At 54.6% G+C, this 141,084-nt stretch overlaps 1 protein-coding gene and 1 long non-coding RNA gene across 5 annotated transcripts; one reads left to right on the top strand and one right to left on the bottom strand.

Moving 5' to 3' along the window:
* The first annotated feature begins 53,453 nt into the window (after positions 1 to 53,453).
* On the top strand, positions 53,454 to 140,719 carry LINGO1 (leucine rich repeat and Ig domain containing 1). 3 transcript variants are annotated; one of them, XM_054531067.2, is made up of 5 exons: positions 53,486 to 53,605; positions 58,663 to 58,844; positions 72,465 to 72,550; positions 106,645 to 106,733; positions 134,164 to 140,719. In XM_054531067.2, the coding sequence occupies exon 5, from the start codon at positions 134,176 to 134,178 to the stop codon at positions 136,018 to 136,020; it is 1,845 nt and encodes a 614-aa protein (XP_054387042.1). In that variant the 5' UTR covers positions 53,486 to 53,605; positions 58,663 to 58,844; positions 72,465 to 72,550; positions 106,645 to 106,733; positions 134,164 to 134,175; the 3' UTR covers positions 136,021 to 140,719.
* Positions 81,776 to 90,367, bottom strand: LOC129050162 (uncharacterized). 2 transcript variants are annotated; one of them, XR_010137198.1, is made up of 2 exons: positions 90,275 to 90,367; positions 81,776 to 82,178 (listed from the first exon to the last, which is right to left on the bottom strand). It is a non-coding gene; the product is annotated as an uncharacterized LOC129050162 (long non-coding RNA). The 2 variants fall into 2 exon arrangements; XR_008513692.2 differs by lacking the exon at positions 90,275 to 90,367 and adding an exon at positions 89,691 to 89,827.
* Positions 140,720 to 141,084: the final 365 nt, after the last annotated feature.

Below are 141,084 nucleotides of genomic sequence, written 5' to 3'. Positions count from 1 at the left end.
TTTGGGTCATCTGACTCCAAAGACGGTTCCTTTGCCCACTGGCAAACTCTGGTGGCCCAAGGGGAGGAGGAGGACGGCATAGTCAGAGTGCAGGGTGACGGCACTGCCCTCTTAGGAACAGCTCAGAGAGTGTGGTGCTGAGAAGGGTTTCTAGTCCTGGTGTTCACAGCCCCTGGGGCCCAGCAGGGCTGTTGGTGTGGCCAGCGTCTTAACCTGCTGGAGAGGGTGCCTCAAAGGGGTAACCATAGTCCCTGTTTAGAGTTGTGTGGAAGGAGAAAGGTTGACTTTGGGTTCTGTTGCGCCGGGGTTCAAATCTTGGCTCTGCTACACACCAGCTGTGCGCCCTTTGGCCAACCACCTGACTCCTGAGCCTCAGCATGGCCACTGCTGTCTGGCATGCAGTACACACGTGGTACCACCCACCCACCCTCCTCCTCCCTGCCTCCTTCCTCCACTGACGTGTGGAGGTGGGTAATGACTGAGGGTATGATTCTCTCTGGGATAGTTTCACTTTAATAAGAGACTTTAATGCCTCCGAACCCCAGCGGAACGATGTTTCCCTTTAATGGTGACATTTCAGGCATGGTGACAGCCGTGGGGAGATTCTGAAGGCGGGGGCCCGCCTGGCTCTGCATTGGTGCAGCCTCCTTCTCTGGCCCTTCTTCCACTCCCCTCCCCCAGGGCTCACGCTGCTCTCTTGCAGGCAGGTCAGTGTTTTGTTAATTTGATTGAGGGATCTGTTCTGAGTGTGCTCACTCTACAGCTCCTAGAAGCCCAGACTGGGAATTAGTGGGCATTCTGACACAGACAAGGCCAGCTTGAGCTCTGCTCTTCTAGGCAGTGAGAGGTTACAGAAAAAGTAATGAAGAAGCTTGCAGGGGGAGTGATTGACCTGCTTGGGGGAACCCTGGAGGTCTTGTCCCAGGGAAGAGTCTCTGGGCATGCTGAGCTGAGCGTGATGGATCTTATCTGTTCATTAAGACAGCACCCACCCCACCCCCAGGACCTGTCTGCACTCCAGATGACTTGCAATGTCCCCTCATCCACTCAGTGCTATCAGAAGTGCTCCCAAGCCCTGGCTGTGTTGCCAGGGGAGAGGAGGAGGAGGAGATGGGGCCACCTGCTAGGCCTGGGCGGGGGACCAAGGGACAGGGGCTTGGAGCTCTGGAGGAGCAGTCGTGGGCCTGCGGATGGGGTGGTTGGGTATTCTTCTTAGCTAACTCAGTGGAGCTAAAGACAGGGAGGGTTTGAAGAGGTCCCGAGGGAGACGTCCATGGGCTGGGCCTAGGTGCCTGCATTCTAGTCCAGATTTTGCAGCTGATTCCTGTGTGACTGTGGGTAAGTCCCTGCCCTCTCCTGGCCTAAATTTTCCCATCTGTCCAATGGAGGTTTTGGTCTGGGCCAGCTAATCTATGGCCCCTTTCAGCACCCTCCTTCCCTGGGAGTGGCAGGTGGTCTCTGGAGCTCAAGGAGCTGGAGAGGCAGATGTATGTGCTGCTGTGTGCTGTGGCCAGCACATTCATTAAGCATCTGTAAAATGGATACACCCCCCAGTTCACCTGGCACATGAGCCTCTGGATTTATTTCTTCCTGAATGGTGCCATCCATCACGTTAGCTTTGCTGCCAATGGTTCGGCTGGCTTCTGCCTGAGCCTCCTGCAGGGTAGGGTGCCTTGTTATCCTCCAGGCAGGGCTCCTCGCCCCCAGCCCCCAGCCTTGCTCCTGCACCTGACCACCCCTCAACTTGTGTGGCATGGGGGCAATTCTACCTCTTAGGTCTGCTCCGGTCCCCAGCCTGACCACAGGTTCAGGGGTTCTGGGGCAATCAGGGCTGGCTTCTTAAAGGAGGTGGCAGTATTGGCTTTAGACCTAAAAATGTATCTAGGCAGGAAGTGGACAGGTGGAAAGAAGACTAAGTGCTTTCAGTATTGGCGTTGAGGGAGGGATGGAATTCATGGAACAAAGTGAGGGAGGTCCCATGCTTATACTCATGTTGTTTATACCCATTTTGCTTGTGAAAGGTGCCCAGGCAACAGTGTTTATTGACTGACTGACTGATTCTGTCTCCAGTTCATTTCTTTTTTTTTTTTTTTTTTTTTTTTTGAGACGGGGTCTCGCTCTCTCTCTCAGGCTAGAGTGCAGTGGCATTGAACACAGCTCACTGCAACCTGGATGTCCTAGGCTCAAGTGATCCTCCTGCCTCAGTCTCCTGTGTAGCTGGGACCACAGGTGCAGGCCATCATGCCCAGATAATTTTTTGTTTTTTTGTAGAGACGGGGTTTCACTTTGTTGCCAGGCTGGTCTCGAACTCCTAGGGAGCCTCCTAAAGTGCTGAGATTGCAGATGTGAGCCACCGTGCCCAGCTCCTGGTTCTTATAATTTCCTGTTCTTTCAGACTCAGGTGCTCTTTTACCCTTCCTAAGTGGCTGAGGAACTATCTGGTGACCCCACCCCAGCCTCCATCACACAGTCCCCGACAACATCCATCCCTGCTAGAGGCATGCAGAATATGGCAAAGTTTGCCTGACCTTGGATAAGCCACTTCATCTTTTGAGCCTTGGTTTCCCCTTCTATGAAATAAAGATGGCTGGTCTTGCCTGCCAGGGTTGTGAGGAAGAGATGAGCAATTGTGTATGAGGTGATCGGCATAGGGTCTTGTCCGCAGCAGAGTCCCAATGCATGTGGGTCTCCTCCTTTATCCTGAAAAAGATCTGCAGGTTTCACTGAAGAACGAACATTTGAGATGGTCTCCAGCAAATGAATAGAAGCTCAAGCTCAGTGGGCAGAGCCAGGTTGGGGTGGCAGTGATTCTGGATTTCAGCAGGACACATGGAATTGTGCTAAGGATCTCTGCTGGGGACAGCTTTTTTTGTAGTTTTGTTTTGTTTTGTTTTGTTTTGTTGAGACGGAGTCTTGCTTTGTCGCCCAGGCTGGAGTTCAGTGGCCAGATCTCGGCTCACTGCAAGCTCTGCCTCCCGGGTTCACACCATTCTCCTGCCTCAGCCTCCCGAGTAGCTGGGACTGCAGGCGCCCACCACCACGACCGGCTAATTTTTTTGTATTTTTAGTAGAGACAGAGTCTCACCATGTTAGCCAGGATGGTCTCGATCTCCTGACCTCGTGATCCGCCTGCCTCGGCCTTCCAAAGTGCTGGGATTACAGGCGTGAACCACTGTGCCCAGCCTTTTTTTTTTTTTTTTTTTTTTTTTTTAAGACAGAGTCTTGCTCTCTTGCCCAGACTGGAGTGCTGGAGTGCAGTGGTGCAATCTCGACTCACTGCAACCTCCACCTCCCAGGTTCAAGCAATTCTCGTGCCTTAGCCACCTGAGTAGCTAGGATTACAAGTGTGTACCACCATGCCCGGCTAATTTTTTTTTTTTTTAAAGTAGAGATGGGGTTTCACCATGTTGGCCAGGCTGGTCTCGGATTCCTGGCCTCAAGTCATCCCCCTGCTTTGGCCTCCCAAAGTGCTGGGATTACAGGCGTGAGCCACTGTGCCCAGCTAGGGAACAGCTTCTTAAGCAAGGTGCAGTGGTTAAGGGTGAGGCCTCTGGAGCCAGCCTGTCCAGCTGTGATCCTGGCTGCACTCAGTAGCTGTATGTGCATGACCTTGGGCAAAGCACTAGACCTCTCTGTGTTTTGATTTCCTCCTCTGAAAAGGGGAATACTGATAGAACCTAGCTCACAGTCTTGTCGTGTTGATTAAATGAGTTTATACACGTAAAGTTTAGAATAATGCTGACTACATATTAACTGTTTAATACAAGTTAGCGGCTTTTGTTATTTTATTTTATTTTTATTTTGATATAGGGTCTCACTTTGGTTGTCCAGGCTGGAGTGCAGTGGTGCCATCTTGGCTCAGTGCAGCCTCAACCTCCCAGGCTCAGGTGATTCTCCCACCTCAGCCTCCCAAGTAGCTGGGCTTACAGATGTGCGCTACCACACCACACTAATTTTTTGTATTTTTAGTAGAGACAGGGTTTCACTATGTTGCCCAGACTGGTTTTGAACTCTTGGACTCAAGCAGTCTGCCCACCTTGGCCTCCCAGAGTGCTAGGATTACAGGCGTGAGCCACTGCGCCAGGCTGGCTTTTGTTATTCTTACTGAGGGTCAGAGAGGTTAGGGACTTGCTCATAGACACGCAGCTTGTTAATTCCAAAGCTATGCTCTTTCCTCTGCTCCAGGCACCCCTGGTGTCTGCCAGAGGTGCCTGATGTGCAGCCAGTGTCCAGGCCTCGTTTGGGGAGAGGTTGAAGCAGGCTCTGCCCACGGTGAGTTCTCTCCCGAGGCTCTTTAAGAGCAGGATCTTGTCTGTCTCACTCATTTCCATATCCACTGGGGACCCTGAGGGCCTGGCGTATAGTAGATGCTCAAGAAATGCTTGTGGCTTGGCTACAGATGGATCAATAAATGAAGGCAGGGAGGGTTACCTGGTTGCTCCTAGGGCTTCTGGTGCTCACTGTGGGAGCCCCTCACACCTCCATCTTCCGTTCCAGATTGGGAGGACTCCCCCACCCCCACAGTCTGGCTTTCAGCAGCACCCCCTTCACCCCTTTTGATGCCCATCCAGCTGCCTGCCTCTCCCTAGGAGGCAAATCTTCAGCCTCCCTCCCGTGTCCCTGGGTTCTCCCCACTTGCTTGTTAACTCGAGAATAACTCCCCAGCCAGCCCTGAACAGGATGCTTTTGCCTCTGCTTTTATATTGCGTTGTAATTTGACTGTCTAAAGGTTCTTAAAGAAGAGAGAAAAGCAAAATCATTCCCTACTCTGTGTCCAGAGTAGATTCTGTCTCCAGGAGGGATGGGGCAAAACCTCCCAACCCTCTTTAGACTGGGGGTCTTTGGAGCCTACCTGTCTTTAAGGTAGGGTACGGGGCACAGGCCTGAGGCCAGGAAGCCTGGGCTCTGACGCTGTCCCCTCAAGAATCTGTGCCCTTCTTAGCCCTTTGACTCCCTACAATGGGGGAAAGGAGTCAGGCCCCTCCTTTTACAGAGGACATAGGGGCCCTGGAGCTCTCTGTCCCCTCTGCCCTGCCCCTGGATAACGCTGGGTGCTTGTGCCAAGCAGAGTGGGTTCCCGGTGAAGGTGTGCTGGAGGTGGCCATAGGTGGATGGAGGGAGGAGGGAAAGGTGCTGCCTACAACTCGTCAGTGAGGCCCTCCTGGCAGGGGGAGCATGGGGTAGGGGGTAGTCAGGAGAGCCAAGGCAGCATGGAGCCCAGGAGGGCTCTCCTCCTGCCCCCCACCCTTTCAGTCACTCCATCTCTCCCACCTTCCTCACCAGATTCTTCTCAATTTCTGAGAAGGCGAGGTTGGGCGTCGGGCTGGGGGCCCTGTGCACCCATGCAGCACTGTGGATTCTGTCCATCCTCTTGCTACACCCCAAGCTTTCTTGGAGCATCGTGGAAATGCACCGGCTGTGAGGGTGGACTCCTTGTGTCTGGAACTGCCAGGGCTGGTCCACACCTAGCTGCTGAGAATTCCTCCCCTTCCAGCTGTTTCCTTCTTATCCTTCCAGCCGTTTTGGCAGGCTCTCTTCTACAGTCTCTGCCAAAGGTGAAGCTGGCCATGTTCCCACTCTCCCTGGACAGTACACCAGTCCTTGGAATTCGGTCCCCCCGACTGCCTCGTAACACCAGCTCTCCAGCAGGCTGAACGAAAGTTATGGTTTTGCAGAATATCCAGCTTTGTCTCGTTGTTAGCTGGGAGGGATGCTCTCTTATGGCTTCTACATCCTGGATGAGGCAGAATCCCTCTGTCTCTGGCTCTCGTGGTTAACAGCTTTGGATTTACCCAGATCTGGGTTCAAATTATGCCTCCACCAGGTGCTGGCTGTGTGCCTTAGGTGAGTCATCCCCACCCTGCACCTTAGTTTCCCCTCTGGAAAGGGGGATACTGGTGCCCAGCTCAGTGAACTGCTGAGAGGGAGGTGAGCTGATCTGCCCGGTACCTGGAAGTGCTCAAGAAGTGGCCATCAAGTGGCTCTGTGAGGCCCTGTTCACTGTGCCTCTGCCTCCCAGAGGCTGTGGGGAGGAAGGCCAGGGAGCAGCTCTGGCTGGGCTGGCCTGCAAGCTGGGGTGGGAGCCAGCCTGGGCCTTCTCACCTTCAGAGGCTTTGGAGAGAACACTCTCCTCCACACATGTCCCCGACAGCTTCTCTGGCCCAGCCTGAGCCAGGCTTGTGGGGCTCGGCCAGGTCCGTTAGCTCCCTGGGAGCGGCCCCTCTGCCTGGCCTCTCATCTTACCAGTGCCTGGCAGTAGGCCCCGCCCTGCTTGGATGGGTCCATGGAGCTCCTGGGCACAGAGGGTGATGCTCAGCACCTTTGCCTGGCATTGGAGGCCCTGCCCATTGTGGATGGCCCAACCCCACCCCACCCCCCGCCCTTCTCCCTTGCCCATCTCTTTCTCTCCATCTGAACCCAGGATTCCTCTTGGCCCCTCTCCTCTCTGGTTTCAGCTGAGGTCTTGGGAAGTCTTGTGTTTCGACATTCTAGGTGAGAACATTCTAGGCCAGGCTTTCTGAGTATGTATGGGGACCAGGGCTTCTTTGGCCCCCAGAAGCAAGGCAGGGCTGGTTGCACAGAGCTTCCTTTACCTCCAGCTGTACCTGATGCCCACAGAGCCCGCAGCCTCAGGGGACTGCACTGGGGAAGCTGAGGCGGGAAGCTACTTTGCGGAACCACAAGGTCAAGCGGTTTTGTTTTTTGCTGGCAGTGGTGGGCCCTGGGGAGAGCGGCTGGCCACACCATAGTCTGTGGGGCCTGCGGCCTGCCCCTCCTGGGTGGCCAGGCCCTGTTTCCAGGGCTGCTCTTGGGGATGCTGGGGCCTAGGCTCCTGAGGACACCAGAGAAAGGTGGCCAGGGGCCTTCCTGGGGCAACAGCCTTGGCTTCTGCTTTATCCTCTGAAGGTGGCTGGGGTAAGGGGTCCTCAGGGCCCAAAGGCAGAGGGCGGAAAAACCTGAGACTGGCCAGGGAATGTTCCAGGAGTTTCCCAGCCTCTCAGGACAGTGTAATGTGGGTGGGGCGGGGGTTGGTTCCCTAAAGGCTCAGGCTTGGGGTGCTGCTGCGTCGTGTTCCCAGGAGCTCAGCCAGGCCAGAAGCCTAGAGGGCAAAGAAGCAAATCTAGAGGGGGCACCTCTGGGGCTTTTTGCAGGGTGTCCCCTGCTGAGAGTGCCTTCCCCAGCCCAGCCAATGTCTCCTTCCTGGAGAAGCACTTCAGGTGTCTCTTGCCCCGCTGGCCTAGGTTTGGGCTTCTCCTCCAGGCTCCTGGTTCCCTTCCTTGGCCACATGGTATGGTAGCTGCCTGACTCCTGGTGTGTGAGCTCTTCTGGGGGCAAGGGCAGGACTGGGGGCTGGGAATGCCTGAGCCCCAGGAGATGGACATGTGTGAACAATGACTGCTTAGGGACAGAAGGGAGGCTGCTGCCACCTTTGGCCACTGTTGCCCAGCCGCATAGCTCGGCAGAAGCACTGCCTTCTTGGAACCTCAGCTTCTCCTTCTCCTCCTGGCCTTTTTGGGGGTTGAAGGTTAGAGATCTGCTTGGGCGGGCCTCGGTCTTTAGGTGCCTACCTCTGCAGGTCTTTTCTGAGCCTCTGTCCCTGCTGCCCTGGACTCCCCACCCTACTATCCAAATCCTTGTGTATTCAAAGCCCCGCCCCACCCCTCCAGGAAGCTCTCCGTGATGCCTCCAGCCCTCACTGATCGTAGTCTAAACCTCGTGAGGGTGCTTCCAGTTGCTCTCTTCCCCTTGACACACACCCTTGGCTGTGAGTGGGGCACCAGGTATGCAGAGGCCCCACAGCATGACCGGTGTGGGCAGGTGAGCCTGTAACATCCCATAACAGGCCAGCGTGGTCTGTGCTGGGTGGGGAGCAGCACAAGCATGGGGCCATTGAGGCAACATTTGTGCTGCATCTTGGAGGGAGATGCTGGAGACAAGAGGGTCTTGGGAGCAGACATCAGGCTAGGAAGGGCCTTGAATGCCAGGTAAGTAACTTGGGGACCTGGCCTTTCTCTACAGGCAGAGCACCAGGGGAGAGGCTCTAATTGGATGGCGCACTCCTGGGAGCAGACCCTCCCCATAATGCCTGGAGCCCTCCACCACACCCTCTGCCTGGCGGTCTCATACTTGTTTTTCAGACTTCTGCTCCAAGGACACTTCCTCAGGGAAGCCCTCCTTGACCACACTGTCCATGCTGTCAGGGCTCCTTGGCTTTTCCTTTAAAGCCCTCATCCCAATGTGTCTCCCACCCAAGTGTGGCCATTGATTAATGACTGCCTCTGCCACCAGGCTTTACAGCCACTGAGGGCAGGAATCAGAAGGGTTTGGTGGTCCCCTGGGTCCCCAGCTCTCAGCTCAGTGCCTGGCACAGGATAGGTGCTCCATAAACGCTGACTGAATATGTAAATGCATGCAGGGCACAGAGCCCAGGAGCAACTGGCTGGAGGGGCTGCTGGCTGATGGGTTGGGGGGAGGCACAGACCTCCAGGAAGCAGGGGCAGCTCCTCTGTTCCAGCCATCCCAGCCAGCACTGTGCTCCCTTTGTGTATCATAGGTGGCTCTTTAAAGAACCACTTGCAGGAACAAAAGCTGTCTTTGGCGGCACCTCAGTGGGTGGGCTGGGCCTCCTGAAATGCTTTGAGAACAGGTGGACTGAGCCAACTTGTCACCCCCAGGCTGGCTGGTAACTCTTGGGAGAGGGGACGGTCACAGTGACGGGGGCCATGGGAGGCAGAGTGATTGGTGGACCCAGCCCTGACCTCACCAAAATTATTTTTAAAGCCTGCAAGAGAAAGGGGATATTTTTAATCTTTGTTCCATCAAGGCATCCCAAGGGAGAAAGAAGGGGAAAGGAAGGAGATGGGGAGCTGCAGAGGGGCACAGAAGTAGGGCCAGGGGCTTCTGAGGGAGGGGAAGCAGCCCCCGAGGCCCCCAAGGACTTACTTTTTTGTCCCTAGCCCTTTTAAATTTTTTAAAAGCTCCAAACAGCAAGAGGGACCGTGGAGTTCATTATATCGAGTTATCTCCTCCGTTTCAGGCAAAGATCAATCTTCTGGGTCTTGCAGCTCCAAGGGGGGAAGGGAAGAGAAAGAAAATGGGAGGCGAAAGGAAAAAACTCCCTGGACCAATTTCCGCTGCGAACACAATTACTGGGCTGCCTGGCAGCGGCGCCAGCTGTTGGCAGGCATCCTGGCCCCCCGCCAGTCGCGTTCAGCTGCCGGCCGCCCCCAAGGCTCCCTCCTGAATGGGACAGGTTGGCAGGTGTGAGAGCCGCAGACCCCCTAGGGTGGGGGCTGCTGGGCCTGTTATCCCAGGGAGGCTGGGGCCCCACTGCTGTGCAGTGTGTGCCACTGCGCCAGCTGGCCAGGCCTCAGTCTCGCTTCCATCTCCCTGCCTTTGCAGTGTGTCCTGCCTGCTGGGCGTGCCCTCTGGCTCCTGCCTGCTTCTTCGTATGGGAGACAGTTTGTGTAGGGAGTAAGAACACAGGCTTCGGAGTCTGGTAGAGTTGGCTGTGCCCCTTCCTTCCTTCCTTCTTTCCTTCCTTCCTTCTTTCCTTCCTTCCCTCCTTCCTTCAGCAAATATGTATTGACTGTCTCCTGGGTGCCAAGCACTGCACATAGTACAGAGGTGAATCCAGAGGTGAACAAGATGGCTTTGGGCCCTGCCTGCCTTATGGAGTTTATGTTGTGATGAGGAGGCAGACAGGAAACAAGGCCACACATAAATAGACAATATAATGTCAGGCGGAGAAAATGCTTAGAAAATTGGGAGAGACTGGGGTGCCTGGTGGGCATTTTACCTAGGGTGCCTAGGGATGGTAAGAGGGCTCATTTGAATGGGATGGTAAGAAAGTCTGGGGGAAGAACCTTCGGTAGAAGGAGCGAGAGGGCAAAGACCCTGAGACTGGCCCATGTGGGAAGGAGGCCGATTGTGGTGCAAGATGATTTCTGAGAGGCAGGCAGGACCTCGAAGGCTTTGGAGAGAGTTTGGACTTCAGTCTGTACCATGGGCTTATGGGAGGGAGCCACAGGGCCTGATTCTCTCCGTCATCGTACTGCTCTGATAGTTTGGGGCCAGAGGTGGAGGCAAGAAGCTGAGTGAGGGAGGAGGCTGTTTCAATAATCCAGGCAAGAGCTGGCCAGGGCGGGGCAGAGGAGCTGGGGGAAACAGTCAGGTTCTGGATGTGTTCTGGGATAGACCTGATAGGATTTGCTGATGGCTTGGGTATGGGCTGAGGGAAAAAGAGAGAAGTCAAGGCTGAGGGAGACATAATTTGGGGATAAAAATGAAGAGTTCTGTTTTGGACAGGTCTGTTAGATGAGCAAGCGGAGATGACAAATAGGCCTCTGAACATGAGCTGGCACTCAGGAGGGAGCTGAGGCTGGTGAGAGGGACCTGGGGGCACAGCAGGGGTTTAAGCTGAGGAGTGTGCAGACAGGGTGGGATGGAGAAGAGGTCCTGGTGAGCCCTGGGGCCTCGGATGCTTGGAGGGAAGTTAGGTAAGAGGGGAGAAGGTGTAGGAGGACAGCCAGGAGAGGCCGAGTCCTGGAAACCCGGAGATAAAATGTCACCTGATGGAGAAAGCAATCAGCCATGTCAGATGCTGCTGAGAGCTCAGGGACCAGTGAGGGGACAGAGAATGACTATTGGGCTTGGCAAAACTGAGGTTTCTGGGGGACCTTGATAAGAGCAGTTTTGTGGAGTGATGGGGACAGAACTGGAAAGGGAACTGGAAGTGAAGGGGTGGAGACAGTAGAGACAGCTCTTGAGTTTTGCTGTTAAAGGGAAGCAGACAAATGGGAGGGCATGTGAGGTCAAGGAATTTCTCTCCCTCCCTCTCTCTCTCTTCCTCTCCCTCCTTCCTCTCCCTCCTTCCTCTCCCTCCTTCCTCCCCTTCCTCTCTTTCTCCTTTCTTCCCTCCCTTCTTTTCTCTTTTACAATATTGAGGCAAATTGCTATGCTCTGTGACTTTGGGCAAGCAGCATAACCTCTCTGAGCCAGTTTCCTTTTCTGCAGAATGGAGGTGACAGCCCAGATGTTACTGGATCTGATGCACAACAGGTGCTGAGTAAATGGGAACTGTTCTAACTTAGGGCTCGCATGGGGAAATGGACAGTTGCAGATCAGTACAGATGTTTTATGGAGGTCAACTTGGCAGCAAGTATCTACATGTAAAACGTGTATACCTTTGATCTACCCTTTAGGAAGGCACCCAGAGAAATACTTACACATGTGTGCAATGAGACAGGATGTTTTTTTCCAGCAATGTTTGAAATAAAAAATTGGAAACACCTAAGCACTCATCCTTGGGGGCCTGATTACACAGGTGAGGGTACACCCCACGTGGCATGCCTCAGTGCAGCACCATGAGAGCTCAGCTGTGACAGTCCGTTAGGAAAACATGCTGGAGCTTCACAGCCCAGATCCAAACTTTGGCTCCACTATGCCCTGGCTGTACACTCAGGTGGCTTACTGGTCACCACTCTACTCTGCACCTCAGTTTTCTTTTCTTTTCTTTTTTCTTTTCTTTCTTTTTGGTTTTTCTTTTTTAGAGATGAAGTCTCATTCTGTCACCTAGGCTGGAGTGCAGTGGCACGATCATAGCTTGCTGTAGCCTCCACCTCCTGGGCTTAAGTGATCCTTCTGGGCTCAAGTGATCCTCCTGCCTCAGCCTCCTGAGTAACTAGGACCACAGGTGCACACCACCATGCCCAGCTAATTTTTTAAATTAATTTATTTTTTTTGTAGAGACAGGGTCTTGCTATGTCACCCAGGCTGGTCTTGAACTCCTGGGCTCAAGCGATCCTACCCCTTCAGCCTTCCAAAGTGCTGGGATTACACGTGTGCACCACCACGCCTGGCCCACTTCAGTTCCTCATCTACAAAATGAGGATCAAAACAGCACCCACTTAGGGAGCTGTTAGTAGGATCAGACGGGTTAAGAGGTACAGCACTCAGCCCAGTGTCTGGCACACAGTAGGTGCTCATTGAGCACAAGCATGGTTATTGCTATGTATGGACAGGGAAAGGTCTCAAAAATCTGTTGTGAAGTGAGGAATGCAGGTGCACACAAGCACAGGGGCTGTGCTCTCTGGTATATACCCCCATGTCTGTGTGCACCTCAAGTGATCCTACCCCTTCAGGTAGGATTGCACACACATTTGCACATGTGTGCAAATGCACAGTTAAAGTTTCATGCCAAAGGGACGGCAGTCAGGACCTCTGGAGAGGTAACTGGGAATGAGAGTGTTTACTGTACAGACTACTGTATTTGAACTTCTTAAAAGGAGAATGCTTTCATGTGTTATTTGCCTAATAAGGCCATAATATGTGAAGGTAGTCATTTAGTTCTTCACCTCTTTTAGGAAGCCTTCCGTGACTGCACCAGCCCACAGCCCGCCCCTGTCAGATCGCCTTAGTGTTCAGAAGCCACATTTCCACTATGGCCGCTGGGAGTGAGATGTGTGTGCACGCATGCATGTGTGTGTATGAGTGGTCTCCCATTTAGCCTGTGAACTCCTTGAGGATGTGGGCTTTGTACTTTCCAGGATGGACACATCTTCAAGGCCAGCAGTTCTCAAAGTGTGATCCCCAACCAGCAGCATCAGCATTACCTGGGAGCTTGTTGGAAATGCAGATTCTCAGGTGCCACCACCCCCAGGACCTACTGGTCAGAAACTCTCGGGGTGGAGCCCAGCAAGCTGTGTTTGCACAAGTCCCAGCAACTCTGCTGCACCTGCCTGTACTGATGGGAGGCACAGTGAGGGTCCCAGGGTGAGCCAGTGACAAAGCTGAGACTGGGCCCAGGTAAAGGCCTCAGGCAGACATGGGAAGGTGGCCCTGGATACTCCCTTCCCACCAGCTCCTCTGTGCTCCTTGGGACCATGAGCCACACGTGGCCTCAGGAGGGAGGATTTGAGGTTCAGCCCTGTGTGTCCAGGAACCAGAGAACTGTGACTTCCGCTGCACACAGGCTTGGATAGGTGGGGACTGCGCTGCAAGTCTAGTTTGTGTGTCCTCCAGTGCTGTGTGGGTGCCTGAATCCCAGCCTGCTGTAGCCCACGCCCTTGCTTTACCGAAAGTGCAATCTTGACTCTGGAATGAATGTGGCATCTTTAGGCTGCCCGCAGGCTTCCAGAGGGCAGGGTCCAGGTCTCCTCCTGCTCTATCTGGCCCAGTACACGGGGAAGCCCAGGCTGGGCAGAAACTTGGGTGGGGTTGATTACAGGATGGGTCTGCAGGCCCCAGTCTGACTGTCCTCTCACCTCTTCCCTGCTGTCTCTTTGCAGGTGTCCCACCGAGGAGGCCCTGATCTTGAGCCCGGAGCCCTGAGCCCTGAGCCGATGCTTGAGTGAGTTGAGCAGCTGCTGTCTGTGTTGGTGGATGCAGCGGGGCCAAGGGGTCTGTGCGGAGCAGCAGCCCTCTCTCTGCCACCTCATTCTCCTCTCCCATCTCCTGGACGCCCCTTTCCCTTCCCCAGCCATGTTCCTGGGGAGGGGCACTTTTAAGTCACTGGGCGAGGTAGGGGGTGGGAAGGTTTGGGGATCAGCTTTTAGGAGAAAGGAGGAAGGCAGCTCCCTGGTCTGATGGGTCAGGGTTATAGGCGCTGGGGGCCCTTGGAGAGCAACCGCTGGGTCCCTGGGGAGTGTGGGTGCCTGGCCCAGGCACCAGCCAGCCTTGAACTTGGGGATCCTGGAGGCTCCTCCTGGAGGAGGAGCAGAGCTGTGGGCCACTCAGGTGAGGTGGGCGGCCTGTGGGGGACAGGCCAGGGAATCTGTTGGGTCTGGGGATGCTCTGGGTGGTCAGGCTCTGACCTTAGGGCCTGGTTGTGCTCTGTGATAAGCATTTTTCAGACACTATTCCTGTGTCTGGGGAGCATTGTTAGATGAGGGGCGGCAAGGTGACCCCAGTAGCCCCCAGCCTCGACTTCAGTTCCAAGGACACTCTGTCCTGGAGATGATTACAGGGAGGGTTTCTGGTTTTGTTTTGTATTTTAATTAAAAAAAAAAAATCCATGCTCTCTCCCTCTCTGGAATTCTGGTTTTAATTTGGTGTCAAGGGCCCAGGCATCTCTTCCAAGTCAGCCTTACCTATGTGCTCAGGAGGGAGCAGAAGGGGTGTGAAGTTGGGGAGACGGCACCCCTCCTCACAAGCCTGCAGCAGCAGCACTAGCAGATTTGAAGTAGTGGGGGCTAGAGGGGTGCGGCTTTCCATCCTCCACCCTCCCCTGGCCTAACTTGCCGCACAACCCAGGGCAGGGGTTAACTGAGATCAGGAGTTAGGGGTCTGGCTTCAAATTTCCGTATCTGTAAAAGGGAGCTCCTCATAGCTTATCCTCCTGAGCACTGTGTTGTGTGTAGAAGGCCAAGTACCAAGAGCCTGGCACACAGTTGGTGCTTAATAGATGTGAAAACACACAGTCATTTTGCAGCAGAGCCTTGGAAGGAGTTTGAAGGGCTCTGGGGATTGGAGAAGTACAGCCCTCGGCAGCTCAGACGCCCCTGCAAGGGCCAGTGCAGTCTCCTGTCATTTGGGAGAGGAGAAACTACGCTCAGTGGACCTAATCCAGGCAGACTGCCTGGAGGAGGGTTGCTAATTGTGATTAATTTGTGATGGTTGATCACCTCTTTTTAAGTGTACAAGAAACCATCTTCATACTTTAATTAGCTCATTAATCTTAGCAACAGCAACCCATGAGAGGGAGCACTTTGTTCCCTTCCCGAGGCCTCGGTCGCAAGGTAGGATTTGGTCTTGGTCTCCACTCCAGGTTCCATGGGTCTATCCGTCTCTCTCCCTACACTTTATCTCCCAGTGGTGGGTCACCTGAGAGGAGGGCTATGGTTGGAGGCCACGCCCTTGGCCACCATATCCTCCGGTCAGGCCCTCAAGGGTCATGGCATGGGGGTGGGAGCTGGAGGCTGCATCCATGAAGAGGTGTGTGTGGACCAGGCAGCCACAGCCAGCAAGATTGTGAGAGGGAGCCCCTGGGCTAGTCTCTCGGGTTCTCTGTCTCTGGGGCACGTCCGTCCTTCCTGGACTATGCCCTCTTCCCTTTCCTCCACACTTGGACACTAACAGCCTCCTCTGCTCGGAGTGTGCCTCCTCTGAGAAGCTACCCCACAGTAACTGCCCTCAGCTGCCATCCTGTGGGTGGCTGAGTGGGCCCCAGCCCCACTCGGTTCAGTGAGAATGAGTTCCAGGCGCTTGTCCCGACCTAGATGGGGGAGCTGTGGGGGTGGCCGCTGCACGCTGAGAGGGCCTGGAAACAGGAAGGAGGGTGGGCAGGCAATTCAGGGATCTGCAGACACAGGCTTCAGTGGAAGGGATGCCGTTCAGGGGAGAGCTGGGAAGGGGCAGGCTCCAATCCGAGAGGCCGGCCGCAGCCGGTGGGGAGGGCTATCAGTCAACACACCTGGACGCAGCATCAGAGCACCTTCGATTATTTATGATTCGTGGGATGGCCTCGTGAAATCTTTGAAATAAAAGCAGCCTGTGTGCTGGATCAGAGCCTGAACATGTGTGCTGGGGGGCATGGGAGCCACAGTTACAACAACGGCATCTGTCCGAGTGCAGAGCAGGGAGCCCCCATGGGCTCTGTGTGCAGGCAGGGCTGGCGTGGGGTGTGGCCAGCCTTGGCCGGTAGCTCTGCCTCAGGGGAAGCCACACTCAAGCACTAAGGGGTGACACCCATCTGACAGGACTGCACATGTGAAGGCCACTCCAGAAGGGACCTCAGTCCACCTGGCACAGCCCAGTAGGCCTGGGGAAAGGGTCTTGCTTGGATGGGTGCATTTGCTGGGCACCTCTCGCCACCCCATCATCAGCACCAGAGTTTACCGGTCTGACGTTTTGTGTGAGCCTGAGCGGTGGACGCAAGCTAGCACTACCTTCATTTCTAAAACAGGGGAGCGGAACCACGGGGGTGGGTGTTAGGCCAGTTCCCTAAACAACATCCTATACTTGGGAACTTAATTTTTAACTTTAAGGTCAGAATGTGTCTGCTGCAAACACTGCTGTTGGTTTTCACCTCAGTCCAGCGCAGAAGGGAGGCCCCGTTGCTCTTTCTGCCAGCCCTCTGGTCCTGGGCATTTCTGAGGAGCTGTGGGTGGACTTAGCAGTAAATTGTAGAGTGCAGACCTCAAGTCCTGAGCTAGACTTGGGTTCATGGTTTCTCTGTGCTTCAGTCTCCTCATCTGTAGAATGGGCACAGCAGTTGTTTTCTCATAGGCATATTGGGAAGATGAGATGAGATGATGCATGACCTGGCACATGGTGAGGGCCCATCAATGGAGTCGTGATTGTCATTGCCGTGGTTGGTGGCTGGTGGGGTGGGCAGCAGAGCCAGTTCAGTCTGAACTGGGTGACATTCGGGTTCCTGTATCCAGGCTGCTGTGGTTGTGGTGGGGGAGGCGGCTCCAGCTTCTTCCCTGCTGTCTCCCTCTGGGTGTCAGTTACTGAGGGCTGCCAGGGATAGTGCTGGACAGGAGGGAGCTGGGTGTGCAGCTGGAGAGAGCTCGTCCCTGCTTCAGTGACAGGAGCTTTCAGCCACCTGGGTAGGGGAGGCACAGAGGGATGAAATCTCTGAGCCTCGAGGAAATAAGGAGGCTGCTTTAATGGGGCACAGAGAGGCAGCAGTGGCAATGCTGGGGTTGAGCAGAGAGGCCTGGCACATTGGGATGGTGGCAGGGAGGAGAGTGAGGAGAAGGAACTGGCCCAGGCTCTTCACACATGGAACATCGTTGGTTCTCACGCAGGAGAGGGATGCCATGATCCCTGTTTCCCTATGAAAAATGGAGGCCCACATATGGAGGCTGAGTTGACCCAAGTCACAGAAAACGCAGAGCTGGGATTGAATCCCCTTTCCCATGTCCTGTGCCCTGAAGGGGCTGAGGGCACCAGGAGCGGGCCAGACTCTAGGGCCAGGCTCTGGCTGTCCCGGGCAGGGGACACGCATGGGCCTTGATGTGCATGTGTGTGCATGTGCATTTGTGTGCCGAGTCTCTCCCCACTTCAACAAGGAAGCTCTCTGGGAAACTAGGGCAGTGGGGCGGCTCTCTGCCACCTCCTACAGTATTGGCACCTGGGGGCGGCTTCTACATTGGAGCCTGGTGTCTGGGCCCAGCCTGTTCTCCCGCACATGTGCCTCCCATGACTCTGCCCCCACCCCAGCCTGCCTGCCAGGGTGGAGGGGTGTCCGGGGGGCTGGAGGGTACCCCGGGATAATAAAAATAATTCTCAGCTAAGACACTGTATGCCAAGCATGAGTAAACATCATTCTCCCGTTATCCAAGGCCACAGGGGCAGAGTGACTTGGCCAAGGCCACACAGCTAGGCAGTTGTGGTGCAGGATTCTGACCCTAATGATGGCCGGAGGTCCTGGGGGACCCAGCTCTGGTTTTTCTCAGTGGGCAGTCCCAGGATAGCACCTCAAGGTGCTGAGGAGCCAGGACCCTGCCCCAGCTGTCATTTACCAGCCTTTCTGTGGCCAGGCCTGAGGGAGGCATGGGCCACACCTCCCCTCAGCCTAACCTGCCTGCAGGTCCTTCCTGTTCCCATGTTACAGATGTGGAGACTGAGGCTCAAGAGGGCCCTATGCCACTTTGATGCCGAAGTCTGGCTTTTTTCCCCCTGCCTTGCTGCTCCAGAGCATCTACTGATGCCCTCTGCCTGCGTCTCCCCCAGGTTGATGCTGTGGCCCAGGCCTGATGCCTGCCTGTGCGGCTAGAGGGAAAGAGAGCCTGGACCAGTCTGGATATAGAGGGACAGAGAGGCAGGGGCAGCCCCAGCACAGACGAGTACGGGGCAGGCGCCGGACCGTCTCAGTCTCAGAAAGTCATGTGCGCTGCCCAAGCCCCTGAGGCAAGATGGGTAGCTACTGAGAACCTGGTTTGTGGCATCAGACAGCATAGCATGAGTCCCAGCTCCAGTACTTACCAGCTGTGTGGCCTTAGACATGTTACTTAAGCTCTCTGGGCCTCAGTTTTCCCATTGGGTGACAGGAAAATGATAGCAGAACCCACCTCACAGGGCTGTTAGGGGATAAATGGCATAGTCAGGTACTGCGCTAGGAATGACACTTGGCATGTAGTAGGCACTCAGTAAATTCTAGTCAAAGTTGTCATTGTTATTAGCAGGGCTATAGAACATTCTAGGGTGAGAGCAGAGCCTTCCTGGCTCCTATGTGCAACTAGATGCCACAGCCAAGAGGGACAGGGCTGGGGCCTGCTTCAGCCTTCCCCTACTCCCCCCACAACACTCCCAACCCCGGACCTCCAGTCCTGAGTTTTTCATTCCCTGGGGAGCAGGTAAATGTGGGGGGATGGAGGGGATTTGCCATTTTGCACATTAACTATTTTTATATTTATACCTACCTTATTCCAATAAGTATTTGTGAGAGCTAAGCATAATTGCGATACCAAGGTAGACAATCCAAGGCAGGGGAAAATAGGATGCAATAGCAAGGAAAAGCTTGGGGAGCATTAGAACATGGACATAGAGGGTCCAATCTTGGGCTGAATAGTTGGTTCTGTGATTCCTGGTAGTCAGAATGAACAGGGAACTATCAGTTATGAGAACTGCTGTCCATAGGAGCAAAACAGCATATAGTCCTTGAGAAGGAGTAGGTTTTCTGGAGGAGCGGGAGCCATATCTATTCAAACATCTCTGCAGCCCACGGCAGCTCAGAGTGTGGAGAGTGGAGGTCAGATCTCTGACCTGGGTCAGAGGGCTGGCCAACTCCAGGCAGGGAGATCCTCTTCCTGCACAGAGTGGTCTGGGGCCCAGGACAAGGACCACTGGGCCGGGAGGGTCAGGTCAGGTAGGCACTGGGCCACAGCCCCTGATGCTTGCCCTGCTCTCCCTCCACCAGCTCCCAGCCCTCTCAGCTCTGGATTCTCCTGTCTAGCTGGGTCTGCACAGGGAGGAGCAAGTGTTAAGCTGGGTCTGCACATCTGCAGTCCTGGGCCTGAGACCAGCTCTGCCTGCTCTGCCCTCCTCCTCAAGGACCTTCAGTGTCTCCTCATTGGCTGATAATCAGCTGCGCCTCCCTGCACCTGGCCTCTGATCTCTAATCCTGAGCCTAGCTCAGCCCTTGGGGCTCCTTTGTACCCCCTTCCTTAGCCCAACTCTGCAAGTGCTCTCTGACCTGGATGTGCCTCCATCATCTCCCCACTGGCACCGAGCTGCCCAAAGGCAGAGTGGAGTCTTCCCAGCTTCCCTCCCAGTGCCGGCTGGGCCCTCCTAGTGCCAGCTGGGCTCTTGGGTGGGTGTGGGTGCCATAAGCCTTGCAGGGAAGGAGGGTTAAAAAGAATGGACATTCAGCCATCACAGAGGGTGGGTTTTCCCTTTGCAGAATACCTTGCAAATACTTGGCCAAGTCCAGACCTCAAAACAGCTCTGCGAAATAGGACAGCAACAGCAGACCAGAGTAATAACAGCTCCTGTTTCCTCAGTGCCCGCTATGTGCCAGGCGCTATGCTAAGCATTTTACAAATAGTTATTTATTTAATCCTCGCTACAATCCATGAGCTGTTTCTACAGAGAACTGAAGTGCAGACAGAGGATGAGAGACTTGCCCAAAAGTACACAGTCCTTAAGTGGCAGAGTGGGGATTTGAACCCAGGCAGTCTGGACTACATTCCAAGCATTTGTGTTCATGGCTCCTCCCAAGGGCTGGTGAGGGAGAAGTGTGATGCCCACATTGCAGACATAGAAACAGGCCCAGAGACAAGGAGGCCTGCCTGAGGTCACACAGCTGGGAGGGAGTGGATGAGGTGGGGTTCCCGTTAGCTCCATCCCATCCCCAAGCTGGAGCTGGAGCTGGAGCTGCCCTCAGACCCCTCCCTGGAGGCTGGGAGGAGAGGGTAGGAGTGAGGCTGTGAGGGCCACAGAAAACCCCCTTCTAGGTATGGCCCCTGTGTGTGGCACCTACTCCCAGCCTCCAGCCTTCAGCAGCCGAGACGAGCGAGGCTTTGGTCTCTGGCCTGGCTGGAACAGGGTGAGCTCTGGGGGTTGGGACTCAGCAGACGCTAGTGCAGCCCACCTGCCTCGAGCTGGTGGGCATGTGGCATGTCCGTGATGAGTGGGCTTTTCGCAGGGCGAGCATTAATCACACTGCCAGGCAGCGGGAGAGGCAGCTGCCTGAAATGCCTGCACCTGGGCAGGATCGATCACCGCCAGACCTGGCCGGGCCAGGAGGCTGAGGGCAGCCAGGGGCCATCTCTGCCAGGCAGACAGTCAGGGAAGAGGCCTGGACTGGGGGAGGAGACACAGCCCTGACCTGGGGCCCTCAGAAGAGGCCTGGTAAGAGGGGACTCCTCCTCTTCTCCCAGGGACGGCCCTTTAGTGTGCTGCAAAGCCATTTATCCTGTTTTAAGATGCATGGTTAAGACTTGCCTCCTCCAAAAGCCATTGTAGAGTGCCCATGTGTCAGCCCTGGACGTTTTCTCAAAGGAATGTGCAGCGTCCCCGGGAGCCAGACAAAAGAGCTTTGAATCCGTGTTGCCACCTGCCAGCTGTGTGACCTTGGGGAAATTACTTCACCTCTCTGAGTGCTAGTTTCCTCATCTATAGGATGGGGATGAAGCTCATTTTTTCCTTTTCTTTCTTTTTTTTTAAATTATGGTAAAAAAAAACCATATAAAATGTATCATCTTAGCCGTGTGTAAGTGCACAGTAAGGCAGTGTGAACTGTATGCCCCTTACTGTACACCAGATTCCTTTTCGTCTTGCATGACCAAAATTCTGTACCCACTGGACAACAACTGCTCCTTTGGCCGTCCCCACAGCCCCTGGCAACCTTCCTGCTACTTGCTAAGAGTTTGAGCACCTTAGATACCTCATACCAGGAAACCATATATATGTGTCTTTTTGTAACTGGCTTATTTCACATAACATAATGTCCTCCATGTTCATCCATATTGTGGCATGTGACAGCGTTTCCTTCCTTTTTTAAGGCTGAAAAATAGTCCATCATCTGTATACACCACATTTTGTTTATCTGTTCATCTGTTGATAGACAGTTGGGTTGTTTCCATCTCTTGGCTATTGTGAATAATGCTACAATGAACACGAGCGTGCACATACCTCTTTGAGATCCTGTTTTCAATTATGATATGTATATATATGCACACACACATACACACACCCAAAAGTGGGATTGCTGGATCGAATGGTAATTCTATTTTTAATTTTTACAATTAATTTAGTGGTTGCCCCATTTTACATTCCTACTAGCAATACACAAAGGTTCTGATTTCTCCACGTCCTTGCCAATACTTATTTTTCTTTTGGTAGTGACCGTCCCTATCTGAGGTGAGGTGAGACCTCATTGTGGTTTTGCTTTGCATTTCGCTGATGATTAGTGATGCTGAGCATCTTTCTATCTGCTTGTTGGCCATTTGTATATTTTCTTTTGAGAAATGTCTATTCAAGTCCTTCGCCAATTTTTGATTGGATTATTTTTGTTGTTCAGTTGTAGAAGTTCTTTATGTATTCTAGATATTAACCCCTTTCAGATAGATGGATTGCCAACATTTCCTCCCATTCCGTAGGTTGCTTTTTCACTCTGTTGATTGCTTCCTTTGTTAAGCAGAAGGTTTTAAGTTTGATGTAGTTCCATCTGTCTATTTTTGCTTTTGTTGCCTGTGTTTTTGGTGTCATGTCCAAGAAATCATTGCCAAATCCAATGTCATGAAGCTTCTCCCCTATGTTTTATTTTAGGAGTGGTATAGTTTCAGGTTTTGTGTTTAGGTCTTTCACCCATTTGGAGTTAATTTTTGTATATGGTGTAAGGTAAGAGTCCAACTTCATTTGTTTTGCCTGTGGAAATCCAGAAACTGAGCAGAGGCCATAGCAACTGCAAGCTCATTCTTTCTTGTGCAGGGTCTTGATATCTGGGTGCCCTAATGAGGACAGGACTTTTGCTCCTTCCTCCTGATGATGGCTATTGCTCTGGCCCTGAGTCTTTCCTTCTCTGGGTCTTTGGGTCTTGCTGTACCCAGGCCAGGTCGGGCAGGATGGGGTGCCTGCGGGGTAGGCAGCCCACTGCAGGGATGCAGGCTTCTTCCTCACCCATCTCTCTCAGTTCACTCAGGAGGACTTGTGTAGAGTCAGCAGCCCAAAGGGTCAACACTGGACACTGGTCTGGGGGAGAAAAAGGTCTCAGTGGGGCAGCTTAGGGCTGTGGCCTCCTCCTGCCCTAATCTTCCGGTGACTCAGATGAAGGTGCTGAGTCCCACATTTGCCAGTGAGAGGCAGTTCTCACCGTGGGTGCTCGGCTGGCGGAAGCTCTAAGCTGAAACCTACCAACCAAATGGAACTCTGCAGCCAGGAAAATGAAGTTTTGCACTTGGGCCCAAAAACTCAATGGCCAGGGGATGGATGCAGGAATAGGGGTGGGGCGGCCGCTCCATGTACGCTCCCTGGGCATGCTGTGCTGGAGCCATCTCAAACCAGCTCTCTCTCAAGCCCATGGACACATGTTCAGGAATTTTCCAAGCCAGTTGTTCAACACAGGAGTCCACCTTCCAGGCTCACATCCTGGCTTTCCCAGGTCTGGCAGATGCAGGCTCTACCTCTCACGGGAGCTGCCTGTCACTTTCTGTGTGACCCAGGCAGGCCTTTTCCCCACCCTGGGCGTCTGTTTCTCCATCTGCAAAATAACCATTGTACCTTTCTCAGGGAAGTTGTGAGGGTTAAACAAGATAATTGATTATTTATTTATTTATTTATTTAGAGACAGGGTCTTGCTCTGTTGCCCAGGCTAGAGTGCAGTGGTGTGATCATAGCTCACTGCAGCCTCGACCTCCGGGGTTCGAGTGGTCCTCCTACCTCAGCCTCATCAGTAGTTGCTACAGTAGTTGGGTACAACGCCACCGTGCCTAGATAATTTTATTTTCTTTTTGGTAGAGACAGGGTCTCGATATGTTTCCCAGGCTGTTTTCAAACTCCTGGGCTTGAGTGATCCTCCCGCCTTGGCCTCCCAAAGTGTTGGGATTATAGGCATGAGCCACCTCACCCAGCCAAGATGATGGATTTAAATTCCTCTGTGGAGAATAAGTACTGATGGGAAAACTGAAACCCCCAACCCCCATGGCTGAATTCCCCATTCAGGGTTTTCTGTCCTTCTCAGGTCCTGGGGCAGAAAGTCGGCAGAGCCTGTGTAGACCTGCCTCTGGACTGGGCACACCAAAACCAGCTTGGACACCCAGAAGGGAGCCCCACCATCAGGAAAGGGTGGGTATGGGGGTGAGGTCCTTCTGCTCTGATACTTCAGCACGGCTAGTGTGACCAGCACTGGGAGGCCTGGGAGGAGGCCAGGCCTTCATCTCAGGCTCTCCTGGGATGGGGCGGTGGCCGGGTCCACCCACCGTCTGGGAAGCAGTTGCTGATACCTACCCTGGGCTGGGTGTGGGTGATTTGGCTGTGGGCTTTTTCTTGAAGGCCTGCCAAGGTAGACTGTGGGGGAGGGCATGGTTCAGCCCCTGAACATGAGGCTGGAGCCTGGCCCAGTGGTGGGCTGTGGCCAAGGGAGGTAGTAGGGAGACTCGGGGGTGCTTACTGCCCCTGGGTGCTCGTGGCCCTCTCCCTAGTTATGGAAGCCCACATTAGGCACTTTATGTGCCTCCCCCTCATCCAGTCCTCACTATAGCCCATGATGTGGGTGCTGACCTTATCTCCACTTCACTGATGAGGAAACTGAGCCCGGAGAGGCGAGGTTGAAACTAGAAAGTGCCTCTGCCACTGCAGGTTTGCTGGTGACCTTGGCCAGTGCCAGCACAGTTTCCTCATCTCAACAACGGGGACTCAGACGGGCACAGCTGGGGGAACGTGTTCGACATTAGTTGCGTCTTCTGAAGTGGTAAAGGGCCCACAGACCTGATAAGTCCCCACGTTTACAGACCAGCAAACCGAGGCTGAGAGAGTCATAGCCAAAATCATCTCCTGGCCTGGCTCACGCCACCCTCCCTGCCCAATTCACACCCCTAAGGTTGCTCTGGACCCCTCGAAAGCCCCTGATGCTGAGTCGGTGCAGACAGGCTTCAGTCACGTGTGCATCTGTATGTGTGCATGTGTGTGCATGGGTGTGTGCTGGGATGGGGGTACCTGGAGGAAACAGGCAGAGCTGAGCAGACCCTGGGGCCATTGGGTAAGAGGAAGGGGCCCCCCTCCCCACTCCCCGCTTCTGCTCCGGGTGCAGGGAGTGGGAGAGCCCCAGGTGACTGGGTTTGTGCCCACTATATATAGCCCAGCTCAGACACGCACGCCCGGCTATTTCTGTGTTCCTCCTCCTACTGAGGCAGGGGGAGGGGAGAGAAAGTAGTCCATCTAAAAATATAACCTGGGGAAAAATATCACAACGCCTGAGCTGAGCCTGAGAGATCTGTCTCTTTCTCTCGCCTCCCGCCCCCGCGCCCCGACTTACCTCACAGCCGCCTCGGCTCCGTTTGGAACTGTTGCCCCCTCCCCCACCTGTGCCACTTTCCCCTGATGCCCCCCAGCTGGGGCTGGGGTCGTTCCACCCCCATGTCACAGGTGAAGAAACTGAGGCCTGGGGAGGGCTTGCTTGGGTGTGGCACTTTGTGCTGCTCATCCCTCCAGGATGCCCAGGCCTCGGGGGCAGTCCCTCCCTGCCCTGCTGAGCCTGGACTAGGGTGGGGACCTGGGTCCAGGACTTGGCTGTGCACTCACTTGTTTCATCTCTCTGAGCCTCAGTTTCCCCAACTAAAAGGGGACAGTGATACCAGTTGCCTCATAGGTGGTGCTAAGGGTTGATGGAGAGGCGCAGGTAAAGCCCGGGACACGTGCCAGGCACGTCAGAAGCACGCCAGAGACGTCAGCCTCGGTTGTCGTCATTGTTATTATTTTAATTATCCACCACCTTCATCCTGGCCACAGAAATGACTCTTCCCCTAGGAGCTTCTTGAGGGCAGGATGACTCTTAGCAGGTCTGCATGGTGGTGCTCAGCAGGAGGCCCACCTGCTCACAGCAGCATTCAATAGATGACACGGTTGCATTTAGGTTCGCAGAGGAAGGCAGGGGGCTCTAAGGTTGATGAAACCCCTGCCTCAGGCCGTGCTCACTGCTCTGTGGCTGTCTTGGTCCTCACACTTACTCCCCTCAGTGCCTGCCTGGGGGTGGGGGCGGGGTGGGATGGACGGGGAGGATGGGATGTTATTACCATCCCCATTTTAACGACAGACAGAAAGCTAGAGCTCAGAGAGGGAAAGCGATGGGCCCTGGGTCACACAGCTGGGACGGAGTCTGGACCTGAGATGGGCTGCGTGACTCGAGGCTCCCAGGTGTGCTGGTCCTGAGGGCGCCCGACCTGTCTGTCTCCACTCCATGAACTGCAGGAGCCTCCAGGGGTGCTCTGAAGGCCCAGCCCTGGAGCGCCCTGCTGGTGCTTTCCACAGTCCTGCTGCTGCCCTCCCCAGGTTACCGCGTGAGGGGCTGGAGAGTGCACCCCTGGGTTACTGAGCATCCATCGGGTGCCCATATGATGGTTCTCAAATTCCATACTCTGCCAACCAGCACCAACTTATGACCAGCCCTGTTTCCTCCACGCCCACGCACTCTCCACCACCACCGGGTTATTTTGATGTTGTATAATTTTTTCCATAAATATTTCAGTGCATATCTCTAAAAGATGAGGACCCTTTAAAAGACAGAACCGTGATACCATTACCACACCTTAAAAATTAAATGTTACCTGGCACAGTATCCACTTCCTGAATCACTCTTAAAAATTGCCTTGAGGTAGGAGTTAGCATCGCCATTTTATAGATGAGGAAACTTGAGGCCCAGAGAGGATTAGTCACTGGCCTGAGTTCACATAGCTTGTAAGTGGCCAAGCAGGGATTTGAACCTGGGCCACTTGACTCTAAAGCCAGTGCTCATTCCTCTTTCCTCGGCCAGGCAGGGCCCCAGCTTGCCTCCTGCCATCCCCAAAGAGTTGCCACGCCCTGTGGCCCTAGGGCAAGGAGCTCCTGGCATATTTTTGTTGGGGGACAGTCTAGTTCCTGGGCCTCCTGATAAACCCAGAGTCCAGCCCAGAGGCTCAGCCAGGTTGTGTACTCAGAGACGGGCTGTGAGTGAGCTGTCTTCCCTGGCCGGCATGCTGAGCTTTACGGGGGCATTAACAAGCCATTTAAAAAGCGCTGACAACACACTTTGCAGGCTCCTATTTAAGATGTACTAAAAAATAAGCACCTTTTCAGGGAGGAAACTGCAGCATGTCGGGGTGAAATATGTCCGTGGTGTCACCTACACACATGTCACCCTGCAGGTGCAGAGAGGGGTGGGAGCATCAAGCACCCGGCCTCACCCCCCCCTCCCCAGGCGGCCTCGGAAGGTGAGCAGGTACTTGATGAGCAGGTGGATTTGTCAGCATTTCTGGCTCTGCAGAGGGAGGAGGGAGGTCATGCTTTGGGGGGTCATGTTAGAGGTTGGGGTGGGTAGGGGCATAAGTAGCGGGCAGGGGAATTTACCTGCTCCAGGCTGCCCATTTCAGATGGAGAAGCTGAGGCCCGGGGTGGGAGGATGAAGTTGCGAGGTCACACATCCTGAGAGCTGCCCCGAGCCTGGTCCCCAAGCCCAAGACCAACCTTATGCAGGAGGTGCTCCTGTCTTCCTCTGCCCCTCCTCATCCCACCTCAAAACAGATTTTCTCAGACCTAGAGCAGGCCTGGACCAGGAGCCAAGCACTGTGGTAGGCACTGGGGATATAACAGTAAACAAATAAAAAATACAGTCAATCAAACCGGGTTCTTCATGGAGCTTCTGTAGTTGAATGGAGGTGACAAATAAAGAATGCCAACAATGTCGTGAAGCTGCGGTGTATCTACCACCAAGGGGCAGATGTAGGGTGCTGTCAGAGTATTTAAGAGGAGACCCACCAGGTCGGGGAGGCAGGGAAGGGCTTTGGGAGGAGGTGACACTAGGGCTGAGCACTGCAGGATGAATGTGTGAGCCGAGACGGGGGGAGGCAGTGGCTGGGGGAAGAGGGGCAGCAGGCAAAGGGAAGAGCACATACCAAGGCCCTGTGGCAGAGGCTCCAGGGGATTCTGAAAGGCCAGTGTGGCTAGAGTGGAGTGAGCTTGGGGAGGTATGGCTGGAGGGGGCTAGGGCCGGGTCTCACGAGGGCCATGAAGAGGGGTGACTGGGGCGGGAGGGTTAGACACTTGGATTTGTGGTATGGACAGATTTCTGGCTGTCACAGGAGGAAACGACCTTGGCTTTGAGTCAGGAGTGGAGTGGGGAGTGGGTGGGGTGAATGTGAGCATTGAGGCAGGAGGGGCGGTGGCTCAGACCATGGTATTGGTCAGGCTGCCCTCTGGCTCTCCATTGTTCCCCTGTATCCTCTCTAGGCCTGCTGACCCAGGAGAGTCCCAGAAGGTTTCTGGAAGGGACAGTCCTTCGGCCGTGGGTGGAGGGATGAGGGAGGCGGGGAGGCTTTGCTGAGCCAGCTGTGGGAGGGAGTCATGGTGCTGTGCCCCAGGCCTGGGGCCTTCCCTCTCTGGAAGGCAGCTGAAGAGGCAGCTGGGGTGTGAGCACAGGAGCACGCGGAGGTTGTCACGTCTGCCTGGTCTCCACTCTGAGATCTAACCCAGGGAGGAGCGGGTGCCCAAGAGGGGAAGGGAGCTCAAGAAAAAAAAAAAAAATAGCTTGCTTGACTTAATTATGACTGATTGTGACAGCTTGCATCTTTAGTCTGAAAAGTATCTATGGGGTAAGGACTGCTTTTCTCAATCGGGATAATTATGTTAATTAAAATGCTTTCTTTATAGCAGTTCTGATTAATAAAAACAGTTCCACTGCTCTCTTTAAACACTCTAACCTTCTGTTGCATGGGGAAGGAGGCCCTTTCTTAACAATTTATGGTTCTTCATGCAGATTCCAAGAGGCGACCTGCTGCCGGGTGGCCTGGTGGCAGGCACTGCGCTCACACGCGTGGGGGTAGATGCAGGCAGAGGGGCAGGAGAGTGGACCTGGTGGGCAGCGGGACTGGCCATTGGGGCAGGGACAGGCCAGGGCACTGCTTGGCTGAGTCGGCTGCAGAATAAAAACGCCACTTACTCCTCTAATTGCTGTTTATTTCCTCTGGACAGCATGGAGATAATTAATGAGCTCCCAATTAAGAAAAATTACATGTGGGGGACTGAGGTGCCAGGGCCAGGATCGGTACTGGAGTGGAGGGGTGCGGTGGGGCTGCTGGTAGGAGCAGGGGTCCTTGGTGAAGCCAAGGAGGTGGCAGTGTGTGTGCTACAAGAGGTGGATGCAGGTCAGCGGGAGGGGTGGTGAGGCAGGGGCGTCACTGCCAGGGAAACTGAGTGGAGGGGAACAAGAGCTTTGAGCATAGCTTCACTGTCCCCAGCCTCAGTTCCTCTCTTTGCCTAAGTTAGAGGTCACAAGTGATGGCTCAGAGGCAGAATCTGTCTCATAGTTGTGTGTGTGTGTGTGTACGTGTGAGAGTGTGTGTGTGTGTGTGTGTGAGTGTGTATGTGTGAGAGTACATACGTGTGTATGAAAGCGTGTGAGTGTGCATGTGTGTGTGTGAATGTGAGAGTTTGTGTATGTGTGAGTGTGTGAATGTGTGAGTGTGTGAATGAGATTGTATATATGTGCATGAATGTGAGTACACATATGTATGAGAGCATGTGTGTGTGTGTGTGTGTGTTCTAGCCACAGAGTGTGGCCAGAACCTCAGCCCACAGATTGTTGGAAGATTGAGAGGTTTCTCATCAAAATCTGGCTTCTGGAGTCTCTTGAAAAGTCAGAGGCCCAGCAAACATATGCTGGCAGGAGCTGAGTGCTGCGTGGTGGCTGCCCCCGTGTGTCTCCCGTGACCTCCCCATCCTCATCTCCATGCCAGTCTGACCTGGGAGGCGTTTGCATTTCGTGGCACTGTGTGGCTCTGATCTGCCTGTGAGGGTGGAGGTGGGGGATGATCTTACGTGGAGAAGGGGCACTCAGTTGACCACCATCCCTTCTCCTAAAGGGACCGAATGGAGATGGGGTCCCAGAAGTGTCTTGGTGCTGGTGCTGGCAGGAGACTTTGTGGGGTTCCTCACTCCACCACCCAGCCACCCCAGGCCTGGGGAGCCGCTCAGTCCTGTCACTGCCCAGAGGGGCTCAGGCAAAGCTGGCCTCACTCTCGAGGAGGCAGTGAGGAGGACGTCCCAGGAGGTGCCCCTGGGAGGGAGAGTTGACTGCCCACCCCTCCCGGAGACCCCAGTTCTCTCTGGACCCTCTGCCCTGCCTGGATAAGCTCCTCATTTATGGAGGACTTTGGCTGCTGTGCCGCTCAGGCAGGTCCACACTCTGCCCCAGACACAGACTGGGGCCTTGTCAATTTCCCCAGTTCCTTCCACCCCAGCCCAGCCCCAGCCTCTCTTGCTGCTAGAAATGAGGAAATAAGGTTAGGGGCTTCTTCTCAGCCCTACCACCTGGTTGAGGAAGATGCTGTGGCAGTCAGGGAGGCCCCGGTAGCCCGCAGAATACATGGACCAAGAGGGTCAGGGGCTCGGGCCAGGGTCACACAGCTGGGAATCAGGGGCTGGGGCAGGCACAGAGCCCAGACATCCTGACCCCGGGGGGTTATGAGGGTGACCAAGGCCACGCAGTTGTGACTAAGGGGTCTGTACTGCCAGAGGAAGTGATGCTAATGGGTCCCTAGACCCCTGCCTCTTTCCCATGAGAAGACTGCAGGCTGGCTCCCAGCATGCATCTCTGGGGTCCAGAGGCTTGCCTGTGGACGTGTGTGTGGACATGCACCATGCAAATATGTGTGGATGTGTGAGGCTATACATGTGTAGGCACGCAATACATACATGTGTGTGGTCCTGTACACACATACACACATGGATGTGTGTGTGTGAGCTCGTCCAGGTGTGCATGTTGACACGTGTGTGTATACATGTGGGCGCTGTGTGCATATCACATGCACAGCCATGCGTGGGCATGCTCCTCTGTATACATGCATATGCTCCTCTGTATACATGCATGGGCATGCTCCTCTGTATACATGGGATGGGCGTGTGTATGCATGAGTGTGTGCATTCATACATGTGGCTGTTACACCCATGTGTCTGGGGTGCTGCACTTCTCCAGCTCTGTCCCTGCATGTTCACACATACGTGTCTTCCTGCGTAGGTCTGTGTGTGAAGCTGAGGGCCGTGGCAAGGCCCCTCCGTGGGCCCTGGAAGAAGGTGGCTCCCTAGGTGGGTGGTAACGAGTCAGTGATGTGAGCTCAGGCCTGGGCTGGGAGCCCCACCCCCATGGGGGATGGCGCCGTCTCTGTAGCTGCTCATGAGCATCCTCTTGGGCACCAGCTTCCAGGCAGGCCTCGGCCCTGCTCCCAGCTCCCTGGGCCTCCAGCCCTGGGAAAGTTCTGCCTGTGTGGAGGGAGCAGAGGCTGTATCGCCTGCCTCATGACTCCACTGCCCAGATGAACTGATGATGGAGCAGGGGCCTTCCTTGTCCACTCGGACCCCCTTGGGCCCCTCTGAGGTCCAGCCTGGCTGGGCTGGGCCTTTCCCCACCATAGTGGAGCCAGACTCTAGGTATCCAGTGGGGTCTGAGCCGTGCTGAGGAGGGCCTCCGCTGCACCCTGTCTGCTGAGGCTCCCTTCTGTGCAAAACAGTCCGGGCCTGGGCTTGGTGGGGGCCACCCTGCCCCAGGCTCCGGAGGCCGTCTTCCTTCTTAGTGCTGGCTAAGGTAGAAGCGGGCTGAGCCCTCCCTGCCTGTCTGCCTCTCCTCCCCATTCCTCCCCAACTATCAGGGCTGAGCTTCTGACCCTCTGCCAAGAGGGAAACGTGCTTTCACAGGCAGGACAGTTCTGATCCCCTCACATGTGGTGTGCCAGTGGAGGGCTTTTGGGCACTGTGAGCGGGGCTGGGGCGCCAGTTCTAGGCAGGAACACCCCCCTCGCCTTGGTAGACACACTGGCTCCTACATGCATGTGGCGCCTGGGCCTGCCACCCCCACCTCTGCCCGCCTGGGGGCTGCCCCCCACTCACCTCCACTGTATTTACGTGTCTATTTTATGATTTCAATTTTTAATGCCTCTGCTCTTTGAAGACGCTTAATGCTTTCGAGTGGAACATTTCCTTCCAGGACCTGAGCGCAGATTGAGGACAGAGCAATAAATCAACTAATAACTGGAACCTCATTTTCTGCTCCACGGCAGAGAGTTAACCTCCACCTTGCTGCACTCCTCTGGGTGGCAGCTGTGGGCAAGGGGCACTGAGGAGCAGAGTGCTGAGCTGAGCACCCCACGGCTCAGGCTTCCCCTCCTCCTCATCTCCTCTCCTCCTGGGTCTCTCTCCTCTCTCCTGTTTCCCTTCTTTCTCTTATTGTTTTCTCTTCTCTTTTTATTTACATCCTACTAAAAGCAAGTGAGAATAAGGGAAATGGCTGGAATCCGAGATTCTGGAGGTGACCCTGGGAAGGCATGGGGAAGCATTTGTTGAGAACTCCTTGGGCCCTGACTTGCTGTGTGAGCTGAGGGGAGTGTCCAACCCTCTCTGAGCCTCGAGGTTGCCACCATTACAAAGGGATCTTATCACATGGGGGGACTGAGGTTTGAAATGCTGACATCTAGGACAGACTTGGCAGTGGAGGTGGACAGTACCTGAGTCTCCACCATTCGCTCCCTGCCCACCTTGGCTTGGGAGGAGGAGAGTTGGGAGACAGAGACACTCAGGCGATGAACTGGTAGTAGATGGCTCTTCACTCGTGTTGTGTATGCCTGAGTCTGTGTTATTAATGCTGCATAGACATGTGTGTGTATGTGTGCGTGTGTGTGTGTATTCCTGCATGTGTCTTGGACTCCAGGATCACAGTGTACGTAGCCATACACCTAGGATGACTCTTGACTCCCTGCAGGACTAGTGAGAGGGCCCAGCTGGGTGTGGTGGTGCACACCTGTAGTCCTAGCTACTTGCGAGGCTTGGATGGGAGGATTGATTGAGCCCAGGAAGTGGAGGTTGCAGTAAGCTGTGATCACACCACCGCACTCCAGCCTGGGTGACAGAGTGAGACCCTGTCTCTAAAAAAAAAAAAAGAAGAAGAAGAAGAAGAAAGAAAAGAGCCCAAAGTGGGGAGCAGTGTCTGTATTGAGAAGCTGAGAGGAATGGAGACTCTGGGGCCACACTGCCTGGCTACAAATTTGGCTTTGCCATTTATTGCTGTGAGACTTTGGAGAAGTCACTGAACCTCCCTGTGCTCAGTTCCCCCTTCTATAAAATAGAGATAAGAAGAGTGCCTCCCTCATAACTTGTTGTGCAGGTTGAATGAGCTGGTCATCTGTGAAGTGGCTGGCACATAATAAGTGCATGTTAAGTATTCGTCATCATTATTGCAGGACACATCCATTCACACACAGTATGTTTCCCTCCCTCAGCTGACCATGAGACACCAGAGCCGTACCAGCCTCAAAGACCTGATATGCACAGCGTGCCAGTGGAGAGGAGCCCAGCCCCCTTCAGAGCAGCCAGGGACACCTTCCTGGAGGAGGTGGTCCTAGCACTTGTCCTGAGATGGAGAGGAGGGTGGCCCTGGGCACCTGTTGGGGACAGGCAGAAAGGATATTTGGAGAATACTAAGGCCCAGGTGGAGGTATTTATGAGGAGGAAGTAGGAAATGATACGGGCCCCAGTGCAGGGGCGGGGGCTGGGCTAGTGTTTAGTAGGCACCTACTGCATGCAGACATCTTGTTCCCATTATTTCTTTGTGGAAACTGCATCTGAGTACTGTTATGTGACTTGCCCGGGGTTACCCAAGCTGTCAGTGGTACAGGTGGGATTTGAATTTGTGTCTGTTTGGCTCTGGAGCTCCACTCTTCTTGTGGCCCAAGTCCCAGCAACACAGGGCTGGAGACTCTGTTCCTAAAATGCCCTGCTCTGCTTGGACACTGCTGGTGATGGGGAGCTCACTACCTCTCAGGACAGTTAATGACATTTCATGTAATTCCACTCATTCCAACAGTGATATTCAGGCTGGGCCCAAATCTGGTTGTCACAACTGACTGACTCCTCAGACCACTCCTAGGCCCCCAAGCCGTGCCCTGCCCAGCCCTGAGGCTGCCTGCTGGGCCCACGCTGATAGGGCTGCCCCATTTCCTCCTAGCGCCCCATGGATGTGTGAAAGGGGTGGAGAGTACCCCATATGGGGTACGTGCAGCATGCCAGCCATGAAGTGTGGCATTGCCACATCCCACGTGTGACCACAGTCACCCTGCAGAGTAGGCTGGCCAAGCTCGGGTGGGCTCAGACCCAAGAGCTCAGTGTTCCAGACAACCAGGCCCACCGTTGGCATCCAGGACCACTGGGAATAGCACTCAGCCCTGGAGTATTTGGTTTCCAGAGTATTTAAACAGATGACTCGACTAGGTGATAATTTTAGCAAGTTATGGCTAATGTCTTCTTGGGACCATAAAACAGCAAACTTTTACCACTGGAAGCAGCTCCCAGCCAAGACGTGGGGAAATGATCATGTCATCGAGTCATCTGGGTATCAGTTATTGTTTGGGGGAAAGTGGAGTGTGTGGGCGCATAGAGACGTGCGCACCCTCCCCCATGCCCAGGCAAGCCAGCCTCATCGCGGGAGGAAGAGAGGATGCTGTTGAGAGGGAGGAAAGCAGGGAGAGCTCACCCATTCACTCCACAGACATTACTGAGTGCCTGCCACGCTCCAGGCACTGGCTGTGCATGCTTCTCATGCCAGTGGGGCAAACAGGGAATGCTAATGGTGCAGTGATGGGATGAATAGGGACAGCTAGTAAGACGGGGCAACGGGGCCCTCAGGTGAGGGAGCACCTGTGGGAGGATCGTGAGGGAGATAAGGAGGCTGTGTGGCAAAGGGCAGTGGCAGGGGGAGAGAGGGCCAAATGAGGGCATTTGCATGACACTCTGGGGCCGTGGGATATTTTCCAAGGGGCAGGGGGCAGTGAATGAGCTTGGGTTAAGCAAGGGTGGTGACAGTCTGATTTAAGTTTTAAAAAAGATCTCTCCAGCTGCTGCAGGAAGGGCCAAGTAGGGAAAGAGAGTGAGGCAGACGTGATGGAGGCCTAGGTCAAAATGGTAACCATGGTGATGGGGGTGGCAGACCCCATCATGGCAGCAGGACTGGGGACAGGGAGAAGGTCATGGAGAAGGCAAGAAGGATCCTTAATTCCTGGCTTGAGCCGCTGCGGTCATCCTCTGAGATGTGGAGGTGCAGTGGAGGATCAGGAGTTCGTTTTTGACCACCTCCTTCTGCAGAGGTGTCCTATTGAAAGTTGTGGTCACAAGCCTGGAGCTCAGGGGAGAGGTCTGCATAGGGGATGGGGACGTGGGAACCAGCAGCTGTAGATGGTGTTTAAAGACCTGGGCAAAGCCAAGGACCACCCAGGAAGCGATCTAGATGGTGGAGAGAGGACCAAGTCCTGGATGCTGGGATCACCACTATGTAGAGTTGAGAGAGGAGAAGGAACCTTCACAGGAGGCTGAGAAGGCACACCTAGGGGGTGCGAGGAAAGCCAAAAGGATGTGGAATCCCAGAAGCCAGGAGAGGGTTCCTAAAGGAAGGGCAAACTCAGTCAGCTGCGGGCATGATGATGCGTATACCTTTACCCAGCCTTGCATGACTCCAGGACAATATCAGAGACAGGTCACTGACGTTGGCACAGTCCACAGACCTGATTCTAATTTCACCAGTTATACATGCACTCGTGTGTGTGTGTGTGTGTGTGTGTGTGTGTGTGTGTGTGTTTATATATAGTCCTGTGTGTGTATCCAGCACCACAATGGAGACGTAGATCTGCGCCACACTACAAGACTCCCTGTGCCAGCACACCCCTCCCCGCCCAACCCTGCTCCCACGCCTCCCGCTTGGCTGCTACTAATTGTAATTTTGTTATTTCATGAGTGTTACATAGATGGAATCATACAGTATATCACCTTCTGAGATTGATTTTTTAAAAACTCAGCATAGGCTGGGCACAGTGGCTCACGCTTATAATCCCAGCACTTTGGGAGGCCGAGGCAGGCGGAGTGCTTGAGCTCAGGCGTTCAAGACCCCCTGGGCAACATGGTGAAACACTGTCTCTACAAAACACACACACACACACAATTAGCTGGTCATGGTGGTGTGTGCCTGTAATCCCAGCTACTTGGGAGGCTGAGGTGGGAGAATTGCTTGAGCCTGGGAGGTGGAGGTTGCAGTGAGCCAAGATTGTACCACTGCACTCCAGCCTGGGTGACAGAGTAAGACCCTGTCTCAAAAAACAAACAAACAAAAAACCAAAACCTCAGCATAATGAAGGAAGGGGATTTTTAAAGGATGTCAGATACCAGAACACAATTGTTTGCTGCTGGGAAGAACAAAAGACCCAGAAAAGAGGGAGAGACAGGTGATGTTGAAAGATAATGTAATGATGGGAGGGAGCTGAATTCCTGAGGACAAGAGGGGTGGGTTCAGAGTCCAAGTGGAGCCATTAACCTTTAATAGCAGTGAGACCCCTCATCAGGCAGGAAGGGGGGTGCAGGCTGAAGCTGGTGGGCTTCTAGAATGTGCAGGGGCAGAGGACTGGGGTTCACATTTGCTGGCTTCTGCTTCCCCAGTGAAAACAAAGTGAGGTCTCAGTGGAGAGTGATGGGTCAGGTGGAGGAAGCGAGGCAGGAGGAGGGTGGAGGTGGGGCCACTGCCAGGCTGGAGAGAGGGGAGGTGAGCTGGCTGGTGGCTGGAGCTAGGACTGCTGGGCAGTGCTGGAATTGCTGGAGGTTTGGGATTCAAGCTCACAGAGGGCACAGCCTCCACGGTGGGGTCATTTCTCTAGCTGTATTTGGCCTCCCAGCTCTAAGTGCCAAGATGTTGGTTGGGTTCATCCAGGTTGGGGTTTTATGAAAGTACTGCTTAGGGGGAGGGGGGCAAGGTATTTGAGCATCCATTATACTGATGGACCGTGGAACTCAAGCTCACCAAGGGCAGTGAGGGTGGAAGAGCAGTGATGGAAGGTAAGGTGCAAAGGTCTCGGTGCAGTGAGAGGATTGTAAGGAGAGAAGCTGGAGGGCCAGCTGGGAGGTTTGACCAGGAGCCATGGTGGTGACAGGGCTAGGGTGTGGCCTGGGATAGAGACTGGAGGGAATGGCAGCTGAAGGTGACTGGAGGCAGGCGGTCGGGGCACCCCCAGCATGGAGAAGTCACCTAGAAGGATGCAAGGATTGAGGTGCAGGGAAGGACAGACAGGAGCCCTCTGTGGGTGAGGGGAAGTGGCCAGGAAGTTTGAAGGCAGAGGTAGGGGAGGCACAGCCACCTCTTAGGCCCCACAGGGACAGAACCACTGTAGATGGGAGGAATTTGGACCTGAGGTCTGGAAGAGCCCCAAGGAGCAGGGAGCACATCAGCCTGCCCTGGCCGAGCAGAAATCATCTGCAGAATATCGCTGTGTGCCCACCCCTCAGAGGGGAGAACAGAGGCCAAGACAGGGTAAGCACGTTTCAGAAGGAACAAGCTCCTCTGAAGCGTGCAGAGGGTCTGCTTGAAAGTCAGTGGCGTGGTGGAGGCTGGATTCCAGAGCCACCTGTTGCCTGGGTTTCAGTACTGCCTCCTCCAACTTTTCTGGGCCTTTCTTCATTTGTGAAATAGAGCAGAATGACAGTACATATTCCCAAGGTGGATGTGAGGATCGAGTTTCAATGCATGCATCCTGTGAATCCTCGGGCTAACCGTGTTTACAGATAGGGAACCTGAGGCTTAGAGAGAGGAATTGACTTGTCCAAGCCTCAGTGTTCCCCAGCCTCCCTGTCTTTGCCCCAGGGCTGCCATTTTTACCCACACTCATTCAGCAGCCTCATGAAGGAAGCAGGATGCGGGCCTCAGGCCCACTTGGAAGTTGGGGAAACAGGGCAGGAAGGTGTCTTCTCTCCCTGTGGCCCCCAGAGTGCCAAAGGAGGATGGAATCTTCATTATCAGCCAGTCTTCACTGTTGGGGACACAGAGGTGACACAGGCACCATGCCTCTCTTTAAGCCACAGTCTCATAGGGGAGACAGGACAAAATAATAAGCAAATATAGTAATGTTAAACAGTGGAACATAGGGCAAGAAGCAGTTGTTCAAGGAAACAGGGATTTGGGGCTGAAGTTCTTGGAGAAGAAGAGAAAGATCCAGGGACTGTGGTGGCAAAGGAGGAGCAAGGGTTGAGCTGGATTTTGAAGGGAGGTGCGAGTTTAATGAAATGGATCAGAGAGGGGACATTCTGGAGGGGAAGAAGGGAGGGCTCTGGGTGAGCAAAAGCTCAGAGAGGGGGCTGGGGAAGAAGGCGCCCCACTGGAACAGAAGAGGCAGAAAGCAAGGCCGTGCGGGCTGCCTCCTGCAGACGTCTCAATCTTCTCCCAAGAATGGTGAACCAGAGGCCCCTGAGGCCTGTGAACAGCTGCCAACAGCGGGAAATTGGCCAGTGGATCCTCCATGGCCTGGCACCATCAAAGCTGCCAAGAGCAGAGAGGCCCTGCAATCTAGGGGCCTGGCGGCCCGGCACGGTTGGCCGGCTTGCTGTGTGACCTTAAGCAAGCACGCTCTGCTAAATGGGCCTGCCCCAGCCACCCCGTCCTGCCTCCCAGGTGGGCTGTGTGAGGTGTCCCAGCCCTGTGAAGTCTTCTTCAGCGAAACAAAAGCCAGCACCGTGGCAAAGTGAAGGAATGGAGGTGAAGGCTTTTAGCTCCCTGGCAGAGACGCCCAGCAGAAATCCAAGGCGCATCAGAAAACGGAGTTTCTGGAGAACCTTTGATTTAGAGAACAAGGTTTTGGCATCAAACTGCGATCAGAGAACAGAGGCAGCCTGCCACACCATGAAACTGAGCGCTGTAAACCTCATTAATCTGATGTCTCCATGTTCAAAGCGGTTCCTAATTAGGAGCCGAGACTCTCTACCAGCCGGGTGGCCCATTGTTCCTGCTGGACAGGTCCCACCAGGTGACTTCAAAGCCCATTCCTCACGTCCCTCTGCCGCTCAGCACCAATTAACCAGCATTTAGAGCTGGGCCGCCTGGGCTGGCAAGCTTGGCCGTGCTCCTGCTTCATTTGGTGTCGGAGCCGAGGGGCCTCCATGAAGTTCTCCAGCAATGCAGGCAGACACGTGGAGGGTGGAGCTGAGTGCCGGGTATCAGTGGGGGTGAGGGACAGCCCAGGGAAGCCCCTGCCCCCCTGGGGGTCCAGAGGCCTGGAAGGAGCAGGAGAAGCCATAGGAGCTGCAGCTTCCCTCAGCTACCCTCTCTTCTCCCTTCCTCCTCCACGGGGGCTCCTCTTCTCTGCTCCAACTCCCCAGTGCCCTTCTCAGACCCACCCTTTTGCCATCTCTTTCCATCCTCCTGAGGCGGGTCTGGGATGCCCAGTCAGAAGCCAAACTAGGTCTGGGGACACCATGTGGGGTCTCACTGGGTGGTCTGATATGCATGGACTCAGTCCCTGATATGTTGGCTCCCACCTTCCCTGTGTTTACCCCCACCCTCCACTGTACCAGGGCTTTGTACACAGTAGGTGCTCATCAAGGGCCTGCCAGCCAGTGTAGCTTCTCCATAAGCCAAGTCATGTCTGAGAAGCTTGTGGCTCCATCAGGAGCACATCAGGAGTGGGCTCCATCAGAGCAGTGGGCCTGCAGCACCACTGGAAAGCTTCAGGAGAGAGTTGGGAAAGACCTTTCAGCAGTGATGCCACTTTCAGTCTGGAACAGCCGGGTGTAGGGAGGCTGGGTTTTTCTCTGCCTTCCAGGGCATTGAACCACAGTTGAATCTAGAGACAGAGAAGGCACAAAAGGAAGACCCAGGGCAGTGAGCCTGAACCAGCCCCAAACTGGCAGTCAGGATGCCGGGATTCCAGGCCTGCCGCTGTCCCTGACTGGCCACTTTGTGCTCTCGAGCAGGTTCTTGGCCTCAGTTTCCAAATCGGTGGGAGGGGAATGATGACCCTGTCTGTATGGCTCCCTGCATACAGTGAGGTCAAACAGAAGACTAACTGAACCTGCCTTGGGAGCTGTCCAGAGTACTGGGGGCACTGGGGATGCTCCAGCTTTGCTTGCACACCTCTGGAGGTGGGAGGCTCACCCCATTTTGAGGCCATTTTCCATGGCCAGATAGTTGCAGTTGTTAGAACGATTGTTGTATTAGTTTTTTAGAGCTCCCGTAACAAATTGCTATAAACCTGGTGGTTTAAAACAATAGAAATTACTCTCTCACAGCTCTGGAGGCTGGAAGTCTGAGATCAAGGTGCAGGGCCGTGCTCTTTCTGAGGGCTCTAGGGGAGGATGTTCCTGGCCTCTCCCGGCTCCTGGTGTTGCTGGCATTCCTTGGCTTGAAGATGCATCGCTCCAGCCTCTGCCTCCATCTTCATGTGGCCTCCTCCCCTGAGTGTGTCTACGTCCAAGTTGATCTCTTTGTTGTTGTTGTTGAGACAGTCTCGCTCTGTCACCCAGGGTGGAGTGCAGTGGTACGATCTTTGCTCACTGCAACCTCCATCTCCTGGGTTCAAGCGATTCTTCTGCCTTGAACCCAGTAATCTCCCGAGTAGCTGGGATTACAGGTGCCCACCACCACGTCTGGCTAATTTTTGTATTAGAGATGGGGTTTCACCATGTTGGCCAGGCTGGTCTCGAACTCTTGACCTCAGGTGATCTGCCTGACTTGGCCTCCCAAAGTCCCAAAGTGCTGGGATTACAGGCATGAGCCACCGCACCCGGCCAAGTTGACCTCTTGTATAAGAACATCAGTTGTTGGATCAGGACCCACCCTATTCCAGTATGACCTCCTTGTAACTAATTACCTCTGCAAAGACCCTATTTCCAAATAAGGTCACATTCTGAGGTTCCAGATGGACATGAATTTGGGGGGACACTATTCAACCTAGTACCTTCATTTTCCTTCTGAGCCCAGACTTCCGCCCTGTGGCTTCACCCCTGTGGGTTTTCCCTTGCTCCTGACCAGCCCCAGCTCCATCAGTTTCCTCTGCCCCAACAGGGTTCCAGCCTCCTGATTCCCCGCTCTGCTCTTCAGGGCACACCGGGCTGCCAGTGTCACAGAAACTTTTCTGGTAAAGTGTCTGTCCTTCCCAGGGCTTGCCATCCACCCTCCTGCTCTTCTTGCCTTTTATATTTGGAAACTCATCGCTTCACTCCAAGACTCAGCCTGGGTCCCACCAATTACCAGCTTCCTTGATGTCTAACACTATAAACCCCTTCACCTCATTATAGGAAATTTCTTTTGAATGGCCTTTAAAAACCATCTCATTACACAGGAAGAACTGTAATTACCTTGCGCAAGACAGAAATTCTGGGCAAGCTGGTGCCTGGTGCCTGTCAAAACTGTGGGACAGGGTTCCCCGCTGGCTGGTTTGGCCATAGAAGAGAGCTCCTTCTCTCCCTCATCTCGTCCTTTCCAGCCCCTTTTCTTCTGGGACCTGTGGTCACCCACATCTCTGTTGGTGGCTCTACAAGGTCAGGACCTCCCACAGAGAATAGAACCACCTTGGATTGGTGCATGTGCTCCTGCCTGGCATCCTGGCAAACCCTGATGGTCAGAGCCTCCCCCAGGGGTTCTCAAGGGCTGCCTAGCCTCTTCCCGAGCCTGCCCTCCTGGAGGCTGCTGGAGCTTGCTCAGTGGTTGCAGAACGTCACAGCTGGGTGGGATTCTGGAGGTCAATAGGTTCAGCCTCCTGCCCTCAGCCACTTGTCCAGTCCTTTTGCCCACCAGCCTCTGGGGAATCGTAGCTCTTCCTGTGATCAGGGTTTTTCCCTGACCTGTTTAGGGGATTTTCTTGATGTCTGGCTAAAATCCCTGGTGCCCCAGTGCTGACCTGATTTTAAGCTCCGTCTCATGCTGGCGGTGCCACCTTGGGCAAGCCATGTGGCCATTCTGAGTTGTTTTGTCATCTGCAGAATGGTCGGGATCATTTGTGCTTCAGAGTCTTGGTGAGCAGGGTCTGTGGCCACAGGCCTCAGGTGCCCATCATTGGGCATGTGGCAGGAAGTGAACCTACATTGCTTCTACTTTCCAGGGGAGCTTGACCATGGAGACCCTTTTCTTTCTCCTCTCTGCCTAATGTGGGGTGGAGCAGACTTCCATTTGGACTTCTCCTCCTCCCCACCATTTCTCCCTCTTCTTTCTCTCTCTCTCTCTCTCTCCTGGAGCATCAGAAGACATGGCACATCCTGTTCCCCTCCAGCATTGCTGCTGAGGCAATTTGCTTCGAGAACACCCAGCTGCTGGCATGGTCTCAGTAGTTGCAAGTCCTTCTCTGCTCAGTCCCTAGCTGTACTGTCTCCTGCAGGGAATCCGTGTGGCATCCTGGCACAGCCACAGCCATGGGCATTGCCCACGGAGGCAGAACCATGCCTATCCATGTGTCTCTCCTGCCAGCATCTCCTCTGGGACTCTGGCTATAGCTTCTGGATCTGGCTGGGGAAGCAGAGAGGGTGGAGTCTCTGGTCTGCTCCTCAGCAGGGATTCCTGCTTCTTGAGCACCTGCTATGTTCCGGGCTCTGTGCTAGGGGCTAGGCATACAGTGAGCAAGGCAGCCATGGCCCCTTTCCGAGTGAAGCTCACAGTTCTTCTTGGGGTCAGGGTGGCGACAAATAGTAAGTAAATAAACAAGTAAATGTATAATTGCAAATTGTAATGAGCAGAACAAGAGAACAATAGAGAATGCAGCTGGGGGCTTCTGGCACACTGAGACTGGGCAGTCTGGGAGGGCTTCTCTGAGGAGGCGGCTTATCCCATTATCAGATGGATAAGAAGGAGCTGTGTGCAAGGAGCAGGAAGAGCATTCCATGTCCTGGAGAACCTTGGTGTGTTGAGGAGCTGGAAGGAAACTTGTGGGGTAGCAGGAAGAGAACCAGAGGAAGTGGGGCTGGGTAGGTGGTCAGGGCTGGGTCAGACAGAGCCTGAGGCCAATAGTGAGGAGGGTGGGTGGGTTTTGGTCTAAGAGAAAGAGGAAGTTGCTGGAGGGTTTTAAGCAGGGAAGGGACCTAATCTAACTTAGGGTTCAACAGTGCTGCCCTGGCTGCCGGGTGAAGAGCAGAGGGACACAGGGACACAGAAGAGTAAGGTGGGCCACTCCAGGGGGTCAGGCGGGCCATGGTGGGCCTGGCCCAGGACAGGTGCCGGGTTGGGTGGGGATATCACAGGGAGGCGAGGTTTCTGGTTTGGGCAGCTGGGTTGATGGTGGAGACATTTGCTGAGGCAGGAGCTCTGGAGAAGGAGTGGTTTGGGGATGAGGAACGATGAGGTGTTTGTGGGACATCAAGGGGAGATGGCAAGGATATCAGGATCTTAGTTGTGACAACAACGGGATTTATATATTATTATCCCCATCTTACAGACAAGGGATCCAAAGCTTAGAAAGGTAAAGTGCGGCCCACCCCGGGCCACACAGCTGGCAGCACTCCAAGCCAGGGTGGGACCCAGCTTGCATCAGTGGGCCCCTCACCTCCGGTGTGACCATGGTGGTCTTCACGTGGGGCTATGTCTGGAGTCAGTGGCTGACTCTCCCCTAGGACACACAGCCCAGAAGGCCTCAGCCACCCTGCAAGCATGGGAACAGCTCAGCCCCTTGGCGCCATTGTTCCTGAGAGGATCCAGAATATCCCATTGTTCAGCCTGAGAAGAAGTACAAAATTAGCTCCAAGTCAGGGCTTTCCGAGGGTGGCAGAGCCCAGGACAGGGTGGCTCCCCGAGGCTTTGCCAGCCCCTGCCACCTCACCTTCTTGGTCTTGGGAGGGTGCTTGGCACTTGCCTGCCCCCACCACAGGGGCCCTCCTCTGCCAGCTGGGCGGTGGGGGCACTGAGAGGAGGGAAACCCCTAGGCAGCCAGAGGACTGGGTAGAAAGAGCCCTGGACCAGGACGGGAGCCCTGGGGCCACCATGCACCTCCCAGTGACCTCAGTGTCCCCCCTTGGACAGTGAGCCCCGGGAACGAGTGAGGCATAGTGCCCTTTCCTTCCGGCATTCCAGGAATCCCACCTTCCTATCTTGTGAGGTGGGAGCCAAGGAGCATCTCCAGGGCTTGGGTTGTGGAGTTGTGGTCAGGGAATAAAACTGGTCGGGGAACCTGGAAAGCAAGGCCCAGGGTGCTGGAAGTAGACTGGTGTGTGTGTGTGTGTGTGTGTGTGTGTGGCATGGCAGGGGGAGGGGGGCATCTTCAGGCAGAGGCCAGTGGCTTAGGGAAGGTGTGGGGAGGGTGTGGACTGGGAACAAGAAGGATGTGCCCACAGGTTCCCCGCGCCCCTGCCAGGGATGAGCCGGCTTATATAACAGAAGATTAGCCCAGCAACTTCTCCACAAGGAGATGGGAGCCTGGCCACCCTCCCTAGGGCGTAGACCATGACACTGGTCTCTGGTGCAAACTGGGCATGGTGGCTGGTGACTGTCAGGGCTATGTGTGACCAGGGTCAGGATTTACATTGTGGGGCCAGAGACAGGGTTCAGGGTGGGACCAGGGCTCAGTGTGTCCACAGTCAGGGCTCAGTATGTATCCAGGGTCAGAACACAGTCTATGACTGGTGTTAGGGCTCGCACTGTGTGACCATTGCTTAGTGTGTCAAGGGTTAGAGTGTGTGACCAGGGTCGGGGCTCAGGGTATGACCAGGGTCCGAGCCCAGTCTGTGACTAGGCTCGGGGCTCAGTGTGTGACCAGGGTCAGAGCTCAGTGTGTGACCAGGGTCAGGGCTCAGCTTGTGACCAGGGTCGGGTTTCAGTGTCTGATCAGGGTCGGGGTTCAGTGTCTGACCAGGGTCGGAGCTCAGTGTCTGACCAGGGTTGGGGCTCAGTGTGTGGCCAGGGTTGGGGCTCAGCATGTGATCAGTGTCAGGACTCAGTCTGTGACCAGGGTCAGAGCTCAGTGTCGGGACCAGTGTCTGACGAGAGTCGGGACTCAGTGTCTGACCAGGGTCGGGATTCAGTGTGTGGCCAGGGTTGGGGTTCAATCTGTGATCAGGGTCAGGGTTCAGTGTGTGACCAGGGTTGGGGCTCAATGTGTGGCCATGGTTGGAGCTCAGCATAGTGCTCTATGTGTAGCCTCAGGGGCAGATTGGTGGCCCTGCCTCATCCACACTCCCTCTGAGCTCTCTGCTTGTCTCTCCCATGGGTCCTGTTAGTCAGGTGCTCAAGACTGATGCCACCTCTCTGAGCCTTGATGAGCAGAAGCTTGAATGGTCGTAGCTTCTGCAGATCCTTCAGAACTTGCCATGTGTGAGGCACCCTGTGGACCACTGATGGTGGGTATTATTGCCCTCATCTTACAGAATGATGAGGAAACTGGAACTCAAAAAGATAAAGTGTCTTTCTGAGGTCACAGCTAGTTAAGTGGGAGAGCCCGGACTCAAACTCCTTGTCCCCTTGTTCCTTTTCAGGCTCCCTCAGCATTTCTCCCTGGGGCAGAGGGACCTTTGGCAGAGCTCTCTTCCTATGGGTCCCCCATAGAATCTTCCTCCTGTTTCTGCCTAGACTGGGGACTGTGAGTTCAGCCTTACTCAAGCCAAAACTTCCTAAGAAGGCCAACTAGGCCTGAGGATGGACAAGGAGACGTTCCTGCAAGGTCTGAGGCATGCAGACAGGTCCTGTCACCAGCAGCTGGGGACTGGGCATAGCCTGTCTGTAGGGTCCCATAAACCCCAAGGATCGGGCTTCTCTGTTAGAGATTAAAGGAATGTATCAGCTCCATTGGAGGCATTTTGAGCATTGTGGTCCTGGCTTTTAGAGCTCTGGAGGGTCCTTCCCAGCATCCCTGACATCACCCCACAAGCATTTCCTCCTTTGCTTCCAGGAAGTGGTGGGAAGATTGCCACCCCTCCTGCTGTAGGCCTGGACACCTTATGTTGCAGATGAGGTTCAGAGAGGGAAAGACACTTGTTCCAAGACACAAAATGTGTTAGTAGTGGAGGGGCCCAGAACCCTACCTCCCACTGCCAGTATTCCTAGGTGTTCCCTCCTCCTGGCTCAAAACCCTCATAGGAACTGAAAACCCACGAGAACACGAAACAATCACGTTCTAAGAGTGGGACTCTAGGCACTATACCAGCTGTTCTCTTGGGCCTTCCTGACATTTCTCAGTTACAAGAATCCCCCCATTTGTGAGTCATTTGGAAAATTTCATGGGGGAACTGGTCCAGAATTTAAGTGAAGTTCCAGGAGGAAGGGACTCAGAGAGAATTGGAAGGAGGCCCCTGCTGACATGAGGAAGGAGTAGCCCCTTGCCGTGGCTTATCTGCGAGCCTGCAAGAAGGACAGAGCAGTTCGCTTCACAGCTGGGGGATATGAAGCTCAGTAAGGCAAAGCAATGTGCCCAGCAGTTCCCAGCTCAGTTCTCATTCACATCTGCCTGGTCCAAAGTCAGTGGGTTCTCCCCAGTCCCCTCTGTGTGGCCAGACTGTGTCATAGAAAGAAGGAAAGAGACTGTTGCCTGCCCTCCAGGAGCTGCTGGGAGAATGAGATTTAAGTCAGAAGTATTAGGGAGCAAGAGCTGCACTGTTGAAGTCTCAGTGCTGTGTGGCACGGAACACAGCCATGCCGCTGAAGCTGCTGGGAAAAGCTGGGTGGAGTTTAGATAGGATCAGAGATTGGGAAGAGCAAGCTTAGCCATTGGTGTGTGTGTGTAGCCCAGGCAGACTGGAGGTAGTCAGGTAGTCAGGAAGGCAGCTGTCCGGGGTGCTGAACCAAACCACCACCATGGGGCCGGTCTGCAACTCTTTCTGGCCACTTTGGTTTGAGCCTCAGTTTCCTTACCTAGAGAATTAGAATACTGATACCTGCATCACGGTCTCATTGAGAGGGTGCAGGAAGGCCATGGCATGTTGTGCTGAGCATGCAGCCTGTGTTCTGTTGAGGCTTTCCAAATGGGAACACCAACTGAAGGAGGCAAGGCCTCCTCCCCAGGCCCCTGGGGTGGAGAGTGGGGTCATCTGTGATACCTGACCCCAGGCACATGATCCCTCAGGAATAGCAGGTGCTGTAACAGGGTCAGCACTCCCCCTTGGTATGGGGAGAGGCAGCTTGTCTGGAGCCTTTCCACCCGGCTGATGCAGGTGTCCCCCAGCCTGTAGGACTGGACACTTCATGTTGCAAACAGGATGACTAGGAACCAGAGAGGGCAAGACACTTGAGCCAAGAAACAGTGTGTTAGTGGAGGATGGGGTAGAGCCCCACAGCCCTACCATCCACTGCCAATATTCCTAGTTGTTGCCTCTCCCAGGTGCAAAAGCCTTGGGGGAACTAAACATCTTGGAGCACCCAAAGGAATGAAGCTCTAGTGTGGGCCTTCAGGCACCACCTGTGACACCTGTTCTCTTGGACCTCCCTGACCACCTCTACTAGCCTCAGCCCCCAGGTGGCTTGGGTCCTAGCTCTCGGCTGGGCCTTCATCTCTCTTAAACCACACCCCCAAATTCCTGGCCCCATGCAAGTTCTCTTAGTCCGTTTGTGTGTTACTCTAAAGGAATACCTGAGGCTGAGTAATTTATAAAGAAAAGGAATATGTTTGGGTCATGGTTCTGCAGGCTGTACAAGCATGGTGCTGGCATCTGCATCAGGGGAGGGGGCCTCAGGGAGCTTCCACTCATGGCAGAGAGCGAAGGGGAGCTGGCATCACATGACAAGAGGAAGGAAGTGAGGGAGCCATGGGTGGAGGGAGGTGCCAGGCTCTTTTTAACAATCAGTTCTCATGGGAACTAATAGAGTGAGAACTTGTTACTCGTTAGAGGGCGAGAAGGGCACCAAGCCATTCATAAATGATCTGCCCCTGTGACCCAAACATCTTCCCCCAGGGCCCACCTCCAACACGGGGGGTCACATTTCAGCATGCTATTTGGAGGTGACAGACACCCAAACTATATCACAAGCCTTCTCAGGCCTCTTGATCAACTTGGGGCCTCCTGGGTTCCCACCCCGCCAGGGAAGTGGGATGCTTTGGGGCAGGAATTTGGTGGGTATAAAGCTGCTGGAAGCCAAAGAAGAGACCTCTCTCACTCTCCCCTGCCTCTTTTCTCCTCATCTCCTCAGCCTGCCAGACCACCTTGGCCCTGGGCTTGGGACGACCTGCAGCCACTGAGAGGAGAGCCAGGAAGGGTTCCCCCAAAAAGACCCCCCAGGCCTGTTGGTTATGTTTGAGATGCATCCAACTCCAGTGTCATTCACCTTTCAGCCTTTAGCATCTCCTTGTCCTTTAGAACCAGACAGTGCTAAGTGTGCATCCCAGCTCTGTCATTTCCCCTGACCTTGGGCAAGGAACATATGCCTCAGAGCCTCAGTTTCCTCATCTGTCAAGTGGGAATAAGAACACCTATCCCACAGTGTGCGGTTTCAGTGTAGGAGTGCGCATAGCAGGGGACACTGCCACTTTCCTCCTGCCCCTGGTCCCTTTTCCATGTTGATGCTGGCCTCCCACTCACCCCTGCCTGTTTAGACCAAGAGCTGAAGCCTGGTCCGTGGGTGAGGTTGTCCTGTGGAAGACAGGAAGGGAGAGGCTGTGGGTAGCAGGCCGCACATAGCACCAGCGTTTTTAACACTGTGAGGGGACCAAGCTGAGCTGCTGCAGCCATCTGTAACCCCTGACCTTGCTGGCTCCAGCTTGGTTCTGGAAGATTCCCTCCCCCACCCGCCCCTGCTCACCCAGGTTTAGCAGGAGCAGCTACTTGCAGTGATGTGAAAAACACTTGGAGTAATACAACTCGGAAACTTTGACCACTGGTAACATCGACCCCACCTACCACCCCGCCTGCAGCTGGCCCAAGGCTCAGGCCCCGGTCACCTCCTCCACCAGCCAGTCCAGCCAAACTAAGAGTTAGGAGGATCAGGTTTGGCTTCAGCTCTGCCTCCATTTCTCTGAGTACTCACACAGAGCCTGGCACAGGGTATGTACCCAAAACACTTTAACTATTAGTAGCAGTAGTAGTAAGAGTTGTTGTCATCATAGTAGAGCAATCCCATTTTACAGAGGGGCTAGGTGAGGCCCACACAGTTGAAAAGCTGCCACCTCTGTGAAATCTTCCCAGCTCTGCCCCTTCTCCCAGAGTAGGCAACTCCTTTTGACTTTTTCCAGTTTCTCTGCGATGCTCTTGTTAGGGGAGAGCTTGGTAGACAGTGGGATAGATTCCAAGGTAGGGAGAGGTGTGTTGGGGGGAGGAGCTCTCAGGGCTGAAGGTGCCCTGAGGAGGCCTGGAGCAGGTTTGATGGGCAGGAGGCCAATCTGCCCAGGGACCCTCTACCTGGGAGTGCCCTGCCCTCAGCCCTCCCCTCTGCTGGTTCCCCAGCCACCTCCTGAAACACTGAGAATGCTAACGTGTGTGGTGACAGCAGGGCCTCTGCCATCCCTGTTACCTTGGCCTCTGCTGACTCCTTCCTTGCCCCCTGAGGCATCTGTCAAGTCCTCCTTCCTCTCAGCCCCTTCCCTACTGGGTCCAATGGGCAGAATTCTGACCTGATCACATTGCTAACAGCTGGTTAGCAGGTAAACTCAGCCCATAAAGTTAATTGAGCACTTAGTGTGTTTGAGACACTGGGGATGCTGAGGACTGGGCTCTAAGGGGCCCTGCCACCAGGGAGGTGGAGGGGGGCAATGATGGTTAGTATGTGCTTACTGTGTGTGGGGATGATGGTTAGTATGTGCTTACTGTGTGTGGGGATGATGGTTAGTATGTGCTTACTGTGTGCAGATGATGGTTAGTATGTGCTTACTGTGTGTGGGGATGATGGTTAGTATGTGCTTACTGTGTGCAGATGATGGTTAGTATGTGCTTACTGTGTACGGGGATGGTTAGTATGTGCTTACTGTGTGCAGATGATGGTTAGTGTGTGCTTACTGTGTGTGGGGATGATGGTTAGTATGTGTTTACTGTGTGCAGATGATGGTTAGTATGTGTTTACTGTGTGCAGATGATGGTTAGTATGTGTTTACTGTGTGCAGATGATGGTTAGTATGTGTTTACTGTGTGCAGGGATGGTTAGTATGTGCTTACTGTGTGCAGATGATGGTTAGTATGTGTTTACTGTGTGCAGGGATGGTTAGTATGTGCTTACTGTGTGCAGATGATGGTCAATATGTGCTTACTGTGTGCAGATGATAGTATGTGTTTACTGTGTGCGGGGATGGTTAGTATATGCTTACTGTGTGTGAGGATGATGGTTAGTATGTGTTTACTGTGTGCAGATGATGGTTAGTATGTGCTTACTGTGTGCAGATGATGGTTAGTATGTGCTTACTGTGTGCGGGGATGGTTAGTATGTGCTTACTGTGTGTGGGGATGATGGTTAGTATGTGCTTACTGTGTGCAGATGATGGTTAGTATGTGCTTACTGTGTGTGAGGATGATGGTTAGTATGTGCTTACTGTGTGTGGGGATGGTTAGTATGTGCTTACTGTGTGCGGGGATGGTTAGTATGTGCTTACTATGTGCAGATGATGGTTAGTATGTGTTTACTTTGTGCAGATGATGGTTAGTATGTGCTTACTGTGTGCAGATGATGGTTAGTATGTGCTTACTGTGTGTGCAGATGATGGTTAGTATGTGTTTACTGTGTGCAGGGATGGTTAGTATGTGCTTACTGTGTGCAGATGATGGTCAATATGTGCTTACTGTGTGCAGATGATAGTATGTGTTTACTGTGTGTGGGGATGGTTAGTATGTGTTTACTGTGTGCAGGGATGGTTAGTATGTGCTTACTGTGTGCGGGGATGGTTAGTATGTGCTTACTGTGTGCAGATGATGGTTAGTATGTGCTTACTGTGTGCGGGGATGGTTAGTATGCGCTTACTGTGTGCGGGGATGGTTAGTATGCGCTTACTGTGTGCGGGGATGGTTAGTATGCGCTTACTGTGTGCGGGGATGGTTAGTATGTGCTTACTGTGTGCGGGGATGGTTAGTATGCGCTTACTGTGTGTGGGGATGGTTAGTATGTGCTTACTGTGTGCGGGGATGGTTAGTATGCCCTTACTCTGTGCGGGGATGGTTAGTATGTGCTTATTGTGTGCGGAGATGATGGTTAGTATGTGCTTACTGTGTGCAGATGGTGGTTAGTATGTGTTTACTGTGTGTGGGGATGGTTAGTATGCACTTACTGTGTGTGGGGATGATGGTTAGTAAGTGCTTATTGTATGCTGATGATGGTTAGTATGCACTTACTGTGTGCGGGGGATGGTGGTTAATATGCATTTACTGTGTGTAGGGATGACGGTTAGTATGCACTTACTGTGTGTAGGGGATGATGGTTAGTATGCATTTACTGTGTGTAGGGATGACGGTTAGTATGCATTTACTGTGTGCGGGGTCTGGGCTGGTGCTTTCCTGACCATCGGTGAGGTTGGAGGCACCCCAGTTTGCTAATGAAGAGAGTAGGGCCCGGGGAAGCGAGGGGACTACCAAGGTCGTCAGCAGTGAATGCTAATGTTGGGGGTAGATAGGGCTGGACTTGGGGGAAACAGAGAGGAGGGGTTGACCAGCAGCTCTTGTTGTGGCAGTGTGAGTGAGCTCAGGAGGCAGTCAGGCTGCCCTTGGCCTTTCCTGACACATCCTTGGGCCCTTAGGAGCCACCTCTGAGGAAGTTCTTCCTTCTCTCGGCTCCGTAGCCTCCCATTGAGCACAGAGCAGCCTAAGGCCACTGTACGGGGCGGCCACTGTATGGGGTACCCACTAGGGCAGTCCAGGGGCCTGCTCTTGTCCGCAGGGACTCAGGGACTCTTCCTCCACCTCTCCCCTCTCACTGCAGGCACTTTCAAAGAGGCAGCCCTGCTCCCGATCCTCCTGCTGTGCTCACCCGACCCTTCTCACCCTCTGGCCTTGCCCCCAGTCCACTGGGCCAAATGGCCCTGCCATTCCTGATCTGTGTCTCCTCACCCTTTCCAGCCTCCAGCCCGTGGAGGTCAGCCTCTCCCCGCCACTGTGCCTCCTTCCACCCCACTATGTCTCTCTGGTTTCCCATGCCCGCCTTGGAGGAAGAAGTTGCTTCTCCTCCAGACTGAGGCTCATCCCTGCCCCGGAGGACCATGAACCAGCCCCACTGTCAGGCATACCCTTTTCACAGCTCCTGCCTGGCGTGTGACCCCACCCCTTCCCCAACTATGCAGGGCATCGGGGTTCCCAAACCAGTAGTAGGTCCTGGTCACTCCTGTAGAACTTGGGCAGCATCTGTGAGTCTTAGTTTTTCCCTTCTGTTGGGTGGGCCAGAATGGTGCCTGGAACGTAGTAGGCACTCAACACATGCTTGTTGAATTAATGAACTAAGTAAGCAGTGAATTCCTGGCCTGGCTGCCTCACCTGAGTGTTGTGCAGATCAAAGTAACTAATGGATTTTTTACAGAGTTAAAGATGCTGTTTGGACATAAGGCGTGGGGGATGCTCAGTGGGACGCTGGCACTGTGGATTGTAACTGCCATCCTCACTTTGCAGTTTCCACCTCCCAGAACCCTCCCTCATCCGCCCTCCTCTATATTGCTGTACCCCACCTCTCCCCTGGCCACTGCCTCATTCCTAACTCACTTCCTCCTGTCCTTCCGCCTGCCTGAAATCCATCCTCCCCCAGGTGGCGGCTGGAATGATCTTTCTGAAGCACGAATCCAGACTCTGGGTACTCCCCACTTAGAACTTCAAGCTCCTGCTGACTCCTAGGATAAGAGCTCCATCCCTTGTGGTGCCTACTAGTCCCTGCCTGAAGGAGGGGGCTGTCTCCCTCTCCAGCCACTGGGCCTTGTCACTGGTGCAGTCTGCGGTGCCCTTCCCCACTGCTTCCACACCCAACTCGTTTTCCTTTAATACCCCTTCAAAGATCCTTTCACCCCGGAAGCCTTTCCCAAACCCCAGCCCTGGATCAGATGCCCACCACCCTGTTTCCACAGCCCCTCAGGCTCCCGCTGTCACACAGCCCCCGAGTTGTCATCTCTCACCTTCCTGTGCTCCACCCCACACCCTGCTCAGGTGTGTTTGTACCCTTAGTTCACAGAAAGCATTAGAGGGCATTTGCTGAATGAATGAGTGAGTGAATGAGTGAACTGGCAGCTCCCCCAGGCTGTGGGAATTCTGGGCTGGACCTTTGGGCCTACCGAGGGGAGTGGGCAACACAGCGTGCCTCTGACCTGTCCTGGAGTTGGCCTCCTTTCTATGTGTACCACTGGGCTCTAGGCGTCTTGCCCTGGAATTGTCCCCACCCACAGGCCCTGCACAGAGCAGTGGCTGCATCTGCAGCAAGGGGTTCTGAACCATTCCAGGGATTTACTACAGGTTGAGGATGGCATAGGAGCCCTGAGAACAGAGCCTGGGGTCTGCAGAACCTTGTCACCTTATGCCCTGATCCCTACCCTGCCACCATCATCTGACCCTCATGCCCACATGCACAGGTCAGTTCTGCCCCCGCCTGACCCCCAAGACCTTTCCTGGCCTGAGCTGCTCCAGCCCCTACACAGCCCTGCACCAGGAACCTGGCACTGAGCCCTGGCTCTATTGCCCAGGCTGGAGTGCAGTGGCATGATCACAGCTCATTGCAGCCTCAAATCTCCTGCCCTTCTCTCTGCTCCTCTGACCTAGCCCCAAGCCCTGCCTTGTGCCTTAGCCAGTCCTGCTGATGGTCCAGCTATTACTCTGTTCTCACAGACCCCTGTCCTGGGATTTCTGGCTTCCTGGCCCAGCTACCCTGGTGCTGACCACCTTCCCATGAGTGTCACCCCTCTGTGGGCCCCGCCCATGCCTGTGATGCCACCCCAATCCCTGCCTCCAAGCCTGCAAATGGGGGCAGGCCCAGGTACCCAGTCCTGAGTGTGTGGGTGGGGGTTGGGAAGATGAGGAGGGGTCCGTTCTGCTCAGGGGAGTCTCCTAAAACTGAAGCTCCTACTCAGCCACTGGAAACAGAGGGCCCGGAGGTGGGGTTCTGGCTGTAGGTGCCCAGGATGGGAGACACCCAGAGATAGGGGGCAGGGAGGGTTTCCTGGAGGAGGTGGTGGTGCCCTGGGTGAGCCAGTGAGGATGAGGAGGACAGGGGGCCCTCTGCGGTGGGCAGAGCAAGCTGTACACTCTGTGCTGGGCTCCATGCCAGCTTCACGCTCACCCCCGGCACGGCCAGCCTTCAGGCGGGTATTATTAGCTCCATCTAAGAGACAGGAAAACAGAGATTCCAAGAGGCTCAGGGACTTGCCCGGGGTCACCTGGCTGACCAGTGGCCTTGTCAGGCCTCCACCCAGGTCTGGCATCATTCCAGGCTCTTATGGAGGGCGGAAAGGAGAGTCCAGGGAGGAGGGAAGGGAGGCGGGCACCCGCCACAAACATCAAAGCAGCTGCTGGCTGTGACTCTCCAGGGTGGGGGTGTGGGACGGGGTTGGCTTTCTGAGTCGGTCCTGCTCCCCCCTCCCCACCGTGGGAGAGCCCTCACGATGCGAGGTTCCCACCACCCCCTCCCTGGAGAGGCCGGCAGTTTGCCTCTTCAGAGGATAATTCCCCATTATACAGAGATATTTAGCCTAATAGAAGGCGACAGATCATTCAGGGCAGTAATGTACTCCGGCTTCAAGCGTGTAGTTTCCTCAGCCTGAACTCCCAGATTAAAGGCTCCTTGCCCAGCCCGCCCTGTGCCGGTGCCTGTGACCTTGACTGCAATGATGGGGTAGGTTTCTCCCTTCCTCCTTCCCTCCTCCTCCCTTGCCAGTTTCCGCCTCCCTCCCTTTCTCTCTCTTGAAAAAAAAAAAAAAAGATATTTTTCTTCTAAAATGTTCAGTGGAAAGGCTGTTGCTTAAACCTTGCATGCTCTGGGGACAGGCTGATGGTGCCGGGCTGCCAGCCGGCCTCAGGAACACCTGGCCGCCCCAGAGCTCAGCCACAGATTGGCCGGCATGTTGGGCTGCCTGGGCGGCTGGGCACTCCAGCCAGGCTGGGGCAGGGGGAGGCTGGGAAGATGGCCTTGCCCAGGGCCAGAGCTGGACCCTCTACTCCCTCAACCCATTTCCCTGCCCCAGGGCTGGCCCACAGGGCCTGACCTGGGGCCTTCAATGAGTGGGGGATGCCTTTAATGATTGGGGAGCACTCTCAGTGATTGGGAGCTCCTTGGGCCTGGGCATCTGGGGATGAGCCCAGGGAACACTAGTGGCTAGATCTGAGGGGCAGATGGCACCAGGGTGGCCTTGCGGGCCTTGCGTTGATCGGGAGGGTGGCTTCCAGAGCTGCCTTCTTCTGGCCCCTGCAGGGTTCCCCTGTCCATTCAGCTGTCTCTGCTGCTCTCTTTGTCCTTTCTTTGTCTCGCCTTCTCCCTCCCATCCCACAACCGCCGCCTCTCTCTGCCTCCCCCTGTCCACCCCTTCTGCTCACCGGGCTGCCTCTTCGAACTGCCTAGCACTTCCACGAGGCAGCAGGGAGCAGGGGACAGCACTGGATCTTTGGAATCAGTCGGCCCTGGGTTCAAATTCTGGCTCCAGCACTTACAAGCTGTTTCTTTCCATTTAATATTTTTAATTTGGACAAGTTGTTTAATCTCTCCCAGCTTTCACTGCCTCACCTGAAAAGTGAGATGCTCCCACTTGGCCCTCAAGACTATCCTGGGGTCTGTCAGGGTAAACTGCTGGTCAAAAATTTTTAAAAAAAGATTCTCCTGAGTGTTCAGTGTATGATGTAGTGCCAGTGGGTGGCAGCTTCCCCACCTGGCAATCCCAGGCCCCCCGGGGAGACCCCACCTCCTGACACTCCTACCTGCCCAGATGCCCTCTCTGCCTGTCTGGTAGGAAAGGGGAAGGTGGTCAGAAGGTGGTCAGGTGGTCTCTGGCTGCCCCTGGCCCACAGCAGCTGTAGGTGTGGGGTAAGAACGACGCCTCGTGGGAGGGACCCTACTTTATTTCATTTCTGGGCAAAGCCTAGTATTTGGTACTGGTCTAATTTGAAGGGACCAACTTAAGGGTCTGTGGCAAAACCACCAGGGGTAAAGGGGGACAGAGTGGAGGATCAGGGCCTGTGTAACCAGGGGGGATATCTTCTAGGCTGAGACCCCCTCTCAAGTTTTGGGGCAGAGGGCAAAGAGTGCCTCTAACCTCCAGGGATGGGAGTCTTGGCAGCTGGATGGAAGCCTGGGTGGAGTGGGGAGATTCCTGCATCTTCCGGGGCAGGGGTGGTGGGTTGACTACTGGGGATGAGGGAGGAGAAGGTCCCTAGGTGTGAGGCCACAGAGAATCTGAGGCTGATGTGTTGTGGAACCCGGGGCTGATCCCACTCCCTCTCTGGGCCTGTTTCCTCATCTGTTAGACTGGGCTGATCATGCTGCCCTATCTGCCTCACAGTGTGGGCTGCAGATCCAGGTAGAGAATCGGTGGGAGCGTTCTGTGATCTGTAAAGTCCTAATAATAATAGTAACTATTATGCTGGACGTTACCTTGCCTTCCCTTGACTCTCTATAACACCCGCTTCAATCTGTGCAATCTAGCCCTGATTCATGTATTGACAGAACTGAAGAAACTCATGACAGAAATCAACCTCCCCTTTTAGTGCAAATCCCCACCCAACACACATGGTCCCCAGACCTCTGCTTGCATACCTCCAGGGACAGGAAACTCACTGCTTCTCATGCTGAACAGAGATCTGTCTCCCTGGAATCTTTTCTCCTTAGTCCTAGCTCTGCTCTCTGGACATACACATGCCAAGTCTGTTTGTCAGGGACTGGAAGTCCTGATCAGGCCCCCGAGGTTTCTTGAGGGGTGGGGTCTGGTTGTGAAAGCAGTCCCTGTCTATGGTAGAAGCTCTACGAGTCTTCCTTCATTACTCTCCTTTTCTTACCCCCACCCCCTCACATCCAGCTCATCAGCCAGCTGGTTCTGCCACAACACACTGCCCGAATCTGTCTGTTTCCTCCCTCTCTGTGCCATCACCCTGGCTGAGCCTGTCTCCTTGTCCTTGGACGATTGTGACACTGGTCCTCTGCCCCAGGCCTGATCCCCTTGAGTTCAGTCTCCACTTGGCAGCTCCAGAGAACTGTTAACAATGAAGAAAACATCATAGCACTTCCCTGGTTAAAACTCTTCTGTTACTTCTCATTGCATTTGGGATGAAATCCAAAGCCCTTACCCTGACCCTCAGGGCCCCAGCCTCCCGCTGCAGCTTCATTTCCCACAGAATAAATTCCAGTGCGACCGTGTCAGAAAGACCTTCCTTGCCCCTCTAGCTTGAGTAACCCACCAGCCCCAGCCCAAGCCTTCTCTTTCACATTACCAGGTTTTATGATCATTATTGCATGTCACTCTTTGGAATTATCTTGTTTATGTATTTGCTTATTTATTTGCTTATCGTCAGTATCCCCTGTCCGCATGAGAGTACCAAACTTGTCTGTGTTGTACCCCAGTGAATCCTAGCCCCTATAATATACCTAGTGTATAGTAAGTGCCGAATAAGTATTTGATGCATGAATGAAAAATAACACAGAAAACAAGAAGAAATAGCAGATGATGCCGTTGTGGCTGTAGTAGCAGTTAATGATATGACAGTTTTGTGTGTGTGCGTGTGTGTGTGTGCACGCGTGCACGTGGGTGTGTAAGCTGGGAATCACCTGCCCTTTTAATCACCTGGGCCTGAAGCCCTGCGTGTGTAGGAGACACATGTGTCCCTGTGGGCCATGTTCATGCACACTCATAAGCACACACACAGGTGTTTCGTGTTCGGTAGCAGCGTGACCTCTGGTGAAGTCTTTCACCTTTTGGGCCTCCGTTGCTCCACCTGTGGAATGGGGCTGGCTGGGGCTAGAGGTAGAGGCCTGGATACCATGGCGTCCTGAGGTTCAGCACTTGCCGGTGGCTGGAGCACTGCAGGCAGCAGGGGCCCCGGAGGCGGGAGGGAGCCAGGAGGTGTTTATTGAAGTTTACCTCTGCCCAGGGCTGCTCCCTGCTGCCCTTGGAGGTGAGGATCTCACCCAGGCAGGAGGGAGTGGTCTCAGGTCAGGAAATTGGCAGAAAAGCCTAGGGACGTGAGTTTTGCTCCTGGGAGGTGTATTACATTCACAGTCGAGGTCTCTCAGATGCGTCCGTGACTTCAATCTGATAAGTTTTAATTTTTGTTTGTGTGCTTGTTTTTTAAAAAACCTTTTGCTTGCTACATTTATTTTACTTCTTGAACTTTTTGCATTCAATTGCCATACAAAAGATTTGCCATGAAATTAAAACGGAGAAAAACTCTCCATCCGTGTTTCCACTTCTCTGTGGCAACAGCCACACCCTCCCTGCCCCCTTGTCCTCTTCCTGTGATGACAGTACTAGACCTTGCAGAATATTTGGGCAGTAGAAGTGGCCCCAGGTTACTTAACCTCTCTGTGCCTCAGTTTCCTCTTCCAAACAATAGAGGTAATCATTGTTCCCTCACCCAGTTGTTGTGCAGATTCCATGAGTTAACTTTTAATTTGTCAAGTGCTGAGGAAGGTTCCTGGCACTTAATAAGTACGATGCACATATGTGTTTACATAAGATGAGTAAGTAAGAAGGAAAGGGCAGCCATAATGCTGCCATCATGGCACAAAGGGAAGCTGTAGAAGTCTGTCTTTGGCATCAGAAATCAAGGGTTCAAGCCCCACTCTGCCCACACTCTCCATGGAGCCAGGAGCATGCATGTGGTTGCTTTCTCTGAGCACCCGCTCCTCTTGTAAAATGGGTCTGTAATCTGGACCCTGTGATGCCGCAGCGTGGGTGGGGGTGACAGATGGGAGTGGGCCTCGTACACCCTGCAACCCAACCCCCACCTGCACTCATTTTCTCAGTTTTCTACCTCGTTATTGTCACGAAAACATTATTCAGCGTCACTACCGGTCTCTGCGTTGATCATTTTTAATGGCTGTGTAATACTCTCTTGGCAGGGGTGCCGTGAATCGCTCCGTCATCTCTGTTGTGGAGTGTTTAGGCAGCCTGCAATGTCTTGCTGTTATAAATAACGGCTCTGTGCCCAAGAGGCTTCCCCTCTGAGTGACAGTTTTCCAGGACAATCTCAGGACATGCATTGGGGCTGCTTTGCTAGAGGGGCTGAGGGAGGGTCCAGTGGCAGTGGCTGGAGGAGGTAGGTCCCTTCAAGGGTAGCCTGACACCCTTCCCCAGGGACATCCCTTCCCCAGGGACATCCCTTCCCTAGGGGTGGTAGCATGGGTATCAGGACAGCAAGACACTGCTGGCGATGAACATGATGGGAAAACACGAGGCCATGGTGGGAAGGGCAATGGGTACTATGGAGGATCAGGGCTGGCAGTTGGAGGAACTGTGTTTGCGTTTGCCACCCTCTCACTGTGTGACCTCGGGCAAATCCCTTCTCCTCTCTGGACCTCAGTTTTTCTCATGTACTGTGGCCAGGAGGCAGGTAAGGGTGGATCCAGAGCTGTGTTGTCCAGTGGGGTAGCCACTGGTTACATGTGGCTATTTAGACTTAAATGTAAATTAATTAAAATAAAACAAAATTAAAAGTCAGTTTTTTTATCACACTATCCACATTGCAATATCCGCATATGACTGGTGGCTGCCATATTGGACAGTGCAGAGGCAGAACATTGTCATCGTGGTAGAAAGTTCTGTCGAACAGTGCTGGTCTAGAGATGCTTCCAGGGATCTTCCTTTGGTCTCACCTTCACCAAGGTATGGCCACCATCTGCCCTACTTCCTGCACCCCTCAGGCCCCTTGTGAACCCTACCACTCACTCTTGTTTCTCTTCCTTTCTAGGGATCTTATGACCATGATCTGGCTACCTTGAGTCTGTGGGGCTACACAGCCTTCAGCCTGCATCTCCAGGACTCTGACTCTATCCAGCTCCTGGACCAGCTCCCAAGTCTACTCCTGACCCCAGCCTGGACCAAGGGGACTCCTCAAGCTTTGGGACCCAGCAGGACACAGCAGCAGTCAGGGTAAGTGGCATCCCCCCTCTACCCATTCCCTGGTTTCTGGAGATACCCAAGCCTTCTTGATCCCCAGAACAAAAGGGATACCTTTCTGTATGCTATATCTGTCAGGATCCCTTTGATTGTAAGTAGCAAAGTACAAAAACTAAAACAAACCCTATTTCATTAAAATGAAGTTATCAGCTCTTGTAACCAAAGTGTTTAGTGGTAAGATGGGCTTCAGGCAGGGCTTGATCCAGTGAGTCAAGCGGTGCAACCAGAACCTGGTTTTTGTCTGTATTCCTTCATTCCTGTCCTTGGTGATGGCTCCATGCTTAGTGGCATTTGCCATGACATGGTCAAAAGATGCCTGGCGGTAGTTTCTGGGGTAACATGCTTCTAGGTTTAGAACTAGGGTTGGGGGTGGAGACAAAATCTTCCCTGATAGAACAAATAAAAGTCCTCGAGTTGATCTCGATTCAGCTCATCCTGAGCCTTTAACTGGGTCCACAGGACTTAGAAACACTGATGGGCGGGGGGTCAGGATCTGTCCTTCCCCAACCATGTGACCAGGAATGAGGGGTGAGTGTTTCCCAAAGGAATCTTGGGATCCTGCTGACAGGAGAAAGGAGACCCCTCCCCAACTAGGGAAGGCAAATAACAAATAATCATTCTAGATGGTGTCATAGATGGATGTGGACGTGCTGTGTGTCCTTGGACAAATCTCTATGCCTCTCTGAGCTTCAGTTTTCTCACCTGATAATAAATCTCACCTGGCAGGGTTGCTGAGAGAACTACCTGAGATGACGTACAGAAAGAACTGACATCTAGCAGTTTCTCAGTAAATCCTTGTTCCCTTCCCCTTCTTGCTTCCCCCTCCAGGAAGTTTGGGACATCGCTGGTTTGGTTTTTTTGTTTGTTTCTTTTTTTTGAACTTAGAAGGGTGTATTGTTGATCAGAATCCTTAGAGGCAGAGCCTGAGATGAAGATTTGTGTACATGAGCTGTATTGAGGGCAGGGCCTCAGGGAAAGGGAGGAAGAGAAGAAATTGAGGTAGGAATGATAGCGCAGGCAAAGATGGGCCTTGGGCTGGTCCAGGGAACCCTGGAACATAATTCACATACAGAATTACCCTTCCCACCCCCCACAAGGAGGTCAGGCTTTTGGGCCCCTGTATCAATCAGTCATTGGCTGTGAGCCACCCATGGGAGGGCCTGGATTGCCCAGGTGAGGTGGCCCCCATTTGTGGAGGGCAGTTCTCTAGAAAAGGGGGAGCATTGAGCTGCAGCAGCCCACCCTCTGGGCAGCTGGGGGACAGGGTAGCGCACCGGCCATAGAGGGCGTCTGGGCAGCCCACCCTTTAGCGCAGGGAGGCGGAACCTGTGTCCCAGCCTGGACAGTTCTGGACATCCTAAGTGTGTTGTCTTCTCTGGTTTTTGCCCCTCCTGCCCCAGAGTGCTGGTGCCTTCTACCATAGGGGGCTGGCAGCCAGCCTGGGGGCTGGTGATGGGATGGGACCTTGGCCCCTCCTTTGGAGAAACCTCTTCCACACCCAGGCTCTGCACTTGCCCTCCACCTCTGCTGCTTCTCTTCTAGTAATTCCTCTTCTCTCCTCTCAACCTTCGCCTGCAGTTCCCCCTGCCTATTATGCCCTTCCTCACTCTCTGTCCTTTCCTGCTTTTCAAGGCCCATTTCAGGTCCCTTCTTCTCCAGGAAGCCTCTGCTGACTGCTCCGGCCCATGGTTTTCTGCATTAGTCCATCTTCCAGCTCCACCCTTTTCACAGATGAAAGACCAAGGCCCAGTGTGCATTGCCTCATTCATACTCTGCTGGTCACTGCGTCCCAGCACCAAAGTGCATTGCTGTCTTTGTCTTGACTGCCAGGAAGCTCATAGTCGGTTTGTGGCCTATTTCTGATAAGTGCCCAGGATGCTGTGGCATGCAGTTGCTTAATAACCTTGTCTGTGGCTTCTTCTTTCTCATTTTTCCTTTGTCCTGATTTCTTCCTTTGTTTTTCAGCATGTGCTGCTTCTGTTGTTCTCAGCAGCCTCCAATTCTTTTGGAGGGAGGTGGGGTATAAATAACCAACAGTGGCAGGAAATGAAGCATTCAGTGCTGACTGCAGCCAAATGCTAGGCCCTTGCTTTCCTAGGGGCATCTCGGGTGGGAGGGTCTCCCCCAGGCCCAGGGTTGAGCCTGTCCCCAAGGAACACTGAAGCCTGCCACGGTGGCCCCAGTACAGTGCCCACTCTGCCCTCCGAGGGTCAGGACTAGCATTGTTCTGCTGCCTGCCCTCTTCCCTCCCTCTCCCCATCTTATCAGAAGCTAATGAAAGAGGCTGGGAAACCCAATCCTCTGGTAATTAAATTTACTTAACGGGTATTCAAGTGGAGTAATGAGAAGTTTAATGCAGTGATTAGATTTTTCTTTAATTAATTAAAATGAGAGCCATGTGTCTTGCCAGCAGACCAACTTGACCCTCTGCTTGAGAGTAGCAGAGACAGTGGGGGGCTTGGCTGGGCTGTTGGGAGGCTCGGGGGCAGGTGCCGCCTCCTGCCCTGGCCCTGCTGTCTTCAGAGGCAAGCCCAGCTCTGTTGTTCATCCAGGCCAGTCTCTGAATTGGTCCTTGTTTCTGAGGTTTGTAAGTGAGTAGGCTTGGGTCAAACCTGGGTCACCCAGGGCCAGGGATCCAACAGCCCATGCCCTTGGAGAGCTGAAAACTGAACCAGGATGGAGGTTTCAGACAGGAGCGTCAGCAAGGGTGGCTTAAAAGCAAGGAGCCGCTGGGTTGAGCCTGTCCGCAAGGATAAACCGAAGCCCGACGGTGGCAGCCCCAGGACAGTGCCCACTCTGCCTTCCAAAGGTCGGGACCAGCATTGTTCTGCTTCCCTCTTTTGGGAAAAAAGGATTTCAGGTCCTGTGATGGGAGGAGGTATTTTGGGTCGTGCATCTCAATGCTGCCAAGTGCCAGCCAACACCTTCACTTTCATGTTCAACCAGACCTGGGTTTACCTCCACTGGCACTGGATCACCTGGGCAAATAGAATGGGGCAGTGGGTGGCAGTGGGTGGATAACCCACAAAGCACTTTTTCACTTTGGCTTGGGAGTGCATCCACGCTAGAAGGCTGACTGTCCTCGCTGTGTGTTTGAAGGCTAGGTGGAGAGGCAAGAAGAGCTTCCCTGCTTGAGCCACTTCTGCTAGGGCAGAGGGAATCTGGGAATCCCAGCGTAGCTGCCTGGAGTGGAGCATAGGACCAGCCTAACCAGGATAGAAGACAGGCATAATAGGAGCTCAGGAGACAGGCCCTGGCCCCTGGGGGGCAGGTTATGTTAATTGTCAAAGCCTTGGGTAAGGTGGTAGAGAGTCCTGGGCTTTTCACAGGGGGGGACAGAAAATGTCCCTCGTTAAGACCTGACCCCAGCCCCACACTAAACCCTGGTCCTGGACAGATTGAACCTTGATCCTGGTTCTACAATGAGCCCTGACCTCAGTTGCACACTGAGCCTTGATCCCAGCCTCACACTGAGCCCTGATCCTGAATCAACTGAACCTTCATTCTGGTCCTACACTTAGCCCTGATCCCAGCCATACACAGAGCCTTGATTCGAGCCTCACACTGAGCCCTGATCCTGAACATACTGAACCTTGATCCTGGTCCTACACTGAGCCCTGACCCCAGCCACACACTGAGCCTTGATCCTAGCCTCACACTGAGCCCTGATCCTGAACAGACTTAACCTTGATCCTGGTCCTACACCGAGCCCTGACCCTGGCCCCACACTAAGCTCAGCGTTGTCGTGGATATGCCAATAGAAAAGCAGGTGCCAGGATAGAAGGGGTAAATGGCCCTGTTTGTCCATTCCCACTGCCAAGTCTGCTGTCTCTGGGCAAGGTTCCTGTGCCAGGCCCTGCACTAGGCTCTGGAATTGCCTAGATGAATCAGCCATGATCCCTGCCCACAGGGCTAGTGGGGGCACAAGCAAACAGGTGATGAGAGCACCAAGTGATCAGAGCTGAGGTAGGGGAGGCCCAGGGGACTGGCAGGGACATGGCTCTGCATTCAGAGTGTTCCTCTGGCAACAGGTGGGAGATGGAGGTGCTAGAGGCAGGGGCCAGTGAGGAGGCTGCGATGGGGTCCCCGAAGAGGCAAGGATGGTGCCCATGGGCAGTTTAGGGAGTCTAGGATAAGTGCCCTCCCAGCATAACTGACTGTGATTCCCCCAGACCACCTCAGCTCATGGTGAACCAAGGGACTTACCTGTGAGAGGGTTGATGGTGGGGGCACTGGGCTGATGATGACACCTTGCAAGGGAGGCACGTGTATCCATTCCATGGAAGAAGAAACAGAAGCACAGGCACTGCCTGATGCCCCTTGGCTTGAAGTAGCCAGGCTGGGCATGTTCCTGGGTCTTGCCTGCCCCCAGGCCTGCACGCTGGTATTACTGGGGGTGAACTTGCAGTAGGAGCTGGGGGCTTCTTTATGACTCTTCCGCTCTCGCCTGGGTGAACGTAGCCTGGGCATCGGCGGGAGCAGGGGAGCCAGTCAGGGGAGTCTGGGCCAGTCAGCCTGGCATCCAGGACTGGGGCAGGGCTTCCAGCACAATTGAGGTTCTCGGAGCAGGGGGAGTGAGGAGGGCCTCAGTTGGGTGGGGGACGGGATATCAGGCTGAGGCCTCTGACCACAGACTCAGGGCTTGGGACTAGCCCAGGAAGGAGGATCTTCTGCCTCCTTCACCTTCCCCTCCCCACTCTGGGTCCCACCCCTCGGATTTCCAGGCACTCACACCCATTGCCCTCCTGCCATGCTCCAGCTGCTTCCCAATAGCCGTGCTGGAGAAGCCCCCCAGATAGCCACCTACCACCCACCTGGGGCAGCCCAGGCCCCAGGAGGGTAGGGACCTGCTCAGGATTATGAGACTCTGCCTCCTGCATTGCTTTAAGGAGAAGAGTCTGAAATCCCATTATCTTGAATTTACACTTTTACTTAGTTATTTTTTAGAGATGGGGTCTCACTGTGTCACCCAGGCTGGAGAGCAGTGTTGTGATCATGGCTCACGGAAGCCTCAACCTCCTGGGCTCAAGTTATTCTCCCACTTCAGCCTCCCAAGTAACTGGGACTACAGGTGCACCACCATTCTTGGCTTTTTTTTTTTTTTTAAGACAGGGTGTCATTATGTTGCCCAGGCTGGTCTGAAACTCTTGGCCTCAAGTGATCCTCCCGCCTCAGCCTCCCAAACTGTTGGGATTACAGGTGTGAGCCACTGCACCCTGCCTAAAGTTGTACTTTAAACAAGGATTCTACATGTTTGAATACCTACTCTGGGATGGGAGGACTTCAGGGGCGTGCGTGTACACAAGTTCACTGGTACACAGGCAGACATCCCCAGGGAGCACCATACCCCAGACATGTCCACTGCCTCCCTGGGTTCCAGGTGCCATAAACCACTGTCTCAGTTAGTCCCCTCAGCAGTCTGTGAGGTTGGTTATTCGTCCACAGGTGAGGGAGCCAAGATCCTGGAAGTAGGCCATAGCCACACTGCTAACTGCAAAGGCAGAGCTGGCCTGACAAGCTCAGATCCTCAGATCCTCGGTGAAGCTGCCTCCTCCACAGATCACCCCTTCCTTGCTGGGCTGGAGGCACAGCTCCTCCTCCGTCTTTCTCCAAAGGCCTCTAGCATACCCACCCACCCACCCCATCCCCTGCAGCTTCCCACCTTGCTCCAGCCACAACCAATGACTCTTATCCTCACTCCCCACACCCACCCCCTCCAGGCCCTTGCTCAAGCTGCCTCTGGCCCCTTTAGCTTCCCTCCCCCAACTCTATCTGTCCACACCCCCCATCCTTCTAGGCTGGGCCCAGATGCCACGGCCTTCATGGAGACCCTGTGCGCACTCACCCAGTCAGAACCCAGAGCCCTCCCCGGGCACCGCCCTGAGCTTGTTGCCCAGCCCCTTGTAGGCTCCTGGCCTCCCTGCGTCTGACTTGGCAGCTGCATAGAGGGCAGGGGAGTCTTTGCCCTAGCTTCCTGGGCCAGTTGCCCCCTGGGCCTGGCACACAGTAGGTACATGGGAGGTCACTGGGGTCCTTGCCTGGGAAGGGACTGCACCTCTACAAACCCATCCCTTTCCTTGTCAGTCCTGGGTCAGCTGGCTGTTTCAGGGCTGGTCCCCACCCCCAGCCCAGCCCCCCACCGAGGAGACCAGCTCCGAGGGGCCTAATTTAGTCCTGGCTGGCTGGGGACAGGGGCTGGCTTCTGACCCCAGCAGACCCTGATGCACCCTCCACTGTGCCCAGCTTCTGCAGTGATCGGGGAGCAGTTGCGGGGGAAGGCAAATCCCAGCTTTGAGCTCACAGGCCAGTCTTGGAGCCTGGCAGGTACAGGGACCAGGAGTTTCCAGCCCTGTGTGCTAAGCACTAGTAGAAGGCTGCATAAGACCCTCTGCCTAGGTCCACTTACCCCCTCTAATTACTGGCTGTGTGAGCTTGAGCAAGTCATGTAACCTCTCTGTACCTCAGTTTCCCCATCTGTTAAATGAGGTGATAATAAACCTATCTCAGAGGGTTGCTAGGAGGATTCAATGAGTCAATACAACGCAAGGCACGTTGCACAGCCCCCAGTGAACAATGTGCACTTCCTAAATGTCGACTGTCACCACTGTTACATGTTACAGGAGCAACGGGCCCACCAAGGCAGAGTGTGGGGGAGTGTTTGGGGAGAGTTTCCAGAAGGTGGTGACACCTGAGCAGTTACTTAAAAGGCAAGGCACAGAAGGCAGGAAAGGACATTCCAGGAAGAGGGACCCATACAGGACAAAGGCCTAGAGGCAGCTTGGGGGACATGTAAGGGAGTTGGGAGCATCTGGATTTAAGGTAAGGCTGGAAAAGGGGAGACCAGAGCTGGGGTTGCCCAGAGGCTGTGTCCTCAGGGTCCTAGGGTGCCACACCAGGGAATTTGAACTTTGTCCTGCAGCCTGTGAGGGGTTATGGGAGGAGGAATTTTTTTTTTTTTTAACCATAAAAGCAATATTTGCTCAAGCAAAATTAAAAAACTGAAACAATATACAAGTGTGTCCTATAAAGTAGGAAAGTCCCTCTTTGCCTTTAAAGCCCACTCTGCCCATGTCCCACTGCTGTTGGCCTGGTATGTTTCCTTTCAGAACATTTTCTGTGCTGTTGCAAACATATTTATTGTGTCTTGCTAAAAAAGGAAACAGAATCATATTATGCTCATTACCCCACCAGTTCCATTTTTCGCTTCCCAGTATATTGTGGGCATCAGTCAATGTCACGGCACCCAGATCTGCCGTGTTCTTTTTAATCGTTGCCTAATATTCCATTGTTTGTACAAAGCATAATTTATGTAACTAGTCCTGGGTTGATGGATATTTAGATTGTTTTCCATTTTTCACTCTTGCAAATAATGCTTCGGGGAGCATCCTTATATATATCTTGCTGACACCCGTAAGCCTTTCTGCAGGATAGATTTCTAGATGCGAGTGGCCGGAGTGAAGGGTCTGCTTGCTCAGTTTTTATAGCAACCTTGCTCTTCCCAAGGTTGGGCCAGCTGATGCTGCCCCCTTGGTATCTGAGAGTGACCATTTCCGCATACCATCCTCCACATTGAACATTCTCAATCTTTCAGATATTTGCCGATCTAGAAAAATATCTCATTGTGGTCTCCACACTCACTCCGCTTCTCCCCAGCAAGGCTGAGCATCTTGTCATGCAGTTTTTGCCCGTGGGTGTTTCTTCCTCTGTGAATGGACTGTTCATGTCCTTTGCCCATTTTTCTTTTCTTTTTGCCTTTTTCTTAGTGATATAAAAGAGCTTTTAGTGCATTAGGAATTTAAAAACTTTTGTCTGTTTTGTGTGTTGAAATATTTTCCCTAGTCTGCTGTTTGTCTTTTTTAACTTTGTCTGTGGTATCTTTGGCCATAGAGAAGCTTTAGATCTTTATTTAGTCAAATCTGTCAGGCTGCTCCTCGGGGCTTCGGAGTTTTGCGTCTGGCCTGGCGAGGCTTCCTGGGCGGGTTTTAAGTGGAGCGGGGATGAGGTCATATTTGTGAGTGGGAAAGGCCGTTCTGATTGCCACTGTGTGGATGGGGATGGCTGGCGGACTGCAGGCAGGGGGATAGGAAACAGCTGAGACCTTTGTGCCCAGAAGGGGGTGGGGAGAATTGGGGAGATGAGTTTGAGAAATATTCAGGAATTGGCTGACTGTGGTGATAGGATGCAAGGTGAAAGAGGGAAAGAGAGGACTCTGGAGTGATGCTTGGGTGTTTGGCTTAGGGGGCTATGTGACTGATGCCACCACCACCCTTAGTTGGGGACAGGACTAGGGAGGGAAATGCATGCGGGTGCACATGAGTGGTCACCTTGGCAGGGACACATGTACATAGGAGCACATACATGCACACATATGTACATGCTTGGAAATTCTGGAGATTGGTGCCTCTGTACCATGGCCCCATGGGTGTCTGGTTTTTGTGAAGTGCCTATTTCCTACCAAGTACTGTAGGAGACACTACACACACACACACACACACACACTTTAATCTCTACTGCCATATGAGTATGGCGTTAGAGATAGGGAACCAGTCCCGGAAAGGGTAGGTAATTGGCTGAAGGACACAGAGTTAGTAAGTGGCAGAAAGAGGAATTTTTCTCCATCTTAGATCTGACCACCCACAGACAGAATTTCTGCCAGTGGCATCGAGGAGGAGCTTCCATTCATTTCCAACCTCACCACTGCGGTTTTATTAGGGACTCTTAGGGACGAGTGCTGGAGCCGGACTGCCTGGGTATGAAACAACCCCATTCCTCTCAAGACATTTCAACTTTCCATGCTTCAGCTTCCCCATCCTGGAAACCAGGATGGTCAGTGTACCCGCCTCGAGGGCGTGTGTGGGAAGCAGATGAGTTAGCAGAAGGAAAGCGCTTAGCCCAGGGGGCTCATTGGGTGCGATTTATGGGGACTGTGATGATTATGACAACCACAGTGGAATGGTGCTCACCCCTCACCTGGGTGTCTGCCACTTTCCCTCCTCCACTCCCCTCCCTTCCACCCTCCCTCCACCTGTCCCCTCATTCCTGTGCCAGCTCTTCCTCCATTCCCATAGGCGCTGCCTTCACCATTTGCCTCTGAACCTTTGTCCTCTGTTTTCAGCCCCCCACACCCTTGGCAGACAGTGAACTAAAGCCCAGTCAATCAGCAAAAAACATTCAAGGGAAAACGATTCATGTTGCATTCAGGGACTCCTCCCTCAAAGCGATTCTAGTCAGGCATTTTCCGAGAGCCTGTGCATTCATCCCAACATTGCCTGGGCCTCTGTGAATTAGACCATAGAGTCGAAACCTACAACCCCTTCCTCCCTGAGTGAGATGCTCAGGTGGACTTTGGAGCTGGAGGTCTGAGCTGACCCCAGCCCAGCCAACTCCACTCTAGCCAGGAGCCATCCTTGCATCCCTGTCCAGTTCCTTATCTCAGGCCTATCTGAGCAAGTGCTATGGCCATGATGGTGGTTGCAAAAGGTGTTCAAGCAGAGTGAAAACCTCAGCCTACACCCAATTAAACAGGTCTCATTTACAAAGAAAAAAAACCACAGAAATGACCAAATGTTGACCATTTTGAATTTCTTATCATCAAAATTAACTCCCAAGTAGATATATGCTCAAGGCAAAGAATGGAGCAGAGACTGCTGGTTTCCTGGTATGACTTTGTTTTCAGTTGCACTGGATCAGTCACACCTGTTGATCTTGGTGGGTGGATTCCACTGCAGCCAAGTCTTACTTATTGGGGAAAGTGAGAAGTTGCAGGGGCGTTTATCAACAGGAAGGGCTTTCCCTTGGGTCGCCTGCTAGTGCCCCTGTTATCTTAAGGGGTAGCCTCTTCTTGTTCCTCGTGTTGTCCCACAGGAGCACACAACATTTAAGGTGATAATTGCTAAGGTAAAACACCAGTAAGTTCAAAATATAAACTGGCAATTAAGCTTGCAGCTCCAAGGCCCTGTGGGAGTTTTCCTTATCCGCCTGAGTTGTGGACAGATGAGTTGGGGGTCCCAGAGCCTTTCTGGGAGCTGGTCCTGGACGCAAGTCAAGGATAAAGCTCTGGAGATGCCCCAGCCTTTGCTCTAAAGTCAAGTTCAGGCCCGCGAATGTAGGCGTAGGCCCCAACTCTCATGGAGATGCCACTACCTGCCTCAGCTCACACCTCCCTTCTGCATGTGGGGAAGGTCCTGCTGGTGGAGCCCATTGCAGGGCCTGGAAGCTCCCCCTTTTCCTCGTGGACAGGGAACTCTTGAACTTGGGAACTGAGATTATTCTACCTCCACTGAAATTTTAGTTACTTAGAGGCTCCCAAATGGGGCTTAGTTCTCTCACTCAGAAAGTCACCCAAACATGTTCTAACAATAAATGCAGCAAGGTGACCTGCCTACAAAGGGGCAGTGGGGATGTTGTAGGATAGGCAAGGTTGTGCTGCACTAACCGGTACTCTCTGAACTCTCAGTGATTTCATGCAACAAAGGCTGTCTTCCTTCCTCCGTTTCCCACATGAACTCACATTCCATGCCCGGTGTGGGATGTGGGCAGGGTAGTGGAGCTCTGGTCCACACAACAACTCAGGGACCTAGGCTGCCAGGAGCTCCATCATCTTGTAGCCCCTTCCAGAACATGTGGCCTCCAGTCACCATGGCAGAGAAGAGACAATGATGAGGTCACGCATGGGCTCTGACATGCTTTGGCTCAGCAATGACACGCATCGCTTTTGTTCACAGCCCGTTGGGCAGAACTTCTCATATGGCCCAACTGACTCTAAAGGGGCTGGGGAAATGCCAAGGAAATGTGCTGACATTCAGTGAGCAATAAAATTCCCTGGTACAAAGGCTGTTGTGGGACCATTTTCAGAGCCAGGTTTCAGAAGAGCCAGGGCTGTGACTCCTGTTTATTCTCTCCACCTGGGGCATATCGAGTGGTTGCTATGGGCTGTGTAATATCCTGATCACATCTACACGTCCGGAAGGTGAGGAAGAGGATGGATTCTAGTGGGAAGCTAATCAGGGAGCTTCCAGATACAGAGTTTATAAGGACAATGGATCCTTCCATGGGTGTTGCATTTAGGGCTTGGCCAAGGACCTAGTCAGGTGTTCTGCCTCCAGGACACCTGGGATCAAGGACTGGCTCAGCCCCTTATTAACCATGTGACCTTGGGCTAGTTGCCGCTCTCTACCTCAGTTTTCTCTTCTGTAAAATGGGAGTATTGATAGCATCTCTGTCTTTTGGGGCGGTTGTGAGGACTAAGTGAGTTACTATGAGTAAAGCGCTCAGAACGGTGCTAGGCAAATGCTAAGGGCTCTGTAAATGTTAGCTATCACCACCTCCACAACTGTCATCACCACCATCATCGTCATCATCATTATCCAGTACCAGATGCTATTCTAGGTATTGGGGGAATAAATACCAAGGTCTCTGCTTTCACACGTGATGGAAGAGATGGAAAATAAATAGGTAAATAATTTAAATAATTAAATTAAGATGTTAATCTCCAATAGTGATGGCACTAAAAAAAAATCAGATAGATGCTCATCATTATTAGTAATTAAGGAAATGCAAATTAAAACCACAATGCAGGCCGAGCGCGGTGGCTCACACCCGTAATCACAGCACTTTGGGAGGCCGACGTGGGTGGATCACCTGAGGTGAGGAGTTCAAGAGCAGCCTGGCCAACATGGTGAAACCCCATCTCTACTAAAAATACAAAAATTAGCTGGGTGTGGTGGTGCGCACCTGTAATCCCAGCTACTCAGGAATCTGAGGCAGGATAATCACTTCCCCACCAGGGAAGTGGAAGTTGCATTGAACCGAGATGGCGCCACTGTACTCCAGCCGGGGTGACAGAGCAAGACTCCATCTTAAAGAAAAACAAAAAATAAAATAAAAAATAAAAAAACCCACGATGCAGTACCACTACATATCGTTACACTGACTTTGAAAATGGCTAATACCAAGTGTTGGCAAGGGTACAGAGCCACTGGAACTCTCCTAGGTTGCTAGTGGGAATGCAAAATGGTATAGCCAACTTGGAAAACAGTTTGGCAGTTTCTTATAAAGTTAAAAATAGGCTTACCACACAACTCAGCAATCCTACTGTTAGGTGCTTAACCAAGAGAAATAAAAACTTACATTCACACAAAAACCTGTATGTGAATATTTATAGTGGCTTTATTCGTAATCTCCAAAAACTGGAAACAACACAAGTGCCCTTCAACTGCTGAATGGATAAACAATGGAGTACTACGCAGCAACAAAAAAGAAAGACATTCTGATTCAAGAGGCAACACAGATATTAATAAATCTGAAATGCATTATGCTGGGTGAACGAAACCAGACTCAGAGGGCTACGTTTAGATGACTCCATTTGTATGACACTCTGGAAAACGCAAAACGACAGGAACAGAAAACAGATCAGTGGTTGCCAGGGGTAGGGGCTGGGAGGAGTTGACTACAAAGAGACAGCTTGCAGGGATTTGGGGGTAACAGGATTGTTCTGTACCTTGATGGCCATAGTGGTTACACAGCCACACGCAGTTGTCAAAACTCATAGACTGTGCACTAGAGAGGGTCAGTTTTACTGTGGGGTAATTATACCTCAATAAACCTGATGGAAAAAGTTTGCTGGGGGACTATTGAAACAAGGAAAACCAAATAACAAGTCAGTCAGGGCAGTGAGACACGGTGAGGATGGCTTCCTCCAGGGTGACCTATGGAGGACATTGGAGACCGTGAGAAGGAGGTGGTCACAGAGCTTTCTGAGGAGGTGGCAGGTGGCCGTGTGGTCTGGAGGGGAGGTGAGGGTGGCCCACAGGTCAAGGCTGGGTTGGGCAGTGCCCTGTGGGCCAGGTTAAGGGGCTTCACCCTCCTCTGGGCATGGTGGGTGCCACTGAGGGCGTAGGCAGAGGGTGATTGAAGCACAGGTGTGGGCAGGATGGTCTGGGAGGAGGGAAGAGGGAGGAAGGGAGACAGCACCTGGGGCCATGTCTAGGATGGGTGATGGGGGTGTAGAGAAGAATGAGGAAGGGTGGATTGGGGTGTCACAGAGAGAGTGTTCCCAAGGCGGGGTCAGCTGCCAGAGACCACAGGCTGAGGCAGGAGAGCTGGGGGTGCTGATGGGGTCCTTGGGGACCTTGCTGGGGATCTTGAGGGGTGCTGGGGCTGAGGACATGTAAGTGAAGCTTCCAGGAGGCAGGGGACACATTTGTTGGTAGCAATGGGAGTCTCAGAGAGAATGGGGTGGGGTTGTCCATCTGTGTATCTGTGCACGTGAACAAAACTTGCAGAGGTGGGCTGACCTTTGGAGGACATGGAGAGACAGTGAGAAGTTTAGGGGCTTAGACGGGGCCTTGAATGCCAGGCCAGGGAGTTCATGCTCCTGAGGGTGTGATCCGTTAGGGGCTGGCCACTCCAGGGTGCTGGGGAGTGGGTAGGGATGGCACTGAGGAGCATGTGCTGTGCTGGGAGGCAGCACCTGAGCCCCGCTGGGCTGGGCAATGGGGATCCACCGTGGGGAGCTGTGCTGAGGTGGGCCTCACCTGGGGTAGCAGGAAGCCCCATCTTTGCCCCACTAACCTTCTTGCTCTTCCCGCACAGTGCATGCTGGGACCGCGACGGACAGGCTGCCGCACCCCAGGCCCCCAGAGGCCAGTCTAGTTGCCTCCCAACGCCATCTGACCCAGGTAGGGGAGAGTGAGGCAGGCTCACCCTGCCTCATGCTTCTGTGCTTTGTGGGAGGCTCTGGGTGTGAGGACCAGGTCCCCCAACTCAGGCTGGCCTTTAGCGAATGAGCCCCTGCCAGGGGCCATGGTGGGGGACACAGTGTGGGGTTTGAAGGCCCCAGCAGCAGAGGGGGCTCCTGTGGAGGAGTTCCTGACCTCTGAGAAGGAAGGCCATGCCTCAGCCATTCTTCCTCACCAGGCTGTGTCCCTGGGACGCTGAGAGGCACTGGGACACACCATCCCTGCAACCCCAGCGTTGCTGTCCCATGCTCACTGTCTGCGTTTGCTCAGGCTTTGTTTTGCGCCACACACCTGCCGAGTGCCTTGGCTGCAGGAGGTTTTGCATCCCAGGTTCAGCTCCCTTTGCTGTCACCTGCCTTTTCACTGCCGCTGCCCAGTGCAGTGCCTGATGGCGCTAACTCTGGAAGTTCCCAGCTCTCTGTGGGACATCTGTCAGTACCCAGAACGAGCCTGTCTCAACTTTCAGTCCCCCTCTGTGGTGGGCCTGAGATAGGCCATTTCTCCGCCACTCCTGGACATCCCAGGTGAAGGCTTTTGGCCTGGTGCCAAATCCCCCAAGGGATGAGATGAGGTAGCAGCTAGGGTTGCCAGAAAAAAAATACTGCTGTCCAGTTAAATTTGAACTTCAGATAGACAACAAATAATTTTTCAGTGTAAATATATCTCAAATATTACATGGCACATACAATTTTTGTTACCAAATCTGGCAACCCAAGTTGGGGGGCTGAACCCCCAGTCTCCCTCCTCCTCTGGCCAGACCTCCTTGCTGGGCTCACCCTGGCCTCCTCAGATGAGCTGCCTCCAGTGGCTGTTGCGGTTGTCCTGGAGCCAGGGGCAGCCAGCCTGCCCAGGCCACAATCAAGGGCATTTCCTGATCCCCCAGCTGCCGCAGGCTGTCCCTAGGACAGAGACCTGGCAGTTCTTGCTGGGGTCTGGGGCAGCAGTCCTGGTCTTTGGGAGTGCTGTAAGGTTCCTCGTCTTCCCCCTTCTGGCTCTCTGACAGCGGAGTCCAGGCTGAGGAGGTCATGGGACATGGCGGGTTGGGCCTTTGTGCCTGTGAACAGAGCTGAGAGACAGGCATGGAGCTGTGAAAGGAACCAGGAATAGAAAATTGTTTCGTGAGCTTGGAACCCAGAGCACTTTGGGGAGCCAGAGTGGGAGAGGGGGTAACAGGGATGAGGCAGTGACGGGTTATGGAGGGCTTGGAATGGCTTACTTCTGCACCCTTTAATATATTAGGGAGTCACAGAAGGTGTTTTCTCCCTAAGCAGAATCATTTTTCTGATGATTAAGGTAATATGTTCTCTATATGTTATCTATTATCTATGTATCTATCTATCTATCTATCTATCTATCTATCTATCTATCTATTCATCTCTAGATCCATCTGTCTCTCGGTATTTAAAGCATGCAGTTCAAGCCCCTTCTGTAGTCTTTTCCTCCCAAGAGCTAACACGGGTAACTTGTTTGATATGTCCCCTTCCAGACTTTTTTCTATGTACTTAGCAACATATTTTAAAAGGAAAAACATGGGCTCATATTAGTTATATTGCTCCAGCACTTGATTTTTTTACCTAACAATGTCATGTGGATCATCCCAGGTCCTTCCATAGAGTTCTTCCCCACCCTTCTACATCCCTTGTATGATGGTCTACAAATTATTCATCAATTATTAATCCTGTTGGCAGCCTTTTAGGTTGTTTCTGGCATTTGGCTATTTATAAACCTCACTCAGGGAACCTCTGGGTTTGCACATCTGTGTGTGCTTGTGCTGTAGTTCTTTTGGGAATGTTTCTGGAAGTGGACTTCCTGAGTCAGAGGGCACCCACATTTCCACACTTGATTTGTTCTGGACAGCCAGATCAACCTGCAGAAGGTTGAGCCGATTTATGCTCCTACAAACTGTATGCAAAATGCCCCATTCCCTCACCCTTGCCAATCATAGGAATTATTAATCACTTAATCCCTGCCAATTTGACAGATAAAAATGATTTTACTTTATGTTTCTTAGACTGCTAATGAGGTTGAGCATATTTGCATATGCTTGTTGACCATTTCTGTTTCTTCACTTGTAAATTGCTTGTTGATGTCAAGTCCTCTGCTGCTGTGTCCACTCATTCAGGAAGTATTTACTGAGCACCTACTATGTGTCAGACACTGTTTTGGTTAGGGACCAAACAGTGAACAAAACTCACGAAATATACCTGCTCCAAGGAATGTAACTGTGATGGAGGAGAGACAGTCAAGGAAAAATACATCATGCGTATGGGAGTGTTAAGTTCTAAGGAGAAAAAAATCAAGCAGAGGAGGGGGATGGGAAGTGTTGGGCAACTTGGACATGGTTGTCAGGAAGGTCTCTTCGAGAGGTGCCATTTAAGTAAAAGACCTGCAAGAAGTGAGAGACTGAGTTGGGTGGATGTTGCGGGGGAAGCGCCTTCCAAACAGAGGGAAGAGCAGGTCTGAGGACCCTGAGTCAGGAGCAGACCTGGCTTGTGGGGACATGGCAAGAAGGCTGGTTGGTGTGGCTGGAACAGGGTGAGTGAGGGAGAGAGTGGGCCATGCAGCCAAACAGGGACCACGTGCTCATCACTCAGGGCCTGCAGGCCGCCTGGAGGACTTGACTGTTACCCAGAATGAAGTGGGGAAAGCCATGGAAGGTTCTGCATAGTGACATGGCATGATTGGAATTACATTTTAACCAGATCCCTCTGGCAGCTGTGAAGCAGGGAGATCCGACAGGAGGCTGTTTGTGGCAGTGATCCAGGGAGGAGGCAATGGAGGCCTGAACCAGGGAGTCTTGGTGGAGGTGGGCAAAAGTGGATGGATTCCACATGCATGCTCAAGGTAGAGCCAATAGGATTTGCTGACAGATTGGATGAGGTGGTGTGTGTGAGAGAGAGAGAAGGGAGCCAACCATGACTCCAGGGGTTTTGGCCCAAGCATCTAGGAGGGTGGGGTTGCCATAGATGGAGATGGGGAGATCGGAGAGGAGCGGGTTGGTGTAGGGGAGAGGAGTGGTTCAGTGGTGGACAGGAGTGCTGAACAACCGTGAGTCATTTGGAAAAAATGGTTACATAATGTGTGGGACCTAGAGCACAGTGAAAACGGGTGACTTTTTGCTAAAAAAAAATTAAGAATTTCAAAGTGGGAGGTGACAATAGAGCATTAAAGGAAGCCTGGGGCCCTTCTGAGTACAGAGCCCAGGTCACACACCTGTGAGCCAGCCCTGGCAGTGGACACGTAAATTGTGAGATGCCTGTAGACAGCCTGGCAGAACCATGGAGTTGACAGGTGGATGTATGTGACTGGAGTCCAGGGGACAGGTCTGGGCTGGAGATACAAATTTGGGGCCATCAGCATAAAGATAGTATTTAAAGCCATGAGGTTGGATGAGAGCATCGAAGGAGAGTAGATAGAAAAGACCAATGTCCCAACCCCCAGACCTCCATCAGTTAGAGGGTGGGGAGCTGAGGGGGAACCGAAAAGGTGACCGAGAAGGGGCACCCAGTGAGATGGAAAAGAACCACGCATGTATGTCCTGGACGCCAAGGGCAAGACACATTTCAAGCATGTGTCAAATGGGGCCGAGGATGCAGAGTGAGAACTGGTCACTGCCTCGGCAATGGGGAGGTCACAGGTGACCGTGGTTTCAGCGATTGGGGGTGGTGAAATGCATCTTATTGATTTGCAAGAGCAAGTGGATTTAGAAGAGGTTAAAGAAATTAACTCTTTATTTGGCATATGTGCAAATCATTATTCACAAGTTTTTTTTTTTCATTTAAGTTTATGGGATTTATTTAACCCCTTAAAAGTTTTAGATTGTCCTGTGTTCAAGTCTATCACTCCTTTCCTTTAGAGTTCCTGGCCTTACCCACTGCAGAATTTTAAAAATATTGGCCTATACTGTTTTCTGGTTGTTTATGATATTCACAAATATTTAAATCTCTAGTTCATCTGAAATGTATTTCTGTGTGTGGTTTGAGGTAGGGATCTAAGTGGTTTTTTTCCCAAATGACTTGCAGTTGTTTCGGCACGGTTTGTTGGGTAAGCATCCTTTCCCTGCTGCTCTGAAGCTCCATTCCTGTCATCTGCTGAAATGTCCCCAAAGTCTCATGTCTGTCCAGACCTCGCTGTTTGATTCCACTGATCTTTGCCTGGGGAGAGATTTAGGAAGTTGAGAAAATAGATGGTGATTGATCGGAGTTGGTGTGAGGAGACGGAAGGAGTGGAAGCTGACACAGTTACCTTCAGTGTGGGAAGAGGCAAAGGGAAGTCGGGGACAACAGGAGCTCTAAGGGCTCCTGTGTGCTAGGCGCACGGGGCCTTACCTGTCAGCCTGCACTGCAATTCTTCAGGGTCGGCGTTCTGTCTCACCATTTGCAGATGAGAAAACTGAGGTTCCGAGAGGTTGCATCTCATGTCCAGGGGCATCGCCTCACAGGTGTGGGGCTGACACTGAAAGGCAGAGCTCTGGGTTCCCATGCCTGCCTTCTGTCCTCAGTGAAGTGAGAGGTGAGGAGGGGGTTCTGGAAGCTGGAAGGTCTCCAGGCACAGAGCGCCCCTTGACACCCAACTCTGCATCCCTGCCTGCCATTTGGCTGGGTCTTGAAGGTTTTCCCATTCCAAAAGCAACCTGTTAAGACCAAAATACTCCTGGCAGGGAATCACACATAAAGTTTACAGCTAACATCTTAATTATCAGTTAACACCTCTGCAGGCATTAGCTGACAGCCAGCTGAGGACACTGAGTGGGGGGCTGGTGTGATGTGTATCTGGGTTGGGAAAGGCCAGGAAGGAGGGGAGGGGTGAAAGGGGAGGGGTGAAAGGGGAGGGGTGGATACCCAGCAATTCACAGCTTCACCCAGGCCTGAGAGGGAGGCGGCACTGAGTCCATGTGGAGGGGAGGTGGGGAGAGCTGGGGAGCAAGCACTGCGGGGGTGGGGGTGGGGAGAGGAGTGGCAGCTTCTCTGAAGAAACTTGGGGCTGGAGTTCAGAGAGGGAGCTGGCATCTATTAGACACCTGCTGTGTTCCCATACCCATGTGCTTGGCCTCAGGAGGAGGAGGAGGAGGAGGAGGCAGAGGCTCATCATGTGTTTGGTCTTAGGAAGGTCAGGAAATCAGCCGCCCATGAGCCACCTCGGGCCCAGCTGCCAGCAGTCACTCAGAGCCAGGACCTGTCTCTGACACCCACAGACCAGATCTGTCACCCAGCCCTGTGGCGTAGGAGGAGAGAGTGAGGCATCTGGGGCCTCCTCCAGTTCCCTGGGGGCCAGTCCACCCTGCCAGGGTCAAGGCTTAGTCTATAACCACAGTCAGGAGGGTCTGACCCTGGAAGTCTCACCCAGGAGGGTGGCTGAGCTCCTTAGGCTCAACTGGGACACAGCAGGAGGCCCAGGTGGGTACCAGGCGGGGACTGCCTTCCTGCGCACTGCTGCTCCCCACCTCACCGCTGCATGGGGGCAGGGAGAATAGGAAGGAGACAGGACTGCTGGTCTAAAGCTGGGGCCTCTCTCCCAAAGGGGCTTCCTCCCCGCCTAGCTTCACTCTGCCCCGGGGCACTGATCTGTGACATCGGGTGTCATCATGTGTCTGAAGGTAACTGGCTGCCCAACTGCATCATCACTGTGTTGGGCTCTGGCTTAGCCTTCCTGGGACCCTGGGGCTAAGAGCAGCCCCTGCTTCCTCTCCATCTCGCCCCGCCTCTTCTTCTCCTCCTTCCTCCCTTCTCACCCCCTCTCCTCCCTATCCCTCTCCTTCTCTGTCCCTCTACCTTCTCCCTCTTCTCCCCTCTTCCCTCCCTTTCCCTGCCAGCCAATCCTGGCCTTGCACCTAGTTGCTGGCAGTCAGACCCTGAGATATCAGACTTGCTTCTAGCTCAAGGCTGGCCCAGGTCCTGGGTAGCCCCACAGTCAGGCACAAGTCCTGCTGTTCCCTTGTATTCACCTGCACACCCTCCCAGAGGTGCTGCAAGGGCTCAGCTGGGGAGGGGCCCTGCGGGAGGGGCAGATGGTGATGAAGTAAGGCTTTTGGGAGGGGAGGAACTGTGCCTGGTGCCTGGGAAGCCTGAGAAAGCCTTCCAGGAAGGGGGCCCTGTGTGAGCAAAGGGATAATAGACAGGGCCTGGGCTGGAGGCACTAGGGGTGGTGCTTGTCCATCAAAGGGGATTGAGGCCAGATCCAGCAGGTGGACTTGATTCTGAGGCCCCAGGGATCTGGGGGCTTTGAGGCAGGAAACAGCCACAGAGCTGCCTGCCTTCTTGTGCCCATCTTCCCTGCCCAGCAGCAGCTGGCCCCCAGCCGCCCTGGGTCCTGCTGCATCGAGTCTGGAGGCCTGGCTTCTCTGCCCAGTTCTGCCTCCAGCTTGTCAAGTGACCTTAGGGCAAATGACCTTGAGCCTGGGCCTCAGTGGCCTCACCTGAGACTGGGGCCATGGCTGTGGACCAGAGGTTTTACAGAGTATGAAGTGTGCCCTGGGTTAACATGGTGCTGTGGTCACTGTTGTGGCTGAAGTGCCTGTCCTGAGATGCCAGCTCTGGGGACCATGGCTGTGCCTCGGGTAGGGCCCCACCCTCCCAGAGCTTCCATTCTTGTGAGGGAAACAAATGTGTAAAATAGAGGTTGAAAATTAGAGGCTGCAGACAGACATGTGGCTTGTGGATGTGTTGTTCCATTTTAAACAATTTGGTTTTTAAAAATTGAAATATAATCCACATGCCATAAAAGTCACTATTTTAAAGCATGCAGTTCAGTGATTTTTAGCATATTCCCAATTGTGCAACCCTTACCACTATCTAATTCCAGAGTATTTTCATCACCCCGAAAGGAAACCCTGTACCCTTTAGCAGTTACCCACCATTCTCCCCTCCTCTCTGGCCCTGGCAACCACGAATCCACTTTTGTCTCTTTGGATTTGCATATTCTAGACATTTCATAGAAATGGAATCATACAATATGTGGGCTTTTCTGCCTGGCTTCCATTGCTCAGCACACAGTTTTTAAGGCTCATCCATGTTCTAGTGTGTGTGTATCAGTACTTCATTCTTTTTTTTGGCTGAATGATATTCCATTGTATGGCTATAACACATTTTGTTTATATAGTCATTCATGAACATTTGGGTGGTTTTGACTTTTTGGCTATTATGAATAATGCTGCTATGAATATTTGTGCCCAAGTGTTTTCAATTTTCCTGGGTCGATTTCTAGGTGCTAAGTTGCTGGGCTATAAGGCGATGTGGTTTGAAAGGCATTAGACAGGGGCATGCTCTCCAGTTTGTGAGTTCTGCCCACTCCCTGTTGCATTATCTTTGCCCCTTCACTCACTTTCATTCCCTCCCTGGCCCCTGTAGACATCTATGTTTTTAGCCGTTGATTACTGAACAGTGATGGAGAGGAACACAGTGGGCTATGGGAGCCAGAGAAGGCTCCTGACCCTGGGAGCAGTCCCAGAGGGTTTCCTGGAGGAGATACAATCTGAGCTTAGCTTAGCCTGTGTGGACATTTTCTAGGAAAAAAGGAGTGAGGGAGAGTGTTCCAGGGTCTCCAGGGCCCAGCCAGGATGTCCTCTCTCCCTTCCTCTGGTATGTACCTCTCTTGGTCTTCCCTGCCATTCACTCAGGGAACTACAAACACCTTGATGGGCTAGCGAGGTGAAGGGGGAAGATGAAGGAGTGAGATGAGATGTGGCTCTGTGCTCTTGCTGAAGAGCTGGGGGAGATGCTGTGGGGGCAAAGGGTTGGGGGACTTTGGCTCTTCCTCAGCTAGGGGCTGGCAGAGTCTGAGGACCTGGAGCAGAGGCGACCCTAAGCCAGGACACTCTGTGTCCCAAAGTGGCATCCAGTTGTCCTCCCTCTGGCCCCTGGTGGGAGCAGGTGACAGACAGGATGGCCCTTGCCAGGCCTGCAGCAGAGGCAGAGGCAGAGGCCCAGTGGTGGCCCAGGCCAGAAGCTGTGCACACATCCTCCCAGGTTTCTGCTCTGCTACCTAACAGGTAATTATACCCTGACATGCACAGCGGCGAAGAAGGGATTTTCTGTGAAGCAAAATCTCCTGTGAAATATTCAGGCCACGCTGGGCTTTGCTTCCCAGCGTCTAGTTGCTGCTGCTTGGCTTGTCCGTGGCTTGAGAGGCCACATGTGTCTGAAGACCACATGGGATTTTTTATTTCCTTCTCAACAGGGAGAGGTTCCCAAGGGCTAGGAAGAACCCAGTTTGGGGCCTAAGATGCTCTGTGTGTGTGTGTGTGTGTGTGTGTGTGTGTGTGTGTGTGTGTGTGTGTGCCTAAGATGCTGTGTGTGTGTGTGTGTGTGTGTGTGTGTGTGTGTATCTTCCCCCGTGAGCTCCCCAGATGCTCTGTGTGTGTGTGTGTGTGTGTGTGTGTGTGTGTGTGTGTGTGTGTGTGTGTGCCTAAGATGCTGTGTGTGTGTGTGTGTGTGTGTGTGTGTGTGTATCTTCCCCCGTGAGCTCCCCAGGGCAGCTCCCCTGTGTGTGTATATGTGTGTTGAATACCATACAATGTATGTGTTTCCACAAGTGTCTCTGGGGCTGTGTTTCTGTGTGTGTGTGCTTGCCTATTTCTAGTCTCTGCACACTCTCATGAACTTGCCGCGTGGATGTATTCCTGTGCATGCGTCGTGACCCTGGCACATAAAGTGCATTTCTCTGACAGTCCAGGTTGTCTCTAAAGGGGCTTCTCAACTGGGCCCCTGTTTCTCTGAATAGGGGTGTGCATGCCTGGGAGATTCTCTCAGCGGATGAAGGGCTGCCCTGCGTGACAGTTCAGCCTGTGACTGGCATTACATGCGGGTTTTAGGGTGTGGATTGGAAGCCTTGCAAGTCCCCACAGGCTCAGAGGCTCAGAGACACCAGACAGCAACTGCACATTTGAGTCAAGCTTTCCCCTCTTCTCTCTGGCTTTAGTGTTTGTGTTTAGTGTTTGTTTGATTTCCACCAAAGTGCTTGATAGGGGATGGTTGGGAGGATATTTGCTTCAGAGAGTTCACTGAGCTGGGACATGTGCATCCCTTTGCTGGTGCCTTCCAGTTGCTCAGCTACCCCACGTGTATCCTCCAGCCCACAAAGCCCCTGCATTTGCACCACAGGTCGTCCTTCTAAAACCCTGATTTTGCACCTCATTCACTTCCTCACAATGCACAAGGTAGGCAGGACTGGAATTATCATACCCATTTATCAGATGAGTTAACTGAGGCACAAAGAGGCATACATGCAGTCACTTGATGAACCAGGGCTGGGAGCAGGATCACTAGTTCCTCCTCCCTGTGCAGGTTCCTTTGCCCTCAGCCCCAACCCTGGGCCTTCAGTGGAGAGGACTCTGCTCAGAGGAAATGGGTCCTGATTTCATGAATGAATCCAGCTGGAGGATGCCCTTTTCTCCATGTGCAGCTCTCCTCCCTTCTGTCATCACTCATCTTCGTCCTGGAGAGACGACCCTAGGGCGCTTTTCATCTCCAAATAAACAGCAGGGATGCAGGAGGCAATAATATTGACGTCCATCATTGATATTTCCTTAGGGTGGCTGTAATTAGCAATTCTTCCACGGCTGAGGCTCGACCTGGCAGACAAGTGGAGGAGCTCCGGCTTGTTAATGTCAGCCCATTAATGTCACACTGACAAGGCTGATGGTGGGATGGGAGGGGGTGGCCTTAGGTAGACAGCAAGAGACGCAGCGGGGCTGAGCAAGAGAAGAAAGTCCACCCACTTCCCTCCTGCACCAGGGACTTGCTGTCCTCGAGCCCAGTCCCCTGAGAGCACCCCTCATCTCACATATTCAGCAGCTGCCTCCTTCACTCCATGGCCCCTCGCCCCTCCCTATTCTGCTAGGATGGCTTGGCCTGAAGAGCAGGCTCCACATCCCTGGGAAGGTCCACAAATCTCAGCCCGAGCACCCACAGCCTAGAAGGGCTCCTTGGAGGGCCATCCAGATAGCCAGAGGTGAGAGAGCAGCTCCTCAGCCCTCTGCTGTGCTCCTCCAGTGGGAGAATGCGCTCCCCTCCCTTGTGCCCGGCCACAGTCCGATCTGCACAGCTCTGCTGATGCTGACCTCCACAGCAAGGCAAGCACATGCCCCCTCATCCGTGCACTATTAGGAGCAGAAAGGCTAGAATTAGCACTCCCAGACCCCAGACCCTCCTTGCCCATCCACTTCAGGCTTCCCCTCCTCCTTCTTCTTATCCAGAGAATTCTTGGGTCAGTATCCTCTCCTCCAACCACATTGCTCATCTCAGTGTCCCTCTGGCCAGACTTCTTTAGATCCTTTGGTTCCTTGAACACAAGAAGCCAAGCCACCTATCATTCAGAGAGGCTGAGTTCCTCAGCCCTTGCCACCTGCCTGTCTCCTGTGCTGCCAGCCTGCCCATTTGCTGCATGCCTAGTCTGGGGCTGCTCTGAACTAATGATCCAACAACTCATAGTGGCAGGGCTTGTTTTTTGAGTGCTTATGATGTGCCAGGCACTGTTAAAAGCATCTTACAAGCATTTGATCTTCATAACAATGCTATGGGGCAAATACACTTAGCATTCCATTTTACAGATAAGGAAAACTGAGATGCAAGGAGATTAAGTTAGCTGCTCCAGATCACAAGGTTGTTAAGTGGTGGGCAGCATGAATCAGGCTGTGTGGCTCCCAAGCTCTTCTACTGAGCCATCACCCTCCTCTGCCTCCAGCTTCAGCGCCTAAGTCATTTCCTTCACCTGCATCTCTTCCCCTTTGTGCTCCCCAGGGCAGGCAGAGACTAATCCCCAGCCCCTCACCCAGGGCCGGCTCACGGTGATCAGCAGATGAGGGTAGTAGTGACGACAGCACATTCATCTTAGCCCCATATTACGCAGGCCCCATGGCTCCCTCCCATGTTCTCTGATGTGTGCCTGCTGCCCCGAGGAGTGCTGCACACTTTCTGACAACAGGGCCTCCACCAGGGCTGTTTGCTGAACGAGAGGCAACCCTCTGACTGCAAGACTCCTTGAGGCAGAGAGAGGCAGCCCTGCCCACCAAGGAACACCCACTCAAAGGGGACCTCGGAAACTTGTGTCTCAGCTCATAGACAGGACTTGGTGGAGATGTCCACATGTTCATGTCATTCATTCATTCATTCATTCATTCATTCATTCAGCCAACACTTGCTGGATGCTGTGTGCTCCGAGCCAGGCCCTCTGGAGGGTCCAAGCACACTGAGATAAACAGGTCCTCGCTGTGCCCTGGGGGAGCCCATGGCCTTGGTGGTGGGGAAACATAGGCAGGACTCACCAGTGCTGGGAAAAACTTGCTCAGTGAGCCAGAACCAGAGCACCGTGTGGGGGTGGCTGGGATGGGGGAGAGAGGCTGCACAGAAGAGCAAACACTTGAATGGATTCATTGAGGAAAAGGAGGTGTTTTTAGGCTGAGGGAGAGGAATGAGCACCACAGGCAGAGGGAACCGCCTGTGCAAAGGCCCTGGGTCTGAAAGGGCCCAGGACACATGCAGGGCAGCCTGGAGGTGGATCAGCTCAGCATCTCACCTCACCTGCCTGGCAGAGGGTGCCGTGTGGGCAGGTCAGCGTCTGCAGGTGGGTGGGATTCCCAGCATGTTGACTGAGCCAGCTAGCTGTGGAGGGGATGCATGAGGACAAAGGATACTCCTTGGGTGCAGGAAAGGGCCGCTCTGGGCTGGGGCTGGCCTGGAGGGCACTTGCGACTATGGTTGTACGTTGTACTCATCTGTGCTAGGTCTCCCAGCTCTCAGAGCTCCCAGGCCTCAAAGCAGCCGCTCCAATAGGCAGAAGAGAGACTGAGGCCCAGGCAGTGGCAGAACCCTACCCAGGGTCACACACAAGCAGTGGGTGAGCAGGAGGTTCCCGCTGCCCTCTAGCAGGATGTTGGGATCCTCGACAAGTAGCAGGGCTCTAGCTCTCAGGGTACAGGGCAAAGCGTGATATCTGCCAAGCATGGAGCAAGGCAGGAAAGGCCTGGCTAGAGAGGACATGACACAGAGCCCACCAGAGGGCTGAGGGTCGGGCAAGGGGCCTCGAGTGCTGGCAGAGGAGAGGGCTTGCCTCTGGAGTCACCTCTGGAAGCTTTTTGAGGATTTGGCTTGAACATCCTGTGGACAGTCTCTGGGGAAAATGTCTCTCATACACCTCATGGGGCTCAGAATAGCCCACAAGGGAACCAGGCGTCCCTGCCCACATGTGCACAGGCAGGGACCTGTATACCAAGGTGTGTGCCCACCTCTGTATGAGCTCAGGCACATGTGTGTACAAGCATGCCTTTGTTCGCACATGCAGATCTCTGTATGTGTGTCACATGTGTACAGCTGTGTGTTTACAAGTCTGAAGGAGCATGTCCCTTCAAGTACAATTCTGTATCTGTATGTGTGTACAAGAGCCCCTGCCACGGCCAGCAGCCCCACAGGGACACACCCTTCCCCTCCCACTGGAGTCAGATGCTCCGGAACTTGCTGCTCTCAGGCCTGGGTCCAGCCCTCCCTGGCCCATCTCAAGGCCCTCCTCCCTGAGTCCTGAGATTTGGCCTCCTGGGGACAAGGCCAGCCAACTCGGACTGGGTAGAGGCTCCTGGTGGCCAGCACTGTGGATAGAAGTAGGCATCAAAGAAACAGCTCAGGCTGGGAGGAACCCTCCAGCTCTCTTTTGTGCAAGCCACCTCCCCACACATACCTGAGTGCCTGCCACAGGATGCTGACCTACCCTCCCCAGCTACTTATACCGCTCTCCTGACCGGGAGCTCACTGCTTCCCAGGGAAGCGCCTGGGGAACCTGTGGGACATTGCCTCGAAAGGAGATGTCAGGAGTCCCAGAGGATGGAGTCAGGGCTTGGCCATGACCCCCCAACCATCCACAAGGCCTGGGGCCTTCCCATAACAGACAGGCCTGGGACACTAGCTCCTGGTGGCAAGGCCAGGCCCCAGCATCCAGGGACTTTCACCTTGTTGTCAAGAGCGTATTTCAGCTATTAGTGACAGTGGCCAGGGATTTGGGGAGGATTTCTGTCTCATTTCCCACAGCTTTCAGCAAGCCTCCTCCCTTTCCACCCCTCCGCCTGCCAAGGCTGAGAACGCAAATGCGTGCACACGCGCACACACACACACACACTGCTCCTGTGTGGCAGAAGAGAGGAAGGGAGAGAGAAATCTGGGTCAGTCTCCCAAGGAAGGCTCTGTGGCAGCTCCCCACCTTCCCCAGCAGATGCTTGGTGTTGCACGCTCAGCCGAGGTCCGAAGGCAAGGCTTGCCCGGGTCCTGCCCCAGCCTCTGCCAGAGGGGCTCTGCCTTGGGAGCCCAGGCTTGCCCTGCTTAGACCCTCCCTGGGCCTCCCTGTCCAGGTGACCTCACTCTTGGGCCTGAGCATTTCCTCTGCCAGGCCCCAGGACTCATGGGTCATTTATGCCACACTCAGCTGATTGCATGGAGGGTGACAGAGGCTCTCCCCATCCCCCACTGGACCCTCCAGCTTCAGCCCCTGGGACTTGGGATATGAGGGGCAGAGTGGTAGAGGAGGCCCATATCTCTGGAACTGGGGCATGTAAGAGCACCCCCACGCAGAGAACAGCCAAACACTGAGGAAGGACCCCTACTGGTGGAATTTCAGGCAGTGGGGCAGGGTCTGGGGGTCTGGGTAGGATGCCTCAGAGGTGGGAAGGGCTTTCTGAGAGAAGGGCAGATAAACACCTGAAGATATCACTGCCGTTTCAGGATGCATCTTGGGTGGGGATTTAGCTGAAGCCCTGAGTGGTTAAATGGGTCCCTTAGACAGGACCAAAGTCCAGGGTGGAGTTCTACCCCACCAGTGAGCTCAGGCAGACGTTCCACTGGACTGGGTGGCAGGGGGAGGTGGCAGGGGGAGGTGGCAGGGTTCCTGCCTGAACCAGGCCCTATTTAGCCAAGAAAACTGAATCATGGGGAATGACCACAGTTTAATCTACCCAGGGATCCTGGAAGCCTCCCCACCCCCACCACTAATAGACAACAAAGCCACTTTCTTCTTCCGCCCTCGCACCGCACATAGTTCTAGGTGACCTAGCACATCTCTGCTTCCTTCTACCAGGGCATGGCCGTGCGTGGAGAATGTTTACTGAATACGGAAAGAGATGGTTGATTTTATTTAAGTTAGATATTAGGAAGGACTTCCAGATGCCACTGGGGCAGCCTTAGCCCTGGACTGGGTGTCTATGGAGGTGAGGCTGATCCTCAAAAAGCCTGTCAGGCGGGGGGTGACTCCACCTTCCCCCAGAGGTGGAGTCCTGCCTTTCGAGTGTGGCGAAGCACCAGCTTCCTTCCTGCAGGGGCCTTGCTTGTCCCAGAGCCTCCGTGCCCAGATCCTCCTGCAGTGCCTGTCTTTTTCCCAGCCCAGGGAGTGTGGGTTCTGTGCAGTGGTCAGCTGTTGAAATATTGCTGTCGTCGTGTGCATCTGTTGGTATACACGTGTGCTGTGTGTGTGCCCGTGTGTGACCAAGCTGAGGGCACATGTGCACAGGAATGGCTCAGGAGTCAGTCCTTCGACTTCAAAGTATTTTAAAATATAGAACCAGAGACCTTCTGGCTTCAGAAGGGGCTAAAAGGATTGATTTTTAGGTCACAGAGAGGCAGGCAGGCCTCCCTTCACCCACCAGCCCTTCATGGAGTAGAGACCCCCAGGCTGGGCACTCAGGGAAACCCAGGGCCAAGGAAGCTAGTCCTTGGCCTTGAGCTGGGGGCTGCTAAAGAGGAGTTAAAGGGGGCTGGAGAGGCTTCAAGAGAGGGTGAGGGGTGTTGGCTTTGAGAGGTGAGGGTGGGGTCATGTTCTCAGTTGGGGCTGGGCAGCCTGTTCCCTCTTTGAGAACCTCATAGAAAAGGGTTTCCTGCCCCCTCATCCCCAAGGGCTCCAGCCAACCCCATCCTTCCTCCCTCTGACCGCCCTTCTCTCATTCCCCGCAGCCAGGCCAAGCTGTAACTTAGTGCTCAGAGGCCCCTTGGGCAGGAGCTGGGGCAGCTGAGCGGGGTCAGGTGGCGGTAGGAGCTACCAGTACCATGCCTTCTCTCTGCTAACACTACCTGACTGGGGCTGTGCACTGGGGCCCCAGAACTGTGTAGGCGAGGGTCACACACACTCACATATGTGGGTCCTCCTGGATCAATGGGGTATGGAGCTGGAAAAGGTCTAATTCAATCTGTCAGCCAGTTATTAGTTACGTACTGGAGGTTGCTCTTGCCTCAACCTACCTACCATCTCCTCTTGCCCCATCCAGAGGTCATGGAAGCTCCCGTGGAGGGGAGTCGGGCAGGGTGGGTGCAGGCAGCATCCTGGGGCAGGAGTGGCCCATGAGGATTGGGGAAGAATCAGAGACAGCATCCTCCCCTCCAGAACATGGGCCCTGGAAGGGTCTCCACGACTCTCTGGGTCAGCACAGCCCTTGTCCACACAGGGAAACTGAGGCCCAGCAAAGGTAGAGGGCTGGCCTGGGCCTGTGTGTGATGTGGGCCATGCTGTCCCTGTTTGCTCAGGCCCCACTGGGAAGGGCAGGAGGGAAAAAGAAGCAGAGGGTGGGGCGATCAGTAGGGGAAAGAGGACAGGGTCTAGGGTGCTGTGAGGCACACTTCAGGCTGTTTACCCAGCAGTGTTTGAGCCCTCGGGCCAGAGAAGGGTTTGCCTTCTGCCCTCTCAGGGATGGTGGCCCAATCCAGGAAACAGATAGTGTTTGGTTCTGAGTCTCATTGGGGGCTTCATATGAACTGGCAAGGCACTGTCATTCCCATTTCATAGATATCCAAACTGAGACCCAAAGAGAGGCCTGCCTCTGGGAGGTCTTCCACAGCTGAATACCCTCAGTGAGGAGGCTCTGCTTGCTGCCTGAGGCAGAGCTGGGAGTGGCTCCTCTGGGAGGGTGGGCACTGGGGGCAGCTTGTCCCCAGGACTTCCCAGCCTTCCCTGTTTGTTCCCATGCTGTCCAGGAACTTTTCTGCACGTCTGACCACATCCCTCTAGCTTTAATTTCATCCCACCACTCATGCAGGATCTTGTCAATCCAAAGATCTCTCTGTCCCTCTGCCTTCTTGGTGTGGGGTGGGTCTGGGGGCTCAGGCACTGTCCCTGCAACCTGGCTGGCTGCTGAGGGCAAGGGATGAAGCTAACCCACCCCAGCCTGCCCACCCGGGCCAGTTTGAAAATCGGCTTGCCTTTGCCCAACATTGCCATTCTCATCACTGCCTCTGCCCATCTCATTTCTGTTAAACTCATTTGCCAGCTGAAGGCCTTCATTTTCCACTCTGTTTGCCCATAATCACCCCCTGATCCTGTCCTATCTCCCCAAACTCTCCCTGCAGCGCCCAGCACTGTGGTGAGCAGGCAGCCAGGCTCAGGCGCAGCCGCAGCACTCCCTCCCTCCCTCCCTCCCGCCTGTCTTGGGAAGAGGCCTGTGCTCCAGGCAGAGATCTCATCCCTGCCTCTGTGCATTCCTCTGCTCCCAAACCAGACACTGGGAAAACTACAGATGGACTCTCAGCCCTTGAAGGCTACTCACCCTCCACTCTCTGCCTGTCCACCCAGGCCAGGAAGGCACTGTTCTAAACACTGTGCATGTATGAAGTCCCTTAATTCATCCACTAGCCCAAATGGATTTCTAATTGGTGGGAGTTTAAGGGGAAATGTTGACAAAGGGAAACTGAGGGAGCAAGAGGCAAACTTCTCCCTCCTCCAGGGCTCCATCCCTGCTCCCACTTGGTACAGAGAATAGAGCCCAGCTGTTGCTGCAAACCATGCCAGGCATCTGCTGAAGTCACCTTGGGAGGGCAAGGGAGACTCTGCTCCACCCAGGGCTCACCATTCTCCCATAAGGTGCCTGCAAGGGTGGGGCTCCAGGCCAGGCACCCTCCCCTCAGGATCTCAGAGCACCCCTGAGAAAGTCCCTTGGCGCTGAGTATCATCACACAGACCATGGGAGGAATCAGAAGTAATGTCCTCTGAGGCCTCGGCACCCCTCCGCGTCTCACCATGGCTGAACCTCCGCCTGGCGCCCTGGACACCCTTGACTCTACTCCAGGCTGGACATGCCCAGGGGCCCATTTCTAAGCCTATTCACCATGAGCCTCAAACGAACCCTATGGAGTGAGTGGAGCTGGGACGAGGATCCCCATTTTGCCAGCAGGGAGATTGAGGCCCAGAGAGGAGAAATAACTGTGCCAACTCCTCCTCTTCAGAATGGTCTGACGATCTCTTCCTGGAGCATAGTGTAGGGAAGGGTTTATTGCATTCTAACAAGGACTTTCACTATTTTAAACAGAAGAATGTGCAATAATGGTAGGATTCCAGGCCCCGCCCCTTTCCTCTCCACCAGGAGGTCTCCTGGTTCCCAGGGTGCCCTCTGCTGGAGGAGGCTGGGCAGCTGCTCTAGGCTGGCCCCACCCCACTCCACCCCAGCCTCTCCCGCCCCCACCAGCTTTCAAGGTCAGGCTGCCTGGTAATACAGTAATTGATCTGGGAGACTTCCATTATAAATCTGCCAGCTGGCCAGGTGGCATGCCCCACGGCCCATCCCATCCAGCCCACCATGGTAATGACCACTCCTCTGTTCCTCTGTGGGAAGGTGACTGGCCACTCTTTGCTTCTCCCCATCCACTACCCCTGTAGGCAGGAGCCCAGGGACTCTGAACTCAGACAGAGGCAACATGGTTCTGAACTGACCTCATACTTCAACTGCTGTGTGGTCTCAGGCAAACTACCTCCCCTCTCTGAGCCTCCATGTCCACAACTGGAACGTGGTTCCGGTCAGATGGCCTTAAGGATCCGCTGTGACAAAGTGGGAACCGAAACGGTGTCCATTGTGATGAGGGCTCCCTTGAGACCTCTGCTTGAGGGTCTTTGAATGGGGGAGCCCTAGGTAGGGCATGATTGCACCTGTCTCTCTCAGCAAGTCAGGGAAGACTTCTTAGAAGAGGTGGCATTTGGGCTGGGTCTTGGAAGATGACAGGACTCCCTAAGGTTTGGGAGTGGGGACAGTGGTGGATGGTGTTCTGGGGACGGCAGGAAAGGGTCCTGTACAGAGCCATGACCAGCCCAGAGCATTAGGGTTTTTTCCTTGCAAATCTAACCCCATCAATCCCGGCTTATATGCTTCAGTGTCTCCCATTGCCCTACGGCTGAAGTCCCAGCTCCCTGAGGAAGCTTCACATCTAGTCCCGGCCAGCTTCTCCAGGCACCCAAGCTACTGCCCTTGCCCCCAGGGCTCCAACCTTAATGAATTTTTTAAATTCTTTACAATCTGTGACTTTTGCACCAAGCTGCTCCCTAATTTGACTCAATGACCACAATAAAATTGAATCCTGTGACTAGATAAAATCTCCACTCCACTCTCTTCCAGGGCCCACGGGCCCTTTGTGATCTGCCTGCCTCCCTTTCCCCTGCTCCTCTCCCACTCCGTCCTCGCTCAGTCTTCCAGCTCCTCTGTTGCGCCCGAGATCTTCACATTGCTGGTTTCATCATGTTCAGGACTCAGCTCAAGTGTACTCAACCTAAAGTAGCCTTCAGGTGACAGTCATCCTGGTTTGCCCAGAACCAAGGTGTCTCCTAAGATGCAAAACTCTTAGTGCTGAAAGCAGACATTCCCAGACAAATGGGGATGATTGGTCACCCTCATTTCTTTCCAGTCCCTACTGCCAGGCCTGCCTGCTTTTTTTTCTTCCTCTTTCTTTTGTTGGAAGTCCCAGTTTGTCAGTCTGTTATTACTCGAGGATCGGCTGCCTTCCCCTGGCCTTGAGCTGCCGGAGAACAAGCCTGCATCTGCTGGTTCAGCACTGAGTCCCCCTTGCCCGGAACCATGTGTGGTGAGAACGGTGCTCAGCACCAGCACCAGAGCATGCCTTGTCAGTGTTTGTTGAGCGAATGGGTGAAGCGTGTACACAGACTGTTTTCGTTGTGGACCTGGCCAAGCCTCTCCTCTCTGGGCCTCAGTTTCCCATCTGTACTACAAGGATGGGCTTTGGGAGTCCCAGAGAGGGCTCTCCAAGCCCCAGTGCCCCCAGATACAGCAAGGGAAGAGAAGGGCTACTGCCCAGCTCGGTGTGAAGGGCCGGGCGTGCGCCAGACTCCAGGGTGGGCGGGGCAGGGCGGCGCTGCTGAAGGAGAAGTGTCACAGCCCTCACCTTCCTAGACATCCCACCGTAACCTGAGGGCCATTTCTGGGCCAGGCCGTTGGTCCAGACCCCGGGTTGGGGGCATCCAGAGTGATGGTGCCGACTGCCAAGCCCCACTCCCCTCCCACCCCCGGGAAACAGATGGCCCAAGCTTGGGCGGGCGGCAGAGACGGGGACTGGCATTTGTGTGTGTGTGTGGTTTTTTAAAAATCTGACACATTTTTGTCACGTCTTGGTGCATCAGAACAGTAAAGGAGGCGGGAGTGTGAAGAATGTTTTAACTCGCAACTTTGTAACAGTTCCAGTTTCTCCGGGCCTCCTCCCCCTCCCTCAAGCCCCCGCGGCGGAGCCTCCAAGCCCATCTGTTCCCGAATCTCTACTCCCTGCCCCCCTACATCCATCCCTCCTTCCTTCAGTTGAGGGGGAGAAATCCTCAGAGGAAGCGGCTTGGGCCCTGGAGAGGACCCTGGGCAGGGAGGCGGGGGACCTACTTCTGGGCCTGGCTTTACCCCAGGCTCGCTGTGTGACCTTGTAGAGCTCTAACCCTCTCTGGGCCCCATCTGTGTGCTCCTAGGGGTCAAGCCTATCCCCTTTGGGGTTCCCTGATTCTGATAGTCATGGGAATGTCTGGGGAGAGGGGTTGAAAATGCAGAGTGTGCAGGAGGGATCAAGATGGGGAGTTTGGGGATTCAGGGCACCCAGGGAGAATGGCCCCAAGTGGTGGAGGGGCCACATTCATAAACACTGAGTGGGTCCCAACCTTCACTGTCGTTGGGCTTGGGGCTTGCGTTCCCCCACCCCCGGCCCCTCGTCCACCTAGCCTGCCCAGGGTGGTTCTTTCAAGATGCCCCATGGCTGGCTGAGGTCTGGGGCAGCTACCCTGAGGTCAGGGGAGGGAGGAGGAGCCAGGCAGTACCAGGGACCCAGGCATCCCTGTCTGTCTGTCTGAGCCCTAGGAAAAGAGACAGGATGAGTATCAAGCCTTAGAAGATTTGCTCCGCAGCTGCCATCCCTCCAGTCCCCAAGCTTGCCTGGCACTAGCTTCCATTTTATATGTCATGGAAATGCCAACTGTCCTCGAAAACCAAGAGTCCACACAGCTGGTAGGAGCTGACTTTAGGGGCATGAAGGGACAGTGTCCTGGGGCAGCTCAGCCAAGGCGAGGGCTCAAGCCTTGCTCCCTCACTCCACAGCTCAGAGACCAGGACTGCTGGGTACCTGTGCAGTAGCTTGGGATGGGGTGGGGCTGGCAGCCAGGGTGCCACTGCCAGGGACAAAGAAACCAGCTCCTGGCTGCACTCCTGTTTTCCCCATCCCTCCACACCTAACATGGAACTCCCAAGTCTAGGGCATGTATCATGGACAAAGCCAGAGGGACGGGGGAGGCAGAGGGTGCCTAACACACTCTTTTCTACCGGTAGGAGCTAGAAGCAGAGTTCAAAGGCTGCCCCAGAGTGCTGTTGACCACAGAAAGCCCCCCACTTAGGCGGAGGCAGCTTCTGAAAATCACCCCACATATCTATATCCTGGGCAGGGCCAAGGACAGGACTGGGAGTCCCTGCAGGAGGTGGTCTCGTGTGCCCAGGAGGGTGAGCTCTGGACAGGGCAGCCGAGGGAACCAACATGGCCCCCGTTGCAGCCCAAGCCCCAGACCCCAAGGCCCCTCTGAGCCGGTGCCACACGAGTCTCACCATATGGGCGCAGGGCGGCTGCGGGGGGAGGAGCTGGAGTTGCCATGAGAACCTGCACACTGGCATTTCCTCTTTTGGGGAGGCTGAACCATACTTCGCAGGCGGTGTAGGCTTCTGAATCCCATTTCTCTGTGTTTTTTAGGAAGGGAAAAAGGGCAGAGGAAGGGGGTGGAAAAAGACAAGGAGGGAGAGAGAGAGAGTCAGAGGCAGCCAGGAGGGAACAGCGGAGCTGTCTGGGGCTGCAAGGGTTGATCAGGGACCTCCTTTCCCCACAGCTCAGTCCAGGGCCAAAGTGGGGTCTGGAGTTCCCTCTGATTCGTTGTCCAGGCCTTGGGTAAACCTCTTCCTTAAAACACACAGCCCTGCATCCTGCCTGAGATTCAAGTCAACTCTTTGGGCCCTTTCTGGATTCCTTACTGTCACCCCTGTCCCCTGAGTGCCCAGCCCTGTGGGCAGCCACACTGGAAGCAGCAGAGGGTAGAGGACGCAGACCCTGCTCCCAGGGTCCCAGCAGGGGCAGGAGTCCACCCTAACCCGAGTCCACAGCAGACCTCCTGGGCTTTAGTAGCTTGGCAGTGGAACTCCACGTGGCCGGGGCAGATGTGGAAGGCTGCTTGGAGAACAGGAAACTACACAGAGGCAAGTAATGGGGAGGAGAAGGCTGGGAGGAGGGTGAGAAGGTGGGGAGCTGGCAGGAGAGGCCGGCGTCCACCCATCAGCCCCACCGTCTCGTCAGGGGCTGGGGCTGGGTTTCCTGAGAACACAGGCTTGGGGTAGACAGACCTGGGTGTGAATCTGGCTCCATCTCTTCATACCCCTGGCAAATGAACCTCATTAGGCCTCAGTGTCTCCAGTCTGTAAGATGGGGATGGTGGTACCTACCTTGAAGGTTTCCTGTGGTGTGCAGCCAGTGGAGCAGCCAGAGTGGCTGTCATTAAATGGCAGCTGCTGTTGGTATGGTCACTCAGGTCATGGTTGCCCGCATCCACTGGGGACATAGGGAGGAGCAAACAGATGTGGTCCTGATCCCGGAGGAGTGCCCACCTTGAGCAGAGGTGTGACGGTGGGACCCAGTGTGTCCATGTTTGGGGAGATGGCATTGTAGGGAGGGGCTATCCTGGCAGAGGAGAAGGTGGGATGGGAGGAAGAAGTCTATGAATGCTAAGTAGGCAGTTGGGAGCTGGGGCAGAACCAGCCTAGGCCCAACCCAGACCACATGGGCAGCTCTAAAGCAGAACCGACCCCGTGGAATCTCTAGCTCTTCTCCAGCTCCTCTTCCTGGAACTTCACCTGCTGTGTCTGGGGCAACCAGCCCTCCTTCCAGGAAGTTCCCTCCAGACCCTGCAAATGGAGCTGCCATGAAGAGAAGCCAGCACTGCGACATTGCTCTCTCAGAGCTTCCTCCGTGTGACACCCTCTGGACTGCCACTTCCCAGTTATAAATGGAGTTATGGATGGCTGTTTTTCCCTCCCCTAGGGACTGAGTGGGAACCCATGAGATGAATGGGCAAGCCTCCTTTAGGGTGTGTCTAGGGAAAACAGGAGAGAAGTCTGGCTTTGTTCCCTTGAGCAGAGAGGAAAGGGCGGTGGGGTGGAGCATCAGGGCCACCTCAGCTCTGGCTGGTGCCTCCAATAGCAACAGAGCCCAAGTATTGAGGCCTACTCTGTGCCAAGATCTTTACATCTCATTTCATTCTTACAATAACCAGGGAAGTAGCATTATTTCCATTTGACACCGGATGAGAAGACTGAGGCTCAGAAAAGGACAGTAACTTACCCAAGATTACCCAGCCAGTGGCAGCAGAGCCAGGGTTAGAACCCAGCTCTCGAGCCCTTTCCATGACCTCTCCAGGTCTCTCTTCTGTGACTCCCTCCACCTCTCACAGACTGAAGGCCCCTTTCTAGCATCTCCAGTGGGCCACAGTGAGGATTTCAGGGGCACTGTGCTAAGTGATGGGTTGGAAATTAGGAGAAATAGGTGCTGAGACCCCATCCCCAATCCCCACCAGCTGGGCTCTAACCATACCTAGCCAGCCTGAGGTAGCCCCAGGACCCCTCTACTTAGGGAAGAGCATGGTCTTGGCATCCAGTGGATTAAGACTGACTCTTAACTTTGCCACTCACTTACTCTGGTTCCCCCCAGCAAGTTTCTGGACCTTTCTGAGCCTCCCTTTTGTCATCCAGAAAATAGTGGCACTGGAGCAGTCAGGCTAGGCTAGGTTTTGCTGCAGTAACAAACGGCCTCAAAATTTCAGAGATTTCAAACAACTCATGGTCATTTCTCACCCGCATTCCAAGCATGGGATATCCACTCCTCATTGAGGACCCCAGGCTGAGGAAGTGCCTGCCATCTCGACCTGTGCATCCAGTTACCATGGCAGCAGGAAGAGGCGTGGCCAAGGCCACCCTGGGTCTTAAAGCCTTCTCTTGTAAGTGATACTTGTAACTTCCACTAATATGTCATTGGCCAAAAGCAAGTCACATGGCCATACCTAATGTTAAAGGGGACAGAGAACTGCAGTTCCGCACCAAGTTCCAAGAGGAAGAAAATTGGTATATTAGTTAACATTCCTTAATGACTCTCACAGGCAACTAGCACACAGGGATGCTGTGAACATTCAGTGAGCTGAATGGAATGGGAGCTTGGCACACAGAAGGTACCTAATAAATGTTACTCTTTTCCCCTCCACCCCCAGCCCCAAAGAGATCCAACCCCCCTTCCTTTCCGAGCCATCTCTTTCAGATGGACTGTTAGGGTTGATAGGCACTCCCTATGTTGAGCAGGAAGACTTTTGCTTCTGGTGTAGAAACAAGTAGCAGTTTCCCAAGCGGCACATGGCATGGTGGCAGCTAAGGCGGGAAGAGCGGACAGACACCCTCACTCCCAGCTGAGTAACCTGCCCCTGGTCCCGTGCCTTGTTTAACAGATGAAAAAGCAGCAGATACCAGTAATACCTTGACTTTATTAAGGGCTTCATAAGATCCAGATCAAATTACATCTCCTGCAATCGAACAGTTAATTCAATTTCACTCAACAAATGTTCCATTCAATACCAAGAGGGCCTGGGGTGGTCTGGATGGCCCACCAGGCTGGGGAGGCCCCTGTCACTCAGCAACTTCCCTCATTCCTCAGGAAGATACCATCCTCCCTGGCTGGAGGCCACAGGTCTGCCCTAGAGTCTGAGGTCAGTTCAAGATGAGTAGCCAAGGCCTGGTGGGGAGAGAACAACAGGTACGGACAGTGACTAAGGACTTTGGGGTCACTTGAGCTCACAGAAACCCGGAGCAGCAGATGGGGCCTCGAGACCCCTGGAATCCAGAGCCACCTTGACTATCAACCTTGAGTCCAAAACCACAAGGCTGTGTGACCTTGGGCAAGTCACTTTTCCTCTTTGGGACTCAGTCTCCCCCAATTAAGGGGTTGGCCTATGTCCGTGTCCCCACCTTTGACATCGGGATCCTGAGAGCTTCTTTGCCAATCTGCATTTCCCCCTTCCCAATCTGAGGTGGCTCAAATAGGAGAGAGACCTGATCCATCCACCCTGTGTGGGCCTACACCCACCGGGCTGGGCCCTGAGGGTCAAACCATGCACTCCCCGGCAGTAGCTCACAGTCAGGGAAGGAAACACAAAAGCCAGGTGGGGCGACAGAGGCACACTCCCTCCAGGAAGGCTCACTGATTGCCAGCCATGGCACAGACCGGACAGGCTGTAGGTTAAGCCCAGTTTCCTTCCCTCTTCCCGCACTGTGCTGGCCATTGACCACCACTGGGCTGGAAAAATCCAGGAGGACTCCCTGGTGAAGGAGGAATGGAAGCTGGACCCTGAACCACTTAGCTGGGCAGAGATGGGAGCAGGTTCCAGGTGGAGAACAGCAGGAGCAACAGCTGAGAGGTAGGGTATGTCTGGAGTGGGTGTGAGTGACAGACGTCACCTGGAGGATATATTGACACAGGGAAATGTGATTTCCGTGTTCTGGCAACACACACACACACACACACACACACACACACACTCCTTCCCCAGCTGCAGCTGTAGGTAAGAGATGTTGGAGTTGCTCAGGAAGACGGAAGAGCTGTCAGTCATAATTTCATAGTGCAGAGAAGGGATGTCCCTGGAAGCCCCAGAGACGCTTTCAAGTCCCCGGGGACTCTGGGAACAGACCCCCCTTCTACCCAATGAATCAATAATAGCAACAAGAATAGTAGTAACTCTTTTTGGCACTTTATTGTTAATGAAGCACTTTGGTATCCGTCATCTTATTCGATCCCTAGGGTGGCCCTGTGAGGCATAGTCTATCCCATTGATTTTCTGATTCACAGGGAAGGCAAAAGATGTACCCAAAGTGGGTGGGTCCACAGCATGCCCTTGCACTGTTTAACTCTGCGGTCTATTCGTGCCTGCTTTTCAGGAGTCTCTTGGGCCTTCATAGGGGGACATCTGCTCAGACAGTGGATAGAACAGGGCTCTGGCATGAATGGGATGTAGATTCTGGATTTTCCACTCTGTGGCCTTTCTTGACTTCACCAGAGTTTGAGACATGTCCCAAGGCTACCCTTGCTCAGCCTCAGCCTACAGTCTCTAAGGGCCTGACCAAACCCAGAGACCCAAAGACCTCAAACCTTAAGAGCACCAAACCCCCAATTCCTCTAGAGCCCTTTTCCCTTGAAACAAGGGCCAAAGCAGCTAGTTCAACAGGTAAAGGGGTCAGCCACGCACTGCCCCAGACTGTGATGTCTTCACTTGCTGGAGTTGCTCATCGATCAAGCACTCTTGAGTTTGTATGAGCTTGTTCTTCATTTGAAGCTGTTGTGATTTCAAGGACTTCAAACTGTGAGGCTAGCTTCACATACTTTGGAATCATTGCTTATTCATTCAGAGCATGACTTAAAGAACCCTGAACACCTAAATCCAACGTAGTGCCTTCTAGGTAGAAATTGACTGTTATCAGCCACTACTTGATACAAATTTAGGCTTTTGTCATTTGACCAGATGGAACTGTTACCACTTTTTCCGGATTTAGGTTGCCAGAAGCTCTGGGTATGCCCTGGGCCACCTGGTGTTAAGATTCTCCAGCCTCCTAGGCCAGTGACTTCGCCATTTGCTATTTTTAGGTCAGTGTGGTATCAATAGCTTGCTTAGTTCTAATGCAGCCTGCAAATTTTCAGAAAGAGGATGTTAACGCCTCCTTAGAGCTTCCATGTAGCTTTCTGAGCACTGTTCATTCAGTCTTCTGTCATTCATTCATTTATTCAAAAAATATTTCTTGAATGGCAGGCTCTGGGATACAGCAGTGAAACAGACAGCAAGCTCACAGCTACCTTTCCACAAGTGGAGAACTCTCTCTTCCCTACAATGCAGTTTCCACCAAAAGTGGCCTCTGCACGTGCACCCAAATACGTGAATCTGCTATAGCTGCTTTTTTTCCCGTCAGGATTTTCCTTCTCCACACTCCTTTTCTTCTTGACCCCTACCTTTGAAGCCCATCAGTGAGGCCAGATCCACTCTGGACCTAGCCTCTGAAATGTCTACTTGCCCTGCAGTAGCAAAGGCTCAGGGATGGGCTTGGGAGAGCCACCAAACCCAAGCACCCAGACTCTCCCACCCTCTCTTTCCCATACCCCACCTCCCAGTCCTTATCCTATCACCTGTGTTAGCCATATACAGCCTCTGCCCTCTGTGAGCACCCTGCAGGACTTCCTCACTGCCTCCAGCATACCTTCAGCCCCTGCCTTCACCCCATCCCCATCTTGAGATTCTCCATCTTTGGATGCAGCCCCCAGTCCTACCCTGGCCTAGCCCCTCTACTGGGCAACTCCAGTCTGCCCTCTTCCCCATTGCGGGTGTGGTTTGCCGAACAGGAGGAAATGGGAGTCCATGACAGACAAGGGTCCTGCCTAGATTGAACCCAGCCCTGGCCTCTGGGTTCTGATGGGCTGACTCACACTGCTCAGCCCAGACAAACCTGTGGGGTCCAGGCTGCCCCCTGCCGGATGCCCAGGGTTGCTATGGCGACCCTCTGCTAGTCTTCCCTGCATGGAGACAATCACAAAATAATAGCAGGGACTATTTTATTCTGTGTCCCACCTGGGAGCCATTTAAGCCTCTCCACTCCTTTTGACACATAATATTTTTTTTTTTTGCTTTTAAGATTATTCCTTCTCTTCCCCCTCACTTCAAACCTCCATGGCATAGTCTCTGAAAGCCTTGAGTCTTAAACACATACACACATACATGCATGCACGTGCTGTACACAGGCTTACACACCACGCCGTAGACATCACATCGGCCACCCCAGTGCCTGTTAATTGGCAACAAAGCCCCAGGGCCAGCAAAGCACCTTCATCTCACATTGTTCACCACTTAACAGTTTGCAAAGCCCTTTTACCTCTGAGCTCATGTGAGAACATGTGGGTGGTATTTATCACCTCTCCCATTTTCCACGGAGAACACTGAGGCTTGGGATTTGGGGGGCATTGGCCAATGTTACCCAGTGGCTGGGTGGACCTGGAACTAAGTTTTGCTGGCTCTCTAGTTGTGTTTTGCCATAACCAACCCCCTGGGGTGATAGAGTTGGTGGTAGGAGTCGGGGGGAAAGATCTCCACCCTCTCATCATCTCCACTCTCCACTTGGTGGCCATCACCTGCTCATCCATGAGCAGTGTTGGGGGCTGCTGCACTCGGGGGCGGGGCAGGCTGTGAGAGTCCAGCCTCAGCAAGAGTCCTGCCTGCCGCACCAGATTCCAGAGCCCCTAACTGCCCTCTGGGTTCCCTTGGTTTCTGTCCTCCAGCTAGAAACCTTCCTCAGTACCCCTAGCCCCAGCTGACCCAGCTCTCTACCCTGACCCAGAAGCCAGAGTGCCCTACCCCTCAGCTCCTTCCTGAACCCCCTTCCTCCTCCAAATCACTCTCTTCTTTCCACGTGGTACCCCTGAATCTTTGCTCTCCTGGTCCCTGGGTGGAAATGACCTTGCTGTTTCTCCCTGGTGACTTCCATCTCTGATGGTTGGTCCCATATTACAGACTCACGTGGGTATTTGTCTCAACCTTTCATTTGTACTAAACAGGCATTTCCACTGACTGCACATGTGTGTTTCCATCAGCCAGACGTATCTTTCATAAAGTCCTCTGTCTTACCAAATAATGGACATTTACATTGTATACAGGCATCACCGCCCAACATGTTTACTTTGAATTTATGAACATTTACATAGACCACACATTTGCCTAGAACATTCCCATTTATATGACCGTGTGTGTTGCTATTAAAACACGTTTACATTGGCCAGCCAAGGACAGTTCTGGGTTTGCAGACAATACAGACTGCTAGCCTATGTCACTACCACGTCTAGTCCAGATGATCTCTCTTAGCTTGGAGGATTAAGGGTCATTTCTTGGATGTGTCTGAAAGGTACTTCCCTATGTTTGGACTTGGGGTTCCATGGACCAGGACCCACAATAGCACGTGCAGAGCTGAGGGGTTCTGGGATGTGTGTGCAGGATTCCTGGAGGCCACTGGGGTGTGTGGCTGCAGGTTTGAGACCAAGGCCTGGGTTCCTGTTGTCTCTCTCTTTGGGAACTCTGTTTAGCAGGGCAGCAGGGAGCAGACTGGGGTCCCAGAGAATCAGGGGTCTGCCTGAGGTCTCCAGCCCTGGAGAACAGGGTGCACAAGGGGTGACCCGTGGGAAATGGGTATGCCCTGGGCCACCATGGGTGAGTCAGCGTGGTCCCGGGGGGCCTCAGTCCCACTTCATTTATTCTACCTACAGCTCCCCCTTTCATAGCAAGGCCTCTGAGGCCCAAAGAGGTCAGGCCAGAAGCTGAGACAAGCTGGGCCTGGATCTCTGTCCCCTTTGACCACAGGTTGGGGCCAGGATCAGGCTGGGTCCTGCTGTGGCTAGAACTGCTGTTTAAAGTTCTCTTGGCAGCAACAGTCAACATGGGAGTAGAGCCCAGCCTTGGAGTAAGAACATGGACAAATGTGAGTTCAGAGCTCAGCTCCACCAGTTTTCAGCCGGATGGGGAGTGGGGAAGGTGTGCAGCTGACACAGTGGCCATGTGCATGGTTGTGTGAGTGGACATTGCTGCTCTACTGGCCTGGCTGTGTGACAGTAGCTGGGCTAGTGACTTGCCTTCTTTGAGCCTCAGTTTTCCCCTCTGTACACTGTTGCCAGTCATGGATCTGCCTCACAGGTTCACTTCATGTGAAGTGTCTAGCACAGTGCCTGGAACGCAGCCGGTGCTCCTTCAATGCTAACTTTTATGGTTAATGTTAATACTACAATTATTATTGTATCTGGGTGATCTTGGGACTCAGTCTCCTCATCTGTAAAATGGGGTTAATGATGATACTGAGGGCCCCAGCTCCCCACACCTGATACCAAAGTCCTCCCCACTTACCGCCCTCTCCCTGTGGCTGCTGTCTGACTGCCCTTTCCTTCCCAGATGCCTCACGACAGAGCCCAGAGAGGGAGGAAAGAAGGAGGCAAGGAAATAGATATCTCACTGTCCGTCCATCAGTTAGCAATGGTGGCAGCAATTTTCATAGAGAAAGGGAATGTGCAACGTAGCCAAAACAATATTTCCTCTGTGACTCCAGCAGCCCAGCTGTTCCCTTCCAGGAAAAGTGCTGAGGGCCAAAAAGAAAATAAAGGGAACAATGAGAGAGAGACAAGGAAAGAAGAGAAGGAGGGGTGAGAGGGAAGGGCAAAGCAGTTAGGGACAAGAAGGGCGTGGGGCGGGGGAGCACAGAGGTGTGCAAGGTTTTGCCAGGACCTTTCCTGGGCTGCCTGGAACAGCACTCCGCAAGGCTGCCATTGACCCAGCCCCTGCTCTGACCTGCCAGCTGCCAGCAGGCCCACCCTGCAGGAACCTGGGTTCAAAGGCAATTGTGATCCTTAGCACTGTAATTGTGCAGACTCCACTTTGTCCAGCCTCCACACTCACACCTGCCATTCCCTCCTGCTAGTTTGACCCCCTCTCTGCCTGTCAGGATCCTACGACTCCTGCAAGACTGTCTCCTCCAGGGAGACCCCTGGGATTCCATCCCCCCACCCCACCCCCAGCTGGCTTTCCCTTCTCTTCCACATCTGATCACCACCCACCTTGGGTCAGATCTTCCTGTGAGCTGGGTCTACCTCTCCCCTGGACTGTGCTGTGGCAGACTGACCCTTTCATCCCTGGCTTCCTAATGTCTCCTGTCAGGGACAGGACAGTCCAGGGGGCATAACCAGGACCTGATCCGAGAGCCACCCTGCCCATCCCTAGACTCCCACCAGTGAAGCTCCTGACACTGTCCTTCCAGCCTCAGTGGGAGTGCCTGTAAACTAGGCAAGTGGACCAGAGAGCTCCAAGCCCCCCACCCCACACCCGCCAGCCCCGAGCCCTCCCGCACCTCCATACTTGTTAGCTAGAGTGAATGCCGGGCTCCTGTCCCAGCTCCACTGCTCACTTCACCATGACCTTAGGCAAGCTCCTTAGCCTCCCCATGCCTGTTCCCTCCCCTGTAAAGTGGGGATACTCACAGAACCTTCCTCATAGGGCCATTGAGAGTATGAAATGAGTAAATGCCTAGATTCTAGGCCGGCCCTGGTGTCTGCTGACCCAGGGGAAAGGGTTGATAGATATTAGACATTATTAATGTTTCCCAGGCTCTGTAGTGAGGGTCTGCCTCCTTTCTGGGCACAGTTTAGAAGAGCCCACCATCCCTGGCTGTCAGCTAATCCCGTCCAGTCACTTCTGACTATCAAAGCTCCCATCCCTTCCTGGGGTGCTCCTGGGGACAGAGAAGCCCCAGGTTGTGGGGATGGAGATGAACGAATAATCAGGGCAGACCCTGGCAGGGGACAAGGTGGGTTTATGCTCTGCCACATCTGCCCCAAGGAGAGAGAGCTGGCCCCTGGTCTGTCCCTCCTGGAAGTGGGGGAAACCTCAGGTTCCTGCCTGTGTGTGCCCCACCTGCTTACAGACTTACCGTATTTGGGGTGCAGAGAGGAGGGAAGAAGCTCTCACTTTGCTATGAGTCACAGCAGAGTCTCCTCCCTCTTCTCGCCTTCCCTGCCCCCTAGCCCTCTTGGTCACCGTGACAGAGGGGTGCTGGGAGGCAGAACTCCTATGGGGACGAAACCAGAGGGTGGCCAGCATGGGTGCCATGTCCATCCTGGGGAGGCGCCTCCATGTAGGTCTGGGTCCCCCACCCACTGCTGTGTGGCAGGGCGGGGTGGAGTCCCTTACAGGTCACATGCCTGGACCAGACACATTTCCTTGATGTGCAGCTAGGCACAGTTGGGGACAATTGGTGCCTTTATTGACTATTTTACTACTTTACTGGGCCTAGAAGGTGGGGCAGGGGTGTGGATGTATTTGCCCCTTGGCAGCTGGGTGTCTGTTCCATCACACGCCACCAGGCTCTTGCTGAAGCCCCTTCAACCACCCTTTTATCTCGCCCACTCCCCAGCCTCTAAATGAGGCAGACACCATCTCTGCTTTGCAGATGGAGAAACCCAGGCCGCTCATGCACTTGTTCATTCACAGGACTCACCCTGGGCTACCAGCCACACCGAGGCCACCTGGCGCCCCCAGGCAGTGGAGGTGTCTAAGGGCACTTGGGATCTTACACTCCTGGGCTGTCCCCTTCGTGAGTGAGGTTAGCTAATGTCCACCACAAAGGGAGAATTACCAGCAAGGCCTTGAGCTTTGCTCCTGTTTACACTTCAGTTCCCAGTGCACACGGCTGGCTTCAGGAAAGGCCACCAGCTCTTCTAAAGTGGTTCTGGAGCCAGCTCTCTGGTGGGACCAGGAAGACGTGTATGGGATGCAGAGTGCGGGCAGACTCAGAACTGAGGCCCATGGAGGCAGCAGCCCTGTGTTCACCAGTCAGAGACCCACTGGCCTAGGGATGGGAGGATGAACACAGTAGCCCTGAATTTGTTTACGATGTTTTCCACACTTCAGGCATTAGCTGGCATTTATCGTTAGCCATGAGGCGTGCACGTCCACCTCGCTCTACCTTCAGCACGTTAAGTAAATGTGACTCTGCTGCCAAGTTTAAGCCTAGAAAGAGAGATGGGCACTGTTCTACTGAGTGGCCTGGGTAGCTCTTGGGAGAGAGGCAGTGATAAGGAGTGGGCCTCAGGGCCATGCTTCCACCCTATCCCACCCACCCCACTGTGTGCCCTGGGGCCTGCCATCCCAGCGTCTTGGGCTGGGACAAGCCCAAGTGTGTGGAGTCCCTACAAGCTGGCTGGCCAGGGCTCCTTCCTCCCAGTGCCCTCAGCCCCTGGTGTTGGGAATGGGTGGGCACTGCTCCCTGCACGGCCCGTTCTGAGCGTGTATGTTTGGGAGGAGGGGTGTCTGGAAGTGCAGAGAGGGGTCCACAGCCTGTGAGTCACTGGGAACTTCCTGAGAGCGCACCAGGCCTCTCTCCCCACTCCTGATGAGCCACCAGCATGCAGGTATTTATGGCTGGTTTTCACGCCCCAGCAGGTGGTGTGAACACACTGTGTCTGAGTGTAAACGCCCATGTTTTGATTTGAGAGTGTGGGGAGCCCTCCCATCGTCTGGGGCCTTCTAGATCTCTCCACCTCGGGCTGCCGGCCTGAGCCACATTGTTTATCCCATAGAGGAGAGCCCACCCAGGGGCCCTTTATCCAACCCTAAACCGCTCGTCACCAGGGCCAGGCCTGGCCACTGGTCCTGGCTCCACCAGTGCAACTTACCTCACCCCTCTTAGCCCCAGTTTTCTCGTCTGTGAAATGGGCACAGCAGCCACTTCTGTGTTTGCTGGAGGGATTGAGGGAGGCAGCGAGCGCTGTGTCCCTCAGCTTCCGAAGTGGCCAGTGAGAGGCCGACCCGGGCTCAGCCTGCCCCTGGGCTTAGCTCTGCTCTGGGGCCCATTGCCTGTCATATTCCGGGTCCATGTCCTGGGCTCTGTCTTGCTCTCCTGGTATCGCTAGCACCTCCACCAATGCCGTCCTTATTTCCCAGGTGACGGAAATACCACAGGCAGGTGGTGGGCTCAGAAGAAGCAGGTAGATGCTCAAGCCTGTCTGGGGACCCCTGGAACCAGGGTACCCCTCCTCAGCCACCTCCCTGCAGGCTCAGGGCAGCCATGTTGAGGGGGTTGTGCTTCCAGGATGGCCTGGGCAGAGAAGGGATGGAGAGAGAGGGCACAGCCTGGGTACAGCTGTGGCTCCTCCAGCACAGCTAGGAAGCCCTGAATGGGGGCTTTTGCCTGTGGACTGGTGAAGGAGCTGCAGAAAAGTTCTGCTCGGGACACGTACCCTGACACACACGACAGAGACACCATACACATGTTCAACATGACACATACCACAGAGATCTACAACACAACACAGCTACGTGTCCTTCCTAAACTCCCCAGAGTAGATACATTCGCAAAGCAGACGCCGCTGCCCCAGCTAGACTCACGGTCACAAGGGCTCTCCCCTGGAGGGCTCATGAGTGCCGGGCCCTGCCCCGAGGCTCTGATGGATTCTCCCGGCGTGTCCTCACCACTCTTTGGAGCAGGTGCCACATTCAGGAATGAGGGCAGAGCGGGGAGGGACTTGGCCGAGTGCTCTGCCCAGAGGAGTCCACATTTCAGGAGGTCCTTGAGCCATTGCACCCCCGCCCCCATTTCCCTGTTTACAGCTGTCACCCCCTGCCCCCTTCCATGCTGGAGCAGGAAGAGGTGGGAATGAAAATTGTCCTCCCTGGACGCGGCACCAGACTCGGGAAGGAAGCTTTCCCTTGGGTTTGCTGCCCCTGGGCCAGGGCTGTGGGTGCTGCCCTCTGGGGGTTAAGCCCTGAACCATGGTGCTGGGGTGGCCACCTTCAGTACCCCCACCTCCATGCCCCCCATGTGATGAGGGAGTTTCTCGGACACTTTGCCCATAACCAAAGGGATGGCATGCCCGAGAATGGCAGGGAAGTGGGTGGCAGGCCAAGGAGCCAGGAGAGCCCCTGCAGAAGCTCTGCAGGCCTGAGGCTCCCAGCTTTCCGTCCCGCCATCCAACCCCGATGCCCCATGGGCCTCTCGGCGCCTCCCTGTAACCGGACCATTGCTGGTGTCCCAGCAGCCCTTATCAAGGTCTGACCTAGACAGGGAGGTGAAAGGGCCCTTCCCACTGTGGACCTCCCTACCCTGAGGTTTGCCTCTGTCCCCAGTCCTGCCCCGGGGCCCTGGGTCTCCCCTGACCCTGTGGACAGCCCTGCTCTCCTGCCTGTTTCAGCCCACACAGCCGTCCTGCTCCCAGCACCATCCAGGGGACCTGAAAGACATCTCCATCCCCTTTCTGACCAGGCCGCCCCGACTGATACTGTAAGTGCCAGCCCCAGCTGCCCCCACCCTGATAAGCGGGTGACAGACGGGCAGGTGTCCAGGGCACGGGAAGTTCTTGGGCAGGAAGAGAGCTCCTGGGAATGCCACACCACCATACCACAGTGACTGTCAGAGAGTGCGCTGAGTGTGAGTCTCTGTCTCCTCCCAGAGCTAAGTCCAGTGGTGTGGGAAGAGGCACCAAGCCCAGGCTCCACAAGCTTCCTTGCTGACTTGCTGCGTGGCCTCAGGCAGCTAAGGCACCTCTCTGTGCATCTGCAAAGAGGCCTCAGCAGGATAGACCAAGGCTGCACAAGTGAGATAAGGGGAGCAGAGAGGACCCCTGGGAGAAGAGGCTCAAAGTGTATTTGATAAGAATTTTCGGGATGCCCTATTTTCCTCTGGGAGAAGGGAACCACTTGCAGAAGTAATGCCCTGCTGGGGGATTTCCGGACCCGGAGAGGAACCTGTCTGCTGCCCAAGCCCAAGTGCCGGTCCCAGCCTTGCTCCCTGTGTGGTATGGAGCAGATTATGGGGGCTCTGAAGGGCTTCCTAGGGCCAGGTTGGGGAGAGGGGCACCTTCCCTAGGCCCAGACTGCCCTCCTTGCCTTCGTGTGGCCCTTGGCAGAGCTGAGCACTCCATGGGCACCTAAGTGTCCAAATTAGGCTGCCTGGAAGGGAACATCTCAGAGACTGCAGAACCCCGGCCTGAGGGGAAGTGGGCTTCCAAGCTCTTCACATAGAGGAGCCAAAATGCCAAGCTTCCCAGCTGTTCTATCCTCCTTCCTCCCTCTCCCCACACCATGGGGCCTCTCCCTATTGGCAGCTCTGACTCCAGAGCAGAGGCTTGCCTCTGTTTCCCTCCTCCACTCCCTGGGGGTGGGGGTCCCCCGTGTGTGGTGAAGCCTAGGATGAACCAAGCCCTGGCAACTGGACACCTTCCCCCTCCGCAGCTGTCTCCCCTCCCACTGCTGTCCTCGACTCAGGTCTTAATGGAGCGTAAACAGCCAGGCGGAGGGAAGCCTCATTAGGCCTGATCTAATTAGGAGCCCCTGAGATGGGGGTGGAAGGCGGAGGTGGAGGAGCGCCCCATTCATGAGGACCTACTGTCCACAAGAAATGTCACACGCATATGCTCTTAGAACCCTTCCCACAACCCTCCAAGATAGGCATGAGTATCCCCAGGTGGCATGAATGGAAAGTGGCTCAGAGAGGGCAGGTGACTTGCCCAAGACCACTCTGCCAACAGGTGACTTCCCTGGGATGTGCACCCTGAGTGTCTGACCCCAGTGTCTAGTTCTTCCCAGCATCCCAGCTGGCCTCAGCCTATCAGGCTGGGCAGGGCCTCTGACATCCTCTGTGGCAAGTTTGTCCAGCTGCTATCTGAACCCACAGTGCTGGGACAGCCACAGCCCCGTTTCTGGCTCTCTGTGTCTCTGGGCCTCTTCTCTCTCCCAGCACCACCTGACTCCACAGTGGGTCAAGATGGTAGGAGACAGGGTGTGGGGCCAGTCAGGCTCTCAGCCTCCTACCACGCCCACTCCTCATCTGTCTCCTTCTGTAATCAGGGAGGGTGTAGGGGGAGCCCATGCAGTGCCAAGAGGCCGGCCGCCCCTTCGTTAGTCTTAGCTAACAAGCTGTTTATGGGTGCGACATGACACCTGCTTTCTTCTTTATAACTTCAATAATTTATAGGCATATTATCGGCCAAGCAGCCACCCTGGGTCCCAGCCAGACGGGCCGGGGCGATGCAGCCAGGTGCCTCTGCCGATATTTACTCTCTCCCACCATCAATTATTAAGGAGCACTCCTTCGTTTTTGCACATAATTACATGCACCGTTATGGTTCAAACTCCCCTGCTCTTAATCTCTCTGGAGAGGGGCCCAGCCTACCCAACAGGGCTGAGATGGCATGGGGACCCATCAGCTGGAGGAGAAGGCAGGCAGCCACCCTACCTGGGCGAGAGGTGGTGGCAGCCTCAGCCCCACACCCCGCTCTCAGCTGAGCTGGCACCTCCTTGGCCAGCAGCGGCCTTCCTCAGGGCTGGCTGTCTCTCCCCTCCATCCCAGGGCCCAGCCTTTGCACCTGCTGTTCTGCCTGGAGCACCAGCCTCTACCTTCTGTGTACCTGACTGATCCCAACCCATCCTTTGATTTCAGCTCAGCCATTGCTTCCTCCTGGATGTCTGACCTGCCTGCTGTGTGTGTGCAGCCCCACCCCCACTTCTCCCACCTCAGCCTGGATCACACTAGGTTGAGTCTTACCTGCCAGACCATGGGCTTTGGGGCCTAGAGAAAACTGTGGCAAATGTTTGGCATTTGATGAATGAATAAATGAATGAATGAATGAATGAATGAGGAGATGAATGGATGGATGCCTCCACCTGTCTCACCACCAGTGAGCCCACTGAAGCATTTGCCTTCACCCTCCTCCCCCAGGAAGCCTCTCCTGTTTGCTCCACCTCCTCTGGACTCCTCCAGACTCTCCTGGTCTGTGCCGAGATCCCGAGATCCCCCAGTGGGCACCAAGGCCTGGTCTGTCCATCTGTGTCCCCAACACCAAACAGAGGACAGATCAGAATGGAGGGAGGGTACATCCTGACAATCTCAGCTGTCAGTGTGACCTGGGGAAGTTGCTCACCCTCCCTGATCCTGTTTCCTCACTGCTAAATGAGGATAATAACAGTCCCTACTTTACAGGGTGTGATTGAGGCTTATATGAGATAATTTGTAAAAGCACCTAGTATGTGGCCTAGCGTGCCAGAGGTGCTCAAGCAATATCCTTAACCTCACCCGTTGTCTGTCCGTGAATTGAGCCCATGTGAAATTGAACCATACTGAATTACGTTGGATTGAATTGTCTTATTTAAGCCTTCTCTTGTCGACACTTCCTTGTTTTTAGTCTCCCCTGCCATGTAGCTGGGACCAGGCTTGGCTCACAGGGTCTCTGCAAATATTCCAGGTTGATTTATCAAGACTTTGCGAGTCTCTCAAGCCACATCTATCAAGGGAAAGGAGTGAGTGTCTCCCAAGTCACAGAAAAATAAACTGAGGCCAGGGAAATAATGTGGACTCCTCCAAGTTAATGACAGAGTGAGGAACCGGGCCCTGGCTTCCCGCTAGGCTGGAAAGCCCAGGAATATCTCCCTGGATTCTGTGTGCCTCAGTTTCCCCACTGTAAGAAGAGATAGTAATAGAAGGGAGCCCATAGCGTTGCTGAGAGGATTGAGCGGGTTGCTGAGTGAGTGGATAACACACTTAGAACCACCGTGCTGCTCATGGTATGGGGTTCAAAGTGTGGGGATCAGGATAGACCTGACTCTGCCACCTCCCCTTCTCTTTCCCTAGAGGTGAAAGTCCTCTGGAATTGGTATTAATCACTGTCCTGCATGTTTTAATACTTTTCCTATATTTGTAGGTATCCATATTCAGTTTATAGGGCTTGGGGCTTGTTTTTAAACTTGAGATAAATGATATAACTTGTACATATGTTTTTTCCTCCACATCGTGTTTATGAGATCACCTATGCTGATGCAAGTAACTCCAGCATAGCTGTTTTCACTGCTGCATAGTATTCCATTGTGCGAATGTACCACGTTCTGTACATTCCTTTTCCCGATGATGAGCACTTAGGCCATTTCCTGTTTTTCGCTATAACAATCCTGCCATGCGCGCTCCTCTGCTTGCCTTCATGTGCTCATGCCTCAGGGAATTGCTGGGTCATAGGGTGTGCATCTTTTCACCTTTACTGGATAACCACCAAGTTGCCGGGCCATTCCTTGCCCCCCTTGAGAGCAGACACTTTGCCTGCCTTATCTCAATGCCCTCGCCACACTGGGAGAAAGGAGTTATTATACCCATTTTACAGATGGAGCATGAGTTTAGTTATCTATTGCTGCATAACAAGTCACTCCAAAACTTAGCTTAAAACAGCAAATATTTATTACCTCCCAGTTTCAGTAAGTTGGGAATCCAGGTGAGGCTTAGCTGGGTACCTCTAGCTCAGGGTCTCTCACAAGGCTCCTATTTAGACATCAGCCAGAGCTTCAGTCATCTCAAGGCTCAACTCAAAGAGGAGCTGTTTCCAAGCTCACTCGAGTGGCTATTGGAAGGTCCCAGGGCCTCATGGGGGGTTGACTAGAGACATCAGTTCCTTTCCATGTGGGCTTCTCGTAACATGGCAACTGGCCCTCCTCATAGCAAAAAGCAAGTGATCGAGAAAAGGTACACAAGATGGAAACCACAGTTGTTTTGTAATCTAATCTCAGGAGTGACATTGTGTCACTTCTGCTGTATTCTATTCACTAAAAGTGGGTCCACTGATCCAGCCCACACTGAAGGGGAGGGGATTACACAAGCAGGGCAATACCAGAAGGCAGGGACCACTGGGAGTCCTCTTAGGGGCTGCCTATCACTGGGCAACTGAGACTCAGAGAGGTAAAGTGACTTGCCTAGGGTGACACAGGAGTCAGAGGCAGAGTCAGAACTGGAACCCAAGACTGCCTGGCCCTGATGCTGGGCACCTTTTGAGCCACTATGCTGCTTTTGACTTAATAACAGGCTCTGACTTAAGTTAATAAACAAGTCTCCTGCACAACAGAACTTAAGGCAAGCGCTTAATGAATGGATTTGCTAATAGTGCTGCCTGTTTGCACACATTAGCTCAAATTCCCCCTGACATGATCCATGGGGACAGCCGAGCCAGGCTCTCAGGAGGAGCCTCTCTGCCAAGCACAGAGCCCAAGTTCCCATGGAGCCAGGGAGTGATCTCCTTACATTTTCTATTTGTTTTTTTTGTTTTTGCTCCTAATTTAATTTTTTTTAAAGGCGTGCACACTTCCTTGACTTCTTAAGAACAGCTAACTGCATCCCACAGTAACTCAAGGTCAGGAACACTGGGTGTTTTCCTGGAGGGACTTCAGGGGGGTAGTGCTGAGGGGCCCTTTACGGACTGGCCCCAGACCAATTTCTTGCTTCTCAGCCACTGTAGACACAGCGGCCAGGCCACCCAGTGCAGAAGGGCCATGGCAGCACTGAGTGGGGGCCAGGCCCAGACCTCATTTCTCTGCCAGGGCTTCTGTCTTGAGTTCTCCAAGAGCCTTTGGGCCTCCCCTGATTCCCAGTGAGATTCCCAGGAGGGGAGGCTGCTGACTATGTTGCTTCTAGACAAGTGACATGTCACTGGTGCTGAAACATTTCCTTGGAGGAATGGGTGCCCAAAGCCCCAAGGTGAGAGGGAGTAAGAAGTATGGATTCAAGAGTATCCCTGCCCCCATGCCCTGGCCCTCCTCTCTAGGGGAATCTACTGGGCCTTCCTGATTAAGAGACTTCAGTCGGGTGTAATTTGCAGACATCAGACCCTCTGGAATCAGGGCTGTGGGCTGGCTGTGGAAACTGGAGGAGACAAGATGAATCCATGCCCTCAGGGTGTTCCTGATTCTCAGGCGACAGAGAATGTCCAGGTGTCTCCGAGTGGGAACGCTGAAAGGGACCTTAGGATAGAGCCCTGACTTTACAGAGGAGGGGTCAGGAGGCAGCCAGTGACCATGACAGTCAGTATGATCACCTAAAAATACCTGCATTTATCAAGCTCCTACTACATCAGCATCAGGTAGATACCAGCCACACGTTAAGTCATGAGACCCTCACATCACCCCGTGAAACCGACATTATCTTACAGAGGAGGAAACTGAGACTCAGAAAGGTGTCCAGGGACACACAGCCCCGCCTGAGGGGAAGGTGAGGTTCTCAGCAGGTTTTTGGAAGGAGGGGGACACACAGGGACCTGAATTGGAAGGGGAGAGGATTTGAGGGGCTGAGAAAGCTATCGATGACAAGACAAGCATGAAGTAAATGCTAGGGAAGAGGATGCCCCAGTTAAGGGGGGTGGGCCTCCCACACCCTTGCCCTTGAGTCTTGGCCTCAGCCTGCACCCACCATGGATGTTCCCTGGGAACCTGCATATCTCCACACCAACTTGAGCCAGCCACTGTGGGGAGAGAACCCCTCCAGGTGAGCCCCTGTGCCTTCCCCATGTTGGCTGCCCCATGCAGGATGTGGAGGATCCAGACTTGGGCAGCACTGGATGAGGGACTTTCCTTTAAGATACTCAGGCCTGACCCTTTGTGACATGCTTACATGGGAAGCTGGTGTCCTCAAGTCCCCTCTGACTCTCGAGGAGGGGGTCAGAAGGGGGCAGGAAGGCTCTATACCTGGCCACATCTCCAGGACCACCTCCAAGAAGGGACTGTCCCACTAGCCCCCTCAGGTGCCTCCATCCCTGGCTGGCCTCCACAGTGCACCAGCGCAGGGCCTGACCTATGGATTTCCTGCCACTTCTCGATCCACTTCACTCTAGCCTAGTACTTCATTACACAGTGGCCTCAGCAACCCCATCATGGAGGGCTGTGGGTCTCTGTGGTAGCTTCTGGAGGCTACATGGCCCCAGCTTCTGGACTTCAGCCTTTTAGGGGCTCAGGGTCGTCCAAGGAGCCCTGAGCTTAGAGACCTCCACAGGGCAACCTCTCATTGCATAGCTGGGGAAACTTTGGCCCAGGGAGTGGCTGTGACCCCCTCAAGGTCACACAGCAAGTTAACAAGTTAACTTGTGGCATAAAGTAGAACACGGGGTCCACCTGAGCACCCAGCTCCACAGGGCCCCCCAGCTGGATGCTGGCTCCACTTCACTCCCCCAGCTCTGCTCCATGCCCAATGCCAGCTACCCAACCCCCACTTGCCTCCCAGGCTCCTGGTCTCCGTTTTTCTTGCTAATTAGAGGTCTCAGCAATGACTCTGCTGTCCCAGCCATTTTAGAGCCGTCATTAATTTCAAGTGCCTTCAGAAATAATCATCATCGTAAAACCCTGCAAGCTGCTGGGATGCCAGTGGATAGGACCAGCATAGAGCAGGCATGTAGGCAGGCCTGGGTGTGCCACCCTCTCCTTTCTGTGCCCGGGGGACCCTTGGTCCTCGCCCCAGCTCCACCTCCTGCCTCCTCAGCCTCTCAGAGTGAAAGGAGAGCAGGACTAACATCAGATACACACAGAGCTTCAAAGCCCAGCTCTAACTTGTGCACAGAGTGAACTTGAGCAAGTCACCAGCCCTCCCAGAGCCTCAGTCTTCTCATCTGTACAGTAGGAACAGCAATGCCAATCTTGCAGAGAGACGAAGATGTGAAGTGTGGCTGAGTCTGGCTTATAGTAAGGGCTGAATGCATGGTGGAGGGCCTTATCCCCTCCTCCTGTGTTCCCCGGCAAACCCATTCCAGCTTCTCCACTTTGCAGTGAGCAGTCAGGCTGGCTCCTTCCAGCCACTGGTTCCTGCTTTATTGGGACTTGCTGAGTTCTCAGCCTGCAGCCAGGGTCTGCTGTGTGCCCACCTATGAGACACGCAGTCTCAGACCTGCTCTTGGGAGCGCCTAGTCTGAGGATAGAGGGAAAAGATTTGGGCCTTGCCTCTAATGTCATTTCCGTCTGGGGAGAGGAGACAGGAATAGAAGAGATGGGTCTTGGTTAGGTTTTGAAGCACAGGTAGAAATCAGGGAAAAGGCACGCCACCAGGGTGGTCCAGCGGGCACAAAGGCCTGGGGTGGCGGGGAACATTTTTCAGCTGTAGCTCCTGGACACGATCCCCTGGTTGTGCCAGAGAACACTTGGACTAGGCCATCCCGGTGTGTCACATTCTCCATGGCCCTGGGAACCCTGAGAGGACTCTGCTGGGAACCACCCCACCCCACAGGAGAAGAGAGATGCCTGTTCCACAGCTCATGCAGAGGTGACTGGGTGGGGACCCAGTGACAGACCCCTTTTTCCTGGAGTCTCTAAGTGACAAGGTCAGGGACCCGTACTCTCACCAGGCCCAGACTAGACCCTCAAAAAGGCCTATCCTCCAAGTTGTTCCCCCAAAGCTCCCCGTCGTTTCCATTGGAATAAAACAGGGAGAGCTGGGAGGGGTCATGTCTTTTGGAGACAAAGGGAAGGTGGAATGGCTTGGATGCCATTGACAGCGGAGAACCGAGGCCAAGGGGCCCTTCCTCCCAGACACAGCTCCGTGGTCATCCCTGCTGCCTCCGAGGCGCAGAGGGATCATTGTGGGCACCAAAATACCCCACCCCAGGACCCCAGCTTCCTCCGGTAGCACCTGGGGGTTGGCGGGGTGGAATGAGTGGGCTCTCCCCCATTTCTCCGCCGAGATCACTGAGGCAGGGAGCAGGTGAGTCGGGGGCGGAGAGATGTGGTGGCCGCGCCTTGCCTGCGTCAGTCACCGCACCAGGAATAGCCCTCGCCCCCGCCCCCGCCCCCCAGCGGGTCTGCGCGCCCGCCGGGTGCCTGGCGGAGCCTTTACGCAGGAGCCAGCGAGCGTCTATTCCTGTCGGGCTGGTGGGAGGAGGCGGCGCGGGAGGGCGGGAGCGCACGGGTAGCTCACAAACAGCCGGGGTAGGGGGGCTGGGGAGTCTGGGGAGGGGTCCAGGCAGCGCGGAGTTGAGGGACCGGGGAGTCGCCTGCGCTGGGCTCTGGCAGGGAGGGGGACTCCTGTGCTGGCCTCCCTGCTTCACCTCCCACCTGTAAGTCCTTCTGCCGAGCCTGCCCCCTGGTGGTCCACTCAGCCGTAGAAAACGAGTCCAGTTCCCTTTCCGTGGCTTGCTGGCTGTGTGACCATGGGCAGAGCCTGGAACCTCTCTGGGCCTGGGCTTCCCTCCCTCTGTCACAGGGGAACAATAGTGCCTCCCCCAGAGTTGCTGGAGGGTGAACGTACAGTTCACAGTAGAGCATAGCATGGACACATGCCAGGAGGGGGCTCTAGCTAGACCTAGGTTGAGGATGGGCATAGACGTAGGAGACAGGAGAAAGTGCTCCAGACAGGACTGTCCAGAGCAACAGTGTGCCAGAGAGACTGAGAAGTACCCAGAAATGGTGCAGCTGGCACAGAAGGTCTGTGCAAGCCTTTGGGCTGTGTGTGAGGCTGAACAGCGGAGAAACAAGGTGCTGTTGGGGGTGGGGAGAGGTCCCTCCGTGGCAACCAGGCATCTCTGCCATGATGTTGCGCAGGCTTCCTGGGAGAGGGGGTGTCACTGGAAGTGGGATTCCAGGGTCTGCCCCAGAATCCGAGAGGCTTTGGGCTAGATCCCCTCCCCCAGCCTCAGCTGCCCCTGTGGACTCAAGCTATTAGGAGTATTCATGTGCTAATGGGTTGTTCCCAGCAGTGGAGAAGGGATGGCCGTGCCGGGTGGTGTCAGCATTGATGGTTATTCTAATAAAACTGGCTTGGTGTTAAAGGGCGTCTGGCTTCAAGGAGATGGAGGGGGGTAGTACAGGGGAAAAGGTGAGGTCCTGAGGGTGGTAACCTACTCTGCAGGCTTTGTCAAGACATCCCTGCTGGCCTAGTTTTCTGTATCTGAGGATCAAGGAGGATCTGGGTCTCCGAGGAGAGGTCCCATTCCTTGGGCCCATCTGAAGTTGTGGCCCCAGCCGAGGATCCCCGGGACCATTCCGGGAGGAGGAAACAGTCAAGCCCAGACGGAGGCTCTGCGCTGCCCTCTGCTGGCCGCTGGGTGCAGGGCCTCCGGATGGAGCGGGCCAGAGAGGCCTGCCGCCCTCTGCTGGGCAGGAAGCCAGGCTGGGCGGGGACCCCGGCCGCGGGGAGGTACGCGAGATCCTGCTCCTGGGTAGAGCTGCCGGGCCAGCGCGGCTTCCTTGCCGTCCCCTGGAGCTTCCCATTCTGCCTGCCTCGCCCTCCCGCGCTAGAATGTGGGCCCTCTAGCCTCGTGGACTTTCGAGAGGAGGGGACAGGGCCAGGATGGGGGCTCCCGGTCGGCCTCCCCATGACGCTTTCCAAACAACCCTGTTCGTGTGGGGAGCCCTGTCCGTCCTCGTGCGTCTGTTCGTCCACAGCCCAGTTAACACGTGTAAACACACTCGCGCGCTCACATGCACACGCATGTGGCCACGCAAAATCACACACAACGGTGTGCGCGCATACACCCAGGGAGGACCGCACGCCGGACTCCCCGAGACCCGGCTGGCCCGGGACTCGCTCGAAGCCCCGGACCCGGAGGGGCGCGGCCGTGTGCAGAGCTGGAGCGCCTGGCTGGTGCGCCCCTCGCCTGCGCACCCCTGCCTGTTTCGCTGCCCTAAGCGTGCAGGGCAGCGGCTGGGGTGCCCCTCGCTCTCCGCCCCCTCCGCTGAAAGGAGACGAACCACCCCCCACCCCACCACCACCATCACCAGGTTTTGCGGCCGCGCCTTCTCCTCCCCCGCCCGGCTCCCGCCGCTCGCTCGCTCCCTCCTCCCTCGATCCCTCCTCCCTGCCTGGCTCGCTGCTAGCGCTCCCTCCCCGCGCCGCTGCAGAGTGCGGAGCCCGAGCGGGAGCCGGCGCGGGAGCCGGAGCGGGCGGCGGGCGACAGCGCAGGCGGCGGCAGCGGTGGGTCCTGGTCCCGGCCCCGGAGGGCGCGGAGTCCCCACCCGCGCCGCTCCGGCCCCTCTCCCGACGCGGGGCGCCGAGCAGCATGCGCGGCCGCTGCCCGCCGGCCCCGGCCCCGCGGCGGAGCGCGCCCGGCCTCGACCCCGGCCCCAGCGGCAGAGGCGGCGGCGGCGGCTCCGGGCCGCCCCAGGGGGCAGAAGCAGGCTCGCGGAGCCCCTGTCGCGCGTCCTGAGCGCGCCAGCCCCTCCGCCCGCCGGGGCCGCAGCCTCCCGCCTCCCCACTCCCGAGCCCCTGCCCCGGCTCCGGCTCGGCTCCCGCCCGCGCGGGGCGGACAGACGGACAGCCAGCCCCGCGAGGGCGCGCGGACTGCCGGGCGGAGGTGTCGGAGGAGGAGGAGACGGAGGAGGGGGCTGGGCGGGTGCTGGGGCCTGGCCGGGCCGGCTGGAGAGACATGCGATTGGTGACCGAGCCGAGCGGACCGAAGGCGCGTCCGAGATGCAGGTGAGCCAGGCGGCCGCGGCCGAACCCTGAGCGGGCAGCCCCGCGGCGAGTGCCCCTGGGGGCCGCCGTCAGCCCTGGTTGCGCCCTCCTGGGGTTGCAGGGCACCTCGGTGCCACCCAGACCTCCTTTGGGGTCATAGGCCTGATTTCCCCTCAAGCCTCAGAAATAAAAATTCTTCCTTTCCCACCTCCCCTACCTCCAACCCCAACAAATTCCGGGTTTGTAAGCTGGGAGCCTGGAGCTGGGGAGGGGCCCCCACGGGTGTCCCAGCCCTGCTCTGGTCTCCCCTTCCTGTCCCCCCTCCCATTCTGAGTATTGGTCACTCTAGAGGGTAAGCCCCCTGCTCAGCCCTGGGTGGGTACCTCCCTTCGTGGACCCCAGGTGCTCCCAGGCAGCCCCCCCCCCCCCAGCACCAGACACTCCCTAGCTGGTGGACACAGGTCAGGGGCTGGGTTTCTCCACAAGCTCCAGCCTGGATGGCAGCTCCCCACCACACACAAGCATCGCCCCTTTCCAGCTCCTGCCCAGTGAAAGGGAGATGGGGAGTAGGGAGAGTGGAAGGAAGGGAGCTGGGGACCGGGAGCGCCCAGGAACCCTTTAGGGGCCTCCCCTTTGTCTGCGTTCAGCCCGGGCTTCTCACCTCCTCCTGTCCCACTTTTCATTCTAAGGCAGAGCGGGTGGGAGGTGGGAACCAGCTGAGAAGAGGGAGGTAAGGAGGGAGCCTCCTGCTCCCCCTCACGCCCTTTTCGGGGTGGGCTGTGGGCTCTCTGCTCTCAAGGCATGCCAGGAGATGTGTCCCTCCGGGCGGATCCCACTTTGAGGAGGAGGGGTGGGGCCAGGCCAGTGGGCAGCCCCCTCCCGGTTCCTGCTGGGGTCGCAGCCCAGCCCAGTCCAGCCTGACTGTGCCTGCACCTCCTCTTTGTTCTCAGAGGCCTTGGGCTTGGGGTGGGGCAGAAGGGGGCCTGAGAGGATGGGAAGAGCTCTGCCCTGAGTGGGTGGGAGTGCAGGAGGCCCTGAGGTGGGGGCTATGGCATCTGGACAGCCCCTTCCTGCTCACCCAGCCCTCCCTTAGTCCTCTGCTTGGTTTGGGCAGCCAGAGGGCGCATAGCCCAGCCTGGCCCGCGGCTCTGGGCTCAACCCTGTTGGTCATTATGCCAGCGGCTTCAGCACTGGTGCCTCCCATGCCCAGGGAGCAATGAGCCGGGACACCAGGCGGCAGAGAGCCTGGGGCTTCCCCAGATCCAGCCCAAGAGTGTCAGTGAGGAGAAGAGGGCCAGCTGCTCCCAGACCCTTTGTCCTTGTATAAGCCAGGAAGGAGCTCAAAATCCTCACGCCTCTGGGAAGGCGCTAGCAGCAGGTCTACTGGGACGGCATGCCTGTCCTTCCTGCTTTCTACCCGTGGCCCGAGGTGGGAAGGAGGGTATAGGGTGGCACAGGGGAGAGACCAATAACTCCTTGGAACCGTGCTGAAAGAGGGCACAGACTCACATCGGGGATCCCAGCAGCACCCAGCTGCCCTTCCTGGAAGGGGCTTAGCGAAGGCAGGGACAGGCGCCCTGTGGTGTTCTTGTTGTCTCTGCCCCCCTCCCCACCCCCTGACAATTTAAGTGTGAGCCCCTGGGTAGGGTGTAGTTAAAGCTGCAGTGTTCCCCAGGGTCTGGAGTTAAAGAGTGGGAACCAGCTTTTAGGGGGATGGGCATGTGCTCAAAGCCAAGGGCCCTGTGTGACTGGGAGGGAGGTGGAGAGACTTACCCCTTGCGATAGTCCTCTTTCTTCTGGGCTCATCTTCGTCCTCTGCCCTCTGGGCATCCATTTTTCCTATATTGGGTATTGTTTTCTAAAACGCAGACTCCCAGAGGGACACCTCCCCCACCCCACCCCCCAAAAAAACAACCTCTTGTGGAGGTGGGTGGTTGTTCTGCATGAGGCCAGACGGGATCCCAGGTGCCGGTGAGGGCTCACGTGTGGTGCTGCTCTTCAGGCGCCTTCGGACGCAGATATCTGGAGAAGCACAACTGGGGTTGGGGTGCATTCCTGTTGGAAGATAAGGCAGTGCAGTCATTCATGCAGGGTCCCATGGACACGCATGAGGCAGCGTGTCCGGTGGAGGGTAGAGGAAGTGGAGCCAGGGAAAGGTGGGGGGCGGTGGGCAGTAGATGTGGTGGTTTCAGAGTCAGGGCCTTAGCTTGCTGGCTGGAGTCTCTTGGGCTAGCTGTCCTGTGTGTGGCACTCTGTGGAAGTGGCCTTCCAGCCCCACCCACCTCCATGGTTAGTCTCTGGAGGCTTTCTGTTCTGTTTCCACCAGTTCTTCCACGTATCCCCCCATCCTCACCTGGCTTGGCCCTGCATCCCCTCACAAAAGGTCCTTTCCTCTCCTTCTCCTGACCCCCTCCTCCAAGAAGCCTCTCTGCCTGCTTTAAGTCATTGCCCCTCCTTCTCCAGTCACCCACAGCATAGAACCACACTTGTTTGCACTGAATATTGTACCAGCCCAGTCACGCATGCATTTGTTCTGCACATCCTAGCCAAGCTGCCTGCTCGGCTCTGGGCTAAGCATGATCTGCCTTGAACACCCTGAGCAATCCTAGTACCCTTCCTTTTGCCCTCCTGCCTGGCCCCTGGGATGGGACAGACCCTTGGAGGTACAAGGGAGTAGCTATTGGCTAGCGGCAAGGACTACCTGTGCATGAATGCACAGAGCTAGATGATGTCAAAGATGCCCCAGGCAGGGGTTGGGAAGAGACAAACAGGGTACTCAGTAGCCCACACAGGCACTCAGAGAAGGGTGAGATTTCTCCCTGGGGGTTGAGGTTGTCAGAGGTGCTTTAGGAAGAGAGGGAGACTGGCTGAGTCCTAGGGAAGTAGCAGACTGCAGAGACACAGAGAGCAGGGGACTCCAGAATCAGGGAAGGTTCTTTGTAGAAAGAGTGTGAGAAGGCAGGTTCATTTCCCAATACATTTAAGGCATTCTTGATGCTGACCTTTGTTTAGTTGTGGAAGAATGAATGAATGAATGAACGAACGAACGAATGAACAAGCGAACGAATGAATATCCCTGGGTGCTGTGGGCTCAGTAGAGCTGTGCTGACAACAATCTACTTGTGTGTGTTCAGTTTCTTCAATGTTATTTCATAGTGGAGTTGTTAAGAGTGTGGACCCCGGAGCCAAAAGTCTGGGTTCAAGTCTCAGCTCCACCGCTGCCTAGTTCTGTGACTTTGGGCAAGTTACTTAATCTCTCTGGGCCTGTCTCCTTATCCATAAAGTGAGGGTAACAGTAATATCCACCTCAAGGGAGGTCGTGACAATTAGGTGTGCTAACATATGCAAAACATTTAGAACAGTGCCTGGTACACAGTAAGCCTGTAATAAGTGCTAGCTACTCATAGTTTACATCAGTGATATGCTCATGATCTTATCCTTGTAGGTGGTAGGTGCAGAGGTTTGATTTTATACCCAAGAAAACAGAGCCGGAGAGGTGGCGAGTGACTTGCTGTAAGTCCCCACCTTGCAAGCCTGCGGTTCAGTCTAGAATGCCTTCTTCCTGACCTCTGGGCTGGGGCTCTTACTCACTAATCCAGGCCCAGCCTGTTAATTTATTCATTGAGGCATTTCGTATTAATGATAGTTAGTAATAATACTATAATGAACACTGTTACCCTACTCTCCAACTTAAACACCAGCGATCCGGTAATGATGTACATCTCCCCATGTGCTCCTGCACACCCCATCCCGTTGCCTCTTTTTCAGTGACTACTCTAAATTATGTATTTAACAATCCCTTGCCTCTTTACAATTATATATTTTAACATATATAAGTAGTTCAGTTTTAGTTACTTTTGAACTTTATAAAAAGAGCATGAACTATATGCAGTCCTCTGGAATTTGCCTTTTTTCTTCATCACATTTAAGCTTCATCTATATTGTTGTGAATAATAGTAGATGTAGCTCATTTTCACTGATGTATAATATTCTGTCATGTGATCATAAAAGTGTAATTAACATTCTCCTACCAATGGACATTTAGGTTATTTCCATTTTTTGCTCTTACAAACAATGCTGCCAGGAACCTTCTCATCCCATCTCTGAGGCAACATGCAGTGTGTCTGGGGCACACAGCTAGGAGCAGAATTGCTGGCCTGTAGGGCATGTTCGCATTCACTCTTACTAGGACATTTGCCAAAGTGTTTTCCAAATTGGTTAGACCAGTTTGCGTCACCCCAGCAGGAGACGAGTGTTCCCATTGCACCCCATCCTGATCAACACTCAGTATTGTCAGGGGCCTTGATTTTCACTGATTGAATGAATGTAAGATGGCATTTCATGATAGCCTTGATCTGCATTTCTGGAATTCAAGGTTTCTGGTATATGAAATGTGGGTTGAGACGGGCAGCAGCCAGTGTGTACTAGGTGCTCACTAAGCAGTCATCCCATCGGCACCCGTTCCCCCTGTTGTGGGGATGCTGTCTCTACCATCCCTGAAGTCTGGGATGGATACGAGCAATCAGGGAGGACTCCACAAGCAAGTGGGATGAAGGAGGAGCAAGAAGGGCTTAAGTCCCTGCATGTTTAATGCAAACAAAGGACAGCAAATTCCAGGAACCCCAGAGGCTTTGTGTTTACCCCAGGATGGGAAGGAGTGGTCCTAGCTTAAGAGTTGGAAGGAGCCTGTGTTTCATTATTTTAGCATCCCCTCCTTCTACACAGCCCTCCTGTGCACCTGGCATGAGGCCTGGCATTGGTGAGCGCTTAATAAGAGTTTGGTGACCCAGGGAATGAACCCCGGATGGAACAAATGTGTGCTTGCTCCTCCTCCATTCTCACTTCTTTGGGGAGTCCTCTCTGACTGCTCTTGCTCATGGATCGAAAGAGGGGTGGCTGAGCAAGGTGACTCCTGGGCATTGCAGGGCCCCCACCCACGAGGCCCTCCAGATCCCTGCCAGCCCAGAGGGTCTGAGAAGCTGGGTGCTGGCAGGCTAATTTGGAGCAGCTCCCTCTGTCAGCCTGGTACACCAACGATTGATTCCACGCTGCCTTTTCCGCCTGGGCCTGGGCCCCTGGAGCTGGTTAAAGACGAGCACCGGGGCTGGCGGAATAATTATGCCTATTTCATGTGACACCCAAATTGATAGCCGCCAGGGTGACATTACCAGGGCATTGTTCCTCGTCTCCAACCTCTTATTACATGTTATTAGGGTGTGTGGTGTGTGTGTTTTTCTGTTTTTTCCCGTTTCGGGGAATTAATCTCTCTCTGCCACCTCCTCTACTTCCCTCTGCAGACAACCTGCTCTTGGCTCTGGAAGGGGGTGGGGGCCTGGCCAGCATGCTTCTTCTGCCTAGCCCAGTGCAGGGCTGCAGATGGGGGGTTGGGGGGGTGGGGACTGGCCATCTCAGGTCCCTTTACTTGGATGCAACACGGGGGCATCTCAGAGCTGAGAGGGGCTACTGAGGTGTAGATCCCAGCAGAGGAGGCCTCCTGCAGTCGCCTTGATCCATGGTCTCAGCTTGCATGCCTCCCATGATGGGCTGTTCACTTACTACCGAGGCAGACCCTCTGTCCTGAGCCATCTAATGTCTCATCGGATTCCTCACACTGAGCTCAACGGGCCTCCCTGTGAGCCCACCCATGGGTCTTGGCTCCCCTCTCTGGGCCTGCAGTAGACCTTTGCAGCCTCTGCCTTGATATGCTCCTTAGAGATTTGCGAAGGTGCCAGTTCCTCCCCCAAGTCTGGGCTTCTTATGAACGGGCAGCCGGGTAGTGGCATCCATTGTGCCTGAACAGGACATTCCTCCTGTATGTGTCTGACTGGAGGCTCCATCACCTCCCGGATACTGGGCTCAGTTTACCAGGTTGGAAAAATGGGCTCTGGCAGTGGCGTGGCCAAGATTCATTTGAGTAGAGAGGGCTTTGAACTACCAGGGCTAGGAAAGAGGCAAGTGTTTTATTTATAATCTGCCTGTCCATGTTATACAGAACTCACTGGACCTTGGTTTGTGATGTTTTAGAGGGTTATTTTTCAATCTTTTCCCCTTTTGAGGCAGAAATAACCCAAACTCTCACCTGTCCCTGACCCAGCCCCGCCATGGGGTGGTCATGTGACCCTTGTATGATGTTGGGGAGAGAAGGTGGCTGCGGTTGGGATGCTGGGGTCCTTCCTAGGCCCTAGCCTGGAGATGCTGTGGGACCTTGGACAAGTCCCTGATGCTCCTGGGCCTCAGTTTCCTCATCTGTGTGAGGGTCTCTAAGGGTGTTATGCCTTTGGAGCCAGACAAGCTCAGGACGTCGGGCAGGTGAACTAATGGCTCAGAGCTTCAGTTTCCTCATCAGTGAAGTGGGTGTGTAACATGGTGAGGGTTGGTGGGGTTGTTCAGCAAAGCACTTAATGTGTGTGCTCGATATAAATGTCCCTTCCTTTCCCTCTCCCTGAACTCTCCACCCCCAGCAGTGAGGGCAGTGTGAAGTCTGCCATCCCCACTTCCGATTGAGGAATTTGTGGTCCCCAGAGGTAAAGCCACTTGCCCAAGATGACACAGCTCAGCAGGGCCCTGAACCTGAATCAGAGGGAGGCAGTATGCAGGAGTGGGCAGGACAGCTGAGAGTCTGACTGCCTCAGGCCCAGTCCCAGCTCTGCCACTCATCACTGTGGGACTTAAGGCAAAGTGCATCACCTCTTGGCGCCTCGGTTCTCTAATCAGTAAAATGGGGATAATACTAGCCTCTTAGGGTGGTTATGGAGATCAAACAGGTTCATACCTGGCACATAGCCAATGCTATGTTAGTGTTAGCTTTAAAAAAAAAAAAGAGACACTATAGGGAAGTGATGAAGAGCGTGGACTCTGGAGCCAAACCATTGGGGTTCAAATCATGCTAACACTGACCCCGAGCAAGTTATGGAACCTCTTTGTGCTTCTGCTTTTTCCATCTGCAAAATGGGGATAATGGCAGCACTTACCTCAATGGGTTGGTGTGAGATTAAATGAATTTTTATATGCAAAGTGCTTGAAATAATGCCTGGCACACCAAAGGCCACCTATGAGGGGTTTACCAATCATCATTCTCATCGTCATTCTATTTAGCTCTCTGGCTAATCCCAAATCCCAGGCTAGTTCCACCACACCCCTCAGCCTCTCACTGCCAGCCTCAATCTGTGAGGCCGTGACACCCCCCACCCCAAGCACAAGGCCTATAGCTCTCCCAGGCGGGGGTTGGCTGGTTTCCAGGCCTGAGCTGTTCCCAAATAGAGAGGCCCTGACGGCTGGGGCTGCAGAGAGGGGTCCCCCTTGGGGCCCCAGGAAGGTGTGAGAGGACGAGTGGGGACGAGGCAAGCGTGTCCCAAGGGGCCACTGGCCTGGGCAGGGGATGGCGCTGGGGGCTTTGAGGGGCATCTTCCTGTCCCCGAGAGCCTGGGTTGGCATCTCAAGACATGAGAGGGGAGATACTGGGGTGCAGGACTGGGGTTGTCCTTGGGCCCCTCTCAGGTTACCCCCCCGAATAGGCACTTGCCTGCCCCACCTCAGCTCTGGGACAGCTCCCATCCAAGTGGGGGTACTGAGCAACCTTGTGCAAGGGGCAGAAAGGGCCCAGAGTGGTCCAGGACTCCCCCGAGATCACACAGCAGGGCAGGGTGCACTGGCTGGAGCCCATTTTGCTCATCCAGAATGGGCCTCCTGTCAGCCCTGCCCGACTCTCACTCCTCTCCACCAAGCCTGCTGCTCCTGGAGGGCAGAGCCTATATATAGAAGCCTTTAAACACTAAGATGCTCTGACAATTAAAATTCATAATTTATCCCGCAAATGGCCGGGAGGCTGTGAGCTGGCCGGAAGGCTGGCAGCTCTCAAGATGGCTGTGCCTTGGTGAGGTGGACAGGGGCATTCCTTCCTTCAGTGCAGGGCAGCCAAGTGCTTGCCTAGGGTGACCCAGGACAAGCAGGCAGACAATCACACCATGCCCAGTCGGCACCCTCCAGCAGGCACTGAGGCCAGTGAGCACGTGTGGGAGAGGATGGAGCTTCCCAGAGCGCACCTGAGTGATGGGGCTGGGGGCCGGGGCGTTGGGGAGGAGGGGCAGCCAGCACACACACATAGAGGCCACTCACACACAGACACAGGTACACCACACTCACACACAGAGACACACCAAACACACACACACAGGCCACTCACACACACACCACACTCACACACACACACACACACACACAGGCCACTCACACACAGACACAGGTACACCACACTCACACACAGAGACACACCAAACACACACAGGCCACTCACACACACACCACACTCACACACACACACACACACAGGCCACTCACAGACACAGACATACCACACTCACACACAGACACAGACACACCACACACACAGAGACACACCAAACACATACACACACAGGCCACTCACACACACCACACACACACACACGCCACTCAGACACACCAGACTCACACACAGAGACACACCAAACACACACACAGGCCACTCACACACACCACACACAGAGGCCACTCACACACCATACATATACACACACACACACACACACACAGAGGCCACACATCACACACACACACACAGAGGCCACTCACACAGACACACCACACTCACAGACACACACCACACACACAGAGGCCACACATCACACACACAGAGGCCACACATCACACACACACACACACACAGGCCACTCACACAGAGGCCACTCACACATACCACACACACACACTCACACAGTGACCACTCACACCACACACACAGAGGCCACTCACACACATCACACACACACAGGCGACACACACACAGACTGCTCACACACCACACAGAGACCACACACATGCCAAACACACACAGGCCACACACACACGCCACTCACACACAGACATACACACACAGAGGCCACTCACACACAGAGTCCACACTCATAGAGGCCGCTCACACACACACACACACACACACACACACAGACACCCCGGGGGCCCAACAACCTTTTGCCAGAACCGAGAGCAAGAGGAAAATAAAGAATTATACACGACAAAGGACATGACCTCAGTTTTCTTCTAGGTTGGTTTTTCTGTCCCCATGGGGGTCTGAGGAGGAGGAGGGGAAAGGGGAGGCAGGTGGGGGCGGGGCGGACCAGCCCCCAGGGAGACGGCGGACACTGGCTGCCTGGCCCCGGCTGGTGGAGCCGCGCAGTCCACCAGGCTTTCTCCTGCAGGAGCTCATCCTAGGCACAGTACTGCAACTCTCAGGGTTGCCTCACCACCTCCCCATGGGCCAGGAGGCAGCTCCCCAGATTAGACTGGCCAACGACGGAATTATTTCGCCCATTAGCAGCTCCTACCTTATGCCATTATCAGCCATTCACACCTCAGCGGGGATTAGCCCTGGAAAGCCAGAATGGAGCATCTTTAAAGGGAGTCCAGAGACCGGGGTCAGGATTTGGGCTAAGAGAGAAGCCATTAGGAGTCCCAGGATGCTCTCAAGTTGACCAGGCTACAAGTAAGTCCCTTCCCCCCTGCACACCTTTGCTCTCACTGTTCCCTTTGTGGAAATGCCCTCCCCCTGCCACTTCCTCGGCCTGTGGGAAATGTTTGTATTTCAGCCTGAGCTCACACAGCACCTCCCCCTCACCACAAAGCCTTCCTTCATTAAGAGCTAGGTTGGGAGTTGGAGAGCAGAGTGTGAGTCCTGCCCCTCGCAGCAGTTGCCTGGTGGGCTCTCTCTGCTCCTTTGAGGTGGGCACGTCTGCAGGCAGGGCCTGGGAGTGTGGAGCTGTATCAGGCCTGGTCCCACTTCAGAGGCTGTCAGTCTGGGGGCCACAGGAGAGGAGGCCGCAGAAGTGCCGACGGAGCTGGGAGAAGCCCAGCAGCAATGCGGGCAGAGCGTGGCCAGAGATCCAGAGGGGACCCTCCAGAGGCTGTCGCTTCTTCCCAGGCTAGAGGAGAACCACCGGGGGAGAAACCCTGAGCTGCTTCTGAAGGCCGGGTAGGAGGCCTCTAGGCATGGGGAATGGATGGTTGGCCGCTGCGACAGAAGGAAAAACCCGGGCCGGGGTGACCGTCACAGTCCTCTCTAGATGGGCCCCACTGCGCCCCCATTCCTGGCCACTTGACCCCAGTCATCTCTGAGCAGGCGCAGTTCCCGCTAACACGCTTTATCATTTCCTGAAACAGATCCCGCATACTGAAGCTGAAGCAAAGAAGGGACCTCAGGCAGGCAGGGACTTGGGGAGAGGACAAGTCACAAGGAGCCCAGGCTGGGCCTTGCTTCTCTTCCTTGGTGATCCGGCGTGAGTCCCCTCACCTTTCTGAGTCTCCCTCCCTAGCTGGATATGGAAGGGCTCAGACTCACCTGGTGGAGTGGCGAGGACGGGGCTGTGTTAACAGGCCCCAGGCTGATATGCACAGGTGGTGGGGGCTGGGAAAGTGGTTGTGCCTGCAGGACAAGCTCTGGCCTCTGTCTCTCCCTTCCTTGCCCCCAGCCTGTGTCCCCATCTTTCTCCCCTCCCCCCACTCTGCTTTCTCTGCCTCTCCCTCTCCTCTGCAGCCTCACCCACCACGTCTCCCGGGTGTCTCTTGGTTTCTGTCTCTTTCCCTCTCCTGCTCTCCTCATCATTTCTTGGCAGTGGATCTGGGAAGAGCCCTGGGCAGACTTTCTGAAGTGCTCTAGCCCCCTTCCCAGGCCTGCCATCCTCCTCGCTCCATCCCTCCTGCTGCCCACTCAGTCATGGGCACGGCGGGCATCAAGGCAAGACGAGGACCGTGCACACCCACCTCGTTTCCCCGTGAAGAACTGCCCTGGCCACACAGCCAGGCTGAGCACCCAGAGGACCCTGGGCCCCAGCCTTCGTGGGGCAGACGCCTCCATGCCAGATCGCATGCCTGTGTGTGCAGGGGGTCCCTGTGGTCCCTGAGGAACGCTGAGTGGGAGCACCATGAAATACTGATACCATAAACCTAGAATAACTAAACTTGCCATCCTGTGCTTCAGCCAGCCGCACATTAGGTGAGATTCAGGTCCAGGCAGTAGCCGCAGGCACAGGAAAGGAGTGTGGTGGAAAAACACTGAGCACACGTGGCGCATGTAACACACCATTTTCTGGAAGTTGGGGAAAGGCTTTTGTCGGGTTTGGGGGCAGATGCCTGGGTGTAGCTCTCTGAGGACTAAGGCCTTCCCTCAGCCCTGGGGCCTCACCCTAGCACCACCCTGACAGGACAGCCCCTCCCCTGGCCTGGCCTGCAGAGTCTAAGCCCTGCGTCACACCAGGCAGCTCTTAGAGCAGGCAGCCCAACTAGGAGACACAGAGCTCTGCCACCCTCTAGCTTTGTGACCCAGGCCCAGGGCAAGCAAATTCCCTTTCAGAGCCTCTGTTTTTCTCATCCGTAAAATGGGTAAGAAAGATCTCTTTTGAAAGCATTTCTGAGACAATGGGTATAAAGCCCCAAACCTCAGCTGGGCACAGTGGCTCATGCCTGTGATCCCAGCACTTTGGGAGGCTGAGGTGGGTGGATCACTTGAGGTCAGGAGTTCAAGACCAGCCTGGCCAACATGGTGAAACCCTGTCTCTAGTAAAAATACAAACATTAGCCTGGTGTGGTGGTGGACACCTGTAATCGCAGCTATTTGGGAGGCTGAGGCCAGAGAATCACTTGAACCTGGGAGGTGGAGGTCACAGTGAGCCAAGATCTCGCCACTGCACTCCAGCCTGGGCAACACAGTGAGACTCCATCTAAAAGAAAAAAAAAAAGGCCCCAAACCTGGCCCATAGTAGGGGCTGTCCACGTGTTAGTCCCTCCCCTTTTCTAAAGAAGGTGTCTGGTGGATGAGCCTGTAGAGGATGCTGTGGGGGAGTCACGTCCCTGCCCCCATGGGCCTCCAGATGCTGCCTATGGCACAGAGTGATTCCTGAGCCCTCTCAGTGTTCTCTGAACGTGTCCATGGGTGATCCCAGGCCCCTTCCATCTCCCCTAATTACCCTCCTTCATCCTGAGACCCTGGGGGCACACCCTGAATGTGATGACCCAAGGAAGGGAGCCCACCATCCTGAGCCCCCCTCCCACAGGGAGATTTTTCCAGCCCCAGTGAAACTGCAATTTTGGGCCTGAGCCTCCCATTCCCCTTTACCCTTCAGCAAGGTTTGAGGATGTCGACCTTCCAGCTGGAAAAAGGCTAGTTTCTGGTGGCAGCACCCTCAGGGACACTGAAATGGAGCCCTTACTGTGCAGGCCAGAGAGGGCAGGCATTTCCGAGGTCACACAGCAGGCTGGCCACAGAGAACTGCATGTGTCAGGGAGCATTGCCTGAACCAGGCTGTATCTGCCCCGGGACATGAAGGAGGGTATGGCCGGTGGCCAGCAGCCTGTCCCTCCCACTGTGGGGGCAGCACAGAGCCTAGGGCCTGCCCTCTGCAGTGCTGGTCTGATGGCTCAGGGTCCCCCACTGCCTGAGCCTGGGAAGGACTCTGGATGCTTTAGGTTCTGTGTGTGATGCCCCAGGCACAGCTCTCTGCTGCCTGCCCACCTGCCTGTCTTTGATGTTTTATTTCCTTTGTATTTATTGGTTCAATTTTTAAACTCTTACCCTTGTAGGAAGCCCTTCAGGGGGCAAGGATCCAAAATAAAACACTGATTAAAATGCATAAAATACCTTTTCTTGACAGTTGCAGGAGTAGCCAGCAGAATGAACAGTGCCAGGATGGCAGGAGCGGCACATTGCCCACTCAGCAGTTTGGGTGACCCCTCAGACGTGACTCTGCCAGCATCCCTAGATGACAGGGACCCCATGGGGGTGGGAGACCAGGAGACTAGGCCCAGCGGAGACTGTGCCCTTGCTGTGCCAGCTTGGGCAGGCATCCCAGCCTCTCTCAACCTTCAGCTTCCCCACCGTTAGGGCAGCTGCATGTACGAGGCATGAGATGAGGCATCTCAGACCCCGTACCCTCCCAGAGCTGTCCTGCTCCCACGGAGCATGGCCCATGGCTCTGTGGGACCAAATGCCAGGCATGGGGGTGGCAGCTGAACAGGGCAAGGCTGACCAGCTTTTCTATCAATGTATTTCTTTTTTATTTTATTTTATTTTATTTATGTATTGTTTTTACAGATGGAGAGTCTTGCTCTGTTGCCCAGGCTGGAATGCAGTGGCGCAATCACAGTTCACTGTAGCCTCAAACTCCTGGGCTCAAGGGATTCTCCCACTTCAGTCTCCCTGAGTAGTTGGGACTATAGGTGCACCCCACCATGCCTGGCTAATTTTTAAATTTCTGTGGGAGATGGGCATCTCACTATGTTGCCCAGCCTGGTCTTGAGCTCCTGGCTTCAGGTGATCCTCCTGCCTCAACCTCGTGAGTAGCTGGGATTACAATGGGATAACAGTGGGATTGCAGCGCCACCATGCCCGGCTTCCAGCATACTTCAATTCCTCAGGTCTCTCATTGCTCAGTGGGCCTGATGTAGGGTTAGTCCCATCTGCAGGGCTTCCACCCCTGCAAAAACACTCATGCACATGTTTCCTTTCAAAGAACATTCACGGGAGTCTGTTCTGTGTCACACTTTACTCTGAGCTACAGACATGCTCTCTGCCCTTGGGTACCTCACTCTCTAGCAGGTGAGACACACACACCCCTGACTGAACCAGGATTAAACATACATACAGGAGAGAGGCCAAATGCTGAGGCTTTGGAGCATATTTCCCTCTTTGCTCAAGGTCACTAGGAAGCTCTCACCTTTCGTCATTAGGCAGGTCTTGGTGGCGTTCTTTCCTGAATGTCTTCCCTTTTTTAGCTTTTATCTTCTTATCATCTTGTAGCACAATTTTTCTGTCAGTTGGTTCAAATCACTTTGGGAATGAGGTGTGCTATATACCAATTTCATAAAATCACTACTATAAGAATAACAACGTTGGGGACAAGAGGTGATATCTGACTGAGTAGGTCAAGGATGGCCTCCTGGAGGAGGCGGCCTTTGGGGTAGAAGATTACAAAGGCTGCAGGGGCAGGAGTCTGGGACAGTTCTCCAGAAGAAGATGGCTTAGAGGTAGGAGTGTGCAGGACGAAGTCGGGAGGCCCAGGTGGCTTTGCTCAGGGACTGGTGGGAAAAGAGGTGGGTGGGCAGGTTGAGGCCAGGTGGTGCAAGTTTCCTGTGTGTCAGATTCGTGTCTGTATAAGAGGGGCTTACCAGCACCTCGGGGTGACCCATGTCCTCACTAGCCCCCCTCATTCCCCAGCCTTCTCTCCAGCAGCTCCCGCCACCCGCCAGCCCGGCCCCGAGCTGGATGCTAAAAGTCCTATTTACCTATTGAGGTCCCCAGCCTCACACCTGCGCCAGCCCCGACTGCCAGCCCAATTACTTATTGATCGCCTGTCAGGATGTTTGCTTTTCTGGTGGGTCACTGGAGCGTGTGTGACTGTGGAAAATAGCCTGGTGGGGGTGGGGTGGGGAGAAGCTGAACTGCAGAAGAGCCTGGAGAGAGGATGAGAGGGGCTGAAGGGAGGGTCAGGGTGGACAAAGCCCTTGGGGATAACAAAACCCTTGCAGATTCCATAACATGTCAGTGACACCCTGAATCCTCTCTGCTTAATCAGTGACTTAGTCAATCAACAACCACAAAGCTCCCGTCAGTCCTGGGAGACTGGTGGAGCATTTGCAAGTGTGTGCTTTTGTGGACAGACCAGAGCTCCCATCCCAGAATTGCTCCCTCTACTGGCTGGGTGTCCTTGGACAGCCACAGCCTCTCTGAGCCTCAGTTGCCTTAATGGCTGATGCATGGATGACAAGGATGGATGGCCTGTGGCCATGAAAGCAGGGGCTGTGTGAGGTGTGGGGAGGGGTGGGAGAAGGGCCTGAGCTAGGGCGGAGAGGTGGGACATCCAGTCTGGGCTTCCCCCTCCTGCACTGAGCCCCCTCCGGGCCATGAGTACAGGGTGTGGACACAGCAGCAAAGCCCCAGGGGCACTGGAGGCTGCAGTAGAGGAACAGGGATGGGTCTTTACCCCACCAGCAGCTAGATGACTGCAGCTTGGCTCCCAGAGGCCATCTGATCCATCCCTGGAGCAGCTCCTAGGGTCTGACCTACCCTCCCCTCACCCCCCTACTCACCCTGTTTGCCAGGCCAGTTTCTCATGGGGGTGGATGGAGAGAGAAGAGGGAAGGAGGAGATGGGAGGCAGTTCGGGGCAGAAGTGGGGACAAGTGGTCTCTGAACAGGGGGTGGGAGAGGGTCACAGAGGCTCCCACATACCCCTTGCTCACTCCACCTGCAGCCTATATGCAAGCTGGACCCCGCTCCTGTCACGGTTTCTCATGTCACCACCTCCCAAGCCCTGCATGGCTTCAGGGCCCAGCTTGAACAAGCCTTGGTGCTGTAGTTGGGGCAGACTCCTCCAGGGTTGCCTGGCTGTCCTGGCCTGTGGGAATCTGATGGCACCTTCCTCAGACTAGCGGCTGTGCAGAACTCTGGTACTAGGAAGAAGGTGATGGGAGCCCTGAGAGACAGACAGGTGAAGGCTGGAGGGTCTTTTTAAGGGGAGCACACTTCACTTCTTATTGGGTAACAGAAAACACTTCTTAGAGCAGCGGACTTCAGTTAGGCCTTGTGGATGGAATTTCAACAGCCAGGGAAAGGGCATTGCCAGAGGAAAGAACTGTAGGAGTCAAGACCAGGAGGCAGGAAAAGACATTCTCCGGGCCCTGGGCTCAGGAGCCTGAGCTGGGTCACCGATGGGACCCAGAGGAAGTGGAGAGTCACAGATCCCGCCAGGAGTCCAGGCTGGATTTGTATTTGCAGATGCAGGGGGAGGAGGGAGGGCAGCTTCAGGGCTGGGCCTTCTAGATGAGGGTGTCCCCCAGCAATCCAGGAACCCCATGAGTGACAGACCTGTGAACAGTGTCAGGTGCCATTGGTTTACTGCAGACCCAGCCACAGAGCTGATGGGGAGGGGGCATGGCGTCTGCGCCTGGGGAGGCTCAGGGCTCAGGGCTAAGCGAGTGGGGCTCCCAGCAGCCTCAGAAGCCCTGGCCATGCAGGCTAGGGGTAGCCACACTCCTGGCTGCTCCCCTCCGGCTTCTTGGGGGCTGTTCCTAGAGGCCTCAGCCCTTGAGCCCCTTTGATCCCCACTGTGAGCCCAAGGGCGGCTCAGCAGGTCTGGTTTTATCCCTGATGAGCACCAGGGGAGCTGTGATTCAGGGCAGGGTGTGTGCCTGGAGTCAACTGCCTGTGAAATGTAAAGGAGGTGGCGCCAATGCCAGGCTGTCTGAGGTGACCCACCCCTTCCCTGAGCCCCTCCATTCCAAGGATGCTGGGAGGGTCCTTTGGGAAGACTCCAGGCAGGGTAAGAGGCAAGGAGGGGGCAGCATGAGGAGGCCAGAGGCCCTCTGGCCTGGGCATCTGGATCCTGCCTCTCTATCTGCATCAGGGTCATCGTGACAGGGCAGGAGGGGCCCAGGTGGCTTGGGGTGGGGTCCAGACACACACAGCCCCCTAACTGCCACCTCTGTCCTGTGCTTGCTCCCGGTTGCAGGTGAGCGAGAGGATGCTGGCGGGGGGCGTGAGGAGCATGCCCAGCCCCCTCCTGGCCTGCTGGCAGCCCATCCTCCTGCTGGTGCTGGGCTCGGTGCTGTCAGGCTCGGCCACGGGCTGCCCTCCCCGCTGCGAGTGCTCCGCCCAGGACCGTGCTGTGCTGTGCCACCGCAAGCGTTTTGTGGCAGTCCCCGAGGGCATCCCCACCGAGACACGCCTGCTGGACCTAGGCAAGAACCGCATCAAAACGCTCAACCAGGACGAGTTCGCCAGCTTCCCGCACCTGGAGGAGCTGGAGCTCAACGAGAACATCGTGAGCGCCGTGGAGCCCGGCGCCTTCAACAACCTCTTCAACCTCCGGACGCTGGGTCTCCGCAGCAACCGCCTGAAGCTCATCCCGCTAGGCGTCTTCACTGGCCTCAGCAACCTGACCAAGCTGGACATCAGCGAGAACAAGATCGTTATCCTGCTGGACTACATGTTCCAGGACCTGTACAACCTCAAGTCACTGGAGGTTGGCGACAATGACCTCGTCTACATCTCCCACCGCGCCTTCAGCGGCCTCAACAGCCTGGAGCAGCTGACGCTGGAGAAATGCAACCTGACCTCCATCCCCACCGAGGCGCTGTCCCACCTGCACGGCCTCATCGTCCTGCGGCTCCGGCACCTCAACATCAATGCCATCCGGGACTACTCCTTCAAGAGGCTGTACCGACTCAAGGTCTTGGAGATCTCCCACTGGCCCTACTTGGACACCATGACACCTAACTGCCTCTACGGCCTCAACCTGACGTCCCTGTCCATCACACACTGCAATCTGACCGCTGTGCCCTACCTGGCCGTCCGCCACCTAGTCTATCTCCGCTTCCTCAACCTCTCCTACAACCCCATCAGCACCATTGAGGGCTCCATGTTGCATGAGCTGCTCCGGCTGCAGGAGATCCAGCTGGTGGGCGGGCAGCTGGCCGTGGTGGAGCCCTATGCCTTCCGCGGCCTCAACTACCTGCGCGTGCTCAATGTCTCTGGCAACCAGCTGACTACGCTGGAGGAATCGGTCTTCCACTCGGTGGGCAACCTGGAGACACTCATCCTGGACTCCAACCCGCTGGCCTGCGACTGTCGGCTCCTGTGGGTGTTCCGGCGCCGCTGGCGGCTCAACTTCAACCGGCAGCAGCCCACGTGCGCCACGCCCGAGTTCGTCCAGGGCAAGGAGTTCAAGGACTTCCCTGATGTGCTACTGCCCAACTACTTCACCTGCCGCCGCGCCCGCATCCGGGACCGCAAGGCCCAGCAGGTGTTTGTGGACGAGGGCCACACGGTGCAGTTTGTGTGCCGGGCCGATGGTGACCCGCCGCCTGCCATCCTCTGGCTCTCACCCCGAAAGCACCTGGTCTCAGCCAAGAGCAATGGGCGGCTCACAGTCTTCCCTGATGGCACGCTGGAGGTGCGCTACGCCCAGGTACAGGACAACGGCACGTACCTGTGCATCGCGGCCAACGCGGGCGGCAACGACTCCATGCCCGCCCACCTGCATGTGCGCAGCTACTCGCCCGACTGGCCCCATCAGCCCAACAAGACCTTCGCCTTCATCTCCAACCAGCCGGGCGAGGGAGAGGCCAACAGCACCCGCGCCACTGTGCCTTTCCCCTTCGACATCAAGACCCTCATCATCGCCACCACCATGGGCTTCATCTCTTTCCTGGGCGTCGTCCTCTTCTGCCTGGTGCTGCTGTTTCTCTGGAGCCGGGGCAAGGGCAACACGAAGCACAACATCGAGATCGAGTATGTGCCCCGAAAGTCGGACGCAGGCATCAGCTCCGCCGACGCGCCCCGCAAGTTCAACATGAAGATGATATGAGGCCGGGGCGGGGGGCAGGGACCCCCGGGCGGCCGGGCAGGGGAAGGGGCCTGGCCGCCACCTGCTCACTCTCCAGTCCTTCCCATCTCCTCCCTACCCTTCTACACACGTTCTCTTTCTCTCTCCCGCCTCTGTCCCCTGCTGCCCCCCGCCAGCCCTCACCACCTGCCCTCCTTCTACCAGGACCTCAGAAGCCCAGGCCTGGGGACCCCACCTACACAGGGGCATTGACAGACTGGAGTTGAAAGCCGACGAACCGACACGCGGCAGAGTCAATAATTCAATAAAAAAGTTACGAACTTTCTCTGTAACTTGGGTTTCAATAATTATGGATTTTTATGAAAACTTGAAATAATAAAAAGAGAAAAAAACTATTTCCTATAGCTAGTCGGAATGCAAACTTTTGACGTCCTGATTGCTCCAGGGCCCTCTTCCAACTCAGTTTCTTGTTTTTCTCTTCCTCCTCCTCCTCTTCTTCCTCCTTTCTCTTCTCTTCCCCAGTGGGGAGGGATCACTCAGGAAAACAGGAAAGGAGGTTCCAGCCCCACCCACCTGCCCACCCCGCCCCAGGCGCCATCAGGAGCAGGCTAGGGGGCAGGCCTGGGCCCAGCTCCGGGCTGGCTTTTTGCAGGGAGCAGGTGGAGGGGACAGGTCTGCCGATGGGGGTGGGAGCCTGTCTGCTGGGCTGCCAGGCGGCACTACTGCAAGGGGTGGGAGCCTGGCTCGGGTGTGGCTGAGACTCTGGACAGGGGCTGGGGTCCTCCTGGGGGACAGCACAGTCAGTGGAGAGAGCCAGGGGCTGGAGGTGGGGCCCACCCCAGCCTCTGGTCCCAGCTCTGCTGCTCACTTGCTGTGTGGCCTCAAGCAGGTCACTGGCCTCTCTGGGCCTCCGTCTCCACATCTGTACAAATGGGAACATTACCCCCTGCCCTGCCTACCTCACAGGGCTGTTGTGAGGAATTGATGAGATGATGTATGTGAAACACTTTGTAACCTGTAAAGCGCTGTGCACACGTGTGGGTGACTGTTCTCATTATGGTCATTATTATCTCACTGTGGGGGATGGGGCTGCCGAGGGGCCCTCCATGGGGGTAGGGCTGGGGGGTGTCGGGGGGAGTGGTGCTCCAGGGACTTCCAGAGGCTCCTCCTAGGACAGCGGCTGGGGCTGTGGCCGGCAGCACTGGCTGGAGAGGGGGGCTCTAGACCTCAAGGGGGTCCTGAGGCTGTGGGCATAGAGAGTCCCTCACCTCTGGTCTGGTGGTGGGTCTGACTGCCAGGCCTGATGGTAACAGCTCTACAGGGCTCAAGGCTTGGCTACCCAGTAGCCGGAGGCCCCCTACAGCATTGGCCTAGGCTGATGCAAGGATTGGGAGCACCAGATCTCCCCAAGCCTTCTTTGCACAGCATTTATCAAGCACCTACTGTATGCCATTTCCCATGTAGAGTGCCCAGGCTGTGGAGACTGGGAGAAGCAGTTCTGGGGCTGCCCTTGAGGCTTCCCAGGCCCAGTCTGGTCCCATCTTCCACCAGGCCATGCTCTGAGACTGTCCTGGGCTGTTAGGGCTTCTGGGTTTGGGGGCTGGGATCCACCTGCACGTGAGCAGACCTGGAGGCTCAGAAAACAGCCCCCCACCCGTTGCTTCCAGCCCTGCCCGTTCAAACCAAACCCAGCAGCTCCAAACTTGACCCTGGAGAGGGATGCCCCTGACAACACCGTGTGAAGAGCCAGGCAGTCACCTTTTAAGTTTCCCATTGGCCATGGACCTTGACCCAAAAAGCTGGGCCAGTAGGTCAGCCAGCAGACCACCCCCAATCTCTGTCAGGAAGGAGGGGCTTCAGGGTCAGGGAGGCCTGGTTTCTCCTTTCCAGGTTCCCTCTTTCCTTGGGAACTCCTTGGGTCCAGCCCCATAGTGGACCCAGGGCGATCCTGTTACTCATTCTCCAGGCTAGGGGAGAACTCCAGCGATGCAAGAATCAATGGGCACAGATCCAGCTGAACGTGGAGGGGGAGCAATAGGGAAGTCAGCACTCACAGCAGGAGACTTCCGGGATGCAGCTCCTCCCACCAGGGTTCTTCCCAGGGCCCACGCCCCCACCCACACTGGCACAGCTACGTGCCTAGCACCTTCTAAACCACGCCTCTGGTGGGATGGCATGGTGGGCAGAGTCTTGTATGGAGTTGGCACTCAATCACTTATTCATTCACTCAATCTAAAGGCATCTCTGAGAGGCTGCTTGCCTCCTGGTTCCAGCTGAAGCAGTTGGTAGCCATAGCTGGGCCAGCCTGCCCTCTCCCCCCATCTCCCAACCACCACCTAAGACTGCCCCTGGTTCTGGGGGAGGCTCAAGCCCTCTGAACTATGGCTTTATCCCCTGAGAAGAAACAGGATCCTCTCCCCATAGGATCCTGGACTATTGGTGTGCAATGGTTGAGGGTCCCTGTGGGCAGCCTAGACTAGTGATTATAAGTCTGTAAGGTTTGAGGTCAGGTCTGAGTTTGAGTTCCATTTCCAGCACTTACCAGCTGCTCGGCATTGTTACTTAACTCCTGTGAGCGCCAGACTTCTCGCCTGTAAAACAGACCATGTTACTTGTTCTGGTCATTAGGAGGATGAAATGAAGGCACGTGGGTTGGCTTGTGGATTGGTGCAGTGCCTGCCATTCAGTCAGTCCTCTACAACTGGCAGTGGTGATGATGACCCCACTCTTACATAGATGCAGAGGGTGAGGGCCAGAGAGGGTGGCAGCTTATCCTAAATCGCACAGCTTCTAAGTGACCGATCTGGGGGCTGGTTCCAGACTCCCAGAGCCACAGACTTCTAAAACTGACTCAAGCCTTCTCAGAGCCACTTCTGGGCAGGAGAGCATTCAGAGGAGCACGAGGGACAGGGGGAGGGGTCCTTGGGTCTGTATACAACAGGAGGTCATGTGAGTCTTCAAGAACCCCACAAGCCTGCCGCTCCTCCCGGGAGAGACCGGCGCACGGGCCCCCTCCATCGTCCCAGCCCTGGAAGCCCAGTTGGCACTGTCCTCTGCAGGAGGCAACTTATATGGGTTCTTACTAACCCCTCTGGGATGCCTCAAGTCTGGTAAGAGCAGGGAGGTCAAGGGGCCAATTTATTCCTGGCTACTGGGAGAGAACGGCCCCCTGAGGAAACTCAAGAACATGAGAAAATTACTAGGTTGTTTTCAGATGGGGGCAGGATCAGTTTGGGGGAATGTGAGTGCCCAGGGCCCATGGACTGGGTTTGCCCAAGCAGAGAGGACTGGGGACTGGGCAGAGCCCAGGTGGGTTTTAGTCCAGGTGCAGCCCCTTCTGAGCTGTGTAACCTTCTTCTGTGGAAGAGGGTCAGGAACTCAACTGCTGCTAAAAGCACTGCTGGATTTAAAGGGCATCGTCTGGGAAGCCAGGCTGGAGAGGCTGCTTTCTTCATGCCTGGACAGCCTCTGAGACGGGGAAAGGAGGAGAAGATACTGCCTTGCCCTGGCACACACACAGCTGGAACCGGAGCCCAGAGGTGGTTTGAAGGGTCAGAGCCTTTCTGGGCCACCCACATTCCCCCAGAGCCCTGATGGCCCTGCTCTGCCTCAGACCCCATGGGGTGTTGGAGTCAGGACGCCCTGCTGCCTCAAACCCTGTTGGGAGCCCGCTGCTCTGCTCACCTTTTAATCTGGGGCCAAGGGGATGAGGTTGGAAGAAGCTGTTGGGGAAAAGGCAAGATATTGAATCCTGAGAGTCCAGCCTGCTTTCCAGGAGACTGAAAGAGCAGCACAGCCTCCAGGCCTGCTCCTCTATGAGCAGACATGCCTGAACCAGAAAGGATGCTGAGACTGGGAACCCACCCTTGACATTCAAGTGGACCTGCCCGAGGGCGGCACCAGGAAGATGAGTATTAGAGGGAGCAGCGAGCACCAGGACCCTTCCCTGGTTTACCCCTCACAAGTCAGAATACAAGGCTCAGAGAGGGAAAGTAACCTGCCTAGAGTCACACAGCACAGTGGCAGATGGAACGTGAGCTTTGGAGTCAGGCTGACCTTGGTTCAAATCTCACCTCCACCATTGAGTCCCACATGCAGAGTAGGGTTAAATCCTATGTTTATAGGGTGTCTGGGAAGATCGAAGACAGTGTTGTAAAGTGCCCACCTACACAGGGTGTGGCACCTGTTGGGTACATTAATGACCACTGTTACTAGCATGACATCTTTATGGGCAAGCAAGGGAGTGGTAGCTGAACTCAAGAACTGGTAGGGTAAGGGACTGTGCGGGACACAACAGGGATGGCAAATGGGTTGGGGTAGAAGCCAAACCTGGCCATACCCTCTGCTTTGCCACTGGAGGCCTCAGGGCTGTGTGGGGAGGATAGAAGCAGACTCCAGCCCATGAGCCCTGTTTGCCCAGGAGAGAGAGTGGCTGTGCCCTGGGGCCCTGGAGGACAAGGAGACAGGGGAATATGTCACAGAGAGCAAGGGAGAAGGGGTAAGAGGAGTGTAGGCCCCTGGCTGGTATCAGGAGTCCCTGGGGAAGTTCTGCCACCAGCTGGCCAAGGGCCCTTGAGTCTTTTAGGGTCTGAAGTCAGGGTTCGTGAGGTACAAGGAACAGGGAGCACAGCCCACTTGGAGCTAAGTGATTTATGGAACCCTCAGAGAACCTGCTTCCATATCACCTTTCCTGCTTCTTTCCCCAACTTTGTGCCCTCTGATGACATCACAGCCTGTACAGGACTGAAAGTCACCCACCCACCCCCGCCCCAGCTCCCATTCAAAAACCCCAAGCTCCGGCCTCCTTTGTAGTCTGGCTAAGGCCTTTGATTTCTTCATTCCTAGTCTCCAGAGAAAAAAAAAAGGCTGAATGGTCACTCACCAGCCAATCGGTTGACTGCCTTGAAGTCAGGTGCCCATCCCCTTGTCCAATCAGCTGGGGCCAAGGAGCTCAACCTTGCACAAGCCAAGTTGGGGCGAAGATGGTGCAGAAAGCATGAAGGATTGGATCAGTTATCTATTTCTGCATAACGACCACGCCCACAACTTAGTGGTTTAAAACAACTGTTTATTTGTTCCTAGCTC

This window comes from Pongo abelii, chromosome 16, assembly GCF_028885655.2.
Source record: "Pongo abelii isolate AG06213 chromosome 16, NHGRI_mPonAbe1-v2.0_pri, whole genome shotgun sequence".
Lineage (NCBI taxonomy): Eukaryota > Metazoa > Chordata > Mammalia > Primates > Hominidae > Pongo > Pongo abelii.
The sequence above is the reverse complement of the archived record's forward strand: the minus strand, read 5'-3'. Positions and strand labels throughout refer to the sequence as shown.